Here is a 131,043-nt window from a genome sequence, read left to right as displayed (position 1 = left end):
TGAGCAGGTCTTGCAGCTCCTTACCTTACAGGGATAAGTTTCTTTTTGCGTGTCAATGCAATGCTCTCCTGATTATAAAGTTCCTTAAATTAGGAGGATCTTGTGAGTTGTAACACCGACTCAGAGGTAACCCCATTAGCCTCAAGGTGCGCCTGGCAGGCGGTCAGTCCATCTTCATGTGGGAGGTTGGAGGTAAGGACTCCATATCCATTGTGGCTAGGATTGCGCCATCTGGGAGGGGACTTATGGTTGACAGTTTGTTCAGTAGATCCGAAGTGTCCTGCAAGTAGCTAGTTGTATTCCTCATCAGAGGTTTGAGGACACCTTCCAGCCATCCTGAGATTTTTTCAGTGAGGGTTCCCACACCTGAGATAATTGGCCTCCCTGGGTTGCCAGCTTTGTGTAGTTTGGGAAGCATATGGAATACTCCAACCCTGGGGTTCTGTGGTATCAAGTCCAAAAGTCTTCTGGAGCCTACAGACAGGCTTCTGATGACCCTTCTCAATTCCCTCACATATTTCTGAGTCAGGTCTTGATTCAGCTTGGTGTAGTATCTGGTGTCCGTCAGCTGTCTTGAGGCCAATGGAGTTACCTCTGAGTCGGTGTTACAACTCACAAGATTTATACTCACACATGATTATTTCTCCATTGATAAAGAGATATTCCTGCAACTCACTGGGACTGCCATGGGCAGTAAAATGGCACCACAATGTGCCAACCTTTTCATGGCAAAACTGGAGAGTGACTTTTTGGCCTCCTGCCCCAACAAACCATTGGCCTACTTCCGCTACAATGATGACATCATGATCATCTGGACCAACACCGAACAAGAGCTAATAAAATTCCATGAAAGATTCAATGCATTTCACCCCACCATAAACCTGACATTAAGCTACTCAGAAATCAACTTTTTGGACACCACCATGAAAATTTCCACCAACTCAATACAGAGATCCCTATACCGGAAACCGATTGATCAACACACATACCTCAGATGGGACAGTTTCCATCTTTAACACATCAAAAAGTCCATCGTCTACAGCCAGGCTAACAGATACAACTGGATCTGCTCCAACCCAACAGACAGAGAGGAACATTTACACAATCTCAAAAAGACATTTTTAAATCAGGGCTACCATCCCACCTCAGTTGATGAACAAATCACCAGAGTCACCAGGATACCCAGAAATCAACTATCCCAATACAAGAAGAAAGAAAAAACGGTTGTGTGCCTCTAGTAGTGACCTACAATTCACAGTTAGAGGTACTAAGGAAGACTGCAAAGAAACTCCACCATACCCTGCACAAGGATGACCGTCTGAAAACCATATTCCTAGAGCCTCCCCTTCTGTGTTACAGTCAACCTCCTAATTTGAGGAACTTTATAATCAGGAGTGCATTGCCCTCTGAGACACAAAAAGGAACTTATCCCTGTAATGTAAGGAGCTGCAAGACCTGCTCACATGTACGGACCGCAGACAGGATACGGATCCCCAACACACAGTAGGCCTATAAGATCCCGGGGACATTCACATGTTCCCCGTCCAATGTTGTGTACCTGATCATGTGCAGTAAATGTCCTGTTGGGGGGCTTTATATTAGGGAAACAGGACAAAAACTGAGAGCCAGGATGAGATCTCATCGCCACTCAATTAGAGAGGGACAGACTAAATTACCTGTAGCAAAACATTTTTGTTGTCAGAGACAGGATAGAGCAGATGAGAGTTATCATACTGATTGGCAATTTCAAGTCACAGCGTCACAGAAGAATTTGGGAGTACAAATTTATGGCCATGTTTGATACTCTCAAGAATGGAATGAACCTCAGCCCAGAATTCTAGCATAAGTGGAAAATATGAAAGGTCTGAAGGAGGTCAAGAGGGATGTCCTCTTCACAATCATTTTATTTTTTAGGCTTCATAAAAATTCAGAACTTGACTTGTAATAATGTTGCCATCCAATAGGTGGTGCTGCATCTCCTTCCATGTGCAGGTTGAAGGAGAGATAAGACACATCATAAAACTGTCACATTCCTGAGCTCAATGGACTGATTAAGTATTTATGTCTCAGCTCTGTCTGTTGTTTTAAGTTTTGAATGCAAAACAGTCTCAAATATCTGTGTGTGAACATTTGTATTTCAATCAAGAGGGGTGTCCTCTCTGCATTTGTATATAGTATATATGTGACCCATCCAAACCAGTTCCATTTCAGCCGCAGGAAGGATTGACAGAAGATCTGAAAGCTTGCTGTAACATGATGTATTTTTGTTAGCCATAAAAAGGTATCATATCTACAAGATTACTTGGTTTCTCTCACTGAGAACAATCACACTTTGCTCTACTGGCTATGGGTTCATGAAGGAATCAGTGTATAAGGGTTTCAGTATGATTCATGGTGTCAGTGTAATGTAGAGGGTCTCTGTGGGATTCAAGGTGTAAGTATTGTGCATGGGGACTATTATTTGGGGGGTCTGTGTCAAGCAGGGGTTTCTGTAGACTTTGGGGTATCAGTCATTTGCAGGGGTCTCTTGTGTTTGGGGTGTCCAAATTCGATATGAGGTGTTACGTGTTATGCAAGGGTCTCTGTATGACTTGGGCTGTCAATGATGTGCAGGGATGTGTTTGATTCAGGGTGTCAATCCTGTGCAGGAGGGTTGGATTTGGGGTGTCAATGTTGAGCATTGGGTAGCATTTCAAGTGTCCATAATGTGCAGGAAATACAATTTGGGGTACCAGGTTTTCTGCGCTTACTCTATAATTTCGTGAGTCAGTGTTGTGCAGAGATCTTTGTAGCATTTGAGGTGTCCAGGTTGTGCAGGAGATAGAATTTGGCATGTCCGTGTTGTTTGGGGGTCACTGTGGTGCACTCTATAAGTCGGTGTGCAGGGGTCTGTATAGTTAGGGGTTTCTTTGTTGTTTGGGGGTCACTGTGGTGCAGTGGTGGGGATGAATATATGAACTCTATGACTCGTGCAGGGTCTGCATAGTTAGGGGTGTCCGTGTTGTATAATTTGGGGTGTCAGTGATGTGCATTGAGGTTCTCTGTAGTATTTGAGGTATCAGTGATGTGCAGGGGTCAGGATTTGCGGTGCTTGGGATTTGAGAAGGTCTGGGGGTCTCTGCATAATTCATAGTGTCGGTAGTTTATGTCACGGTGCTTGGGCTTAGTGATGTGCAGGGGACACTGTATAATTTGGGATGTACTGGGGTCTCTGGATGACTTGAGGTGTTAATTATGTGCAGAGTATAGGATTTGGGGTATCTAAGGTTTCAGCTGTCCGTGTTGTTTGGGGCAGATTTCTGTATGACTGAAGGTGTCCGTATTATGCAGTAAGGGGTCTCTATGACTTGGACTGTCCATGTTTGGGGAGGGAGGCCTCTGTATAACTTAGGGTGCCTGTGTTTGGGGATATATGTATAATTGGGTGTCAGTGTTGTATGAAGGGGGGTTCTCTATGACTTTGGATGTCCGTGTTCAGGGGGGAGGTCTCTATATAACTCAAGGTGTCTGTGTTTGGGGATATGTGTATAATTGGGTGTCAGTGTTGTACGAAGGGGGTCTTTACAACTCTGGGTGTTCATGTTGTTTGAGGTGTCCTTCTTAAGTGGTTGCTCTGTATAATTAGGGGTGTCAGTGTAGTGTAGTGAGGTCTCTAGAATTTTAGATGCTTGGGGGGTCTCTGTATAATTCGGGGTGTCAGTGGTGTTGTGAGGTCTCTAACATTTTTGGTGCTTGCGAAGTTCTCTGTATAAGGGCTCCTTCCCACGGACATATGGTTACAGCATATTATGCACGCTGGTTTTGCACACGTGATACGCTATATCAATCTGCCATAGGTTCGCATGTTGCTGTTCACACATATTGCGCAAAATAAAGAGCGCAGCATGTTCCATCTTGACACGTATTACGTGTGCATACACACTAAGATAGCGCATGGCTATTGGCTGCGCGCTGCAGGTACACAATGTCATTGCGTACTTGCTGCATGCCACACGACTGTCTCATGCGGGTACAGGTGACATGCTGCGAAATACGCTCATGTGAAGCTCCCCTTATTCAGGGTGTCGGTGTTGTGCAGTAGGAGCTCTATGACTTGGGGTGTCTGTGTTGCGGAGTCTCTGTATAATTCGGGGTGACCATATTAGGGGTTTCTGTATAATTTGGGATGTCCGTATTTGGGGGACCTGTGTATAATTCGGCGTGTGTTGTGCAGTAAGAGCTTTATGATTCGAGGGGTCTCTGTTTGGGTGTCTCTGTATAATTCAAGGTGTCTTTGGGGGTTTCTGTATAATTTGGGGTTTCCGTATTTGGGGGACCAGTGTATAAATCGAAGTGTAGGTATTGTGCAGTAGGACCTCTATGACTCGAAGTGTCTGTGTATTGGGGGTCTCTGTATAATTTGGGGTGTTAGTGTTGTGCAGTGGGTGCTATATGACTTGCCTTGTCTGTACATAGGGGTCTCTGTATAGTTCAGAGTCCGTACTTGGAGGACCAGTGTATAATTCGGGGTGTTGCACAGTGAGGGGGGGTCTAAAACTCAGGTTATCCGTGTGTTGGGGGTCTCTGTATAGTTCAGGGTAGCCGTATTTGGATGCCCTCTGTATAATTCAGGGTGTCAGTGTTGTGCTGCGGGGGCTCTATGACTCTGGCTGTTGGTGTGTTGGGGGTCCGTACTTGAGGAACAAGTGTATAATTCGAGGTGTTGCACAATGAGGCGGCTCTATGACTCGGGTTGTCCGTGTGTTGCGGGTGTCTGTATTTGTGGGACTAGTGTACAACTCGGGGGGGGGGGGGGCAGTGTTGTACAGTAGAGGCTCCATAACTCGGAGTGATGTTATTTGGGTGACTAGTGTGTAATTCGGGGTGTGTTATGCAGTAGGAGCTCTATGACTTGAGGTGTCCGTGTGTTGGGGGTCTCTGTATAATTAAGGGGTCCATACATGGGGGACCAGTGTATAATTCGGGGGGTTGCACAGTAAGGGGGGGTCTATGCCTCTGGTTGTCCGTGTGTTGGGGGTCTCTGTATAGTTCAGGGTGTCCATTACCATGACTCGAGGAACGTTATTTGAGACCAGTGTATAATTTGAGGTGTGTTATGCAGTAGGAGCTCAAGGTGTCCATGTGTTGAAGTTCTCTGTATAATTCAGAGTCTCTGTATTTGGGGGACCAGTGTATAATTCGGGGTGTCAGTGTTGTGCAGTAGGAGCTCTATGACTCGAGGAACGTTATTTGGGGAACCAGTGTATAATTTGGGGGGTGTTATGCAATAGGAGCTCTATGACTCGGGTTGTCTGTGTTGGGGGTCTCTGTACACTATAGGGTGTATAACTCGGGGGGTTGCACAGTGAGGGGCTCCATGACTTGGGATGCCGGTGTTTTGAGGGTCTCTGTATAGTTCAGGGTGTATAACTTTGAGTGCTGCATAATGAGGGGCCCTATGACTCAGGATGCCGGTGTGTCGGGGGTATCTGTATAGTTCAGGATGTGTAACTCGTGTGCTTCACAGTTAGGGGCTCTATGACTCGGGTTGTCTGTGTTGTGGGGGTCTCTGTATAATTCAGGGTGTAAAACTCTGGGGGCTGCACAGTGAGGGACTCTATGACTCGGGTTGTCTGTTTTGGGGGTCTCTGTATAGTTCAGGATGTATAACTTGGGGTGCTTCACAGTGAGGGGCTCTATGACTCGGGTTGTCTGTGTTTTGGGGGTCTCTGTATAGTTCAGCTTGTATAACCCTAGGTGCTGCACAGTGAGGGGCTCTATGACTCGGGTTGTCTGTGTTTTGGGGATCTCTGTATAGTTCAGCGTGTATAACCCCGGGTGCTCCACAGTGAGGGGCTCTATGACTCGGGTTGTCTCTGTGTTGGGGTCTCTGTACATTACAGCGTGTATAAACCAGGCTGCACAGTGAGGGGCTCTATGACTCGGGATGCCGGTGTGTTGGGGGTCTCTGCACAGTGAGGGGCTCTATAACTCGGGATGCCGGTGTGTTGGGGTTCTCTGCACAGTGAGGGGCTCTATAACTCGGGATACCGGTGTGTTAAGGGTCTCTGCATAGTGAGGGGCTCTATAACTCGGGATGCCGGTGTGTTGGGGGTCTCTGCACAGTGAGGGGCTCTATAACTCGGGATGCCGGTGTGTTGGGGGTCTCTGCGCAGTGAGGGGCTCTATAACTCGGGATGCCGGTGTGTTGGGGGTCTCTGCACAGTGAGGGGCTCTATAACTTGGGATGCCGGTGTGTTGGGGGTCTCTGCACAGTGAGGGGCTCTATAACTCGGGATGCCGGTGTGTTGGGGGTCTCTGCACAGTGAGGGGCTCTTTAACTCGGGATGCCGGTGTGTTGGGGGTCTCTGCACAGTGAGAGGCTCTATAACTCGGGATGCCGGTGTGTTGGGGGTCTCTGCACAGTGAGGGGCTCTATAACTCAGGATGCCGGTGTGTTGGGGGTCTCTGCACAGTGAGGGGCTCTATAACTCGGGATGCCGGTGTGTTGGGGGTCTCTGCACAGTGAGGGGCTCTATAACTCGGGATGCCAGTGTGTTGGGGTTCTCTGCACAGTGAGGGGCTCTATAACTCGGGATGCCGGTGTGTTAAGGGTCTCTGCACAGTGAGGGGCTCTATAACTCGGGATGCCGGTGTGTTGGGGGTCTCTGCACAGTGAGGGGCTCTATAACTCGGGATGCCGGTGTGTTGGGGGTCTCTGCACAGTGAGGGGCTCTATAACTTGGGATGCCGGTGTGTTGGGGGTCTGTGCACAGTGAGGGGCTCTATAACTCAGGATGCCGGTGTGTTGGGGGTCTCTGCACAGTGAGGGGCTCTATAACTCGGGATGACGGTGTGTTGGGGGTCATTGCACAGTGAGGGGCTCTATGACTCGGGTTGTCCCTGTGTTGGGGTCTCTGTACATTACAGCGTGTATAACCCAGGCTGCACAGTGAGGGGCTCTATGACTCGGGATGCCGGTGTGTTGGGGGTCTCTGCACAGTGAGGGGCTCTATAACTCGGGATGCCGGTGTGTTGGGGTTCTCTGCACAGTGAGGGGCTCTATAACTCGGGATGCCGGTGTGTTAAGGGTCTCTGCATAGTGAGGGGCTCTATAACTCGGGATGCCGGTGTGTTGGGGGTCTCTGCACAGTGAGGGGCTCTTTAACTCGGGATGCCGGTGTGTTGGGGGTCTCTGCACAGTGAGGGGCTCTATAACTCGGGATGCCGGTGTGTTGGGGGTCTCTGCACAGTGAGGGGCTCTATAACTCAGGATGCCGGTGTGTTGGGGGTCTCTGCACAGTGAGGGGCTCTATAACTCGGGATGCCGGTGTGTTGGGGTTCTCTGCACAGTGAGGGGCTCTATAACTCGGGATGCCGGTGTGTTAAGGGTCTCTGCACAGTGAGGGGCTCTATAACTCGGGATGCCGGTGTGTTGGGGGTCTCTGCACAGTGAGGGGCTCTATAACTCGGGATGCCGGTGTGTTGGGGGTCTCTGCACAGTGAGGGGCTCTATAACTCGGGATGCCGGTGTGTTGGGGGTCTCTGCACAGTGAGGGGCTCTATAACTCAGGATGCCGGTGTGTTGGGGGTCTCTGCACAGTGAGGGGCTCTATAACTCGGGATGCCGGTGTGTTGGGGTTCTCTGCACAGTGAGGGGCTCTATAACTCGGGATGCCGGTGTGTTAAGGGTCTCTGCACAGTGAGGGGCTCTATAACTCGGGATGCCGGTGTGTTGGGGGTCTCTGCACAGTGAGGGGCTCTATAACTCGGGATGCCGGTGTGTTGGGGGTCTCTGCACAGTGAGGGGCTCTATAACTCGGGATGCTGGTGTGTTGGGGGTCTCTGCACAGTGAGGGGCTCTATAACTCGAGATGCCGGTGTGTTGGGGGTCTCTGCACAGTGAGGGGCTCTATAACTCAGGATGCCGGTGTGTTGGGGTTCTCTGCACAGTGAGGGGCTCTATAACTCGGGATGCCGGTGTGTTAAGGGTCTCTGCACAGTGAGGGGCTCTATAACTCGGGATGCCGGTGTGTTGGGGGTCTCTGCACAGTGAGGGGCTCTATGACTCGGGTTGTCTCTGTGTTGGGGTCTCTGTACAGGGAGGGGCTCTATAACTCGGGATGCCGGTGTGTTGGGTGTCTCTGCACAGTGAGGGGCTCTATAACTCGGGATGCCGGTGTGTTGGGGGTCTCTGCACAGTGAGGGGCTCTATAACTCGGGATGCCGGTGTGTTGGGGGTCTCTGCACAGTGAGGGGCTCTATGACTCGGGATGCCGGCGTGTTGGGGGTCTCTGCACAGTGAGGACCCTTATGACTCTGGATGCCGGCGTGTTGGGGGTCTCTGCACAGTGAGGGGCTCTATAACTCGGGATGCCGGTGTGTTGGGGGTCTCTGCACAGTGAGGGGCTCTATAACTCAGGATGCCGGTGTGTTGGGGGTCTCTGCACAGTGAGGGGCTCTATAACTCTGGATGCCGGTGTGTTGGGGTTCTCTGCACAGTGAGGGGCTCTATAACTCGGGATGCCGGTGTGTTAAGGGTCTCTGCACAGTGAGGGGCTCTATAACTCGGGATGCCGGTGTGTTGGGGGTCTCTGCACAGTGAGGGGCTCTATAACTCGGGATGCCGGTGTGTTGGGGGTCTCTGCACAGTGAGGGGCTCTATAACTCGGGATGCTGGTGTGTTGGGGGTCTCTGCACAGTGAGGGGCTCTATAACTCGAGATGCCGGTGTGTTGGGGGTCTCTGCACAGTGAGGGGCTCTATAACTCGGGATGCCGGTGTGTTGGGGTTCTCTGCACAGTGAGGGGCTCTATAACTCGGGATGCCGGTGTGTTAAGGGTCTCTGCACAGTGAGGGGCTCTATAACTCGGGATGCCGGTGTGTTGGGGGTCTCTGCACAGTGAGGGGCTCTATGACTCGGGTTGTCTCTGTGTTGGGGTCTCTGTACAGGGAGGGGCTCTATAACTCGGGATGCCGGTGTGTTGGGTGTCTCTGCACAGTGAGGGGCTCTATAACTCGGGATGCCGGTGTGTTGGGGGTCTCTGCACAGTGAGGGGCTCTATAACTCGGGATGCCGGTGTGTTGGGGGTCTCTGCACAGTGAGGGGCTCTATGACTCGGGATGCCGGCGTGTTGGGGGTCTCTGCACAGTGAGGACCCTTATGACTCTGGATGCCGGCGTGTTGGGGGTCTCTGCACAGTGAGGACCCTTATGACTCTGGATGCCGGCGTGTTGGGGGTCTCTGCACAGTGAGGACCCTTATGACTCTGGATGCCGGTGTGTTGGGGGTCTCTGCACAGTGAGGGGCTCTATAACTCGGGATGCCGGTGTGTTGGGGGTCTCTGCACAGTGAGGGGCTCTATAACTCGGGATGCCGGTGTGTTAAGGGTCTCTGCACAGTGAGGGGCTCTATAACTCGGGATGCCGGTGTGTTGGGGGTCTCTGCACAGTGAGGACCTTTATGACTCGGGATGCCGATGTGTTGGGGGTCTCTGCACAGTGAGGGGCTCTATAACTCGGGATGCCGGTGTGTTGGGGGTCTCTGCACAGTGAGGGGCTCTATAACGCGGGATGCCGGTGTGTTGGGGGTCTCTGCACAGTGAGGGGCTCTATAACTCGGGATGCCGGTGTGTTAAGGGTCTCTGCACAGTGAGGGGCTCTATAACTCGGGATGCCGGTGTGTTGGGGGTCTCTGCACAGTGAGGGGCTCTATAACTCGGGATGCCGGTGTGTTGGGGGTCTCTGCACAGTGAGGGGCTCTATAACTCGGGATGCCGGCGTGTTGGGGGTCTCTGCACAGTGAGGGGCTCTATAACTCGGGATGCCGGTGTGTTAAGGGTCTCTGCACAGTGAGGGGCTCTATAACTCGGGATGCCGGTGTGTTGGGGGTCTCTGCACAGTGAGGGGCTCTATAACTCGGGATGCCGGTGTGTTGGGGGTCTCTGCACAGTGAGGGGCTCTATAACTCGGGATGCCGGCGTGTTGGGGGTCTCTGCACAGTGAGGACCCTTATGACTCTGGATGCCGGTGTTGTTCCGGGCTCCCTGTGTAACCCCGGTGGTCGGTGCTATACGCTGCAGTGCCCGTGCTGACCGGAAGTGCCGCGGGTGACGGTGGAGGAGGGGGTCGCTGTGACCGGAAGTGTGTGTGAGGGGGGCGCTGGTGACGCAGGCGGTGACGCAGCCGGTGCGGTGGGCGCGCTCTGTGTGTGGGAGTGCTCGCTCCCGGGCAGCGCTCCGTTATTATCAGAGAGAGCGGCGGAGAGCGGACACCACCCACCCCGGGGCCGCCTCCCCTCCCCGGCCCCAGCGCGGACTATCTGCCCACCATCCATCCATCCGTCCATTCATTCATTAACCCCTTCTTCCCTCCCTCCTTCTCCATCTCTGCCCCATTATTTGGGGTTGCTGGTCACACCATGAATTTCCCCCCTCCCGGCCTGTCTGGTAGCCCCCAGTCCTCTCTCACCTCCCAGGTGTCTGTCTCCGGTGCCCCTGTTACATCCCAATTCGGGACAGTCCCTCAATTTGGCTCTGGACCAGTGGCGGCGAACCAGTCATCCGGAGCCCCCCAGTATGTCCTCTCTAACTCGGTGGCCATTAGGGCAGAGATTCAGAGGTTTGAATCGGTGCACCCCAATATTTACGCCATCTACGATCTGATCGAGAGAGTGGATGACTTGGCACTGCAGAACCAGATCCGGGAGCACGTCATCTCCATCGAAGGTGAGTGATCCGGGGGCTGAGGGCACCTGGTGGGGGCGTTGTGGGGGAGCGCATTATACACTGCGTATCAGGGTAAATAACGTGCAGACATGTGCTCCTGTCTGGGGACGGCACTCGTGACGTAACGCATCCTCCCATCCATCATCTTCTAGAAGGCACAGGGCTTTGTGGTCAGGAGGCTTCATCACATCCAATGTTTAGACACAAACCCAATCGTGTCGTAGAAGAGAGATCCCCACGATAAGGCAGTCATTGAACGAGGCTGGGTCGTTAAAAAACAAATAATAGTTACAGACGTCATTGGGAGAGAGGACCGGTCATTGAACTAGATGATAGACAGCCATTGTGTCATAGAAGAGAGAGGGAGGCCTGAGCAGTGTGATGGACAACTGCAGAGAAGACCAGGTCATTCAGATGAATAATAGCTGTAGACGTCATTGCATTATGGAAGAGGGGACCGATTAGTAATCTACATGATAGACAGCTCTTGTGCCAGAGAAGAGAGGTGCATGATAGACAGCTTTATAGAAGACCACAGAGAGTCATAGATGGCGTTGGAAGTGATGACTGGTCATTGAACTAGATGATAGATAGACGTTATGTCATCGTAGAGAGGCCTGAACAGTATGATAGACAACTACAGAGAAGGGCAGGTCATTCCGAATCAGTAATAGTCATAGTCGCCTTGTAGAAAGTGATGACCGGTCGTTGACCCAGATGATAGACAGCCATTGTGTCATAGAAGAGAGAGAGGCCTGAGCAGTGTGATGGACAACTACTCAGAAGACCAGGTCATTCAGATGAATAATAGTCATAGACGTCATTGCATTATGGAAGAGAGAACCGATTAGTAATCTACATGATAGACAGCTCTCGTGCCAGAGAAGAGAGGTGCATGATAGACAGCTTTGTAGAAGACCACAGAGAGTCCTAGATGGCGTTGGAAGTGATGACCAGTCATTGAATTAGATGATAGATAGATGTTATGTCATAGTAGACAGGCCTGAATAGTGTAATAGACAACTACAGGGAATGGGCAGGTCATTTCGAACCAGTAATAGTCATCGTAGCCTTGTATAAAGTGATGACTAGTCGGTGAACCAGATGATAGACAGCCATTGTTGAGCGGCCTGAACAGAATGATGGACAGCTACAGAGAAGTTCAGGTCATTCAACCAAATAAGGCTGCTTTCACATCTGTGACGGGGGATTCCATTTTCCTGCTCCGTTCGGAGATCAGGAAAGAGGAATCCCCTGGCCAGACGGGTCCATCTTATGATGGAACCGAACCGCACCGAATGGACTGCATATAATAGAGATATTGCATATAATGAACCAGATGATAGACTGTTTCTGGGTCATAGAAGAGAGAACGCCAGTCATTGAACTGGATGATGGCTATTAAAAGCATTGTCCAATCTCAGCACTTATTAGCTGAGATGATAAACCCACCACTGGTTTCCCAAATTGGACAGCCACAGGGAATCCAGGTAATTCAATTGAATAATAGACAGTCCTAGATGCCATTGGAAGAGAGGACCAGTCATTGAACTACATGATAGACAGCCATTGTGTCATAGAAGAGAGAGGTCTAAATTATGTGATGGACAACTACAGAGAAGACCAGGTTATTCAGCTGAATAATAGTCATAGACGTCATTGCATTATGGAGGAGAGAACCGATCACTGAGCTACATGATAGACCGCTATTGTGCTATAGAAGAGAGGTAAATGAAAGACAGCCACGTAGAAGACCAGGTCACAATAGAGAGTCATAGATGGTGTTGGAAGTGATGACCGGATAGACGTTATGTCATACTATAGAGTCTCGAACAGTATGATAGGCAACTACAAAGAAAAGCAGGTCCTTCCAAACTAGTAATAGTCATCGTAGCCTTGTGGAAGTGATGACTAGTCGGTGAACCAGATGATAGACAGTCATTGAATCGTTGAGAGGCCTGAACAGAATGATGGACAGCTACAGAGAAGTTCTGGTCATTCAACCAAATAAGTCTGCTTTCACATCTGCGGCGGGATTTCATGTTTTTTGCTCCATTTGGAGAGCAGGAAAGTGGAATCCCCTGGCCGGACAGATCCGTCTTATGATGGATCCAAACGGCACCGAACGGACACCATTGACTATAATGGGGTTCGTTGGGTTTCCATTCAACTGCCTGGCATTTTAGTGGAAGAAAACGCATGACGTAGTGCTATTTCTTCCGGTATTTTGTGCCGGATCTGTGACAGAACCTCCGAATGGAGGTTCCAGCGCAGATGTGAACCTGGCCTAATAGTCATGGACGTCATTGCGTTGTAATAGAGAGCATCGGTCAATGAACCAGATGACAGACTGTTCCTGGGCCATAGAGGAGAGAGCCCAAGTCATTGATCTGGATGATAGGCAGTCATATACAAGACCAGGTAATTAAAGGTGTTGTCCAATCTCAGCACTTCCTGGCTGAAATGAGAAACTCGTGACTGGTTTTCCCGAATTGGACAGCCACAGGGAAGACTAGGTCATTCAACCGCATGATAGACAGTCCTAGACGTCATTGGAAAAGAGGACCAGTCATTGAACTAGATGATGGACAACCATTCTGCAATAGAAGAGAGGTCTGTACAGTATGATGGATAACTACAGAGAAGACCAGGTCAGCCAAAAAATAGTTGTAGAGTCATTGGCTTATGGAAGAGAGGACCACTCACTGAGCTACCTGATAGACAGCTCTTGTTCAATAAAAGGGAGGTCCGAACAGCACGATAGACAAACCACAGAGAAGACCAGGTCGTTAAACCAAATAATAGTCATTGGAAGTGATGACCGGTCATTGAACGAGATAATAGACATTTATTATGTTATATTATAGAGGCCTGACCAGTATGATAGACAACCACAGAGACCAGTTTATTCACAATCAGTAATAGTCGTAGATGTTATTGCTTAATGGATGAGAGGACCAGTCATTGAACCTTATGATTGACAGCCATTATGTCGTAGTAGAGCCAGTTATTAAACGAGATGACAGTTCCTGTGTCATAGAATGTGAAACAGTCATTAAACTCAATGATAGACTGCCATATCCAAGACCAGGCCTTTTAAACCAAACGATAAATACCCATTGTCTTATAATAGAGTGGATGGTCACTGAAGTACATGCTAGACCACCATTCTGTTATAGTAGAGAAGCCTGAACGTTATGATAGACTAGTGTAGAAAAGAGCAGGTCATTCCAAACCACTAATAGCCGTAGACGTCATGGAAGTGGGGACTGGTCATCGAACCAGATGATAGACCGCCATTGTCTTGTAATAGAGAGTCCTGAACAGTATGATGGACAACAACCGAGAAGATCAGGTTATTCCGAACCAATAATAGTCGTAGTCTTGTGGAAGAGAGGACCGGTCATTAACCAGATAGATAGCCATTGTGCCATAGTAGAGAGTCCTGAACAGAATGATGGACAGCTGTAGAGAAGACCGGGTCATGCAACCAAATAATAGATAGTCAGGGACATCATTGTGTTATAATACAGAGCATCAGTCATTGAACCTAATGACAGACCGATCCTGGGTCATAGAAGAGAGAGCACCAGTCATTGAACTGGATATACAAGACCAGGCCATTAAGGGTGTTGTCAGCACTTCGTGGCTGAGATGAGAAACCTGCGACTGGTTCCCAACCACCTTGTCGGATGTTATTAAAACCGCCGAGCGCGGCAGCTTTACGCTGTTTCTGTAACTCCGTTTGAAGTGAATGGTTGTTACGGAAACAGTGTAGCACAGCGTGCTACCCTGTTTCCATAGTGTGCAAGTTACAAAGACAGTGTAATGCGATGTGCTATGCTGTTTCCTTAATTCACATTCACTACAGTGGGAGTTACAGAAACCGCATAAGGCTGCAGCACTCGGCTGTTTCTGTAACACCCAGGAAGGTTTTTGGGAAACCAGCTGCAGTTTTCTCAGTCTTAGGCCTCATGTCCACGGGCAAAATATGATTTAAAATCCGCAGTGGATCACCCGCATGCGGATCCGCACCCCTGTGGACATGAGGCCTTAGGGCTCTTTCACACGAGCGTATATCGGCCGCCGTTTTCACAGCAGGCCAATATACGCTACGATGTGAGGAGTAAAAACTCGTGAACAGGCGCACGTTAGACGTGCGCCCGTTCAGACGGCATGGACCCCGGCACATATAGGCTGAAGCTGTCATTCCATTGAGCCTTCCCTCCCCCTTGCCGACTCACCTCTTCTCTCCTCCCCATCGGCTGATTGCATTGGTAGGGGATGGGGGCAGAGCTAAGCACAGCCCTGTCCCGCCTCCCATTGCTGGCTGCGGACAAGGGGCGGGACAGGAGCTTAGCTCCGCCCCCTCCTAATGGACTCAGCCGGAGGGGAGGAGAGAAGAGGGAGTTTAGGAGTCACGCTGCTAAACTCCCTCCCACCTCCCTTCTCTGACCACGCTTGTTAGCTCCCATAGGAGCCCATGCAGCGGCCGACGTATTCCGGTCCAAAAGATAGTTCCAGGACTGTCTTTTGGGCCCGACGTTAAAACGCTCAGCGCTATATCGGCCGGCCGAGCGCTTTTACGTCGCCAGAATATGGCCATGTGATCTGATGCATTGGAATCCAATGCATCAGATCACAGCGTATATCGTCCGACCTTGAAAACGGCGGGCCAATATACACTCGTGTGAAAGAGCCCTTAGCCAGGAAGTGCTGAGATGGGAGTATCACTTTAAACAAGGTAATAGACAAGCCTTGCCTTATGAGGGTAGACTGTTCACTGAATCACATGATAGACAGCAGTAAAGTAAAGAGTAAAGAGGCCAGAACACAACCCTATTCCAAAATGTGATGCTCAGTAAAATGTAAATAAATGTCAAGAAAAAAAACCTGTATAACCATAGTTTATTCACAGCAGAACATATAACACACATCGGAAGGGGGAAGGGAGACCTTTTTCCATTTCATTAGAAAATTAACTCATTTAGAAATTGATGGCAGCAACACATCTTAAAAAAGTTGGGTTATGTCTACTATTGTGTAGCATCCCCTCTTTTTTTTAAAACAGCCAATAAAGGTCTGGGAAGTGAGGAGACCAATTGCTGGAGTTTTGGAAGAAGACTGTTGCCTCATTCTTGTCTGATGTTGGATTCCAGCTGCTCAGCAGTTCTGGGTCGTCTTTACTAGATTTTTCTTATCATGCACCAAATGTTTTCTGTTGGTGAACGGTCTGGACTGGTTCAGCACCCGGACTCCTCTTATGAGAAACCAGGCTGTAGGCATCATATCATTGTAGAGTAGACACTGAAGGATAAACAACAATCATGGCATTGTAGATAGAAGCTGGACACAGAAGGGTGGACAGCCGGATTGTAAAGCAGAATACTAGCAATGAACAGAATGATAGACTGTCATAGAGAAGACCAGGCCATTAAGCCAAACAATAGACAACCAGCGCCTTATAGAAGAGAGGACCAGTCATTGAACCAGATGACGGACAGTTCCTGTGTCGTTGAAGAGAGGACCAGTCATTGAAGTGGCTGATCTACACTCGTATACAAGACCAAGTCATTAAACCAAATGATAGACAGTGTTTGTGTTGTAGAAGACAAGAGCGGTCATTAAAATGAATGATAGACGACCATTGCCTTATTAAAAGGGTTTTCCATATCTAAAACTATTGATGACCTCTCCTTAGGATAGGTCATCAATAATTGATTGCCGGGATTCTGCCACACAGGACCCCTGCCTATCAGCTGTTTTCTGGAGAGCATGGAGCTGCCGTGTGCCGGAAACACACAGCTTCATACTCTGCAGTGGACCAGAATGGAACTGCAAAGTTTGCATTTGAGTGAATGGGAACTTTGCCTGCAATACCATTTTAGGCCACTGCATAGTGTATGAAGCTGTGTTTTTCCGGAGCTGTTTGTTTTTCTGGCATGCAGGATTTTCGGTGAACAGCTGGTTGTCAGGGGTCCTGGACAGCGGGCTGTCACCGATCAACTATTGATGACCTATTCTGAGGATAGGTCATCAGTAATTTAGGGCTGGAAAACCCATTTAAAAAGAGGCTGGTCACTGAACTATATGACAAACAGCCATTGTGTGGTTCTAGAGAGTAGGAAAGACAGCCACAGAAAACCAAATAACAGACAGTCTTAAACCATCATTGCCTTATAAAAGAGAGGATCGGTCAATGAACCAAACCATAGGCAATCCTTGTGTCTTGGAAGATAGTACTGGCATTGATTTGGATGGTAGATGGCATAAGGAAGACCGGACCATTCTTATAACTTAGAGAAGAGGACTTACCATTAAACTTAATGATAGCCCTTATTACATTAGAAAGAGGACTAGGAGTAGAACCGATTGATAGACCGTCATCGTTTCATTGTACGGAGGATCATATATTGAAGTGAAGGATAAACAGTCGTCATGCCATTGTAGTGAGTATCAGGCACTGAAAGGCGGACCACCATCGTCATTGTACTGAGGACCAGACCTTGAAGGACAGACAACAATCAGGTCAGTACAGAGCACAGCAGACACTAAAGGATAGACGGCCAAATCGTTATACCGAATAATTACATTAAACTGGATGATAGACTGCTATATACAAAAACAGGCCATTAAACCAAATGATATACATATATTGTGTTTTAGTAGAAAGGCATGAACTCTATGATAGACAAGCACAGAGAAGATCAAATCATTCAACCCAATAATAGACAGTCATGGATTGTCAGTGCCTTGTAGATGACATGACAGGTTAATGAGCCAAGCCATAGACAGTTCTGTGTTGTGGAAGAGAATACTGGGTATTGATCTGGATGATGGATAGCAATAACGAAAACCAGGTCTTTAAACCAAATGTTAGTTGTAATGCTGTAGAAAAAAGAAATACCGTACTCCTTAAACCCAGTGATAGACAGCTGTTACTGCTTTAGAAAGAGGACCAGTAGTTAAACTAAGCGATAGATGGTCATTGTGTCTTTGTAGAGAGGACCAGACCCTGAAGTGAAGGCTAGATGATCATCATGTCATTGTAGAGCAGCCCATTAACGTGAAGACTAGACCATCATCATGTCATTGTAGAGCGGACAATTAACGTGAAGGCTAGACCATCATCATGTCATTGTAGAGCAGCCCATTAACGTGAAGGCTAGACCATCATCATGTCATTGTAGAGCAGACCATTAACGTTAAGGCTAGACCATCATCATGTCATTGTAGAGCAGACCATTAACGTTAAGGCTAGACCATCATCATGTGATTGTAGAGCAGACCATTAACGTGAAGGCTAGACCATCATCATGTCATTGTAGAGCAGACCATTAATGTGAAGGATAGACAATCATCATGTCATTGTAGAGCGGACCATAAACTTGAAGGCTAGGCCATCATCATGTCATTGTAGAGCGGACCATAAACTTGAAGGCTAGGCCATCATCATGTCATTGTAGAGCGGACCATAAACTTGAAGGCTAGGCCATCATCATGTCATTGTAGAGCGGACCATAAACTTGAAGGCTAGGCCATCATCATGTCATTGTAGAGCGGACCATAAACTTGAAGGCTAGGCCATCATCATGTCATTGTAGAGCGACCCATTAACGTGAAGGCTAGGCCATCATCATGTCATTGTAGAGCGGACCATAAACTGAAAGATTGTCATCATGTCATTGTAGGGCAGACCAGACACTGAAGGATAGCCATTAGAGATGAGGGAGCACACTCGCATAAAGCAGTTACTCAAGCAAGCATCGCTGTTCTCGAGTAACCGCTTACTTGTCCGAGCGTGCCCGAGGCGGGTGGGGGTCAGCGGCGGGAGGTAGTGGGGGGTCGGGTGAGGGGAAGAGATCTCTTCCCCCCGCCACCCCCCTGAGCACGCTCGGTCGGCCCAGTAAGCAGTTACTTGAGAAGAGCGATGCTTGCTCATCTCTAATAGCCATTCATCATGTCATTGTAGAATGGGCCGGACATTAAAGGATAGACAGGCATCATGTCATTATAGAGCAGATTGAACAATGAAGAAAAGACCGGCATCATGTTGTAGAACGGATCAGACACTGACTGCTCAGTTCATTATAGAGCAGACTGGACCCTAAAGGATGGACAGCTGTCCTAGCATTCTAGAGAGGACTGGACACTGAATGGCAAACAGTCATCAACTCTGTAGAGAGTACTAGACTTTGAAGGTTAGACGGTCATATTGTTGCAGAGAGGACCAAACCTTGACGGATAGATCGCCATCATACCACCACTAATTGCGGGGTTGACGTTGCAAGTCCAGGTGCAACCTGGAAATTACCGCTAAATCGGGAGCATTCGCAGCGGCTGCTAACTAATAGCACCCTAGGTGATTTGTTATAGTGCAATTATACAGAAAGCCGTTGTGGGCTGCATTTACTGAAGTCTCTAGTTGTGTCTGATATAAACTAGAAGGGCCGTGCAATCTGCTGCAGAGCTTTCTTCTGTAATTATTACGTAAGGATATTTTTGTGAAACCCTAACAAACAGCAGGTTCATAGCGGAGCCATATACACAGACATGACTGCTAAATATAAGAATAGGTGGGCCAGGACTGATAGTGATACTAAATGGCATGTGAGTGGGTAATGTACATAAGTAGCTGGTGCTCGGTGCGTCATTGCCATTGGTAGCAGCGGTGTGGGTGAGCACCAGCGGACAGACTGTAATGATGAAACTTAAATCTGAATTATTTTTTTTTAATTAAACTTTTCTTTTTTTTTTTTCTCCTTTTTTTGCTATATAAATACCAATACGCAATTCAGCTAATTATATTCCTTCCATTATTCATTTTAAATTGTAGGGGAGGTGACAGCTTCTAACCGAATGATAATGCGTAATGTTTCTTCTACGTAGCCTTGTATGTGGGGGCAAAGATGGGAATATCGAGATCAGGAAATAAGGCTTTCATACTGTGCTGCACATGCACTCTAAAATATATATGTAGAGCCATAGAAAGGAACGGGGAGCGTAATACTCTGCTGTACGTGTGCCCTATATATACATAGAGCCATGGATGGGAGTGGATCTTCTCCTGTGAGATAAGGACAGATGGTCCTAATACTGGGCTGTAGATGCATTGTATGTGTAATATATAATATATAGCGCCAAAGACGGCGACGGATCACATCTTGATTATCTCGTAGGTTTTCCTGTATTCACATAAGGAAAGCATGTTGTAATGATGTTGGTTCTCGGATCTGGAATCCATTGGGAGAGGCAGCCGTAGTCAGGTGGAGTTTGGTATACTCGGACTAGAGTTTAGAATAATGGTGAGCACAATGAACTGAACAAGCCAGAACACTCGGGCATAGGAAGTCCAAGGCTGGGCGTTTAAAGGGATATTCCGGTCTATTCTAACTAGTTGATGGATGAGGGTCTTCCACTCAGGACCCCCGTCCATCAGTGGATCACATGGCCCGCTGCACTCTGCAACGGGCCGGACGTAGTCATCACTGCTTAGAGGAAGAGCTTTACTCCCATTGAAATTAATTGGAGCTCCACGATGTTAGCTGCTCCTCTCATAGGCAGGAAGTATAGGGGTAGCGGATCACTCCAATTTATGTCAATGGAAATAAAGCCGGCAATGCCCCTGCTTCCTACGACCATTGATGACCATCTCATCAATGCACAGTATTTCCTGATGTGTTTGGTGCTGCGCCCCTCTACCATTCTGTAGATCTGCTGGCACGGCTCATTCACACCGCTGCAATTTCGGTATGTAAAAAAAAAAAGGCATCGTTTTCACTCTGTGTGCCGTGCACGTGTTACATGAGTCTTTTATATCTCTGTTTCATGTTTTTCAAGCGTGCAAAAAAAACGTAAGAAGTGATATCAGTTTTGTCACAACCCACAGAAAACAGGGTGAGCAAAAAAAAATTGCAGTGAACGTAGATGCTAAGGCGTATTTGCTGCGTTTTAATTTTTTTGAATCCCTAGACTTTAATGGTCGATTTTTGTATTTTTTTTTTTTTTCCCCTGGTCCGTGAATACAGGTGAAAATCGGTCATGGTGCGTTTTTTTATTTATTTTTTGTACGCACAACAGCGGTCCCACGTCAAAAGTGCACGTCTGAATGCACCAATTTAACGCATTGGGTCCGTGTGCTGTCTGTATTCAGTCAGTAAAAATATGGACATAAAATACGGCTAGCGCCTATCCCTAACCTGGTTAACCCCTATAGTTAGCGCTTATTCACACGGATGTGTTTTCTGTCCGTACCTTGTACTGACGGAGTACGGACAGCACTTGGCCCCAGTCTATTAAATTGATATATCCAGACTTTTTTTATGCGGACCAATGTTGCACTTAGAACATGGTGCAATTTTTTTAATCTTGGTCCGTATTCACATACCAAAGTCCCCTATTACAGTCTATAGATGCGTAGAACGCACTGGCATCCGTGTTTACTGTGTTTTTTTTAGCACATCCTGTTTTCTGCAGGTTGTGCCAAAGCTGATACCACTAGGCCGTTCTTGTTTTTTTGTGTGTGTTTTTTTTGCATGCATGAAAAGTAAAAGACCTACGGATGCAGTACGGACGTAAAAAAACTCGCAACAAAACCGCATGTAATACGCATAAAAACACGCAATAATGCTTTTTTACAGACCGAAATTGCATATTTCCACGTTAATGATCTAATTTCACATGGGCAATTGCGCCCTGGCTCACGGCCCGACATAGCGCTCGCCAACATGCGATATCCCCGCAGATGCGAGATGTTATTATATCAAAACCGCCTTGCGTTGTTTTCAATGGGTAAATCTCACATCGCACGGCATGCACCTGGCATGTGGCGCGATGCTACCACCGGCCTTATTGAAAACAGTGGGCGATGCAAGGGCACGCCCAAAGATGGAACATGCTGCCATTTGTTTCCCGCATGTGATGCAGGAAAGAATTGCCCATGTGTATGACCCCGTTCAAAAGAATGGGGTTCACATTCTTGTGAGATTTGTGCGTCTCACAACTCACAAATCTCGCGTGATTGTCTTGGCTGTGTAAAGGGGGCCTAAGTCTTTGATTTCTCTGGTAGTGGGCATCCTGCCTCTTGTTACTGCTAGAGGTCACACATGTAAAGTATATCTATCGTGTCATGTGACTTTTCAGAATTAATGATTACCCTCCCAGCACACGATGCACCGAAGGCATGAAGAGGCTCACGGCTCTTCATGTATTGGGCACATCTTGACTCTTGAGGTGTGTGCACGAAAATCTACGCCAGGTCCAAACTGGCGTATATTTATGGTATAATTTACGTACATTTCTGGCATAAAGTATACAAATTTTCATGCAAATCCCTATTTGTGCAACAATTAGTGAATTCTGTTAATGCCAGAAACTGACGTAAAAGCTTTTAGCAATGCCCCCAATATTTTTATAGCAGCCCTTGTGATTATTACAGGCTCGTACCATTCACTTCACGGCTACTATCTTTTAAAAAAAATATGGTTTTCTGAGCACTGACCAGATCGTGCTGAAGATTGCTGCGCACACTCGGGCTCCGTGGCCCCTTCAGTCAGCCAGGGATCCCCTCCACCTACCCCAGATATAATTGATGGCCTATACTGAGGATAGACAATCGATTTTTAGAGGCTGGATAGGCAGATCGGGAGCTAGGGGTGTGACAGGGATGTTCCTCAATTGAAGGGCTGTCACACCCCTAGCTTCCTGGTGGTGTCAAGATACAATAACCCCTTTAACACGTAGATTTTTGTCACAGATTTTTGACTAATTCTGTATCACAATTTTTTCCACCACGCGTGCACAAAGCCTTATTGTATCTCTGAAGACTAACCAGGTCCATGACTTGTCCTCCTTAGGGCGCCCACCCACTGGCGTTTTTTTTCACTGCGAAATTCGCAGGTTTTTTTTTTCTGCAGGGGGTCTATGGGACTTGTAATGTAAAAATCGATTTACTGCGATATCGCGATTTTGTGCGATCGCGATTTTAGCTTTGCAAGTTCCATAGCCCAAAGACCCCTGCAGAAAAAAAAAACCGCTGCGAATTTCGCAGTAAAAAAACGCTAGTGGGTGGGCACCCTTATGGGGGAACACAGCTGTAACTTGCTGGAGTTTGAAAGGTTGGACAAGTTAAAGTGGCAGTAGGGTGCAGAGAATTGAATAGTGTTGTTATATACCATGTTAGAGGCTTTTGTGTAATCTTTGGATAAATATGTTAACTCCTTACTTACTGGTGCTGGAGATTTAAAGGGGTGTTCGCATCTCCCTGTTTTACCTCCATTGTAGTGTATGTGGCCAGCCTCTTCCTGCCCCCCCCCCCCCCCACCATCACCAGGGGCAGGACCTCACCTTCTGACTGAGCATGCACGCTGCCTCTGCACAAGCTGTAGGCATAGCGGACCGCAGCATCGTCGCCATAGAAACCTTCCTGCACAGTGCGGTCCTCTTTGTAGTGCTTGTCTCCCCCCTATTCTCCCAATCTTCAGTTGTCCTTGTCGCTCACTTGTGTTCACCTACTTCACTCGCCCTTCTCTCCATACTGCTCCCCCATTGTAGTGCTCAGGATTGGCCTGTGTGGAGGAGAAGTGAACTTACATATGTAGAGAGAATAAATTTTTCATTGCAGGCTTTTATACATCATGATAAAAATGGAGATTAAATGTAACAGCAGGCATCACGTTATGGAGCAGGACGAGCTGAGCAGATGATGTGCAGTTTTACGGGGGAACAATCAGTGTAAGGGTCCATGCACTCAGGCGATGTAAAAGTTTTTCGGGCGCAACTGGTATCAGCTTCCCATGACTTAATATTGCCCCTCAACCACTGTGTCCTTCCCGGTTGCTGGTGACCAGCACATGTGACTGCTGCAGCCAATCACTGGCTATAGAAGATCACTGCTGTGGCCAGTGATTGGCTGCAGCAGTCACATGTCCGGGTCACCAGCAACCAGGAAGGACACAGTGGCTGTAAAGCCTTTTTTAAAGGTAATCTGCCACCTGCCTAAAGCACCATAAACTAATTTATGGTGCTGTTATATAGTGGGTGCTATGTTTTTCATACTTGCCCTCTTCCTGGTTCCCCTGGTACCAGTCAAAATAAAGGTATAAATGGCATTGTATCGTACTCAAATGCAAAATGCATGGCATGTGAGTGTGATGCGATTTATTTATTTTATTTTTTATTTTTGTATTTATTTATTTTTTTTAAGTGATTCCTTATGAGGAATTACTCAACAATAGGACAGGCAGTGATTTTTCAATCTTGCAACATCGATGCACCCACATTTAAAAAAAAAACTCTCCAAATACCTTTCATTCCCACCTTCAGCAGTTCAAAATGTTATCAAGCTGGATCTCGCGATTTGAGAGCCCGGTAATCATGGGAGGAGACTCCAACTTGGCACTTGACTCTTCAGTCGATAAATCAGATCCGGTTGAAGTAGGACTTATCCCCCTGTTATGGATTGGTACCGAGTGTACCTAATGAATATCTGCCCGCTTCCTAATTAGAAGTTCCAAGGCCTGTGCATGCACAGGAAGAATCAGTCTGACACACTGTTCAGCAAAAATGACACTTCCTTTTCACTAATCAAGCTGCATGAGGTTTTATAGACTGTTGGCATAGTTAGCTGATGTCATCATCGGTGGTATCTTGGTTGCATTCCTGGATGGAGGCGCCAACTTTAGTATACTGTTAGAAGCAAGGTAGAGGGGGGAGTGAGTAGTTAGTCAGCACTTTAGCAGGTAGCTGTGTTAGCAAGAGATAGAATGGTTGCACATATTTGCAATAGGCATTTTACTTAGTTTATTACGGTCCATCACACCCCCATCAGAGACGGGACTCCGATTTGCAAAATTGATACACTCATTTGACCTAGTGGATGTATGGCGGAATTGTCATCCTGCTGTGAGTGATTACACATATTACTCTGCTGCACATAATACTTGCACAAGAATAGATCACGTCTTTATCCGTACGGGCCTGGTCCCGAAGGTGAGCCAGGCAAAGATATGGTCTTGCTCATGATCCGATCATTGTCCATACCATATATCATTTATAGACCTTGTTAACCTTTTTTACATCGAGACACTGGAGGTTGAAGAATCCCTCCTTAACAATGAACCAATGCATACAGAAATCCTCCATACGATAGAAGAATTTTTCTCACATAATCGTCCGGAGGATACCTCGTATGCTATTAATTGGAAGGCACACAAGGTGGTGGTGAGGGGAAAGATTATTCAGTTAGCCTCAAAGGCAAAAGCCAAGCGGACGAGGGACTTAAGGGAAAAGGAAGCGGCCTACTCCTCTTTAATGCAGCGTCATAAGACTAACCCCTCCTTGGACCTTTTGTCTGAAATCGCAAAAGCACGTACGGAACTAAATTTATGTTTAACCACACAGGCTGAAAAACAATTGCAATGGTCTAGATACCATTTTTTTCCCACATGGACACAGGCAAGGCAGACTGTTGGCCCGTAGGCTTACTCCCAGATCTTTTCTCTCGGCCCTTCCTAAACTGCGCCCTAATGGATTCTTGAGCCAAGACCCACAAAAGATTGGAGAATCCTTTGCCCAATTTGATAGCAAATTATATACCAAGAAACATTTTCCGGACCAGAGGTGTAGAGAGTTAATCAAGGAGACCTTGCCAAAACTGCTCCCAGAGCACCACAACCTGATGGATAGGGAAATAACAGTTGAGGAAATTAGAGAGGCCGTCAAACTACTTTAACCCTCGAAAGAATCGGGACCGGATGGCTTCTCTAATGTTCATTAAAAAAAGTTTTTGTTAGTCCTGGAAACTCCATTAGCAGGCTTCTTCAATTACCTGCGCGAGGAACCGCGTTTACCTCCCCTAGCCAACCCAGGCATACATTCAGGTATTCCCTAAGCCTAACAAGGACTACACCGTCTGCGAAAATTATCGTCCTATCTCCCTAATTAATAGTGATTTGAAGATGAAGATACTTACCAAAATTATGGCTAACCGATTTAATACATTTATTAGACAATATATCCACCCAGATCAGGTGGGATTTATTTTGGGTCCCAGGCCACGGACCAGATAAGACGAGCAATAGATGTTATATCCGCAGTGCGTTCGGGATGGAATGTAGATGGAGATAGAAAGAGTTTACTTCTTTGCTTAGATCTGCGTAAGGCTTTCGACTCGGTCTCATGGCAGTACTTAGCCTATGTTATGGAGGGGATGAGCTTTGGGGCATCCTTTTTAACGGTTATACAAGCCTTATACTTATCTCCCACAGCCTTGGTTAGGATTTGTGGCTATCAATCGGATAATATCACGATAGAGAGGGGAACCAGGCAGGGCTGCCCCCTTTCTCCTATCCTTTTCGCGCCAGCAATTGAACCACTGGCCACCATGCTCAGATCTAACGCTAGTGTTAAGGGGTTTTGTATTGGAGGGAAGGAACATAAATCCCTGGCTCTAAATTTAAAAATTCCCCCCTAAATGCTTTAAACTCTTAAAACTAAATTTTGATTTCAGCTCGGTAGACAAGCGCCTCCATACTTGGGGATTTACGTTACCGATTCCTTTGAATCATTCTTTCAAGCTATTTATCCCCCACTGATAAAGCGGTTAGAACAAGATCTTGTGTCGTGGTCCACACAAAATATCTCCTGGCTAGGTAGAATCCATTCAATTAACCCTTTGCAGTCCAATTTTGGATTCAGGGTTTCCTAGGGGGCCTTCTCTTTCTTCCATTATACAATGGCGCCATCTGCTGGCTAGAGCCGATTAAACAAACTCTTTGGTGTGAGGTGAAGAAAAAGCCTGCAGTAATGTGCCCAGCCCTTTCCGCCTCACTTGAGATGTGGGATAGATTAGCCAAAAAATATGAATTAATATCAAAACGCCTCCCGATGTTGAACCTATTCGGTAATCCTGCATTTCCTCTGAGCCAGGATATTAATAACTTTAAGTGGTGGATTGCGAAAGGTATTATCGCCGACGTAGTAGACCGATTAGGATTCAGCCCGTTGGAGTTCTTCCGCGCGGTACACTGAATCCCAGACACGGAAACATTTTGTACTGTCTCTAACCGAGGATAGGCGCACATTAGCTACTATGTCCATGTTTGAAAGCGTCTGCAACACAACCTCAGGTGGTGCGGGAACGATTACCAAGCTTCATTCTAATTTTACGACCCCGCGGGGTAAACTCATTTACATGACTAAATGGGAAGAGGAATTAGGAGAGAAAATACCTGCCCTCTGACTGGCATAAAATAGCTAAACCAACAGCAAAGCTTTCCATCCGCAATGTCCATCCGTAAGGATCCGTAATGTCGCGGGGCGGCTATTCCGCCTCTGGAACTGGAGGTGTTGAACATTTTACATGAACCATGAAATTATCGGAATCTTCTAGAGCGAAATATGCTCTCAAGTGTCAGAAAATGAGGCTTGAGTCCAACAAGGTGGGTCCTACAAGAGGATAACATCCAAAAGCAGACAAGGATGCATTAAAAATTGAAAGGTTTTAAACTGGCAGCAAGGAGTCCTGATATCAAGCTTATCAAACATTGAGGAGCTTAAGAGAATTGCAGTAGGAGAAATCGCCAGCAGACGGGTGCAAGAAGCTCACAGATGGCTGCAAAAGAGCGTTTGGAGGCTGTCGTCATTGCCAAAGGTTGTGCAAGCAAGTTTTAGGGAAGGCGTCTTTAATCCTGTCCATGTCATGTATTATGTATGCTCTTTAGTTGTTTTTCTGAAATGACCATGTATGTTGACACGGAAGAATCACCGCTGAAGCCTGTGAGGGGCTGAGCAGTCACGTGCACGATGAATGGCACATGACCACCTGCCGCTCCTTCCAGGTTCCATTTGGCAGACACCAGAGCTGCAGCGCTGGACAGGGAGCCGTGGGGATAGGTGAGTATTCAATTTTTCTTTTTTTTAAGCCCTTTTACCTTTTTTTTCTCCCTTTTATATGCTCCGAAAAACCCCTTTTAATGACTCCTGTTTGATACAAGCCTGCCTCGCTTTCACAGCATCTGTGTTCTCCACACCAGCTGCCCCTCCACCCTGATTTCATGAATCACTGGCCACCAAAGTCTCGTTCTGCATTCTCATCACCATCTGGGAGAGTTCCCTTGCCTCCATCTTTTCGTCACCTTCTCTTCATGTTGAAGTTTTGCTAGTCCCTGGAGTTTAGTGCCTACAGGTAACAGGACTAGAACCCTGCAGCACGTTAGCGTTGCTCTTAATTAGTCAGCTCATTAAATCTACTAAGATCAGTGAGAGAGGCTTGGGGATAGAATGACGATGAGAGGAAAGTAGGACACTAGCACAAACTTTTTGCATTTTTCGGGTGAATAAACTTTAAAGTTTTGTTTTTTTTGTAAAAAGTTTGTGAAACCTGAAATTCTGACTAATTGTGATGATGAAGCTCCACGAACGATCATAGATGAGTATAACGCTCATATTCCTGCCGTTGTTGTCCTGTGTCACTGAATCCTTCTGTGACTAAATCCAGATAGCAGCTTGTACTAGGTAGGATGTATGGCAATTGTTGAAGAAAACCTCCAACATAAAGTAATTTTTTCGTCATTGTCTGTTTATTAGGATGACGTCTTCTTCATCATAACCGTATGACCAGTATCTGCTAAATATAATCAAATAATTTGTTCCCCGCTCCCTCCTTGGGAAGGCTTGTAGTGACATCCTACAGGATGTGCTCTATGAGACACCCAAGTAGAGTAAGCTTGTCATCGGACTGACGACCCCGTAGTAATGGATCTGAATGTAACCAAGAACAGGAATCTATCACAGAGTCTATGAATGTTACCCAGCTTTCTTCTCCTCCCACACTCTAGATCTTTCAGTGTATCTTACGGCCACAGTCATAACCTGTGCCTTGTGATTACTTTAATTAGTAACCATCCGGAAGATGCTCCTACGCTGAGGTGGGAACACCGCATGACAGTGTAGACACATTAAGAGCTAGGCAAGCATAATACACCTTAGGGTTTGCACTAGATGTAACAGCCCGGGAAAAAAGACCACAAAGTAGGGAAGTGGTTCTCACATCATCACAAGTTCTCTCAGGCACTAGCAATCGCCAGGGTAAAGAAACTAATTTTTGGGCATTGAGTACCACTCTCAAACTTTCTATCCTCTTTTTGACTCTTTTTCTCCTCCGGATATCTCTGCCCTTCTCCAAACCTCATTGTTGTCCTATAGGCCTTTTTGTCCTCTTCTCGACCCTTCTATCATCCTGTGGACTCTTTCGTCTTCCTCCTGACCTCTTCTGTACTCCTGCAAACCCTACTGTCTTCTTGCAGACTTTTTGTCCTCTACACGACCCCTCTGTCTGTCTACATACTTCTCTGTTCTCCTGCAGGTCTTTCTGTTTTCTTCTAGTGCCTTCTGTCCTCCTGTATACCCTTTTCCTCCGTCGAGCCTTCTGTCCTGTTCTAGTTCTGCTCCGAACACTTCTATCGTAAGATTCTTGGGTTTATGCCTCAAGGTCGTGCCCTTTATTACAATACTCTCCTCTTAATCCGGCGTCATGCGGGCGTATTTGCATATGCAATACGTAGAGAATAGATGCTATTGTTTTCAATGGATTTGTTCACATGCGCATATTTTTCTTTTGTATTTCGGTCGCACAAAAAAACCCACAGCATGCTATGTTGTCCTGCGCATTTGCACTCCAAAAGCCTCCATAGAAGTCAATTGGGATGCACAAATGCATGGAAAATATGCCAAGAGATGCGTGAAACACTGCGCAATTGCGCTGAAAAAAAAAAAACGCTTCCAGAAGTCATTAGACTATTTCGCCATTTCAATCGGGGCATGTTTTTTTTCCGTGTGCAAATGCACATGCCTCGCATGTGAAAAAAAGTTCAGTAAATTACACCGATGCTTGCGCAAAGAAAGTATAGTTTTTTCCGCAAATACGCTGCATTTATGTGCACGCAAATACGCTTCCGCCTGTATTTACTCTTGTTAATATTCGTACGTCGGCGCTGTATGAACAATGACGCCATAAAGGGGCTGAGGAATCCTCTTGAACAAGCAGTTCGTCCTGATGAGGTCTGCGGCACGTGTGCTGCTACAGCAGATGATGGGCCGGCACAGTGTTCTCAGCCCGTTTCTATGGCAACTGCTGCGCCTGTCACATCATGATGTCCACGGCGCAGACATAGGCCCTGCGATCCATAAATCCTATCTGGATGTGTATAGAGAGGGTCCGCACTCGGCTCCCACATCCCTGCGCTAATTTTGAAATTTAGTTTTATTTTAATTATAGATGCTCAAATTGGAAAATGAATTACAGTCTATGTGCTTACAGTACTGCACCCATCTCCCAGAGCATCGCCGGACGCCTGTCTAGTAACATGGTAGTGTTCCATCGCTTGTCTGTGGTCACGTGACTACCGCCATGCTGAGCCGTTAGTACAGCGTTCAGGGGTGTACGGAGGAGCAGCATTCTCTACGGCAGGGGCGTCCAACTCCTTCTTAGTGAGGTGCCACTTCAGCAATCTAGTTGCCTTCAAAGGACCGTTTATAAGGGGCTCATTAAAACGGGCGTATTTGCACATATGTTTTACTCACGTAATGCTTACCGCTTAGACCCAATTGACTTGCATTGACATGTATTTTTCACGTGTGTATTTTACACGTATGGAAAAAAATCACAGCACATCCTATTATGACTATTCTTGATCGAAATTGGCCATTAATGTCAACGGGATCACATAAATACGCAGAGAATACACCTGACCCACGCATATTTATGCGTAAAGGAGAAATCTATGGGACCTTCTTGCGTTTTTTTTTTTTTTTTGTGTACGTGAAAAACGCAGTGGATACACGTGTAAAATAAGAAGGTCCAAATACGCAGTCAATACGCACATTTTTGGTCTGTGATATTTTATCGACCTAAACTACATACGCCCGTGTGATTGAGCCCTACCTCCTCAACACTAGGAGGGGTTTTCTCCCCTTCCACCTCTTTAGCACGGAGCTTCCTACCATGGAGGGTGGCTAGGGTGCCCAGGTAGGGGGTCACAGCTGTGCCACCACCTAGAAGTTGTTGAGCGGTGTGGAGGTGCCCACCGGAGCGAAGAATCCAAGTTTGCACCCGCTCCCAGCGTAGGTGCCACTCCCATTGCCAAGTGTTGTTTACTTCCTCTGGGAAATGTGGAGAGACGATTCGTCTGCATCCGGACCTCATTGCGAGTCTCATAAAATGACGTGGAGGACTGGATATGGTCAAGGGGCCTTGAGTTTGACACATGTGGTCAACAGCATCTCTGATTGGCTATCCGGGCAGGAGCAGCTCCTCCTCCGCAGGTTTTTTTTTGGATTTTTATTATTTTTCTTTTAAACCATAAAGTTTATTAACCACGTAACATTAAATACAGAGAGAAGTTATGCCACTGCAATAACCCAAATGTTGGTCTGGCACAGATGCGTCCTGACCCAGCATGGTGTGACTGATGCCCTAGTTATAGATGGCTCCCCCTACCATTGTCTCCAGGTACTGCTGCACATGGCTGGGATATTCCTCATAGTCAGGATGTATGGTGTGACTGATGCCCTAGTTATAGATGGCTCCCCCTAGCATTGTCTCCAGGTACTGCTGCACATCACTGAGATATTCCTCATAGTCAGGATGTATGGTGTGACTGGTGCCCTAGTTATAGATGGCTCCCCCTAGCATTGTCTCCAGGTACTGCTGCACATCACTGGGCTATTCCTCATAGTCAGGATGTATGGTGTGACTAGTGCCCTAGTTATAGATGGCTCCCCCTACCATTGTCTCCAGGTACTGCTGCACATCACTGGGCTATTCCTCATAGTCAGGATGTATGGTGTGACTGGTGCCCTAGTTATAGATGGCTCCCCCTAGCATTGTCTCCAGGTACTGCTGCACATTACTGGGATATTCCTCATAGTCAGGATGTATGGTGTGACTGGTGCCCTAGTTATAGATGGCTCCCCCTAGCATTGTCTCCAGGTATTGCTGCACATCACTGAGATATTCCTCATAGTCAGGATGTATGGTGTGACTGGTGCCCTAGTTATAGATGGCTCCCCCTACCATTGTCTCCAGGTACTGCTGCGCATCACTGGGATATTCCTCATAGTCAGGATGTATGATGTGACTAGTGCCCTAGTTATAGATGGCTCCCCCTACCATTGCCTCCAGGTACTGCTGCACATCACTGGGATATTCCTCATAGTCAGGATGTATGGTGTGACTGGTGCCCTAGTTATAGATGGCTCCCCCTAGCATTGTCTCCAGGTACTGCTGCGCATCACTGGGATATTCCTCATAGTCTGGTTGTATGGTGTTACGAGTGCCCTAGTTATAGATGGCTCCCCCTAGCATTGTCTCCAAGTACTGCTGCACATTACTGGGATATTCCTCATAGTCAGGATGTATGGTGTGACTGGTGCCCTAGTTATAGATGGCTCCCCCTAGCATTGTCTCCAGGTACTGCTGCACATCACTGGGATATTCCTCATAGTCTGGTTGTATGGTGTTACGAGTGCCCTAGTTATAGATGGCTCCCCCTAGCATTGTCTCCAAGTACTGCTGCACATTACTGGGATATTCCTCATAGTCAGGATGTATGGTGTGACTGGTGCCCTAGTTATAGATGGCTCCCCCTAGCATTGTCTCCAGGTACTGCTGCACATCACTGGGATATTCCTCATAGTCAGGATGTGTGGTGTGACTGGTACCCTAGTTATAGATGGCTCCCCCTAGCATTGCCTCCAGGTACTGCTGCGCATCACTGGGATATTCCTCATAGTCAGGATGTATGGTGTGACTGGTGCCCTAGTTATAGATGGCTCCCCCTAGCATTGTCTCCAGGTACTGCTGCACATCACTGGGATATTCCTCATAGTCAGGATGTATGGTCTGACTTGTGCCCTAGTTATAGATGGCTCCCCCTAGCATTGTCTCCAGGTACTGCTGCACATCACTGGGATATTCCTCATAGTCAGGATGTATGGTGTGACTGGTGCCTTAGTTATAGATGGCTCCCCCTACCATTGTCTTCAGGTACTGCCTTGCATCACTAGGATATTGCTCATAGTCAGGATGCATGGTGTGACTGGTACCCTAGTTATAGATGGCTCCCCCTACCATTGTCTCCAGGTACTGCTGCACATCACTGGGATATTCCTCATAGTCAGGCTGTATGGTGTGACTGGTACCCTAGTTATAGATGGCTCCCCCTAGCATTGTCTCCAGGTACTGCTGCACATCACTGGGCTATTCCTCATAGTCAGGATGTATGGTGTGACTAGTGCCCTAGTTATAGATGGCTCCCCCTAGCATTGTTTCCAGGTACTGCTGCACATTACTGGGATATTCCTCATAGTCAGGATGTGTGGTGTGACTGGTACCCTAGTTATAGATGGCTCCCCCTAGCATTGTCTCCAGGTACTGCTGCACATCACTGGGATATTCCTCATAGTCAGGATGTATGGTGTGACTGGTGCCCTAGTTATAGATGGCTCCCCCTACCATTGTCTCTAGGTACTGCCAGGCATCACTGGGCTATTCCTCATAGTCAGGATGTATGGTGTGACTGGTACCCTAGTTATAGATGGCTCCCCCTAGCATTGTCTCCAGGTACTGCTGCACATCACTGGGATATTCCTCATAGTCAGGCTGTATGGTGTGACTGGTACCCTAGTTATAGATGGCTCCCCCTAGCATTGTCTCCAGGTACTGCTGCACATCACTGGGCTATTCCTCATAGTCAGGATGTATGGTGTGACTGGTGCCCTAGTTATAGATGGCTCCCCCTACCATTGTCTCCAGGTACTGCTGCACATCACTGGGCTATTCCTCATAGTCAGGATGTATGGTGTGACTGGTGCCCTAGTTATAGATGGCTCCCCCTACCATTGTCTCCAGGTACTGCTGCACATTACTGGGATATTCCTCATAGTCAGGATGTATGGTGTGACTGGTACCCTAGTTATAGATGGCTCCCCCTACCATTGTCACTAGGTACTGCTGCACATCACTGGGCTATTCCTCATAGTCAGGATGTATGGTGTGACTGGTGCCCTAGTTATAGATGGCTCCCCCTACCATTGTCACTAGGTACTGTCTCACATCACTGGGATACTACAAAAATATTGTATGCCATGCAATTTGCATGCGATTGTGATGCGTCTTTCAAGCATTTTAGTATTGCACCCACTTGTTTTTTAGTTTATTTTTTATGTGCATGAAAAACACTTGTAAGTCTTCTGCAAATTGTGTGTTTTTTATCCTAAAAAAATGCATTATGCATGCAGGAAAATCACGGTAATATTGCAGGTGAAACTGTTACAGACCTACATCACACTCACCCATGTAAAAATGGCCTTAGAAATGGCTCCCCCTACCATTATCTGTAGGTACTGCCATCCTTCCATGGTACATTCCTCCTAGCCTGTATATATGTCCTCACTATATAATCTATACAGCTCCCCCTACCATTATCTGTAGGTACTGCCATCCGTCCATGGTATATTCCTCGTAGCCTGTATATATGTCCTCACTATATAATCTATACAGCTCCCCCTACCATTATCTGTAGGTACTGCCATCCGTCCATGGTACATTCCTCGTAGCCTGTATATATGTCCTCACTATATAATATATACGGCTCCCCCTACCATTATCTGTAGGTACTGCCATCCGTCCATGGTATATTCCTCGTAGCCTGTATATATGTCCTCACTATATAATCTATACAGCTCCCCCTACCATTATCTGTAGGTACTGCCATCCTTCCATGGTATATTCCTCGTAGCCTGTATATATGTCCTCACTATATAATATATACAGCTCCCCCTACCATTATCTGTAGGTACTGCCATCCTTCCATGGTATATTCCTCCTAGCCTGTATATATGTCCTCACTATATAATATATACAGCTCCCCCTACCATTATCTGTAGGTACTGCCATCCGTCCATGGTATATTCCTTCTAGCCTGTATATATGTCCTCACTATATAATATATACGGCTCCTCCTTGCACCAAGTCTTCTTGCTACTATAACTGGTGAGACATCTGCCCCGCTTTCTTCCATCTTCTGGGATGCTGTCCACTAACCGGACCTTGCAGCAAAACAATTGAGAACAATTCTCTAGTTGTAATTTGCCAACGACGTGTTCCGTATCCGACCGTTCTCTGGAAATAGTGAGAACATAAAACATTGGCGCAGCTCTGCCCTCGCCAGGATAGTCCTTCTGGAGGTGTAAGACGTCTCCGTGGCTCCAGGTCTGCAGTTGGCCTTTAAGCTTTGGATTTAAAGGGAACAATTCTAATGTTTATTACAATCCAGCCGCACGCTTCCCTTTGCGATATCGCTGTAACGGCATCTAAGCGAATCGGTCTGCGCACGTCTTCGTGGTGCGCAGGACGGCTCTCCGCTCGAGAATTTGGAGAAACACCTCTTTATTTTTGCATGTAATTACACAGTGTGCGGGGCACTATGGAAACCGCAGCTAAGAGGAAGCCTGCACGTATTGTGGAGCTGTAGCAGGGAGACAATGCCACCACCTTGTCACGGCGCTGCACGCCTGGCTCTGCTGTGCTGGGCCGCGCAGGCCTGCTCTTTGTTCAGCTGCCGTGCTCTGTGAGCTCGCAGGCCAGCAGAGCCCTTCCTCTTTCTTTCAATGGCAGAAGTCGTTTTGATTAATCTGATTTCTGTCGTTACTGCTTGGCGAATATGTTGCTCTACTCCTGTTGGCGCCATTTATGCGTACGTTCTGCATCTGCCGCTATGATGTAATAATGACTATCAGAAGGATGTATTTAATTTTGACCTGTGCACTTTATGCCCCTTTTACACGAGCCGATTCTCATTTGAACGAGCGAGTGATGTCACCACTGATTAGTTTGCAGTTCGCGCACGTGCAGAATGTTTAGACCGGCCGCTTGAGAATCGTTCACTTCTCGTTGAGCGCTCCTATATGAAACACAGGGGAAAGTGTTTAAACGTTACGGGAAGCGAGCGGGTCGGCCATGATTTTTATGTTGCTCAAACGAAAGGTGCACGATGCTCGCGTTTGGACGTAACAATTAGCGCACATGCTCGTTTTAGCGACAGGTGTTACGTGTAGATGGGCCTTTGATGTGCAGGGGATGTGCGCCCTCTGGCAGGATTAATATCCGTTTTCATTACAAATTTTTCTTTTTTTCCTTTTTACGTTTTTTTTTTTTTTTTTTACTTTGCAAATTATTGTTAGCACTCTGTTATTAGACGGACACTTCAGTGGAAACCGAACCTTCCCTAATAAAGTGTTACCTACTTAATTGCTGCTGATGGCAGGGTGGTTGTTTCCTCTATGCCTTGGCATAGGAAGTGATTGGAATGCATCGGGTGGCAATGGCTCATCCGGTTCTGTTCCAGCGCTGGGCGATCCACTAATAAGCACCACACCTCTGTGACAAAATTTAGCACACCATATTTTTCTGTCTCGAAGAAAGACAGGCGGACATAGTGCAATTAACTCCCAACTCTTTAAAAGGCTCCGTGAGGGCGCTTATTCATACTCGCAAATGGCAATAAACTTGATGCACGGAGCAATGAAATTGAGTCCTTTTATAACTCCACTTTCATTGCTAGAATAAGTTTCACCTTTAGTCCAGCTTCTTCCGGGGCGTAACATCTGACCCCACAGGGGTCAATATGTAAGACTTATTTATAATCTCCATTCTGCTTGATTTGGACCTCTGGTGAAGTGCTGCAAGGGGGTTTCCTTATGATGACATCAATAGTTGAGCGGGGGTCCACCACTTGGGATCCTGGCTGATTAGCTGATTGGGCACCTGTTGTCAGCTACACAACACTCAAAGGTATGGAGCGGCAGCACAATCGCTTTCACCCCTGTGTGTCGTGACGCTGACAGCAGGCCCCCGGTCAACTGGGGTCCCGAGCAGTGGACCCCAGCCTATAAACTATTGAGGACCTATCCTGAAGATAGATTATCCCAAGTATTTGCCTGGAAAACGCCTTTAATTACTGAATTTGGAAACATTGCACACTTCGTCATATTGTTTGCTGCACCCTGACGTTGCTCGCTTTTAACCCCTTAAGGACCAAGCACTGTAAATATATGGTACTTGGTCCTGGGCTTTAATCCCATCCAATAGCAGAATTTCGGTGCAGGATTAAAGTCTCTGTTCCTGCAATCAAGAAGATGCAGGTCGGGTCGTTGGCTGTTAGTCACAGCCGAGAACCCGGAGGAGAAGTGAGAAGCGACTTTTTTAACAAGCGTCGTTCTCCTTTCCAGGCTACATAGTACACAATGAATACTATGTACTAAAAAGAGAAAGCGGAGGTGTTACTTCCGCTATCGACCCTGTGATCACGTGACCAGCGCTTCCAGGGACTATTGTCACTACAGCGCATGTTTTCATCTGTAACTGGGGCTCCAATGGAAGCGGTTCCTATGCTATAGTGGGAAAGTGGGACATAAAATAATCAATAAACTACAATGTGAATGACACCCTAAAAAAGAAAAACATCCACTGCCGACGCCAATCAAAACCGCCGCCATATGCGCCCCAAAATCCAAAACTATACATATTATATATAAAAATGTACTAATTTTAAAAACATTTAAAAATAATTATTTTTTTAGCTTTTATACCCCCAATAAGACAGAAAAAAAAGTCAGTGAAAAAAGATATAAAAAAAAAAAAAACCTTATATGTTACGGGGAAACAAAACGCAGGAAAAATTAAATTTGGTAGCTGAAGTCCTTTTAGGACTCAAACAGCCTGGTTCTTAAGGGGTTAATCTGTTCCCACACTGCTATTTGAAATAAATATAGGTTTTGATTGAAAAGCAAGATGTTATAATATTTTATATTCTAAGAACTCCAATTGTTCGAATCTTTGTGAGTTCTGTGGATATTCTTTCATCCTACCTCAGGTCCTGTGTCTTCAGCTGACGTCATCTCTCTGATGACGTCATCTCTCTGATGACGTCATCTCTCTGATGACGTCATCTCTCTGATGACGTCATCTCTCTGATGACGTCATCTCTCTGATGACGTCATCTCTCTGATGACGTCATCTCTCTGAGGACATATGACTATCGTCATACAACCACATGCGTGCGTGCCATCACAGAGCCATGAGCAAGAAGATGGTGACACAATACTGGAGATAGATGTGGAAGACATGATTAAAAGGATGTCAACTTCAGTGGAAGCCATCCTTGAAGGAACCGCAGTAAAATGGAGCATGCTGCGGTTTGTTTTTCATCCACGAGCGGAAACCGTAGTTGGTTTCCGCTCATGTGCATGAAGAATCATTTCTCCATTGCATGCTACGGAGGGTTATTGCTGCGGAATCCGGAGGCGGACGGTTGCTCCAGATTTCGCAGCAAAAATCCGCCCGTGTGCATGAGGCCCTATTGTGGTGATGTACATTAGATATTAAAGTGCCAGTCTGTGCCTGGAATACCCCTTTAAGGCTCAGGGATTTTGGAGAACTTACAGCTTGTCTCTGCAGCTCTCAGCAAGCGTTGAGTCTAGCCTAGGCTGGCTGATCACGGGCCGGTCAGATTCTGCATGCAAGAGCCCGCAGCAGAATCCGACCCTGTGCCCGGCCGGCATCCACGCGTACCTCTCATTTCAGCTGCCTTTTCTGTACTGCGGATGGTCCTCATGGCTCACTGACAGACATACGCAGTACAGATTTTTTTTAAACCCCTGCTTTTCCCGCGGAATCCGCAACCTTTCCACAGTGTCCATTGCAGAAGGGCTGTGGGTCGGGCGGCTTCCATTGATTTCAATGGAAGCCATCCGCTCAAAAATAGAGCATGCTGCCATTTCTTTTCTTCCTCCGCGAACGGAAAATTGCAATTGATTTCCGCTCGTATGCAGGAAAAGGTGCTTTTCCATATCATGCTATGGAAGGTATTTGCTGTGGAACCCGGAGGCAGACTTGGTAACCCCACCCACCCACTGTGATTGGCATTTTCCTAGACGACTTGGGCTACTTTCACATCTGCGCTGGAACGTCCGGTCGGAGGTTCCATTGCAGATCAGCACAAAATGCCAGAAGAAAAACTCCTGGTGAACTGCCAGGCAGATGAATGGAAACTAAACGGAGGCCACAATAGTCAGTAGGGCCTCTTTGGCGCCGTTCAGTTCCGTCAAAAGACGAATTCGTTCAGCAGGAGATTTCCCTATGCTGCCTCCAATAATGGAGCAGGAGAACGGAACGCCTTACGCTAATGTAATAGCATAGTTACTAGGCCCTGATAAATAAACTGGACTCAACTGCTGCTGAGAATTGCAGAAATGTGTGGAAACAAGCTACAAGTTCCCCCAAATCCCTGCTGCGTATTATGCAGTGAATAGAACCTTTTGGGTTCATTCACATCTGCATATTTTTCGCCCGATTTTCGGTTGCATGAAAACATATGCCACCAAAATAGACCATTGAAGTGAATGGACTGTTGCACATACGCAGTGAATCCCATGATGCATCAGTATAGACAGCACTAACTGAAGCTATACAATTCTTTTTTCCTGCTTGGGGGGGATTTAATTATCAGTCCTTCTATATTCACCAAAATAAGCTACAGACCATAAGTATACAATTAGGAGGAGGAGCTGTGATCTCCTCTATTATAATTGTGTGACAAGAGCTGTGAGATCATCATCAGTAAGGACTTGCTCACATCACCCTAGGGAGTTCACTGAATGAAGCACAAAAACTGCACCCCTTGGCTGAACAGTTGGTTTTATCGCGAAACTGAACAGACTCCATTCATTATAATTGGGTCTGTTCGATTTCCGGCTAGCAGTCCAGCATTTTGCCAGAATTTACGAGACGAAATAGCACAGCAGCTGTCTTCTAGCGGAAATCAATGCTGATGAGAGCGAACTCTAACGGTGACAGGAGAGCCTGCGCCCCCCTCTAGTTCATGTAACCGCATCACACAAACTTTGAAAATAAGGAAGATGGAACAATGCCTCTACAGCGCCACCTATTGGATGGCAGCCTTTTAATGTTCGACCCTTTATACAGGTCTTAACAAATACCTGTATAAAGGATCGGACATTGAAATGCTGCCATCCAATTGGTGGCGCTGCAGAGGTATTATTCCACTTTATTTGCATATTACCTAGAGGAGCATGCATGGCCTTATAAGTCTCCTCACTCACCTCCTAGGCGCTCTCCTCAATGAGAGACAATACCCCTCCTGACAAACTTGACTAGAAAATGAACACCTAACCCCAAGCAGATCTTAGCTGGTCAGAACTGAGATCACATGACCATCTGAGTTAACAGAGGCCAGGAGCTTCAGACAGAAAGTAATAACTAACCAAGCTAACACTAGCGCCGTTATATATAACGGGGGGATAGCTATATAATGAATGAGTGGCCACTTAAAGGGGTTGTCCCGCGGCAGCAAGTGGGGTTATACTCTTCTGTATGGCCATATTAATGCACTTTGTAATATACATCGTGCATTAAATATGAGCCATACAGAAGTTATTCACTTACCCACTCCGTTGCTGGCGTCCCCGTCTCCATGGTGCCGTGTAATTTCTGTGTCTTCTGGCTGCTTTAGACGCGCTTGCGCTGTGCGGTCTTCTGCCTGGTGAATGGGGCCGCTCTGGCACGCTCGCGCCGGAGAGCTGGTCTGCACGTCGTCATCGTAGCTCCGCCTCCGTCACGTGGTGCCGATCAGCCAATTAGGTGGCTGTATCAGCAGTGGAACGCAAGAGAGAAGAAAATCCACGGTGCACCATGGGAGAAGACCCGCGGTGCACCGTGGGAGAAGACCAGCGGCGCCATCTTTAAAATAAGAAATGAAGAAGCTGCAGAACGGGGATGCAGGTAAGCGAAATGTTATTTTTAAAAACTAACAAATGCATTCTTTTTAACAGGGCATAATGCAGGGGTCTATTGAAAAAAAAATTTCTATTTCGCCGCGGGACAACCCCTTTAATTTATCATGTTGTAGGTGAAGAAATAGGATGGGTTACAAGTTCTGTAAACCGTAGTGTCAGTATCCTAGTTCTACCACTATTTTCTTTAATTTTATAAATGATGAGTAAAATTGAGGTTGTCCCATGATTAAAATTAATTTACTCTGTAAGATCATGCCAAACCTAATTCTTCTACTGGAATAAGTTAATAATAACTCCTCTTGTGTTTAGATATTGCTGTTACTTGTAATGGTGCCACCTGGTGTTGCTTGCTTGTTATGACGCCCACCTCTGTTATGGCATCATGTCTTCCTCCTGTTGTTCCATACTTGTCATGGCTAGCTATGATGTTCCACACTTGTTACGGCACCAGAAATGAAGAACAGCAGGGGGCGCCATAGCAGATGCTGCTGTAAGAAGTGTGGAAAAGCAGAGGGTGCAGTAACCAGTTGGGCCAGCAGGGAGCACCATAACAAGTGTAGAACAGCAGGGGGCTTCGTAACAAGCGTTCTTTACGTATATACGAGAAAATGCTTCTAATTGGAGAGACGTCTTATGTTTTCTCCGATCTAAAAAGGAAATCTAATACTTCTTCATGAGTCCATCCCTTTCAGCGAATGCGGTTATAATGAGCAGGAGCCCAAATAAAGAGGTCTATGTGCTTGTGGAAGGCGCAGGTTGGGTCTTTTCCATGGGTATAGGAAGAATTCTCCTCCTGCCTGAACTTGGTGGTGTATGTGGCGGTATGTTTCCCTGTGCGTCTCCCCGGCCTCTCCCTGCACAACCTGTTATTGGCACACATGTTCTAACACGCTGGGAGTAGCAGGACAGCAAGCAAAAGAACCCGTGAATCTTCCAGAGGTGTGTCCCCACTCCCTCCCTTCTGTCAGTGCTCCGCTCCCAATTTTACGTGACTTTTAAGGCCCGCTGCAGTCGCTCACCTTTACAGATTTTAGCAATGACCTCGGGACGACGGTTGCGCGGTGCATTCTGCTTTGGCTCCAGGGAACATACTACTTGCTTTACACCATGAGAACATACAGGAGTGTGGAGTTAGGACATGTTTCTCCTCCGGAAACAATGGAGCTCTCTACTCACCATGCAAAGACTGTTGCAGATCCTTCCCCCAGCCGAGCCGTACAAGCTGCCATCCATGCATCCAAGCAACAAAAACGGAGGCCCAAAAGCCTCTGCTCAGTGGGCAGTGGGGTTACAAGCTCCAAAAGAGAAACCAATTCAACTTCTTTGGGGGGGTTGCTAGACCTCCTGAAGCACAGGTCTGGAAAGAAGTGCGAGTCCTTGGGAGGCGTACAAGACTACAAAGCAAGGCATGGCACAAATGCATCCCGACCCCTGAGTATGAGTGTCCTGGATATAAACCGGCTTAGCGGAGTACAAGGGTCATCATCTTGCAAGAGAGAGTTCAGCCGTAGCTCCGGGTTTCTGCGCGGAGCATCTGTGTTTAGCAGTCAGCGGTGGAACGTGTTTGGGGGCAAAACTCCAGAGTCGCAGTCCAAAACGAACCTCTCAACTCTACGCAAGAGCTTCAGCTTCCGACTCCGACGTGGAGTGGACTTCAGAAAGGACGGTGGATATTGGGAGAATGGGTTGAAGAGTCGTAGCGAGGCAGACAGCTGCTCTCTGCAAGCCGCTTCATCACGTAGGGATCTCCTCATTTCGGGGGTTCCATTAGTTGAAAGCAAAGAAAACCGATCAAGCCTGTGGAAGATAATCACCGGACCTTTCAGAAAGAAGGAATTCAGCACTGGAAACGGTTGGCCAAGTGGTGATTGTGTCCAAGCATCTGAGCCGGTTTTGGTGGGGATAGCATGCAATTTAGGTAAGTTCCAGGGGTCATATTTATCTGGTTGCCATTTATGTGGCCTTTTCCTGCTAGGGGCACTTCCATGGGCTCAGTCACCTCGCATGCATTGAGAGGAAGCGTTCTACTAGAAGACATTCGACTTTTTATAGAAGATCTTATAAGGGCTTTCTGTATTGAGTCATCAAGAAAGATCAGAGTGTTTGTATTCCTAATATGTATCTGAGACTGAGATGTGGAGGTCTGAGGTGTCCTCTTTTGAGTCCAGGGTCACTCCAGGCTACTGTGAAGACCCATTAATCTGAAATTATGAGTTTTCTGATGAATACAGGCCATCATTTTGTAAACACTTCTTCCTGGAAACACCCAGAAACTGAGTTATTTCTAATGTTAGTGACCAATGTCTCATGAGTCAGGCCTCCTGTGCTTCACCCACTAATAGGTCATCAAGTAGATTTATACAAGGCAAGAATATTTATCACTTTATTTTCCTATAGCTGGAATGAAAAGAATTGCTTCAACTTTTAAGTGATAATTTCATTGGATGGGGGAGAAAAGAAGGATTCATGCAAATGAAGGAGATGGAAGTAATAGAGCAATCCATGACGGGAAAGGGGATAGCAGATCCATGTAAGGGAAAGAGAGATATAGCAGGTCCATACAAGGTATAGCAGGTTTTTACAAGGGGAAGAAAGGGATAGGAGGTCTTTGCAGGGGAAAGAGGCAAAGGACAGGGAAAAATATGATAGAATCAATTATCCAGATGTTTCATCTTATCTGTTCATTGTGCTCGGAGGGGAGAAAAGAGGGATCTATGCAAACCATAATGGCTGGTAGAGCAAGGAAAAGTAAAGGGCCCAGGCACAGCAAAGAGTGAAATAGAAGGACCTATAAAAGGGAAGGTTTGTAGGATCGGAAATCTATGAAAGGGAAAGATGGGAGATAGAAGATCCATAATAGGGAAAAATAGGGGATCCATGAAAGGGAAGGGTGGAGTATTATGGGATCCATGAAAGGGAAGGATGGGGGGATAGAAGATCCATGGAAGGGAAGGATGGGGGGGATAGAAGATCCATGGAAGGGAAGGATGGGGGGGATAGAAGATCCATGGAAGGGAAGGATGGGGGGGATAGAAGATCCATGAAAGGGAAGGATGGGGGGATAGAAGATCCATGAAAAGGAAGGATGGAGGATTGAGGGATCCATGAAAGGAAGGATGGAGGATTGAGGGATCCATGAAGGGAAGGATGGAGGATTGAGGGATCCATGAAGGGAAGGATGGAGGATTGAGGGATCCATGAAGGGAAGGATGGAGGATTGAGGGATCCATGAAAGGAAGGATGGAGGATTGAGGGATCCATTAAAGGAAGGATGGAGGATTGAGGGATCCATGAAAGGAAGGATGGAGGATTGAGGGATCCATGAAAGGAAGGATGGAGGATTGAGGGATCCATGAAAGGAAGGATGGAGGATTGAGGGATCCATGAAAGGAAGGATGGAGGATTGAGGGATCCATGAAAGGAAGGATGGAGGATTGAGGGATCCATGAAAGGAAGGATGGAGGATTGAGGGATCCATGAAAGGAAGGATGGAGGATTGAGGGATCCATGAAAGGAAGGATGGAGGATTGAGGGATCCATGAAAGGAAGGATGGAGGATTGAGGGATCCATGAAAGGAAGGATGGAGGATTGAGGGATCCATGAAGGGAAGGATGGAGGATTGAGGGATCCATGAAGGGAAGGATTGAGGATTGAGGGATCCATGAAGGGAAGGATGGAGGATTGAGGGATCCATGAAGGGAAGGATGGAGGATTGAGGGATCCATGAAAGGAAGGATGGAGGATTGAGGGATCCATGAAGGGAAGGATGGAGGATTGAGGGATCCATGAAGGGAAGGATGGAGGATTGAGGGATCCATGAAGGGAAGGATGGAGGATTGAGGGATCCATGAAGGGAAGGGTGGAGGATTGAGGGATCCATGAAAGGGAAGGATGGGGGGATAGAAGATCCATGAAAGGGAAGGATGGGGGGATAGAAGATCCATGAAAGGGAAGGATGAAGGATTGAGGGATCCATGAAAGGAAGGATGGAGGATTGAGGGATCCATGAAAGGAAGGATGGAGGATTGAGGGATCCATGAAATTAAGGATGGAGGATTGAGGGATCCATGCAAGGGAATGGTGGGAAATATAGGTCCATGTGATGGTCCAGGCAAGATGTGAGATGGGAGGTGGCACAAGATAGTGATGCTGGTGTACAAATATACGCAATTCTGATTAATTTTTTTTCTTCCTTGTTTCAGACTCGTTTGTGAACAGTCAGGAGTGGACCCTGAGTCGCTCTGTGCCGGAGCTTAAAGTGGTAAGAGCCTAAATGTTTTGTGCCTAGCCCATAAGAATAGAGGACAATGTGATAGGCAATAGCTGCCATACTGTATATATGTAGAACACCGCGCTCCGGGCCTTCCTCTACAGTGTACTAATCGTCAGACTTTATAATTCAGTCGTGTAGAGTTATCCCGATAGATGCTCTATGCTATGGAGCGGGGGTACGAGGGGCTGTGGAGTCTACAGTAACATTTAGGGCATGAACACAAGCGGGCAGCCTGATGCCCTCAGTAGCCATAAGATAGAGATGCCATACCTCTTCTTCTCCCTGGGGTCATGTCAGGTTAGTCCTTGTCTGACGTTCTCCTCTCTTATTTATAACTTGGTTTCTCTTACTGAGAACAATCGCATTTTAATCCTTTCATTGTTTTGCAGGGCATTGTGGGTAATCTTTCCAGTGGGAAATCCGCATTGGTTCATCGATACCTTACAGGAACATATGTTCAGGAAGAATCTCCTGAAGGTAGGTGATCATCAGATGTGTTTGGGCCACGGTAAGTGCTGCAGTCCTGCTGGCACAGGAAGTACTGGACAGAGCCCGTCGCTACCTTGCTGTGTGGCGGGCTCTGTAGCTGCAGTGCTATGCAGTGGTTTCTGTAGCTGCAGTGCCATGCGATGTCTCCTTCTACGGTGCTTTGTGGTGGTCTCTGTTGCTGCAGTGCTGTGCCAGGAAAGACCCTCTGGCATGCCTCAGACATACATAGGGAACCAGTCACCAGATGGATGCCAGAAGACTGTCCCTTCAACATACATGGTGCCAGTATTTGTTGCTTTATTTCAGGTGAAGCACTGAACAATCCGTGTATAAACTGCCTGACCGGTGAACGAGCCGGCACTGATTTTTATGCCAGCTGAAATTGAATGACGAACGAGAACCTCACTTAAGGACCAAGTGCTGTAAATTTACAGAGCTTGGTCATTGGCTTTAATCCGGTCCGATATTAAAAATATGGCACGGGATTAACCCTTTCCAATCCATTTATTTTTTCTCATCCATTCTCCCCAGCTCCAGATAAATTGGAGCTGGGGAGAATGGAGGAGAAAAAATAAGTTTTTCCTTTACCCTCCTGATCTGACAGTTCAGGAGGGTGCAGGTGGTCACTACACCGTGGGGGAAATGTGGAAGTAACTATTACTTTCACATTCTCCCTTCAGCCTCTCGGCTCGGCGATCACATGACAGCTGGGGGTCAGGTGACAACGGCGGTCACATGATCGCCGGGCGAAATGCGGAAGTAATACTTCTGCATTCTCCCTTCAGGCTCCTGACTCGGCGTTCATGTGACCGTTGGGGGTCAGGTGACACTGGCGGTCACATGAACGCCGGCTGGAATCTCCGTGCATTACATAGCGCTAATTGACCGCTATGTAATGTGTAAAGGAGAAGGCAGAAAGGGTTTTTAACCTTGAGGACCAGTGCAGGAGTGCCAGGAAGTGTCTGATGATCGGGTGCAGATGCACTCCTGCACATCAAAGCTGTGGAGGAAAATGATGATGTCGGGGCAGGCCCGACATTGGATTGGAAAGGGTTAAAGCCTCTTCTGCTGCAATCAAGCAGCTAAGAACACTGAGGAGAAGGGAGAAGCGGTTTTTAACCATTTCTGCCTTTTCCTTTCCGGGGTACATAGTGCTCAATGAGCATCATGTACTAAGAAGTGAAAGCGGAAGTGTTTCTTCCACTACGCGAGCCGGCAATCAGGTAACCACCAAGTCCTCCTGTTACAGCAGAAGTGCAGGGTCCTAGCAGACGCTGATCAGCTCTGCTGTAACAAGGGACATGGCGGCTACATGATCTATTGTATTGTCACAACAGGGGAATGTTTTCCCCTCTAACTGGGGCTCCTATGGATGCCCCAGCTACAGTGGAGAAGTGTGTAATAAAAAAAAAAGACAATGTGAGTGTCCCCCAGAGACCTTATATGACATAATGGATACATAGATGGTAAAAAAATAAATAGTTACAGAATAAAATAAAAATATATACATAAGAAATAAAATGACCGAAAGCCGACGCCAACCAAAACCGTCGCCGTATGCACCCTGTAATCCAAAACCATACATATTATGTATCAAATGTACGAAACAAAATGAAGAACCCAATACCAAACTGTATTTTAGTGTAAATATACTAATTAAAAGAAAAACTATAAATGTAAAAAGAAAATTTCTTTTTAATTTTTAAAATAAAACTAAAAAGGGAGGAAAAAAGTCAATGAAAAATATATAAAAAAATAGCCCTATAGGTCACGGGGAAAAAACGCAGCAAAAATAATTTTGGTAGCTGAAGAAAAAAAAAATAGGGCAGTAAAACCACCACATGGGTAAAATCCCTAAAGTGTCTGGTCCTTAAGGGGTTAAACTGAATGATTATCGTTCTCTTTCATTCATTTGAATGATTTTGTAAACAATCATCGTTCCATCTAAATACACCATTAGATCACATGGTAGAATCGGGGATCAGGGGAAGATTCACAGACAAGAAATGGTGGTCAGGAGCAAAAGTGCCGGGGTAAAGCTAATCATCAGGGGCAACGGGGTAAACCCAGTGATGCCGTGGTTTAAGTGACTTCAGTCTGGAGACTTCGGATTACTATCTTGTCACACTCATCCATTCACTCATTTTAGGAGGAAGATTCAAGAAGGAAATTGTAGTTGATGGACAGAGTTATCTTCTACTAATCAGAGATGAGGGGGGACCCCCGGAGATGCAGGTGATTATTGTATGTGTGGTGCCTGTATGTACACTAGCGTATACTGTATGCGCCGTAGTGTGTGTGTGTGTGTGTGTGTGTGTGTGTGTATATATATATCAGTGTGTGTATTCTCTGTATGTACAGTAGTGTATTATTGTCTATATGCATTCAAGGTGATTCAAAAGTCAGGGCCACCTGGCATATCTTCTGAACGAAAGGAGATTCTGAACACTTAGATGGTTGGGCTAAAACTTTTTGGCATTATGGTGGTGCCTGTTGGCCATTTTGGATTCAGCTCAAGAAACTTCATTGGAAAGAAGGTCATGGGCTACGTGATTTAAAGGTAGAATTTCATCATAATATGTCGGGTGCAATTATTTTTTTCAAAACCTGCAACCATTTATGAATTTCGGATGACCAGTTCTGGGTTTGTCCTGGACTCTACCAGTTTCTCTGAACTTCCTGACAGTTGGTGCGCTCACTGTCCGTCTTGCTGGGTGTTCTTGATTGAAAGCCTGAGTCACTTCACGTAAACTGCTGTTAGCAACCATCTGGATGATCTCAATTCTGTCCTGGATTGTTGCAACTTCTGGTACCTAAAAGGCAAGTGATTTAGTGATGAAATTCTGTCCTTAAATGATGTATCGCATGCCCCCCTTTCCATTAACCCTTTTCAATCCAATTTGTAATTGGATTGGAAAGGGTTAATGGAAAGGGGGGCATGGATTTCCTAGGGGGGCTTACTCTTTTTCTTCTGTTATACAACAGCGCTATATACCAGCTAAAGCCATGAGGTGACACGTTGGATAGGCTCCAACAGCAGAGAGGCTGGCAATATACAGTAAGAGAAAACCGACGGACGTCTTCCAACATCGGAGCTGTACAGCCTTAAATCATAATGTCTTCAGACGTCAGACAGTGGATTGGAGAGGGTTAAAAAAATTTTGGACTTCATCCAAGTTGCTTGCCACCAGGATGGCCGACAGGCACCACTATAGTGTTGAAAAGTTTTCACCCACCCATTTAAGTGTTTTACAACGTTTCCTTCTTGTAGCTCTGTTCAAAAGATATATTCTGGGTGGCCCTGACTATTGAATCACCCTGTATATTATCTGTGTGCTCCACAGTATGTGTGTATATTTTCTGTGTAAGCATTGGTGTATTGTCTGTATGTGCAGTGGTGCTCGGACTGCCTGGGCATATTCTCTGCATTGGGAAATTGTGCCCATCCGTGGCGTAATCTGATTACCCATAGTATACTGGTGTTGGGCATGTTGACCAGTAACCCCTTCCCCTCTCACCCCCCTCACTTGACTCCTTACGGCATTTCTCTCTCTTGCAGTTTGCTGCTTGGGTTGACGCTGTTGTCTTTGTGTTCAGTCTTGAAGATGAGATCAGTTTCCAAACCGTATTTAATTATTATGCGCGCCTGTCCAGTTACCGCAACACAGCTGACGTTCCCATGGTCCTCGTCGGGACTCAAGGTATGGATGGGTTTCTTGTATTTCAATGCAGTCAAAAGCAGACTATATAGTACTTACTGCCGCACTCATCATGGAAAGCTGTTGAAAATCTGCCCCTCCAAAGGAATTATTGGCACACTGTAATCTTGGCCAAAATCAATCTTATAAAGTAAATTGGAATGCGGGGACTTATGAGAGACGAGAAATATTTAGCTTGTTCATCTTGCAGATAAGATGTCTCATGTGATCTTATAACATGTATAAATATATGTGTGGTCAATACACGGACCAAGGAGCTGTTATATAGGTGAGGAGACGTCAATACAGGGAAGGGCTCCTCTGCAATAAGAGGAGTCGCAGTATGAAGAGAGTAATGACACCGACAGCAGAAAAATGCTTATCTAATGACCGATGACATCAAGTGTTATAAATAATATACCAATGAATGATGGGTAATTGACTTGGTGGACCAGTGTCTGTTTTCAAGCTAAATAACTATGTAATATGCATCAGAATTATTTGCACCCCTGGAGAATATTTGAGACAATTGCAGCTCGATGACCATTTCTTGTTTCCCTGTGGTATAAATATATGAGGTTCACGTATGGAAAGTCTACATAAAAAAAATAAAAAAAGTCTTCTCCAGTGAGACAAATGGTTGCAGATATCCAAAGCAGATAAAAAAAAATAATAATTGGTTAAAATGACCATTAAGCACCATAAAGACAAATGTATGAGGAGGAGGAAGCCTGAGCGTACTGCCCCCACATACAGCAGAGGAGAGCTGAGCATACCACCCCCAACATACAGCAGAGGAGAGCTGAGCATACCTCCCCTACATACAGCAGAGGAGAGCTGAGCATACCTCCCCTACATACAGCAGAGGAGAGCTGAGCATACCTCCCCTACATACAGCAGAGGAGAGCTGAGCATACCTCCCCTACATACAGCAGAGGAGAGCTGAGCATACCTCCCCTACATACAGCAGAGGAGAGCTGAGCATACCTCCCCTACATACAGCAGAGGAGAGCTGAACATACCGCCCCCACATACATCAGTGAAGAGCTGAGCGTACTGCCCCCACATACAGCAGAAAAGAGCTGAGCGTACTGCCCCCACATACAGCAGAAAAGAGCTGAGCGTACCGCCCCCACATACAGTAGAGGAGAGCTGAGCGTACCGCCCCCACATACAGCAGAGGAGAGCTGAGCGTACCGCCCCCACATACAGCAGAGGAGAGCTGAGCGTACCGCCCCCACATACAGCAGAGGAGAGCTGAGCGTACCGCCCCCACATACAGCAGAGGAGAGCTGAGCATACCGCCCCCACATACAGCAGAGGAAAGCTGAGCATACCGCCCCCACATACAGCAGAGGAGAGCTGAGCATACCGCCCCTACATACAGCAGAGGAGAGCTGAGCATACCGCCCCTACATACAGCAGAGGAGAGCTGAGCATACCGCCCCCACATACAGCAGAGGAGAGCTGAGCGTACCGCCCCCACATACAGCAGAGGAGAGCTGAGCGTACCGCCCCCACATACAGCAGAGGAGAGCTGAGCGTACCGCCCCCACATACAGCAGAGGAGAGCTGAGCATACCGCCCCCACATACAGCAGAGGAGAGCTGAGCATACCGCCCCCACATACAGCAGAGGAGAGCTGAGCATACCGCCACCATATACAGCAGAGGAGAGCTGGCCATACCTCTCCCACATACAGCAGAGGAGAGCTGAGCATACCTTCCCCTCATACAGCACAGGTGAGCTGAGCATACCGCCCCCACATACAGCACAGGTGAGCTGAGCATACCGCCCCCACATAAAGCACAGGTGAGCTGAGCATACCGCCCGCACATACAGCACAGGAGAGCTGAGCATACCGCCCCCACATACAGCAGGGGAGAGCTGACCATACCGCTCCCACATACAGCAGAGGAGAGCTGAGCATACCGCCCCCACATACAGCAGAGGAGAGCTGAGCATATTGCCCCCACATACAGCAGAGGAGAGCTGAGCATACCACCCCCACATACAGCAGAGGAAAGCTGGCCATACCGCCCCCACATACAGCAGAGGAGAGCTGAGCATACCGCCCCCACATACAGCAGAGGAGAGCTGAGCATACCGCCCCCACATACAGCAGAGGAGAGCTGAGCATACCGCCCCCACATACAGCAGAGGAGAGCTGGCCATACCTCTCCCACATACAGCAGAGGAGAGCTGGCCATACCTCTCCCACATACAGCAGAGAAGAGCTGAGCATACCTTCCCCTCATACAGCACAGGTGAGCTGAGCATACCGCCCCCACATACAGCACAGGTGAGCTGAGCATACCGCCCCCACATACAGCACAGGTGAGCTGAGCATACCGCCCCCACATAAAGCACAGGAGAGCTGAGCATACCGCCCCCACATACAGCACAGGAGAGCTGAGCATACCGCCCCCACATACAGCACAGGAGAGCTGAGCATACCGCCCCCACATACAGCACAGGAGAGCTGAGCATACCGCCCCCACATACAGCACAGGAGAGCTGAGCATACCGCCCCCACATACAGCACAGGAGAGCTGAGCATACCGCCCCTACATACAGCACAGGAGAGCTGAGCATACCGCCCCCACATACAGCACAGAAGAGCTGAGCATACCGCCCCCACATACAGCAGAGGAGAGCTGAGCATACCGCCCCCACATACAGCAGAGGAGAGCTGAGCATACCGCCCCCACATACAGCAGAGGAGAGCTGAGCATACCGCCCCCACATACAGCAGAGGAGAGCTGAGCATACCGCCCCCACATACAGCAGAGGAGAGCTGAGCATACCGCCCCCACATACAGCAGAGGAGAGCTGGCCATACCTCTCCCACATACAGCAGAGGAGAGCTGGCCATACCTCTCCCACATACAGCAGAGGAGAGCTGAGCATACCTTCCCCTCATACAGCACAGGTGAGCTGAGCATACCGCCCCCACATACAGCACAGGAGAGCTGAGCATACCGCCCCCACATACAGCACAGGAGAGCTGAGCATACCGCCCCCACATACAGCACAGGAGAGCTGAGCATACCGCCCCCACATACAGCACAGGAGAGCTGAGCATACCGCCCCCACATACAGCACAGGAGAGCTGAGCATACCGCCCCCACATACAGCACAGGAGAGCTGAGCATACCGCCCCCACATACAGCACAGGAGAGCTGAGCATACCGCCCCCACATACAGCACAGGAGAGCTGAGCATACCGCCCCTACATACAGCACAGGAGAGCTGAGCATACCGCCCCCACATACAGCACAGAAGAGCTGAGCATACCGCCCCCACATACAGCAGAGGAGAGCTGAGCATACCGCCCCCACATACAGCAGAGGAGAGCTGAGCATACCGCCCCCACATACAGCAGAGGAGAGCTGAGCATACCGCCCCCACATACAGCAGAGGAGAGCTGAGCATACCGCCCCCACATACAGCAGAGGAGAGCTGAGCATACCGCCCCCACATACAGCAGAGGAGAGCTGAGCATACCGCCGCCACATACAGCAGAGGAGAGCTGGCCATACCTCTCCCACATACAGCAGAGGAGAGCTGAGCATACCGCCCCCACATACAGCAGAGGAGAGCTGAGCATACCGCCCCCACATACAGCAGAGGAGAGCTGAGCGTACCGCCCCCACATACAGCAGAGGAGAGCTGAGCGTACCGCCCCCACATACAGCAGAGGAGAGCTGAGCATACCGCCCCCACATACAGCAGAGGAGAGCTGAGCATACCGCCCCCACATACAGCAGAGGAGAGCTGGCCATACCTCTCCCACATACAGCAGAGGAGAGCTCAGCATACCTTCCCCTCATACAGCACAGGTGAGCTGAGCATACCGCCCCCACATACAGCACAGGTGAGCTGAGCATACCGCCCCCACATACAGCAGAGGAGAGCTGACCATACAGCTCCCACATACAGCAGAGGAGAGCTGAGCATACCTTCCCCTCATACAGCAGAGGAGAGCTGAGCATACCTTCCCCTCATACAGCAGAGGAGAGCTGAGCATACCTTCCCCTCATACAGCAGAGGAGAGCTGAGCATACCTTCCCCTCATACAGCAGAGGAGAGCTGAGCATACCGCCCCCACATACAGCACAGGAGAGCTGAGCATACCGCCCCCACATACAGCACAGGAGAGCTGAGCATACCGCCCCCACATACTGCACAGGAGAGCTGAGCATACCGCCCCCACATACTGCACAGGAGAGCTGAGCATACCGCCCCCACATACAGCACAGGAGAGCTGAGCATACCGCCCCCACATACAGCACAGGAGAGCTGAGCATACCGCCCCCACATACAGCACAGGAGAGCTGAGCATACCGCCCCCACATACAGCACAGGAGAGCTGAGCATACCGCTCCCACATACAGCAGAGGAGAGCTGAGCATACTGATCACATATTTTAAATCTCTGCACATTCTGAGCTGAACAGTCCTGTGGGCGGAGCTATCAGTTATTGACAACCATCTATGTATCACTGTACGTGGAAAGGTAGCTGTCAACCACTGATGGCTCCGCCCACCGGACTGTTCAGCTCAAAGTGTGCAGAGGTTTAAATGAATAAAATATAAGTTATACTGATTCTTTTCCCATAAAGCTATCCATCCATCCGCTCGGCTCCTCCTGCTCTGTGACTTGTGCCTGCAGTTTGTATGTTACCGCTGACCGACTCCCTGTAAGTGCCAGAGCTGCCATGAGTATTTCTATGACCATGAGAGCGCCCCCATGATAGCAGTGTGCCAATCCACTGATGACTACATGCAGCAAGTCACACGTCCGCCTGTTCCATCTTCAGATCTGATGTTGTGCAGCTGCTCTGCTGCTATCAGTGTAGATCTGAATATCTGAGGTACTTTACCAGCACACTATTGAATCAATGCCATAAAGAATTCAGGCTATTCTGAAGAATCGGAAGGGTTCTACATCTGTTCTCAGTCGCCCCAATTCTCCAATCCATGCACTGTTTTATGGTGGACATACTTAAAGTGGAGGTTCCCATGAGGGGATCAGCTCTATACAAGTGCCAGGGGTGGTGGAATGACCTGGTGGGTCTCTTGGATGGTGTTGCTCTTGGGACATGTACTCTTCAATGTGCTGTGATATTACTGGTAATGTGAGGATTGAGGTCGGACATGATCAGGAGAGGGTACAGACAATAGCTGATGAATGGCAATATACATTGCATCAAGTGGTCCTATTGTAAATCTGATGGGAGTTTCATACACCACTATTAATCGAGTAATCCTGTTACATTCCAGATGCCATCAGTGCAACCAACCCACGAGTTATAGATGACTCCCGAGCACGAAAGCTATCCAATGACCTGAAGCGCTGCACTTATTATGAGACCTGCGCCACATATGGCCTGAATGTGGAACGTGTGTTCCAAGATGGTGAGGACCATGAAGTGGAGGAGGAGGATTGTTTTGGGTTTTTTTTGTTTCTTTTTTAGCTGTTGACCTCCCTACGATATCATCTTCTCCTTCTGCAATATATCTCATCCCAGTTTTCTTCTTTCCCTATCTACTCCTTTTATTCTGAGTTTTCTCTGTCACTACACTGTCATGTCTTTTCTCTTACACTTATGGTTTATGCCCCCTCATATACACTATCTACGCAGAGTCTTTATACTGCTTCCTGGGTGAACTTACTGTTGACCCTCTATACCCCCCCCCCCCTCCTCCCCGTGAATATTCTCTATATCTACACCTATTCTTTATACTGCTTTCCATATATACTTATTGTATACTGTCTTTGTATAGGCCTTTCTGTATATTTTCATTCTGCTCGTGCTTTCCATTGTTTAGTACCTTTTTTACATTGTTATACCGTTATTTTCCTCCCCTGTCACATTGGCCATTCCAGTGGCTCAGAAGGTGGTAGCTATTCGGAAGAAGCAGCAGCTTTCCATTGGTCCATGCAAGTCTTTGCCTAATTCTCCGAGCCATTCCTCTGTTTCTGCAGCCACCATTCCGTCCATGCACATTAATCAGGTAGGTAGAATGAAAGGTCATTGACTATCCTGATCTGTTATGGATGACATGCGTATAACCATCATATCTCGACTGCCTACTAGGGTGACTTCTCTGATTTAGAGCTCACCCCACATTAGCTGAGCTGACAGCAGAAGACTCTTCATATTTTGCATCTACTTAGTCCAAAGCTCAGCTGCACTACAAACATCTGGTGTAACCAATGACAGAACGCTCACAGAATATCAGGATTAAATGTCCTACACAGGCCGAAATATCTAGTCACAGCCGCAAAAAGTTTGTAGAGAGATTCACAGAAAAGTGCATGGTATTCTTTAGTTTAAATATCGATTTTTTTTTATTATTAATAGAGATAAGCGAGCGTACTCGCTAAGGCAAATTACTCGAGCGAGTATTGCCATTTTCGAGTACATGCCCGCTCGTCTCAAAAGATTCGGTGGCCGGCGGAGGTGAGCAGTAAGTTGCTGGAGTGAGCATGGGGGGGGGGGGGAGAGACAGACAGAGATCTCCCGTTCCTCCACGCTCCACCCCCACCCCACCCCGGCGGCCCCCGAATCTTTTGAGATAAGCGGGCATGTACTTGAAAATGGCAATACTCACTTGAGTAATTTGCCTTAGCGAGTACACTCACTCAGGTCCGTGAATACTCAGTGTATCCATAGACTGACATACACTCCTGCCTTAGCGAGCGAAAAAAAGCGCACAGAATCCCATTGGTTTTCTGGGTATTTCTTGCAGATTTACACACACCCATTGATTTCAATGGGCTATAACGATGTGTAATACGCACCAAGATAGGACATGCTACTTTATTTTCATGCGACTGAAAGTGAATGTACCCATTGAAATAAATTAGCTCTATTTGCTGCGTATTACACTGAGTTTTGCGAATGAGCCCTGAATATGATTTGTACTACATGTCTGACACACTGACGTCCATAGGGAGATGTGCTAATGTAACGCGTGACTTTCTGTATTGCAATAATAATGTATTATGCTTGTTGGCGACACGCGATATGTCAATGCAGTTAATGTCTGAGCTAGCCAGAGAGGATGTGGCAGTTCAGTAACTACAGGGTGGGCCACGGAAAAGGAGCCCGTATCGGATTCCAGGACCATACTCTTCAGAGGAGACTGTAGTCCTTTCATTTCACCTCAGCGGTATAGGAAATGAAAGCTGCACTGTGATTGGTTATGGGCACCAATGCTAGATTTTGGTATAGATAGCTTTCATAAATCTGCCCAATGGTGTTCCTCCTGCAACAGCGAATAGCTATTGTGGAAGGCTAAGTGCGAAGCAAGAGTCCTTCGCCAAAAGTGCCCAGGTATAAAGCCACCTGCTGAACGTTGTATTCAGAGCCTACTTCAGAAATGGCACCAAACTGGGTGAGCCGCGGACATGAAGAAATCGAGGCTTCCGGCAATCTGGATGTCCAAAGCTGTCTGTGATCTTTAGCAACAATTGCACATGGCCCTTGAAAATTAACTGAGACCGTCCCAGCAAGTTGGGGTTTCACAAACGAAGTATTGAAATCTCCGAACCTGAAGCCATACCGAATAACGTGCAGGAACTGACAAAGCCCAACATGTAAATTACTGTACATGGTTGCTGACTATGATTGCTAGAGGACTTTCGGACCCATTGCTGTACTTTGTGACAAACGAAACGTAGTTATATCACGTCATGTGACTTCACGAAATACGAGGTACTGATCTGCTGGAAATCCCCACCTGACTCCCAAAACACCACTGCTCGACCACAAAACTGGTGTGCGGTATCAGGAACATTAATAATGGGCCCAATTTTCTTTGAATCCTCTTTGAATACCGTGGTTCATCTGAACGTGTTAGAACAGTTTTATGACCAACTAATACCAGAAGAAAGAATGTGCTTCCCAGTAGGGTCAACATGCCACACCTCCCACGACTCACTGGCACGGGTTCATGAACTGTTTACAGAACAGCTAACTGTGAGCATGGCATGTCTCCTGGACTTGTCCACATACAAATTTTATCTGTGGAGACATTTAAAGCAGAAAGTGTACTCCAATAATCCGAATTCCCTGGATGAACGAAAAGAAAACATCGCGCAGTATCATTATTGAAGAGCTGCAGGCAGTATCAGCCTACATGTTGTGATGTACCCACAGGTACATAGAAGTGAACACAGACAACTTCCAGCATCTGTTCTAACATGTTGGTAAATCGATAAAGCTTTGGAAAAACAATCCACTTGCTTGTTCTTACTGTCGCAGTATTGTCACACCCAATAAGAGAACTGGAGGCTTGGAGTTTTGACTCTCTTTGACTTTCCAGTAGCAGCAAGGACCAAGGTGGATTTGTAAAGTAGGATTCAAAGGATTTCTTGTATGAAAGCAGCCCCTATCTTAGGATTGCTCTTTTAATATCTGGATGCATGTTGCAGAGATTTAGTTACTTCCCATTAACCCCTCAATGACACGGCCCCTCCTTTATTTATCCATCGACGTCACTGTATGAGAGCTTGTTTTTTGCGGGAGGAGTTTGTATTTTTCAATAGTACTATTTAATGTATCACATAATGCACTGAAAAATATTTAAAAATTCTAAGTGGAGTAAAATGAAACTGCAACAAAAACTGACATGGTAACTTTATTCTGTGGGTCTGTACGATTACTACGATACCAAACTTATATAGTTTTTTGTGTTTTTTTTTTGCTGCACTACTGTTATTTTTTTTCAGACATTTTTTATAAAATGATTTTCTGCCGCCATCTTCTGTGCGCAATAACTTTTTTTATTTTTGGGTCAGCATAGTTGTGCGAGGGCTCATTTATTGCGGGGCGTCCTGTAGTTTGTTGGTTGCATTTTGGAATATATACGACTTTTCGACCGCCTTTTTTAGCAAGACATGTTGATCAAAAAAAGCGCATTTCTAGGGCTCTTTTTTTTTTTTTTTTTAAACGGCATTCATCGTGCGCGGTAAATAATGCATTACTTTGATAGCTCGGACTTTTACGGACGCAGTGATACCAAATATGTATTTTTGTTTTATAATTTAGATTCTTTTATTGTAAACATGGGAAAAGGTTGTTTTATTTTTTTTAAGTTTTTATTACTTTTTTTTTCTTTTCTTTTTTTTACAGCATTTTTCAAAATTCACAGCGGCATTTAAATGAGTAATAGCTCCGCTCAGCTGCGCAACTGTACGTCCTATAGCGGGGAGGGGTTAAGGACTCTTGTCATTGGGATGTTCTGATTCACTGAAAAGCAATCAGTGTTTCCCAGCTATTAGAGATGAGCGAGCACCAAAATGCTCGGGTGCTCGTTACTCGGGACGAAATTATCGCGATGCTCGAGGGTTCGTTTTGAATAACGAACCCCATTGAAGTCAATGGGCGACTCGAGCATTTTTGTATATCGCCGATGCTCGCTAAGGTTTCCATTTGAGAAAATCTGGGCAATTCAAGAAAGTGATGGGAACGACACAGCAACAGATAGGGCAGGCGAGGGGCTACATGTTGGGCTGCATCTCAAGTTCACAGGTCCCACTATTAAGCCACAATAGCGGCAAGAGTGGGCTCCCCTCCCCCCCCCCCCCCCCAACAACTTTTACTTCTGAAAAGCCCTCATTAGCAATGCATACCTTAGCTAAGCACCACACTACCTCCAACAAAGCACAATCACTGCCTGCATGACACTCCGCTGCCACTTCTCCTGGGTTACATGCTGCCAACCCCCCCCCCCCCCCCCCGCACGACCCAGTGTCCACAGCGCACACCAAAGTGTCCCTGCGCAGCCTTCAGCTGCCCTCATGCCACACCACCCTCATGTCTATTTATAAGTGCGTCTGCCATGAGGAGGAACCGCAGGCACACACTGCAGAGGGTTGGCACGGCTAGGCAGCGACCCTCTTTAAAAGGGGCAGGGCGATAGCCCACAATGCTGTACAGAAGCAATGAGAAATATAATCCTGTGCCACCGCCATCAGGAGCTGCACACGTGGACATAGCAATGGGGAACCTATGTGCCACACACTATTCATTCTGTCAAGGTGTCTGTATGCCCCAGTCAGACCCCGGTTTTTTATAAATAGTCACAGGCAGGTACAACTCCGCAATGGGAATTCCGTGTGCACCCACAGCATGGGTGGCTCCCTGGAACCCACCGGCGGTACATAAATATATCCCATTGCATTGCCCATCACAGCTGAGGTAATGTCATGTTAAATGCAGGTGGGCTTCGGCCCACACTGCATGCCCCAGTCAGACTGGGGTTCTTTAGAAGTGGACACATGCAGTTACAACTCCGTGTGGACCGACAGCATGGGTGGGTGCCAGGAAGCCACCGGCGGTACATAAATATATCCCATTGCAGTGCCCATCACAGCTGAGGTAATGTCCGATTAAATGCAGGTGGGCTTCGGCCCACACTGCATGCCCCAGTCAGACTGGGGTTCTTTAGAAGTAGACACATGCAGTTACAACTCCCTGTGGACCCACAGCATGGGTGGCTCCCTGGAACCCACCGGCGGTACATAAATATATCCCATTGCAGTGCCCAGCACAGCTGATGTAACGTCAGCTTTAATGCAGGTGGGCAAAAAATTAATTGGATTACACTGTAGGCGAGGGTCCCAAAAAATTGGTGTACCAACAGTACTAATGTACCTCAGAAAAATTGCCCATGCCCAACCAAGAGGGCAGGTGAAACCCATTAATCGCTTTGGTTAATGTGGCTTAATTTGTAACTAGGCCTGGAGGCAGCCCAGTTAAAATAAAAATTGGTTCAGGTGCAAGTTTCAACGCTTTAATGAGCATTGAAACGTATAAAAATTGTTTACAAAAATTATATGACTGAGCCTTGTGGGCCTAAGAAAAATTGCCCGTTCGGCGTGATTACGTGAGGTTTCAGGAGGAGGAGCAGGAGGAGGAGGAGGAATATTATACACAGATTGATGAAGCAAAAAGGTCCCCGTTTTTGATGGTGATAGAGAACAATGCTTCCATCCGCGGGTGCAGCCTACGTATTGTTTAGGTATCGCTGCTGTCCGCTGGTGGAGAAGAGAAGTCTGGGGAAATCCAGGCTTTGTTCATCTTGATGAGTGTAAGCCTGTCGGCACTGTCGTTTGACAGGCGGGTACGCTTATCTGTGATGATTCCCCCAGCCGCACTAAACTTCCTCTCTGACAAGACGCTAGCCGCAGGACAAGCAAGCACCTCCAGGGCATACAGCGCGAGTTCAGGCCACGTATCCAGCTTCGACACCCAGTAGTTGTAGGGGGCAGAGGCGTCACGGAGGATGGTCGTGCGATCGGCTACGTACTCCCTCACCATCCTTTTACAGTGCTCCCGCCGGCTCAGCCTTGACTGGGGAGCCGTGACAGTCTTGCTGGGGAGCCAGAAAGCTGTCAAAGGCCTTAGAGAGTGTTCCCCTTCCTGTGCTGTACATGCTGCCTGATCTCTGCGCCTCCCCTGCTACCTGGCCCTCGGAACTGCGCCTTCGGCCACTAGCGCTGTCGGATGGGAATTTTACCATCAGTTTGTCCGCCAGGGTCCTGTGGTATAGCATCACTCTCGAACCCCTTTCCTCTTCGGGTATGAGAATGGAAAGGTTCTCCTTATACCATGGGTCGAGCAGTGTGTACACCCAGTAATCCGTAGTGGCCAGAATGCGTGTAACGCGAGGGTCACGAGAAAGGCATCCTAACATGAAGTCAGCCATGTGTGCCAGGGTACCTGTACGCAACACATGGCTGTCCGCACTAGGAAGATCACTTTCAGGATCCTCCTCCTCCTCAGGCCATACACACTGAAAGGATGACAGGCAAGCAGCATGGGTACCCTCAGCATTGGGCCAAGCTGTCTCTTCCCCCTCCTCCTCATCCTCCTCATGCTCCTCCTCCTCAACGCGCTGAGATATAGACAGGAGGGTGCTCTGACTATCCAGCGACATACTGTCTTCCCCCGCCTCTGTTTCCGAGCGCAAAACGTCTGCCTTTATGCTTTGCAGGGAACTTCTCAAGAGGCATAGCAGAGGAATGGTGACGCGAATGATTGCAGCATCGCCGCTCACCATCTGGGTAGACTCCTCAAAGTTTCCAAGGACCTGGCAGATGTCTGCCACCAGGCCCACTCTTCTGTAAAGAATTGAGGAGGCTAACTCCCACTGCGCCGCCCATGTTGGAGTTGGTATTCCACTATAGCTCTACGCTGCTCATAGAGCCTGGCCAACACGTGGAGCGTAGAGTTCCACCGTGTGGGCACGTCGCACAGCAGTCGGTGCACTGGCAGATGAAACCGATGTTGCAGGGTGGTAGCGTCCGTGTGGGACTTGCAGAAATGTGCGCAGAGCCGACGCACCTTTCCGAGCAGGTCTGACAAGCGTGGGTAGCTTTTCAGAAAGCGCTGAACCACCAAATTAAAGACGTGGGCCAGGCATGGCATGTGCGTGAGGCTGCCGAGCTGCAGAGCCGCCACCAGGTTACGGCCGTTGTCACACACGACCATGCCCGGTTGGAGGCTCAGCGGCGCAAGCCAGCGGTCGGTCTGCTCTGTCAGACCCTGCAGCAGTTCGTGGGCCGTGTGCCTCTTCTCTCCTAAGCTGAGTAGTTTCAGCACGGCCTGCTGACGCTTGCCCACCGCTGTGCTGCCACGCCGCGCGACACCGACTGCTGGCGACGTGCTGCTGCTGACACATCTTGATTGCGAGACAGAGGTTGCGTAGGAGGAGGAGGAGGGTGGTTTAGTGGAGGAAGCATACACCGCCGCAGATACCACCACCGAGCTGGGGCCCACAATTCTGGGGGTGGGTAGGACGTGAGCGGTCCCAGGCTCTGACTCTGTCCCAGCCTCCACTAAATTCACCCAATGTGCGGTCAGGGAGATATAGTGGCCCTGTCCGCCTGTGCTTGTCCACGTGTCCGTTGTTAAGTGGACCTTGGCAGTAACCGCGTTGGTGAGGGCGCGTACAATGTTGCGGGAGACGTGGTCGTGCAGGGCTGGGACGGCACATCGGGAAAAGTAGTGGCGACTGGGAACTGAGTAGCGCGGGGCCGCTGCCGCCATCATACCTTTGAAAGCCTCCGTTTCCACAACCCTATACGGCAGCATCTCCAGGCTGATAAATTTGGCTATGTGCACGTTTAACACTTGAGCGTGCGGGTGCGTGGCGGCGTACTTGCACTTGCGCTCCAACACTTGCGCTAGCGACGGCTGGACGGTGCGCTGAGAGACATTGGTGGATGGGGCCGAGCACAGTGGAGGTGAGGGTGTGGGTGCAGGCCCAGGAGACGGTAGTGCCTGGGTACTGAGAGGGGGGTTGGATCTCAGTGGCAGGTTGGGGCACAGGGGGAGAGGCAGTGGTGCAAACCGGAGGCGGTGAACGGCCTTCGTCCCACCTTGTGGGGTGCTTGGCCATCATATGTCTGCGCATGCTGGTGGTGGTGACGCTGGTGGTGGTGGCTCCCCGGCTGATCTTGGCGCGACAAAGGTTGCACACCACAGTTCGTCGGTCGTCTGCACTCTTAGTGAAAAACTGCCAGACCTTTGAGCACCTCGGCCTCTGCAGGGTGGCATGGCGCGAGAGGGCGCTTTGGGAAACAGTTGGTGGATTATTCGATCTGGCCCTGCCTCTACCCCTGGCCACCGCACTGCCTCTTCCAACCTGCCCTGCTGCTGCACTTTCCCCTCTGAAGACCTGTCCCCAGTAGGCGTAGCAAACCAGGTGGGGTCAGTCACCTCATCGTCCTGCTGCTCTTCCTCCGAATCCTCTGTGCGCTCCTCCCTCGGACTTACTCCAATTACTACTACCTGAGTGATAGACAACTGTGTCTCATCGTCATCGTCCTCCTCACCCACTGAAAGCTCTTGAGACAGTTGCCGGAAGTCCCCAGCCTCATCCCCCGGACCCCGGGAACTTTCCAAAGGTTGGGCATCGGTCACAACAAACTCCTCCGGTGGGGTAGGAACCATTGCTGGCCATTTTGGGCAGGGGCCCGGGAACAGTTCCTGGGAGTCTGCCTGCTCCTCAGAATGTGTCATTGTAATGGAGTGAGGAGGCTGGGAGGAAGGAGGAGCAGCAGCCAGAGGATTCAGAGTTGCAGCAGTGGACGGCGCAGAACTCTGGGTGGTCGATAGATTGCTGGATGCACTTTCTGCCATCCACGACAGGACCTGCTCACACTGCTCATTTTCTAATAAAGGTCTACCGCGTGGACCCATTAATTGTGAGATGAATGTTGGGACGCCAGAAACGTGCCTCTCTCCTAATCCCGCAGCAGCCAGCTGCGATACACCTGGATCAGGAGCTCGGCCTGTGCCCACACCCTGACTTGGGCCTCCGCGTCCTCGCCCGCGTCCACGTCCTCTAGGCCTACCCCTACCCCTCAGCATGCTGTATTACCAGTAGTGCAGAAACAGAACGCTGTAATTAAATGTGCCACTTATTGGCCTGTGGTTGGAGGCTGACTTCCCTTACGGAACGCACAGCAGAGCCAGGAAACAATTTTGCGCACGTCTGTAGTGAGATGTAGATGCGTATGACTGAGCTAGTGGAATTCACAGCGCAGAAGCAGTCAAGTGGCCAAAGGCCAGTAGTAGGCCTTAAGTATTTTGCTTCTATTTTTTAAAAATGCTGAGCTGATACAGCAGACAGATACTGTAGGCAGCGTATAATATTATGTATACTGTTTCCCTCTGGCTGGATGACGGCGATCATGTAACAGAGACAGCAGATCCAGGAAACAATTTTGCGCAAGCTTGCTGTAACGCTTAGCTGCGTATTAATTACGACTACTACCCCCACCAGATAGATACTTTAGGCAGCGTATAATATTATGTATACTGTTTCCCTCTGGCGGGATGACGGCGATCATGTAACAGAGACAGCAGATCTAGGAAACAATTTTGCGCAAGCCTGCTGTAACGCTTAGCTGTGTATTAATTAGGACTACAACCCCCAGCAGATAGATACTGTAGGCAGCGTATAATATTATGTATACTGTTTCCCTCTGGCGGGATGACGGCGATCAATTTTTTGGAAAAAGCCCACTGCCTATATAGCCTGAATATCTCTTTCCCTGCCTCACCAGTACTGGCCCTATACTCTGTACAATGACTGCAGACTGCAGACGCAATGCTCTGCACGGCCGATATACAAAAAAAAAAAAATGCGCAACACTGCTAAAAGCAGCCTCAACAGTACTGCACACGGTCAGATGTGGCCCTAAGAAGGACCGTTGGGGTTCTTGAAGCCTAAAATAACTCCTAACACTCTCCCTATAGCAGCTCCGGCATCAGCAGCACTTTCCCTGATCTCTGTCAGAACGCATCTGTGGCGAGCCGCGGGAGGGGACGATTTTTATACTCGGGTGACACCTGATCTCGCCAGCCACTCACTGTAGGGGGGTGGTATAGGGCTTGAACGTCGCAGGGGGAAGTTGTAATGCCTTCCCTGTCTTTCTATTGGCCAGAAAAGCGCGCTAACTTCTCAGAGATGAAAGTGAAAGTAACTCGAACATCGCGTGGTACTCGTCTCGAGTAACGAGCATCTCGAACACGCTAATACTCGAACGAGTATCAAGCTCGGACGAGTACGTTCGCTCATCTCTACCAGCTATATAAAGGAATAGCAGACTGGAAATCTGTGATATGTTGGCATTTCCCCTGAATGGCTGACATCCGTGGACAACACACTCATGTAGACGTGCAGCTGTTGGTAGATCCTGTGATTCCATGTATGTTATTGGAATGTTATTATTCACATAATGCGACTCTTGTGTTCTTCTCCGTAGGCCACAAATGGTGGAGGAACGTTCAGTGATTATTCATCATCTGTCCCCTCCACGCCCAGTATAAGCCAACGTGAACTACGTATTGAGACCATTGCAGCCTCCAGTACACCAACCCCAATCCGAAAGCAAAGCAAGCGTCGCTCCAACATCTTTACAGTGAGTACTATCGAAAGATGGGGCAGATCACATCCGCTTCTTCTTGAGCAGGCAGAATATGTGAGATTCAAGCCTTGAAATAAGACAGAAGCATGAAAGAGGCTGACTCCAGGTAAATCAGAAACAGATGAATGAGAACATTTACAATGTTTTGTGGAAAGCAGCATAGGGAGAATGGGAATCAGTTATAGTGCCGGTGGGGAAGGTGACATAACTAGACCGTCAGACGTAGACTATACTATATCCTAGACGGGCCTTGCAGAGAGAGAGCGACAAACAACCATAGAGATCTCTAACATACATAAGGAGGATAAAGGGACATTTTTTATTAATTAGACATACAAGACTGAACTGAAAGCTGGGCTTAGACAAGAACATGAGTAGCGTGTAAAGCCTGATCTCACTGAGCACAGCTGAGAATGCAATGAGATCACCGTCGAAGCTTATTCCTTTGTCATGCAAGACCTCCCTGACGCCGGCGATGTAATCAAATCCAACGTTGTCCTCTGAAACACTGTTTGAAGTGTATCGTACAGGCAGACCTGTCTTACATTGGCTATGTATTGCTTGTCAGGCCCACGATTAGAATCAAGGACACTTCCTAATTCAGAAGCCCAACTACTAGTAGAGCAGAATGATCTTACGAACACTAGCGGTGAATGTAGCACCACATGCCAACCTTTAGAACTCTACCATGACTAACGCACCAGACCTTTCTGGCATTCCTTATATGTAATGCATGACCAGACCCGGAACAAGAACACGATTGTCTTCTAGGACCCAATCTGTGTAATTCCAGAAGGCAGTGGAGGTTTCTGATCTTGCCAACCCTGACCGCCATCAAGAAAGGAAGAGATGATCCCCTAGACCCCAACTATAGTTGATGGTGGAGAGCAGACATAAAGCACGCACTAAAACTCATGAAAAAGGATGCGAAGAAAACTTCCAAGAAGATCGTATGGAAATGTAATACAATAGAACGCCACGAACCAATTTGGCTACAGCCATTTCTTAAGAAAATAAAGTCCTACTTGAGAGCCTAAAAGTAGTCCAAATCAATGAGTCTTTGCAATAATTCAGAATGTCAACTCAAGTAGTCCTCAGTGCAAAACAGATGATGAAATGAAGATATGTTCATGCTGAGATTTATATTTAGACTGACTTGCAGCAAAGCAACCTGGAATACATCTGCAAACTCCATGTTATACTGCTGAGTTAAGGAAGATCCGCAAGTACATGATTGGGCATGCATCCAGACCCAAGACGGGGGCATAGGAAATGGTAAGATCCGGACTGGTATAAGCTGGACCTTTCATGTATGACCAGGACATTAGTTTATATATAAACACAACATGTAATGACAAATTGGACTGTAGGAAGATAATGGTGGCTGTAATGAGCAATCAGACCTAGTCAGAATGACAGTCAATGAGCGGTTACAGGGCCGGGCTGAGGTGAGACTGTTATGTGCTCTCTATCTGTTATGGGGAATGTGTTGTTTTGTCAGAACGCTGTTAATTTTGTATTTTGTAATTGCAACTTGTTCTCTGAAAGTAATGCTGTAACCTGAGAACATCCTGAATACTCCTAGTCTGTTTGGAGATGGTTCCTTCATCGTTGATATTGAGATGGGAAAAGAGAGAGAGAGAGAAAATGGAGATCCCTCTACAACGTCCTCCCTTTCAGAACGGGAAAAAAAAATCTCACTGTAGTCCTTTCATCCAAAGTAGAAGCACATTGTTCTAGCATGTTCTCAGATCTATGCAGAGCAGAGATCTACCTAGTGTCTTAAACACGTTATCCTGTTTTGTTTTGTTTTTTCTTTGGTGAATTAAAATTTCCTGGCCTCCAAAAGTTACAGCAGCACTTTAGCATGAGTCCAAAGGGAAGAACTAGTGACAAGGTGAAACTGGTAGAACTTTACAGATAGATAATTAACCCTTTGCAATCCAATTTTGGATTCAGGGTTTCCTAGGGAGTTTTCTCTTTCTGCCATTATACAATGGCGCCACCTTCTGGCTAGAGCCAGTACTGCGGTATGGGACATGCTGGAGAGGCCCCCCCCCTGACAATAGAGCGGTCAGTAATATACAGTAGGAATACCCTGACGGACATCTTCCGACATCGGAAGCTGTACAGCCGTTCAATCAGAAAGTCTTTAGATGTCAGACAGTGGATTGGAAAGGATTAATAGTTATCAATTATATTGTCAACATCAACTGGAGAAGAGAAGAGTTAGAAATAGGATTAATGTTGAGTGAACTGAATCAGTCAAACCCATTTTCAAGTCAGAACTTTGCTAAAAGTTCTGTTCGCCACAAGCCCGATCCTTGGGCGGTTTGTCTTGGCTAAACCTTCTTCTAAGAATAATCATCTTCTTCCTTCTCATCCTGCTTCTAAAAGGAGAAGGAAGAAGAAGAATCTTCGAAGAATAAACTAGTTTCTTCTTCTTCACAGAAGAAAAATAATTTTTGTCCTCCTTTCTTTTTCTTTCTTCTTTTTATTCCCTTTTCTTCCTTTTTCTTCCTCTACAGTGTTATACACCAGTTTTAGGAGTACTGGTGAAGTTCAGGTTTGGTTTGCACTAATTTGAACCCAGCTGAACTGTTGGCTCAAATTTGGCGAACCAGCTAAACCAAACTTTTCTAAAGTTCGCTTATTACTAAGGAGGATCATATAAACCCTTTCCCTAAAGGTCTTATGTGTTCAGATTAGATGTCACCTTAGGTCCCTAGGCCTGCCGCAGGCCGCAATTAAAAGTAACATATACTGCAATACAGAAGTATTGCAGTATATTGTGCAAGCAATTGCAAGTTTAAGTCCTTTATTGGAACAAATAAAATTAGGTTTAATTAAAAGTTCAAAAACCTTCCTTTTCCCATTTTACCCATTAAAAAAATCTACACATTTAAAAAAAAAAATTAGGCATAGTTGGTATCACCGTGTCCGTAAACATCCGAACTATTAAAATATTGTTGCATTATTTATTCCACATAGTCAACATTGTTAAAAAACACACACAATGCCATAATTGTGTTTCCATGGTAACCACGTCTTCCCCCAGAAATTGAACAAAAAGTAATCAAAAATGTATTTGTACCCCAAATGACACCAGGAGAAGCGACAGCTCAACAGCCCCATCAATAGAAAAATAACAGTTAGAATACGGTAACAAAAAAGCTAATTTTTTAGAAGTTTATTTTTTGAAAGTTGTAAAACCTTAAAAAAAACTGAATTTGGTATCGCCATAATCACAGCTTTAAGGTGAACATGTCATTTTTTCCGCACCATGAATGCCATGAAAAAAAAAGCCTGAAAAACCATGGAACAGTTACAGGTTTTTTTTTCCCGTTTCACCCCAGTAAAGTTTTTTTCTTTTTTTTTTTCTTTTTTTACTATTTATGAATGTTGCATAAAATGATACAACTTGTCCCCCCCCCAAAAAAAACCCACCTTCGACGGAAAAATAAAAGTTATAGCCCTTGGAAGGTTGTGGGGAAAAAATGACCACGAGAAATGGCTTCGGAAGGGGTTAAGCGTTTTTATTACACAGTGCTCCTGTTTTGGTACATTCTGTCTCCTCTTCGCTGCTGAGAGTGAATAGAGGGAGCAGGAATGTGCGCTTCCCGTCTCCTGCAGACACCTGTAAAGTAGATCTGCGAGCTGCAAAATGTGGGAAGAGGTTGAAAACACTTCAGAGCTGATGCCTGCCCGCATCGGGTATTGTGAGAAGAGAACAAATGTTTTAGACTTGAACTTGTAAATACATTACTCATGTTCAGCCTCTTTCAACATTTTTAGCTTGTTTTTCACACATAGCATTTTGCACCAAAACACCCGGCTTCTCAGTGATTTTACAAGCGTTTTGGTTTTTTTTTCACTGCAAAAAAAGCCCCCGCGAGATGTTAGCTACAGGTCAATAGGAGGTTAATTTTTGGTAATGTGATTTAGTTTTACTTTACTCATTTATATAGCACATACATATTTTGCAGCGCTATGATTATCATCACTCGCTGCCCCCATCAGGGCTCCCAATCGAAATTCCAAATTAATCTTTTAACCACTACTCCCCCTACGACATATATATGTACACCCTGGATGAGCAGAGGTTAGAGCCGAATGACGTACATATGCATAGACTGGGCTCGGGAATTGGGCCAATGCTATCTGCAGCAAGAGATGGCTATGACTGACAGCCGGCCTCCCGCTGCAGTGGCAGGGATTGGCGAGAACGCCAATCCCCACCATTATTCTTTTACATGCACCGATGATCATAGAAAGTATGGAGTTAACAGAGGGAGGAACTCCCTCTGTGACATCATCAGCCCTCTGCCGTGAACTTGCAGAGGACTTGATAGGTTGCCATAGCAATTGGAGGTCTAACAGCGGCCTCTAGATGTGCCATAGCAAGTACTAGCGCAAAAATCACTAATATACTGCAGTGTATTATCTGAGCGATCATAAGATTGCAGGCTCTGGTTCCCTAAATGGACATAAAAACAGCTGAGAAAAAATATAAATAGTAAAAAAAAAATTCACAGAAAAAAACCACAAATCCTTTTTTGTGCACTTTTCCTTTCTTTTTTTTTTTTTTTTTTTTGTTGTAAGAAAAAAATTACTTAAAAAGCCATATATTTGTTATCGCTGCGTATGACCCATGCATTAAATTGAAAGCAGTTTGTATCCCACATTGCAAATGCTTGAAGAAAAAAAAATCTGCCGCCTTTGGTCATTTCACCTCCCAAAAAATGCAATAAACGTGATAAAAAAAAATTACAAAAAAGGTCTCGTCTCACACACAAAAAAGCCCATACACGACTCTTTCCACAGAAGATTAAATCTTATGGGCCTTTGAATGCAGTGATCTATAATATTTACATCATAAAGGTTTTTTTTATTGTGGGAAAACCTAAAAAAATGTTTAATTTTGGTATTGTTGTAATCGTTCCAACAGGCAGAAAAATTTTAATGTCACACACTGCAAAGCGAGGACTATAAAAAAAAAATGGCAGAATTTTTTTTTTTACCCTGCCCCCCCTCCCCCAAGAAATTAGTACAAGTTATACAATACATTATATGTACCCTAAAATGGTACCAATAAGAACTACAGCCCATCATGCGGAGAACAAGCCCTCACGTGGCCATATTGATGGGAAAATTAAAAGGATTTGGCTTTTGAAAAATGGAGATGAGAATCCCCCAAAATTCTTGCGCCCTAAGGTCCAAAATAAGCTGTGGCCTTAAGGGGTTAATATACTTTTAGAGTATGGGAGGTAATACTAGTTCCCAAGGGAAACCAATGCAAAAACATACAAAATCTATGCAAAACTTTCCCTTGATTTAAACCCAGGACCCCAATACTGAAAACCAACAGAGCAACCGCAGTGAAGCTATGCTGGAAGGCGATTATAAAGTACAGTCATGACTGCATTGGGAAAACGGCACGCACAGTTTGCAATCGAGAAGCGATAAAAGCTGCCACCGCATTTAAAACCGCTGCAAAAACGTGCAGTACTAAGATCAGATTGCGTCTGTCCAGTACGACATTGTCAAAGAACATGGCTGTACTGAGCCGTGATCTGATTGGCCATTACCAGTGTCATCTGTGTGGTGCGCCATTCTGTGCATGGAAGCAGTGAGTTTGAGTGGACAGAACCGATGTGGGGCAGTGGCTGCCCCTTCATTGTTGGCAGCATAGTTCATCCTGCAGGGCATGGTGACATTATTCCTGGATGCTGAATATGAGGCAGATAGGCTATATTCACACAGGTGATATCGCATACAACTCACACGAGATTCTCGCCCGTGTGTATATAGCCTTAGAGCTGAGATTATGGGCCACGTAATTCTCATCACAGGAATAGAGCCTGACTGATGTCTCCTTTTACTATGACCCACCACAGCGGCGTTTCCCACCTGGCCGCGGGGCAATCCCTCCGCACAGAGGCGTTGAGGCAGGAGGTCTCTCTCCCTCTCTTTCTCCACCATTCTCCTGTGTATTCATGTTTATCTGTGAGTCACTGAAGAATCTGTCTCCCCACCCTTCTCCCTCTTCCTTACCCTCTCCTTACTCCTCTCCAGAGATTCCCAGACATTTTACCTAAAGAGTTGCTTTGAAATAAAGTAGGTAGTGACGAGGCACACAAAATAGTCATGGAAAATTAGAGAATCTTTGCAAATGGTTACTGAAATCGCCTAAATCCGAGTTTGCATTTTCTTAGTCCTGTATAAGTGAGAGAACAGTATGTATGCAGGTCCTTAATCTGGTGCAAGCTATAGTCAACATATGGAGTCATGTGCCGGTGATGCCATGTAACGCATGGTGCGGCGTACCATACTAATAGTATATGCCATGCATCAGTGCTGCCAGTCTAAGAACTGCCATGTGCTAGGGATAACATACATTACCAGAGTGTAGGTATTGCATTGGTCCTACAGCATGCTGTCATGTAGCCCAAGTACCCAGAAGGAAGAAAATAGTCTAGATTTTCTCCTTGTGCAGCCGACCGATTCATCAATTGGAGAGATGTATATTTTTGGCAACTTTCATTGCCACTAACATACTACTGTAGATCACAAGCACAGATCTTGAAGGCTATGGACGCCTTTGGAAGGCAATGTATTTCCCTAGGTGTCACCGGGTTCTTTCTGCCCGAACCACAGCCAGCATAAATCCGGGACAGGTATACCCAGTGGCCCCATGTGGGTTTTATTCTGTAAGGCTGCAGAGTTTCCGAGTTGTCACACTTTGAAGATTGACTTGGAACAGAGCTTGAGTCAAGGAGGTGGGCCATGCTGCTTTTTTCCCACCCAAGGCATATAGGCTGACAGCTCTCTCCCTATATACAGAAGGGGAGAGAACGGTCATCCTGCACTGGAGAGGCCGGTGTAGCTAGCCTCCTTACCTCAAGACCTCTGTACGGAGTCAAACTTCAAAGTGGGTCTATTCTGAAATGTCACAGCGTTTCAGAATAAAACGTACACAGGGCCACTGTGTATATCTGTCTCAGGTTCATGCTGCCTGTGATTTGGGCAGTATGAACCCGGTGACCGACTCCCCTTTAAATGCGTGTATTTTAGGCTGACCATTTTTGCAGTAGGGTTTAATTCAAAATCTTGCACCATTTGTCTTCTGCAGCTTCTGCATATTACTGTATACAGACACTGCAGTCTAATAGGAGATCTGTAAGTGAGGCTAGACTGACCAATATAGAAACTTATGGTCCTTGTACATATATCGAATTCTCGGCCCAATGTATCAAGCGCCAGTCTATACGCATGTGCAGAGAGAGAGAGAGAGACTCGCTCATCTCTATTCATTTTCTTTTGCATGGGTTGAGAATTGGCTTATGGGGTCGAACGATCGCTAATGTGATCACTTGTCCTCACAGGCGGGCTGTACATCATCTCGTTCACACGGTAAGATGTACCACCAATCAGCGAGCATTTTTATGCTCCCATAATCCTAGGTTCCTTAACCTGGCCTGGTTGTCGGGCAAATAAGCATTCCGGGGAATACTCGGGCCCGATAGTCACCCCCTATAAAAGACTGCACTATCTATACACAGTGATATGTAGAAGCTGCAGAAGGCAAATGGTCCACATTTTTAATTAAATCATATTGCAAAAAAATGATTGTCAGCCCACATTACTTGCATTAAAGTGAAAAAAAATTATATATATATATATAGTTGCACCCCAGAAGGTGTCCATAGCCTTCAAGGATATTTCTAGTGAAGAGTAGCAAGGATGTCCACAACGTCTGCTTGTTATTAGTACAAATTGAGATCTACAGGTGCAAGCAGCCTTGGAGGTGAGCTCTTCTTAGATGCCCCAGCCCTGTCTTTCTCTCCCCACCCCTTCTCCGCTTCATTCTCTGTTCCCTCCCCCTATCTCATATATAACGTTTGTTTGTATTGTAAATGATGATGTGCTAGCATCTTCTCAGGTGTTTTTTGGTGCATCCATTTTGACCTCATTAGTCGATTTGTCCCGTCATGTACATTTTTTTTACATTCCGCCCATCAAAGATCACAGTGTGAGAGTCTCCTCACTTGGTCCTTTTTTCTACTGGAACCTTTCACCTTTTCTAGACTGGGACGTTTCAGAGGCTTCCACTGGCTCCCCTGCCGCCTCCTCAGAGTCGTGTGTCTGTTCTCCGCAAGTATCTGACTGCTCACTCTACCAACTGCCCCTGAGTGGTGGCCTTACACCCATTCTTCCTCCCTGTTGTGGGGTAGTGACTGAACGGAAAAATACGGGACACCCTTTCTCCTCCTCTTCCTCCTCCTCCTCCTCCTCCTCCTCCGTGCCTGGGCAGGGGGCGCTGAGTGCTGGGGACCTTCTCAGTTGGACAGCTGCTTTCCACCCTGCAGCCTGCACGGACTTGCCTCTTCCTGGATAAGACATGGAGATTTGGATGTGGGGTTCCTCCTCGGAACCCCCAGCCGCCCCAACCCCATCTAATTTGACATGCTGCTGTTTTCTTCCTGTCTGAATGTAATCCTTGTGCTGTGTTACCTCCATGGGAAGCACTTTTCTGGAGCCAGCGTTTTGCGGATTGTAAATGTACTATTGTACTTCTTTCTTTTGCTCTTACACTTTATCCAGAACTCCACCTGTACATACTGAGATCCATTGCGGACTACCAACTGTCTATAATGCTGTTTTGTACCAGATTTCCTTCTTTTCATTTCTCAAGTTTTGTTCTGGTGACAGTCTGTAACTAAATAAACTGGTTGGAATGAGCCGTTTGCCTGCGTTGTCCCCTTCATGCATGTCGACATTTCACGCCTGTCTCCATGCAGGATTCCTGCTGCCGCACAGGATAGGTGGGGGGTTACTGAGGATCTGTGTGGGTGGGTGCTCCTCTGCTCCGGGTGTGTGTGTATACCTATTGTCTTATTCTCCCGCGTGATTGCCTCACCTTTTATCTCCTTGACGCTTCCTTTTCTGTACTCGTATCTGCTCCGTTCCGATGTCACCCCCCCCCCTTCACCAATGTTTGAATGTTGTTATTTACGAGCAGCGCCCCCCCTAGTAATTCCTTCCTGATTTGCGTGTAGTACTCCATCCCCCCTCCTTCCTCACAACCCTACAGATGGCGAATGTGCGCGCGCTGTTCTCCCTCCTGTACCATTGTAATGTGCGCCTGTATCTTGTTCTCTTCCAGTCTCGGAGGGGCGCAGAGGTGGACAGAGAGAAGAGGGCCCCGGAATGTAAATCTGAGAGTGTTGGCAGTGGAAGAGCCATTCCTATCAAACAGGTGGGGCCCCCCCTGAGCAGAGAGCTTGTATGGACGAGTGGTGTGCTTGTTGTAGGGGCTGTAGTAGAAAGGGCAGGTAGCTCATTGCTATCCCGCGGCGCCAGCCGGAATCCCGTCTTTGTCACTGCGCACTCGCTCTTGTGTCGCTCCCTTTGTGTGCTAGTTCAATGCTTTGTACATCTCCACACTGCTTTTTGTGCGTAAAGTATCGTTCATGCTATGTGTGTGTGAGAGAGAAGAACGGGTTCTTGCAAAAGCTGGAACTCGCTGTATTCTGTCAATTGCGCCCTCTATTCGGTATGGTTCATCGCAATGTATCATTGTATAGTAGACTGGGAGACATTGCCTGTCCGGCTGCAGATTCCACTAACTTTCAAGCTCATTGATACCGATCACCCCCCATATTCTATGCAGCATACTCAGATGTGTAAGGACTGTAAAAGCTGCGTATACAGGACTAATAATGGAATTCATACAATGGAGAAGTAATGCCGATAGAGGAAATTCTTCTGCAGCAACCAAAGTAAAAAGCACCTTCCGAAGTAGTTAGGGTGCATTCGCATTAGCGAGAGCGAATCGCGCCCCACATTCTTGGGTGTGACTTGCATTGCACAGCACACGGAGGCTCTGTCCGTGTGCTGTGCTATATGCGGGAGACCACACAACTGCATGTGCGAGACTCGCACGAACATGGAACATGCTGCCATTTACCGAGAAGGATCGCCCATGTAAATACACCCATTACAAATAATGGGGCGTATTTTTGTGCGTGTTTTGTGCGTCTGGCAGCGCACAAAGCTTGCACAATTTTCTTGCCCATGTTCAATGCACCGTTAGACCCTCAGCTGGTAATACAACAGGCTTTGGTAGAGTGTGATTGCTCGTTATGGACAACACTGATTTAATTGTAGAAATGACCTTTAACTTCAGGTGACCGACACTTATACACTGTCCTACCAAAAGTATTTATTTCCATATGTTAATAGTTAGTGGGGCTCCTTTGGCCCTAATGATATTGGATATTCTTCGTGGCATACTTTCTACTAACGTCTGATGCATTCCAGCTGGCATTTCCCTCAATTTATCCTGCAAATGTCTAGCGAGTTCTCTCAATTATGATGCTCGGCCTATCTAAAATGACACAAGGAGTGTCGTCATTGGACAGTTGGGCAATGGAAGCGCATTATACAAAGGGATGAATCGTACTACTTCACACTCAGATAGGATGGAGGTAACTGGGGGAAGGAGATGCCCAGGTAACAACGTTTGGCTGAGTGTGTTGTGCCAACAATTAGGTACAGTGGAGGTTGTGTTACACACATGGCATGGTCTCAGTCTGTTGGTTGTAGTGGTAAGAACCATGAGTACAGATGCGTACCTTGAAATTCTAGGCAACCATGTTCTGCCGACAATGTGGCAATACTGTGGGAATGCTCAGCAATACTTCCGACAAGACAACCAGCCTTCTCACAAATCCAACGCTGTTTTACGTTGGTTTGAATACATAGATGTTCCACGATTGGATCGGCTGCACAGAGTCCCAAACTGAACCCTACTGAACATCTTTGGGACAAACTGGAACATCAGGTCAGGAAATATGAACAGCAACCATTTTCTTTGAGAGAACTTTCCAGATGTTTGCAGGACGAATGGAGGGAAATACAAGTTGAAGTGTATAAGACATTAGTAGAAAGTATGCAACAGAGAGTATCCAATCTCATTAAATAAGGCCCCACTAAGTGTTAAAATATGGGAATAAGTACTTTTGATTCTCGCTCAGGTGTCCAATTACTTCTGGTAGAGCAGTTTATGTATGGCAGTAATTTGCTATGTTTTGCTGTAGTCTAACCTGGGGTCCTATGGAAAACCATCGATAGCACATACTGACTTTCGATAAATTTTGGGGACTGTATCTTCATTACTTTTCCCTATACTGTTGTGTTTTTTATATATATATATATATATATATATATATATATATATATATATATATATATATACACATACAATCATAACTGTGCCTAGGGTAGGAAGGCTTAAAAGGTGAGCCTTAGAAATAAGCGATCACAATAAAGAATTTTGGATTTATACACTTCTAAGATGCCTTCCATGTCCCATAGCTGTAGACCAGTTCTCTTCCCATCAGTGGCGGTTCACTATAAAAGCGTGTGTTGCTGCAGAAGACCCTCTGGTTTTTGGTGACTTCTCCATTTAAGTCTCCTTTCACATCCATGTTGGAGGATCTGTAAAAATTGCCAGACCCAATAATGCAGCATGCAGCGCTATTTCAGCGGGCAAAATACCGTTGGACACCATGACCCGATGGAGTCCTCTAGACTTTTCTTGTCCATTGTAGCGGATCCAGCACTACCATTATTTTAGTTTTTCTGCTGCTGTGATGCAACAGAACAACATAGATGTCAAGAAAGCCTAAGCAGAGCTTCTGCGTTGTCCAGCGTGAGAACCTGCACTCTGTGCCATACAGACCGCTAGATTGAACATGAACTTTTCTGGTTTACCGGCTCAGCAGAAGTCTTGAAAAAATATAGTGTGCCTCCTGTTATTCTGGTTCCAGCCAGTACAGTGCTGCACCATCAGCAGTAGTGGCCTTGTAGTGCTCCCCCGCAGTACAGTGCTGCAGCCTTCTAGTGCTCCCCCGCAGTACAGTGCTGCAGCCTTGTAGTGCTCCCCCGCAGTACAGTGCTGGAGCCTTGTAGTGCTCCCCCGCAGTACAGTGCTGCAGCCTTGTAGTGCTCCCCCGCAGTACAGTGCTGCAGCCTTGTAGTGCCCCCCCCCCGCAGTACAGTGGTGCACCCTCAGCAGTAGCAGCCTTGTAGTGCTCCCCCGCAGTACAGTGCTGCAGCCTTGTAGTGCTCCCCCGCAGTACAGTGCTGCAGCCTTGTAGTGCTCCCCCGCAGTACAGTGCTGCAGCCTTGTAGTGCTCCCCCGCAGTACAGTGCTGCAGCCTTGTAGTGCTCCCCCGCAGTACAGTGCTGCACCCTCAGCAGTAGTGGAGTTTAGTGCATGCTGTTCTGCAGCAGCACAGAGCGTAATAAAGTCCAGATTAGAATCAGAAATACATTTGGGTGAATGTGACATTCTAATGAATATGCTCCAAATATATGATCCTACATACATACAGACAAGTGCGATATCAGGCCAAGATACTCGGCCCGATAGCGTGCTTGCAAACGTGCGTTTTTCACGCTGATGCTTGATGTTTTTCATTTTAAACCGCCTTGCGTCACTTCTGTCAAATTGCAATCCTCGGGCGCTTGTTTCACGCATATCAGAGGATCGCAAATGTTTCCCATTATTTTTAATGGGAAACATCGTACCGCAGTCACATCGCATGGCATGCGACTCTAATGCAATGTCTTTTAAGGTCCCGTTGAAAACGGCGGGTGAGGCTTTCCACGGGAATGCCAAAAGATAAAACGTGCTGCGAGGGGGGGGGGGGGGGGGGAACACTAATTCGAATAAGTCCATTCAAAAGAATGGCGTTCATATTCATGCAAGTTTTGTGGGTCTCGCAACGCACAAAAGTCGCGCTAGATTCTTGGCCGTGTAGAGAAGCCGTTAGTCTGGAGCCTTCAAGTCCCAAGCCACATACACCACATTATGGCGGCATTATACGGTGTTTTATGGCCAACTGCTGCCCTTGAATTTACAATTTATTTAGATATTTAATCTGGTGATGTTCCTACAGAGTGGGATGTGTGAATGTTATTGATGCACGCAGCCCCCCCAACAGCGGGGTCCACATCATGAACTCATGCGCTGCCTTTACCGTATACTTACCATGTTGCTAATCCATGTACTGATGAGCTGGAGATGACGATTACTTCAATGTGGCTTCCATTTTCTTCACTCTTCCTTCCTGTTATTTCTTTTGTCCCTGTACACACAGAGCGCTGTATGCTGCGTATGTAAGACGGATGTTTGGACAGACTCATTTCTTTCAGAAGTGAATTTAGGCATGCTCACTCCATTTTTTTAATCTAATGTTCGTTCTCTAATGAACCATGAATAAACCATGAATAAATCTGCACAGTAAGGCTGTGACGTCCATTATGTGACCTTCTCATTCAGAAAAATCTAGAGAGCCCCAATTTTAAAGGGCAGTAGGGTTACATGAGGGAGACGGGAGGAGGGCACCAATTCTGATGTAGTGCACCAATAATGAGGTAAGACACAAGAGACTAGCATTAAACGGTACTAAGGGAGTTGTCTCATGACATTCTGTCAATTGCTCCCTCTATTTGGAATGGTTTATGACAGTGTACCCTTCTATAGTAGACTTAAGGCCCTTTTACACGCAATGCTTATCGCTTAAAAGCCATCTTTTGAGCGATAATCGTTGCGTGTAAATGTGCGCCCATCGTGCAGTTTTCGTCCATCGCTGAGTACAGCTCAGCTTAAAATCCGTCATCCCTGATAAGAGGGGCCGCACACTTGAGTTTTCCGCGGGCAGTGGGGATAACAATCTTTCAGCTGCTGTCCCACTGGAGAACAATAGTGATGTATTTAGAGAACAGACCACCCGCTGTTCTCTAAATACATGCAAATGAAGCTAGTTAGCTACTAATGGGCTGCTTAGCCCATTAGTAGCTAATGCAAAATGATCGCTCAAAACTGTCAGTTTCTGATGAACTTTGAGCGATCATCTGTGCGTGTGTGTGGGGCTTTAAAGATATTGCCTGTCCGGCTGCAGTTTCCACTAACTTTCAGGCTCATTGATACTAATCACCCCCATATTCTATGCAACATATTCAGATGTGTAAGGACTTGAAAAGCTGCGTATATAGGACTATTAATGGGATGCATACTGTGGAGATGTAATGCCGATAGAGGAAATTCTACTGCAGCAACCAAAGTAAAAAGTAGTTTAACCTTCCAAATTAAATGGGGTGCATTCACATGGGCGAGAGCGTCATTCTCGGGCGCAGCTTGTATCGCACAGCACACCTCAACCATGTGCACTACTACTCCCATCCACTTCAGTGGGACCGCCAGAGCTACGGCTGTGGGGTCTGGTTGCAGTGATGCATAGTCTGGGGTGTCGTGGGACAACCTTTCTTGGAGCTTCTTCACACACACCAACTCCAGTGCTGTCTGCAAAATTGGACATTGTCCATGTACTGTACAATTATCACGGATGTCTTAACATTGTTTAGGCTATTCTCATCCCTGAAAACTGACCAGAATAGAAAATGCTGCGATTCTCTTCACACGGACCATTGATCTGTGTGGAAAGAAAAATGTGTACTTGGATATAGCCATGGTGTATATAACGTCTCCATCTGCAGTTCATGGAAAACATGGCAGCACGAAGACGTGAAAAACCGTGTGTGCATAAGGACATGGGCGTATGGGCAGTTTTGTTGTGGATTTTCCGTACTGTGTGGACATACCCTTAGTGGGTGGGAGCTGCATATTATGCTCATAGTTTTCACAGGGGTTATACCGAGTATACAGATAAATATGCATGTAGCGTGCGCATTTACTGTGTATTTAAACCTCCCATAGCCTATAATGGGCATATTCCACTCCAAATTTGGACATGCTGTGTTTTCTGTTTCACGTGTGTAATATGCACATGAAAAAAACCTGCATGTCTAAATGGCCCAATGGGCTTTTAGGACTGTGTATTACGCACTTAAAAATGTCCACTTAATATGTAACCCCCATACCACTGTGTGAGTGAGCACTTCTTATGTGCAAAGCAAAACGTGTCAAAATAGACTTTTAGTATGAGTTTGTAGTCACTTCTACAGTGTTATCTGAAGGGAGGTCATGCCCTAAATTGGTGATCTGCAGGATTTTGGGTGCAGAATATTAGCTTACATGTATAGTAACCATAACATGCTGGAAGGACGTTACTGATGTGTCAAAAAGGCAAATGCATACTATAATAGCAGTAAGTAAATCTGCAGTATCATTCCGGCTCTACACTCACACACCGATGCAGCCACAGTAGTATACCAGAATACGAATCATGGGATCCCTGCCCACCTGTAGACTGCATAGTCAAAGGAAGTTAGGGGTATTTATACATAAACCAAACAGATACATTGTTAATATGAGTGCCAGTCACCTACAAATGGTTTAACAATCACAAGATTTTGAATTACAAGAGTTAAAACTATTGATGGCCTATCCTAATGACCCTTACCGATCAGCTGTTCTCTAAGTCGGATCACTCCTGTTTAGGATGATTTTTGTATGAAGCAGACAGCTTCAGTCTCATTGCAGAAGCTCAGCTTGAAATAAATGAGAACTTGGCTTGCAATACCAAGCTTGGCCACTACAGTGAGAACAGAGCTGTCTGTTGCCTGCAGAAATCAGCTTGGTACATGATCACACAGACGTGGTGAACATCTGATTGGTTGGGGTCCAAGACACTGAGCTACTATTGATGACTAGAGATGAGCGAGCGTACTCGGAAAAGCACTACTCGCTCGAGTAATTTGCTTTATCCGAGTATCGCTGTGCTCGTCCCTGAAGATTCGGGTGCCGCTGCGGCTGACAGGTGAGTCGCAGCGGGGAGCAGGGGAGAGCGGGCGGGAGAGAGGGAGACAAAGATCTCCCCTCCGTTCCTCCCCGCTCTCCCCTGCAGCTCCCCGCTCCGTGCCGGCACGCGAATCTTCAGGGACGAGCACAGCGATACTTGGATAAAGCAAATTACTCGAGCGAGTAGTGCTTTTCCGAGTACGCTCGCTCATCCCTATTGATGACCTATCCTGAGGATAAGCCATCAATAGTTTATGACTGGACAATCCCTTTAATATGGTGCAATAATTGTGTGTAAGGGCACCTACCCACTAGACATAAGTTTTCTTTTGATGCGAGAGCGAGTGAAAACGCATGATTTTGAAACTAGTGATTTTCAATGGTTTCATACTCGTTTGTGATTTTTCACTCAAGCCTCACAGTGCAGAGAAAAATCTGGAATATTGCTCATTATTTTCAATGGGGCTGGTGCGGCCCTATTGAAAGCAATGGGTTGCAGGCAATCCCCACAGCAATGGTTTTCGGGGAAGGGCTTGGAATATAAGCCCTTCCCTGAAAATCATCCCTAACTGTAAGAAAAAAAATAACAATTTTTACTCACCTAGAAGAGCCGTCCGGCTCTTCTCTCCAGCTCCGGCAGTCGTCTTCTGGAGGCCGGGGATTGAAAAATCCCCACCTCCAGAAAGCGCTGCCTGTGATTGGCACAGCGCTATGACCAATCACAGGCAGCGCTCAGCTGTCATTCAATAATTACTTGATAAAGGTCTCCCTTAGGTCGAAACGTAGCCTACCATTTTTATGATGACCATGGAGGAATAAAGGTTATTCTTTTATTGATACCTTTCTATGCTGCCACTTTTTTCTACTACTTCCAGCTGTCATTCAATGAAATCCGTGGGGATGAAGGAATCCCCTGCCAGAGCTGTCACAGCTGTGGCAGAAGTCAGCGATGTACTCGGCCCCATTGAAAACTATGAGCAGTATCGCAGATTTTTCTTAGCGCTTTGAGGCTTGAGTGAAAAATCGCAAGCAAGTATGAAACCATTGAAAATCATTGGTTTCATAATCATGCGTTTTCACTCAAGCCTCGCATTGCAAGAAAACCTATCGCTAGTGGGTAGGCGCCCGTAGTTCTATCGCTTCACTTTTCTCCACTCATGCTGTTTCCAATCCAAATGGCAAGAAAATAGATACCTGTTAACACGAGGGGATGTACTACTGACAACGATGATTTTACAAGTCTCTACACTGGACAATTATTGGGAACGGCCATTCAGTCTATCGATTGGCTGATTATTGTCCTGTGTAAAAAGCTCTTAAAGGGAACCTGTCCTCATGTTTGAGCCCCATAAACTATTGGGAAGCTGTATTTGCTACTCATGGGGCGCCCTGTTGTTGTGCTGTGAACCTGCAAAGATGCCGTGCATGAAGAGTGACACTTTGCGGGGGCATAGCCCTGTGAGTATGAAACACCGCTTCCTAGACTCCTTGTTCTCTCACCTTTGAACCCAATAATGTAGTTCATGGTGCTCAAACGTCATGACGGGTTCCCTTTAAGTCAGGCGCTTCTTATCAGCTTAAAGGGAATGTGTCCTCAGAAAATCCCCTATTGTATAATTTTCACACGGACTACTAGCTTAATAAGCTGAGACTTTTCAGCAGTCGTCTCATTATCTTCACAGGCAGGATTATAAGGAAAAGTAACACCTATATATACAGTAGATGGCACAGGATTCACCATTCACAATAGGTGATGATCACAGCTTACCTCCTGCCCTTCCCTGCACAGTGATGTCTGAATGGGTCAGAACATTCTCATAGGAGTCAATAGGTCCCTTTCTGTCCTCATGCTCAACTGTGAACCTATATCTAAATTCTGCTAATTGCAGCTCAGGCAGGATGGCGGCCCCTATATTTATGTACGGAAAATTGAAATAAATCTACAGTCAGAAAATAAAAGCTGATTACAAAAATAGAAAATGTTTCATTATCTGGTTTTAATTAGTAAAAAAAACAAAAAAAATATTTATAGAGCATAGATTCCCTTTTACCATCTGGTGAATCCAGATCCATCCTACTGGGGCATCTAGAGTAGTAAGCAGGGGTCCCACTAGGATGGATGAAGTTGCCCTCAAATCTTCAAATTAACATAGTAAATGGGAGAGCGAAGGGGAACTGAAGGAGTAGTGATTAAAGATGCTAAATAACACACTTGTTAGGGTACATTCACATGGGCGTGCGCGATATCGGGCCGAGGAATTTGGCTTGCCAATGTGCATTTTGCACGTTTTTAGGTCAAAAACGCCTTGCGTCGCTTCTGTGAAATTGCGATTCTCGGCTGCGTTTCACATGAGTAAAAGGATCGCAAGTGTTTCCCATGGATTTCAATGGGAAGAATCGCCCTCGCATGCACATAGCGTGACATGTAAGTGCCATGCAATGTCTTTAAAGGTCCGATAGAGCGCCAAAAGATAGGACATCTAGCGATTTTCCTCCTTGCAGTATCACTGTGACGGGGAAAAAATCGCTCATGTGAATAAGTCCATTCACAATAATGGAGTTCATCGTATTCATGTGAGCGTCTCGTCTGTGTGAAAGTAGCCTAATGGCCCTTTTACACGCGACGACACTCGGCTAAACACCTGCACGAGCGCTGACATCACGGCTAAGGTCGTTATCGCTCGTGCAGAGCATTGAGACAAACAAACTTCTCTGTTGGATCGCAGGCTTCTCGATCAGCACTTCACCTTCTATGTAAAGCGCTGAGCGGGGGCGTTTACACGGAACAAGAAGTCGGCCATAGTTTTTATGCTGACTGAAAGTTAACGATAACGACTTGCGAACAAATAGTGAGTGATTTTTTCCCCCCCTGTATTTTGCGTTTACACTGAGCGATTATCGCTTGAATTAATTTATTTGAATGAATTTTGAGCGATAAGCGTTACGTGTAAACGGGCCATTAGTCAGTGTTCCTCAATGACGTCACTATTCCCTCAGCCACTCCTCTTCTCTGCCTTCAGAATGTTACCTCTTGTTGGTACTTGCCCAACAGACACAATTGACAGATCATCGTTCCGTTGACCCCAAAACTTTAAAACCCTCTTTATCCAAAGGTGTTACATGTCGCCATTTTTTCAGTTATCCCACTAGAAACAAGTATTGAAACACAATAGATGACATGTGCCGCTACATGTAACAATACTACGTGGCGGACCGCATGTAGTTACATGGAATTTACTGGTTGGCAGATTTCTGTCTGCTGCTATCTCACGTGTGAACAGATAGTTGAGTTTCCCATGAGCCTCATGTGGCGCAGAGTGTTACGGCAGCAGAAATTAGGTCCTAAGCTCTCGCTCACGACCTGAAGGTTGCAGGTTCAATCCCTGTGTGGTTCAGGTAGCAGGCTCAATGTTGACTAATCCTTCCGAGGTCAGTAAAATGGGTACCCAGCTCGCTGGGGGGTAAAAAGATGAATGGGCAAATCCTTGGCAGACTGCGGAAGGCAATGGCAAACCACTCCACAAAAACAGTCTGCATAGGAAATGTCATGATGTGACATTGCTCAAGGAGTCAGGGGACAGGACTTTACCTTACCTTACCTTTAGCACAAGAAGACGAAGAAGAGAACCACTTTGTCAATTCAGGCTGCAGATTTTTGCTTAATTCTCACCCATTTTGCTGGTGCAAAACTCTGTTGATTTTCTACATGCAAGTCCTTGCCAGAAGATATGTGGGTGTATTTGCAAGATGAGGATTTTCACGGAGCAAAATATTGAGCTAGACTAAGGTGCACATACAGACAAGTCTCTGCTGATTTGTGGAGATCTGGGGACTCCGAACACCACCGATCAGATATTGACGGCCTCTCCTGGTCTCACATTACCAGTATTTTACTGCAGGGAAATCCCATTAACTACTTCATTGATCAAACTCCTATTAAGTAGAATATTCCACAAATGTTTTTCCCTGTCACCCTAAGTGCCAGTGGGTCTTTCATTGTCCTGTCCCCTAATGCCACTCTCACACAGGTGTTTTTGCTATAGCAGGGCTGTTTTGTACAGTGTTTAGTGTTTGCCTGCGTTGTTGCTGCGCTTTTAGCGCAGTAATAATGCAGTCAATGCAAGCTGATGACATCACCACTTTCCCTTCCGCCCCGGTGACATAGAATGCTGCATTCAAAAATGCGGTAAAACGTTGTACACAGCGTGCTACCGCGTTGGAAACTCTCGCAACGTGTGCTTAAACGCACGAAAACAGAAAAGACAGCGCTTCGAAAATTGTCGAGTTCGAACGCTAGTCTGAGAAGCCCAGTGAAATCAATGGAGGCATTTGCAGTGTTTGAAATGCCGCACTGAACGCTGTAAAAAGCGGGCTGTTTGAAGAGCGGTTTAAGTGCCAGTGTTTCACTGTTCTGTACCCCGAGCGTCAGTGTGTGATTGTCTTATCAGTGTCTGTGGCATTGTCCTGCCACCCTAGGTGTCTGTGGCATTGTCCTGCCACCCTAGGTGTCTGTGGCATTGTCCTGCCACCCTAGGTGTCTGTGGCATTGTCCTGCCACCCCAGGTGTCTGTGGCATTGTCCTGCCACCCCAGGTGTCTGTGGCATTGTCCTGCCACCCCAGGTGTCTGTGGCATTGTCCTGCCACCCCAGGTGTCTGTGGCATTGTCCTGCCACCCCAGGTGTCTGTGCCATTGTCCTGCCACCCCAAGCGTTTGTGTCATTGTCTTGCCCCCCCAAGTGTCTGTGGCATTCCCTTGCCCCCCCAAGTGTCTGTGGCATTCCCTTGCCACCCCAAGTGTCTGTGGCATTCCCTTGCCACCCCAAGTGTCTGTGGCATTCCCTTGCCACCCCAAGTGTCTGTGGCATTGCCTTGCCACCTGAAGCCTCAGTGTGTCATTGTCTTGTACCCCAAGTGACAGTGTTTCACATTTCTGTACCCCAGCATCAGTGTGTATTGTCATGTTACCTTAGGTGTTAATTTGTCATTGTCCCGTCCTAAAGTTGTTAATTTTTGCTGAAAGGGAGGAAAGGAAAATATTGAAGTAACTTACAATTTGCAGGGTGCACTTACTGTTTAGACCACTAGATGGCAGCTCTGTATTACCAATAGCTCTTAGACATGTGTTTAGAGAGATTGTTAATTCTGACTGCATGACTGGTAGATCTTGTGTACCTTCTGCCATGGTGGTATAATCCTAGAAGTGTTAAGTAGCTGTGGAGGGCAGTCCGTACCCGTGTCTGACCGCTCTCTGTGTATCACTCCGTTCTCCTGGTGTTGGTCAGTGTTTGTACCAGTGTGTTTGCCCCTGTGTGCTGTCCATCCGTCACTATACACCTTTGGCCATCTTCATGCTTTGCTGCTCTCCACCTCTGTGTCTGTGCTGCATATTTCTCAGGCACTGTCTACCTCCAGGGCCATTAAGTGACAGAGCATCATGTCCTCTAGCATAGCTTCATGCATAGTGTGGACATTGGCTTCAAGTATCTGGAAGTTGCTGAATGGAAACACTAATGGTAGATATGCTCTGAGTACAGTGAAAGTGCAAGCAGTGTTCCAGTAATTTGCTTTGCACCGCAGTCACCATAGCTGTATGGTTGGGGGGACACATTTGTTTACCTGCACACTTTTACATAGCTAATGTTCTCTTTGGACATGTGGAACCTAACATGTAGAGCTCCATCACTAGATGTCACAATACCACGGAAATGCAGGGGAAATAGGCTGATTAACGAACACAGGTGCAGGGCGTTGAAGGTGTCACCTTGGATCATATCTTTTTGCCACATTTTCTATGCTTTGCTACATTGTGCCATGCTGTCTTTCTCTATGGTGCATTCTGTTCCTTTTTCTCTTTATGTAATACTAAATCAACAGATGAATGAAGGTGTGAATAAGTGAAATGATAACCCTTAACAGTGAGAAATCTCCCTCACTGACTGGTAAGTGCATAACTCATTGTCTGGTTTCAGTGTTTGGTAAATGGGCTGAGATGACTAGTCTAAAAGTATTTCATAGACATGTTCAAAAGTAAGGGATTGGGTAGGTTAGAGGATTGATGGAGAGTTGGGTAGGTTAGAGGATTGATGGAGAGTTGGGTTGGTTGGTGGGTTGGTGTGAGAGCTGGGTTGATGGGTGGTTTGGTGTGAGAGCTGGGTTGATGGGTGGTTTGGTGTGAGAGCTGGGTTGATGGGTGGGTTGGTGTGAGAGCTGGGTTGATGGGTGGGTTGGTGTGAGAGCTGGGTTGATGGGTGGGTTGGTGTGAGAGCTGGGTTGATGGGTGGGTTGGTGTGAGAGCTGGGTTGATGGGTGGCTTGGTGGAGAGCTGGGTTGATGCGTGGGTTGGTGGAGAGCTGGGTTGATGGGTGGGTTGGTGGAGAGCTGGGTTGATGGGTGGCTTGGTGGAGAGCTGGGTTGATGGGTGGCTTGGTGGAGAGCTGGGTTGGTGGGTGGGTTGGTGGAGAGCTGGGTTGGTGGGTGGGTTGGTGGAGAGCTGGGTTGGTGGGTGGGTTAGTGGAGAGCTGGGTTGGTGGGTGGGTTGGTGGAGAGCTGGGTGGGTTGGTGGAGAGCTGGGTTGCTTGGAGGGTTGACGGAGAGCTGGGTTGGTGGGTGGGTTAGTGGAGAGATGGGTTGGTGGAGAGCTGGGTTGGTGGGTGGGTTGGTGGAGAGATGGGTTGGTGGGTGGGTTGGTGGAGAGCTGGGTTGGTGGGTGGGTTGACGGAGAGCTGGGTTGCTTGGAGGGTTGACGGAAAGCTGGGTTGCTTGGAGGGTTGACGGAGAGCTGGGTTGCTTGGAGGGTTGACGGAGAGCTGGGTTGGTGGGTTGATGTAGTGAGGTTAGTTAGTTTAGGCATGAGTTGGATGGTGAGTTGTTGCAGAGATGGGGTGGATGGATGTAGAGAGGGTTTTAAATGGTGGGTTGATGTACAGAGAAGTTAAATGGTAAGTTGATATAGAAATGGGTTAGATGATGAGGTAATATAAAGAGGTTTGGCGGTGGGTTGGTGTACAGAGATATTTGAGAATGATTTAGTGTAAAGAGATATTGGAGAATGGTTTAGTGTAAAGAGATATTGGAGAATGGTTTAGTGTAAAGAGAGATTGGAGAATGGGTTAGTGTAAAGAGAGATTGGAGAGTGGGTTAGTGTAGAGAGAGGTTAAATAATGGGTTGGTGTAGAGAGAGGTTGGATAATGGGTTGCTGTAGAGGGAGGTTGGATAATGGGTTGGCGTAGAGAGAGGTTGGAAAATGGGTTGGCGTAGAGAGAGGTGGGATAACGGGTTGGCGTAGAGAGAGGTGGGATAACGGGTTGGCGTAGAGAGAGGTGGGATAACGGGTTGGCGTAGAGAGAGGTGGGATAACGGGTTGGCGTAGAGAGAGGTGGGATAACGGGTTGGCGTAGAGAGAGGTGGGATAACGGGTTGGCGTAGAGAGAGGTGGGATAACGGGTTGGCGTAGAGAGAGGTGGGATAACGGGTTGGCGTGGAGAGAGGTGGGATAACGGGTTGGCGTGGAGAGAGGTGGGATAACGGGTTGGCGTAGAGAGAGGTGGGATAACGGGTTGGCGTAGAGAGAGGTGGGATAACGGGTTGGCGTATAGAGAGGTGGGATAACGGGTTGGCGTAGAGAGAGGTGGGATAACGGGTTGGCGTAGAGAGAGGTGGGATAACGGGTTGGCGTAGAGAGAGGTGGGATAACGGGTTGGCGTGGAGAGAGGTGGGATAACGGGTTGGCGTGGAGAGAGGTGGGATAACGGGTTGGCGTGGAGAGAGGTTAAGAAGCAGGTTTCTGTCGACATGGGTTGGATGGTGTGTTGATATCGAGGTGGGTTGATGTGGAGGGGAATGGATGGTAGGTGGATATAGAGAGAGAGGTTGGATAGTGGATTGAGATGACTGGTTTCTGGATAGATTGGGCATTGGGTGTTTTGCTACAGCAGAAGAAACTTTGTTTATTTTTTTTGCAGGGAGTTCTGCTGAAGAGGAGCGGGAAGTCTCTAAATAAAGAGTGGAAGAAGAAATACGTGACCCTTTGTGATAACGGGGTACTGACATACCACCCAAGTCTCCACGTGAGTATTCATTTTCTTAGCGTTTCTCTTTCTCCTGCTCCCAGCTCACATAGAAGGTAAAGCGCTAAGCAAGAAGCCCAAGATCCAGCGGTGAAGTCTGTCAGTGTAAACGCTCTGCACGAGTGCTAACGACCTTAGCGGTGACATCAGCGCTCGTGCAGTCATTTAGATGACTGCCATTCCCTTGTAAAAGGGACATAACACCATGTACTGAGATAGTATATCTCTTCTGTTATCTTACCTGTGATCCCATATTATGCTGTATATTATGATATATTACACCTCTTCTTTTACCTCATCTTACACCTTATATTATAGTGTATAATGGGATATTACATCTCTCCTGTTATCTTAATTGTCACTTTGTGTTATACTCTTCTGTTATCTTACCTATAAACCCTATAATTTACTGTATGCTTGGATATTAAACCTCTCCTGTCACCCTGTCTTATGCTGTATACTGGGATAGTACACCTCACCTGTTATATCACTTGTCAATTTGTAGTATAGTTCTTACTGAGATATCACACCTTTCCTGTTTTCTCACCCGTGATTTTGTATAATACTGGGATATTGTATCTCACCTATTATCGCACCTGTCACTTCGTATTACAGTACATTCTTTGTAAAAAAAATAATCAAGTACCTAGAAGTAGTTGTTGTTTTGCTGCAAAACTTGGCATGCAGTTACATCTCAGGCAGATATGGAAATGATTAGAGTTGTGGTGTGATTAGATGAACGGTCTTGTCACCTGAGGCCCTAAAAGCGGTTCCACCCATGACCTATTAAAAAGCCCTCGGAGACTCCTTGTGTGCAGTGACCTCTTTTTTTCACTTGTGTAGATCTTGTTGACCACTAGACGCCTTTACAATGCAATCCAAGAGATTTCGCCCAGTTAACAGAGTTTTGGATGGGGTGCGTTGTTGGAGTGCGAGAAGCTGGATGGTCGTATCAACAAATTGCCCACCACCTAGGCCGTTCTGACCAGACTGTTAGGAAGTGTTAGGACCAGTGTATGTCTAAGGGCACACAAGGTTACCAGGCTCAGGACACGCTTCACAGCTCATCAGTAGAGAGGCTCGTCCGATCGTTTGACAAGCACGAGCAGCTCCAACTGTTTGTTGTCCACCATCCAGAGACAGGTGGCGCCATCGCTATAGGCGCCTCTGTAAGAACCATTTCCAGGCGCTTGGCTATAGGCCATTTGGTCTCACAGCGCCTATTACTGGTACTGCCTATGACACCCACCCACAATCCCTTCGGTTTGCAGTGTTGTCCTCTCATGGCTGCTTCCAAGAGGCAGCAGGATAATGCTCAGCCGCTGCACACAAGGGTGTTACAGGAATGTCTCCACAACGTGGTCACACTACTGTGGCTGCCCAGTCACCAGATTTATCACCAAAAGAACATGTATGGTACCATCTGGGATGCCAACTTCGACAGCCTATGAGCTAGTTCACACGCACATCATTTTGGCGCAAAGTAGGCGTGTAAAAAAATCGCATCTATTAGAACCAATGGTATTCTATGGGTTCCTTCAGAAGAACGATTTTTTGACACACCTAAAAAAATCGCGTGGCTAAAGATAGAACATAGGGGCATTATTTTAAAGGGGTTTTGTCATTAGAAAAAAAAAATCAATACTTAGCTATTCCTCTCCAGGCAGTCTTCTTACCGCATCTTCTCCCCGCAGATCTTCTGGCTGTTCCAGTCCCCTAGGGCCACCTCACCTCCAGCCAGCTGGATCCTCCTCTTCCTGTTTTGGAGCGTCCATTAGCTGCAGTTCACTTCTGCAGGGCAGGGAATGCTACAAGTGACGTAGCGTTCACTGCCAAGCAGGGAATGCCGAAACTCGGCAGCCTGCTTTAGCGCACATATATGATAACTCGCCGGTAGTATTTCATATCATATAAGAAACTCATAAGTTGCGGGACATTGCGCATGTACATTCGTGCTAAGGCAGGCTGCCGAGGATTCGCATTCCCTGCTAGGCAGTGAACACTACGTCACTAGTGACCGGGTACACTGCCTGGCAGAAAGGAGAATCCCGGCAATATACGCTTCATCACAGGAAGAAGAGGATCCGGCTGGCTGGAGGCGACGTGATTCAGGAGACTGGAGAAGATCAGGGAGGTGACGATCTGGTAAGGAGACTGCCTGGGGAGGAATAGGTAAGTATAATTTTTTTTTTTTTTTTAATGACAGAACCCCCTTAGGCCTGTTTCCCACAGGCTACAAAATTGCACGATTTTGTAGCAATGCAACATCGCTACAAAACGCACGTATGTGAAGCCCAGGGTTTCCAGATGTTTTGTAGCCTGAAAGAACCCATTGGAAACCGTGGGCTTCACATATGTGCATTTTTTAGTGATGTTGCATTGCTACAAAATCGTGCGATCTTGTAGCCCTTGTGAAACGGGTCTTAACGCCAAAATTTCTATCCCGTCAAAAGATAGGTCTTATCCTATCTTTTGACTGCAAAATGCTGGAGGCTCCATTGATTTCTATGGGAATCTATGCGAGCCGTCTAAAAAAGGGGTAGGTGGAGGTGAGTCTAACAGGGGCTAGCATTGTTAAACAATGGCAGGTGCCCCTAGTAAGGCATTTCAAAGTATTATCCGTACTTTTGCCAACCGAGGGATTTGGGGGCTGTTGTGTCAGTTGACTGCAAGACGCCGCAGCCAGCCCTAGGAAATTGTGAAGAATAGCCGCGACTTGGGCGCGACTATTCCTTGTTCATGCGATTTTGAGCTCCATTAGAGACGAATTATTAGCACGACTATTGGCGCGTCAACATTACGCTCCTGTTAAGGAGGCCTATGAATTTGCACAGTCCAGAGGCTCAGTTACAGCAAATGTGGAGCGATGTGTCGCAGGATACCATACGGAACCTGTATGCCTCCATGCCTGCCCATATAATGCATCCAAGCTAGAGGCAGTACAACAAGATACTAGAGCCTCCATGCCCGTATCACATCTTGTATCCAAGCTAGAGGCAGTACAACAGGGTACTAGAGCCTCCATGCCCGCCTATATCATATCTTGTATCTAAGCTATAGGCGATACAACAGGGTACTAGAGCCTCCATGCCCGTCCATATCACATCTTGTATTCAAGTTAGAGGCGGTACAACAGGGTACTAGAGCCTCCATGCCCGACTAATATTATATCTTGTATCCAAGCTAGAGGGGTTACAACAGGGTACTAGAGCCTCTCTTCAAGTGTTCAGTTTTCCATAATAAATTCTCCTTTTACTCTGATATTGTAATTACTTACTTAGATCAGCATTACAATACACACGTAGACAGTTTCATTCTATTCCGACAACTTCTAGGGGAGGGATTCTTTTTTTTTTTTTACCATGAATGTATATATTGGGATATTGCTCCTCACCTGTTATCACACCTGTGACTGTATTATAGTACAGTATATACTGAGATATTACAGCTCACCTGTTATACTGTCACCTGTGACTCTGTATTGTATCACACACTGGGATATTACACCTCCCCTGTAATCTCACTTGTCACTCTGTATTATACTGGATGTAGTTTCACCTGTGACCCTTAGTGGTTTCGATGAGGTTCATGCTGGTGTGTAATATCTTGTGATCTCTTTCTGCGTGTCTGTCAGCTCCTGTTAATTGTCTGCTTGGCATCAATTAGATTGTTTAGAGAAGTTAATTGAACGTGTGTTAATGATGTGCGTTAATAGCTGCTCCAGTGAAACCTACTCTGAGCCGGAAATGAGATGCACTAATTACTAAAACGAGGGGGGTACTCTGATTGTAGCTTTCCACATACATATATAACTTTTTGTTCCTCTTCTGAAATGTGTATTTGATCTAAGATAAACTTCTGTTGTTGAATCTCCTGGTCTTCAAGAGGATCCATTGATGACTTATTGTTGGGTGGGGGAGACCTCCACTCTTCTGATGTGTCTGTTTTAGCAAATCCTTTCATCCTCCCTGTAGCAAGAATTCTGGTGCATCTTTTCTTAACCCCGATGTATTGTGCTTGTTCCTCTGTTATTCCTCCTAGAAATGTATGGATAAATTGACAACTGGGTGTTACCACTTGGGGGTGTGTCTCTACATAGTCTGACACTGTCCAATCAGTGCTTACATCATTAAGGCCCATTTACACGGAGCGATGATCGCTCAAAATTCGCTCAAAAGACAGTTTGAGTGATCATCTTTACATAACTCTAAGTAGCTAATTAGCTACTTAAGAGTTATGCAGGTGGAGTGGGATACTGCCGCAATAACTCGGAGAACAATGCATCTGCCAGCAGGATACCAGCTAAAAGGATGCTATCAGCACTGCCCGCTGAGATATCAGTGTGTGGCGCTGATAAGGCTCATCGCTTATTTCTAGCTGGCTAGAAAGGAGTGATGAACGAACAGTGCACGATGGCCGCGCTTCTAGATGCAACGATTATCGCTCAAAAAACGGCTTTTAGGTGACTTTTGAGCGATGATCGTTGTGTCTAAATGGGCCTTTAGACTGTATAGAGCACACCCCTTTGAGAAGGGTAACACCTAGTTATCAATGTGTTCATTCATTTCTAGGAGGGGGATAACAGAAGAACAGCACGATGCAGAATTATGAGAAAATGGGATACAGAACTGTTATTTCATGGGGAATACTATTATTTACTAATGTCATGAGCGGTGGCTGGTCCTCTTAATCATCATCATCATCATCTGTCGGGAGGAGCAGGTTGGATTCTAACACTTTTTTTAACTTTGAAAACGTGCTCATCCTCTTCACTGACATTGAAGTAAGTGAATGTCTGTGGTCATGGGTGGGCCTATAGCTGCATCCATATGTACCTTCTGTTTGTCAGCAGTGTTTTGTCTGCAGCTGGCTAAACTCGGGGTCACGTTGTGCGGTCATCTTGACATTCATATGCTATGCGTTTGACAGGATTACATGCAGAACATACATGGCAAACAGATTGATTTACTCCGTACAACAGTGAAAGTTCCTGGGAAAAGACCTCCTAGAGCGACCAGTGGAACCCCCGGCGGCCAGCTGCCAGGTCAGACAGGTAACTATTCCGGCATGTTACGTGATGCGATTCAATTAACTTTGTTACCTTGGTCCAGTCCTCTGACTAGACACCTGAGAAGATACTTGTGCCTATATGGCTCATGCTCTGATGGGGTAATTCATTCTTTTGTCTGCCCTTGAATGGTTGCTGATTTACTACACCTGACTGTTATGCTCACTTCACTTGCTTATAGGGTTCCCTTCTCTTATGCCCATATGAGTGTGTTACCGTCTTATGCCCACCTCATGGTACAGTCTTCTAACTGATCTCATAGAGTGAACCTTTTGTTATGCCCACCTAATAGGGTAACCATTATATGTCATCCTGATAAGGAAACTAACTGTTCTGCTTACTTAAAGGGACTATACCTAGTTAAGAAAGTTATTCCCTATCCACAGGATAGTTGATAGTTAGCGATGGGGGTCCGACCACTGGGATCTTCACTATTCCCAAAAATGGAGTCTGGTTGGTCTTCAAGTGAATGGAGTGAAGGTGCAAATAAGGGAGAAGGAACAATACCTCTGCAACGCCACCTATTGGAAGGCAGCTTCCTGCAAGTCAATGTTAGACTCTTTATACAAGCCTTGTAACAATGACTGGGAGTTGAAAGCGAAGCCAGAATCCATACACAGACAGCTGTTTCGGGTGTTTGCCCCCTCATCAGTGTGCAGTAGGTTTCTGGCTTAGCTAGTGAGAGGCCTGTGACGTGTGTCAAGAATGCTATGTTTTCTCCTTAGGGAGAGCACCTAGGTTGTGAGTGAGGAGACTTATAAGGCTATTCATGCTCCTCTGGGTAATATACAAATAAGGCAAATGGAATACTACCTCCCCGGATTCACCTATTGGAAGGCAGCTTCCTGCAAGTCAATGTTAGACTCCTAATACAAGCCTTGTAACAATGATAGCGTTACCGATTACTGCCGTGCTTGCATTTGGTCATCTCCGGCACTCTCACTGCGGGGAATGGAGCAGCAGCGCACCTGCATAACGTCTGCGCCATTCACTCGGGGACCAACCAGCCCCGTTCTTGGGATCTGAGTGGTGGGACTCCCACGGATTATAAAGTTATCTCTTATCCTGGGGATAACTTTGTAACTTTTGACACAACCTGTTTAATAGCAACGGTGTCCTGACTCATACGGTGACCCTGTTGCATGCCCATTTTATAGGGTAATCATGTGCTCACTCCTCTGGCAGTATCCTTTTTCTCACCCATTTTCGAAGTGAGTAATGACGTGGTGCCGATGACTCAATCCTGTGATATGGTTGCCCTGGACCACCCCTCCCTTTTACTTTTTTACTTTTTTTTAGCTGCCCTGATGCTAGGTGCCCTGGCACTAGTTATAGGGTAATGTAACGATGGGTAAGGACTTAGCCCAGCAGTATCCTCGAGGCTGTGATGTTCTTCAGTTCCGTCACCCCCAATGCTGAGTCCCAGGGTCTGAGCTGTGTGACATCTTCTCTTCCCCTCCCCCACTCTCTGATGCAGGATGTTAACAGCTCGTTATGTCTGTTCCTGTAATTACATTACCCGCAGCTTTATGCAGAATTATTCTCCCAGGACTAATTGATGGCGCATGTTTAATTCATTAATCATTAGCATCAAATTCGACAATTACACAGGCGCTGATTGTACAATCTAGAGTATAATGAGGCCCCATTACCTGACAGCATCAGCCGCCCTCCCCGGTGTTTGTGCAAGCAGCCTTTTTATATCCCTGTATAATGTTGTAATGCCCAGTCGTGCCATTTAACCCTCTATCGTTGGTGTGATGAGCGCTACTTCTCCCTAGGCCTCCATTACACTTCTCACCGTTCATGCTTCCATGAGCTTACCTATCACATGACTCCACATATATCGCCAGTTACATATAACGCTGTATGTACTTCCTCCTCCTATTTCCTCTCTAGAACACCCCATGCTATTTTACGTAACTGCTTGATGTATTTCTCGTAATTAGTTTATAAAGCTCCTCCCATTGCGCCACAGTTCTTCTTAGTACTCCACATAATTGCCCGTGTTAAGCTGTGTATAGTCACTCTCTTAAAAAGAATGCAGTAGCACTCTGCAATATGTGGTTGAGGATTGGCAGTTGTGACAAAACATCCCAGGTGCCGATTACATGACCATCTCTGTTGACCGACGGAGTGATGACGCCGCTATCGGCTGCTATCTCTTCGTGAGACATACTATAGTTATTTTCAGTACACTACATAGCTCCTCCTGATACTCCATATAACTCCTCCTATTACACCAACCAACACTTGTTATTCCCTGTAGTTACTTTTATTACTCCACATAACTCTTCCTATTAGTTCATGTAACTCCATTCATTATGCCACAATGTTTCTTAATACTCTAAATAATTTCTCTTTAATTCTGTGCAGTTATCACTACTATACCATATAACTCTTCATATTACGCCACATAACTCCTCCCATTGCGCCACAGAACTCTTCCTGTTATACTGTGATATTACTCCTGTTACCCCACATTACTCCTCCTGTTACAACACATAACTCCTTGCTTACTGCACATAGCAGCATGCCCAATCACAGACATCTTGTCCAAGTGATCTTTATGTCTCCTAGTATTCTCCTTCCTGCCATCTCTGTTGGTCAGGCATGTTGTAGTCATGTGGACCTTGTGACAGAATAGTTTACCTATACCCAGGTTCTGCAGATCAGATGGACTAGACATGTTCTGCCAGTCAGCTGAATGATACACTATGTATTATTGGCATATTTGTCCATTAACACTGTTAACAGAACATGGCTCCAATCAGTATTCTCTCCTCGTATTTCCTATTCCTCATGGTGTCCTCCATAGACAACAATGTCTGTACGTTGCCTTTTAGGAGCCGCACATTCATCCAGCTCCTTGTCTTCTGAGCGCTCTGTCAGTGGCCTCAGCCTCTCAACATTTAGTGGAAAGAGCGATGGGGTCAGTCTGGCCCAGAGATCCTATTCTGTCTGTAGTGGGGAGCAGTGGGGCGACACGTCAACAGGTGGGAGGCCTGGACAATATGTCATCCAGAGGTCAGAGACATAGATCACGTCTGTTTCTCTCTTGCACTTCAGTCTACCCTCTCTTGTGCACTCCTCTCTAGTAGCCTTAATATTTTTACTCTGTCCCTTTTTATCTCTCTTTAATTCTTTTTGTTCTCTCTTTCACTCCTCTGTATTTCTCTCTCCTTCCTTTCCTTTCCTTCCTTCCCTTTTCGTCCTTCCTTCCTTCACTTTCTGTCCACCCATCCTTCCTTCCTTCCCTTTGCATCCGTCCTTCCTTTCTTCCCTTTGCATCCGTCCTTCCTTCCTTCCCTTTGCATCCATCCTTCCCTCCTTCCCTTTGCATCCGTCGTTCCCTTCCTTGTCCGGCCGTCCGTCCGTCCTTCCTTCCCTTTGCGTCCGTCCGTCCTTCCTTCCCTTTGCGTCCGTCCGTCCTTCCTTCCCTTTGCGTCCGTCCGTCCTTCCCTTTGCGTCCTTCCTTCCCTTTGCGTCCGTCCGTCCTTCCCTTTGCGTCCGTCCGTCCTTCCTTCCCTTTGCGTCCGTCCGTCCTTCCTTCCCTTTGCGTCCGTCCGTCCTTCCTTCCCTTTGCGTCCGTCCGTCCTTCCTTCCCTTTGCGTCCGGTCCGTCCTTCCTTCCCTTTGCGTCCGGTCCGTCCTTCCTTCCCTTTGCGTCCGGTCCGTCCTTCCTTCCCTTTGCGTCCGGTCCGTCCTTCCTTCCCTTTGCGTCCGGTCCGTCCTTCCTTCCCTTTGCGTCCGGTCCGTCCTTCCTTCCCTTTGCGTCCGGTCCGTCCTTCCTTCCCTTTGCGTCCGGTCCGTCCTTCCTTCCCTTTGCGTCCGGTCCGTCCTTCCTTCCCTTTGCGTCCGGTCCGTCCTTCCTTCCCTTTGCGTCCGGTCCGTCCTTCCTTCCCTTTGCGTCCGGTCCGTCCTTCCTTCCCTTTGCGTCCGGTCCGTCCGTCCTTCCCTTTGCGTCCGGTCCGTCCTTCCTTCCCTTTGCGTCCGGTCCGTCCGTCCTTCCCTTTGCGTCCGGTCCGTCCGTCCTTCCCTTTGCGTCCGGTCCGTCCGTCCTTCCCTTTGCGTCCGGTCCGTCCTTCCTTCCCTTTGCGTCCGGTCCGTCCGTCCTTCCCTTTGCGTCCGGTCCGTCCTTCCTTCCCTTTGCGTCCGGTCCGTCCGTCCTTCCCTTTGCGTCCGGTCCGTCCTTCCCTTTGCGTCCGTCCGTCCTTCCTTCCCTTTGCGTCCGTCCGTCCTTCCTTCCCTTTGCGTCCGTCCGCCCTTCCTTCCCTTTGCGTCCGTCCGTCCTTCCTTCCCTTTGCGTCCGTCCGTCCTTCCTTCTCTTTGCGTCCGTCCGTCCTTCCTTCCCTTTGCGTCCGGTCCGTCCTTCCTTCCCTTTGCGTCCGTCCGTCCTTCCTTCCCTTTGCGTCCGGTCCGTCCTTCCTTCCCTTTGCGTCCGGTCCGTCCTTCCTTCCCTTTGCGTCCGGTCCGTCCGTCCTTCCCTTTGCGTCCGGTCCGTCCTTCCTTCCCTTTGCGTCCGGTCCGTCCGTCCTTCCCTTTGCGTCCGGTCCGTCCGTCCTTCCCTTTGCGTCCGGTCCGTCCGTCCTTCCCTTTGCGTCCGGTCCGTCCTTCCTTCCCTTTGCGTCCGGTCCGTCCGTCCTTCCCTTTGCGTCCGGTCCGTCCTTCCTTCCCTTTGCGTCCGGTCCGTCCGTCCTTCCCTTTGCGTCCGGTCCGTCCTTCCCTTTGCGTCCGTCCGTCCTTCCTTCCCTTTGCGTCCGTCCGTCCTTCCTTCCCTTTGCGTCCGTCCGCCCTTCCTTCCCTTTGCGTCCGTCCGTCCTTCCTTCCCTTTGCGTCCGTCCGTCCTTCCTTCTCTTTGCGTCCGTCCTTCTTTTCCTTTGCGTCCGTCCGTCCTTCCTTCCCTTTGCGTCCGTCCTTCCTTCCTTCCCTTTGCGTCCGTCCTTCCTTCCTTCCCTCTCTGGCCGTCCTTTCCTTCCTTCCCTCTCTGGCCGTCCTTTCCTTCCCTCCCTCTCTGGCCGTCCTTTCCTTCCCTCCCTCTCTGGCCGTCCTTTCCTTCCTTCCCTCTCTGGCCGTTCTTTCCTTCCTTCCCTCTCTGGCCGTCCTTTCCTTCCTTCCCTCTCTGGCCGTCCTTTCCTTCCCTCCCTCTCTGGCCGTCCTTTCCTTCCCTCCCTCTCTGGCCGTCCTTTCCTTCCCTCCCTCTCTGGCCGTCCTTTCCTTCCCTCCCTCTCTGGCCGTCCTTTCCTTCCTTCCCTCTCTGGCCGTCCTTTCCTTCCTTCCCTCTCTGGCCGTCCTTTCCTTCCTTCCCTCTCTGGCCGTCCTTTCCTTCCTTCCCCCTTTCTATCCTTCCTGTCGATCACTATTTCCTCTCACTTTCTTCTTATTTCTTTTTTTCACTTTGCCTCATTCTTATTTTCTCTACTTTCTTTTATCTCTTTTTTTACAATCTCTCTGTCTCTCCTTTATTCTCTCTTCCTATGAATATTTTTCTTTCCTTCTCACACTTTTTCCTCTCTATCTCTCCTTCCTTCCTCTTTCTTTCTCGTGCTCTCTCTCTCCTCCCCCTTTCTCTAATTCTTCTTTTTCTTTCTTTCCTTCTCTGTCTTTCTTTCTTTTCTTTTTTTCTTTCCTTTGTTTCCTTTAATTTTTTCTTTCCTTTTCTTTTCTTTCTTTTCTTTCCTTTTCTTTTCTTTCTTTCCTTTTCTTTTTTCTTTTCTTTTCTTCCTTCCTCTCTTTCCTTTCTTCCTCTCCTTTTTTTCCTTCCTCTCTTTCCTTTCTTCCTCTCTCCTTTTCCTTCCTTCCTTCCTCTCCTTTCCTTTCTTTTTCTTTTCCTTTCTTTCCTTCCTTCCTTCCTTCCTTCCTCTCCTTTTCTTTCCTTCTCTTTTTTTCTTTCCTTCCTGTTTTTCTTTCCTTCCTGTTTTTCTTTACTTCCTCTCTCTCCCTGCATCTCTTGCTCTGTTATTTACACCATTCTTCTGCTTCTGTCTCTCCTCTTCCTCTATAACTGGTTTTAGGTCTCTCCCTCCGTGTCTCCAGTGTCTCGTACTGTGTGATATGTTATAGTTAGGATTTGTTGCTTATATGTTTTGGCATCTATGTTGTCTTGGTCTCATTTGCAGTTTTATTTGCAGGTGTATCTCCAAGTGACTCTCTAAATTCATCTTCAAATATGGGTGGCACAGCAAGCCCAAAGTTAGATCCTCCACCCTCTCCTCATGCAAACCGTAAGAAACACCGCAGGAAAAAAAGCAGTGGTCCCCAGCGTCCCGAGGGAGGTGTGCCTGCCGCTGGGGAAGGTAATAGACTTGGATAATTAGATGTTCTCATTGCAGATTGATCCCCAAGGGCTGGGTTAGGAAGAGGTCAGAGAAATATCATGAACCTGGCATCGTCACTTTGACCCTGGTGGTGGCTTTAGGGAACATTTGTATTCACTGCATTTATTCCAGTGTGTGCATCACTTAAAATTTGAGTTGTATGTTCCTCTCACCTGTTTAGCACTTTCAACTATCCTACTAATCAGGGTCTCTCGCTTGCAGCCAATAAGCGTGAGGTATGAACCTGTGCTAGTAATTGAGGAGTGCCTTTGCTGTGTGAGTCACACTCTTGTCCCTATCTGTTTCTGATCCTGTTGTGATTATCCTGTATATCCTGAACCTGTTCTTATTACCTATTTAACTGTTCTGTTTTTGTACCTGTACCTAATTATCTCTTCTGTTCATTTACTCTCTCTGATCTGATTTGCTGGATTCTAACTTTGGCTTTCCTGCTTGACTATTCGTTTTTATGTTCTGTACCTTGCAATCCTTGTGGTTTTAAACCTGCTCTATATTTGACTCTAATTCTTGGTTATCCTTTGGCTCTGTCCCTCTTCTCTGATCTCCCTGTACTGACCCCTGGCTTGTCCGACTCCTGTCACCTGATTGCTCCACCAATCAGCAGCTTCTCTGGTAATGCACCAGGGATTCATGGCAGCTGAAGACCACATTCCACATGGAGGAGTTAAAGGGTGAAGACTTATGGTCCCTGGGTGTTGCTAGCCAGAGTAGCCTGCGTAAAGTCTGATTGTGGTTATGCGCTTTGCTGAACAGGTTATTACTCCCTTAATGACTGCTTTCTGCATACCGTGATGGGGATATTCAGTAGTGTTGAGATATCATGGAGCTGGCAGATTATCCATCCAGTTCCTCCTATTATTCCGTACTGCTGGTCAAGAGAACAGCAAAACAACTTCATTACATTACTGGGAAAATTATTTGCTAACTCCCAATCAATTTCGGTAATAGTAATCTCTCCCGCAAAACAGTAGAGGGTTGCTCTATGTGACTGTAGAGGGGTTGATAGTGTGATTAGCCTTACATCAGAGAGCTCCTTAGTGCGACCAATCTTACAGTAAAGCGTTCCATAGTGTGACTCCTCTCATAGTAGAGCGGTCTATAGTATGGCTGCTCTTACAGTAGAGGGGTCCATAGTGTGATTACTCTTACAGCAGAGAGATCCTTAATATGACTAATCTTACAATAGAGAGCTCCATAGTGTGATTACTCTTACAGGAGAACGTTCCATGGTGTGACTGCTTTGACACTCGGGGAGTCCATAGTTTGACTGCTCGGACACTAAAAGGGTCCATAGTGTAACTACTCTTACAGTAGAGGTGTCCATAGTTTGACTACCTTTACATTACAGAACTCCTTAGTGTGACTGTTGTTAGGGTAGCAAGTTCCTTAGTGTAACTGTTCTTACACTAGGAAGCTCCATCGAGTGACTACTTTCACAGTAGAGAGCTCCATAGTGGGACTATTCTCATAGTAGCATACTTCATACTGTAACTGTTCCATACTCCATAGTGTGACTACTATTACAATAGAGAGCTCCATAGTGTGACTATTCTCATAGTAGCATACTCATACTGTAACTGTTCCATACTCCATATTGTGACAGCTCTTATAGTAAAGGCCTCCATAGTGTGACAGCTCTTACAGTAGAGGAGTCCATAGTGTGACAGCTCTTACAGTAGAGGGGTCCATAGTGTGACTGCTCTTACAGTAGAGGGGTCCATAGTGTGACTGCTATTACAGTAGAAGGGTCCATAGTGTGACAGCTCTTACAGTAGAGGAGTCCATAGTGTGACAGCTCTTACAGTTGAGGGGTCCATAGTGTGACAGCTCTTACAGTAGAGGGGTCCATAGTGTGACAGCTTTTACAGTAGAGGGGTCCATAGTGTGACAGCTCTTACAGTAGAGGAGTCCATAGTGTGACAGCTCTTACAGTAGAGGAGTCCATAGTGTGACTGCTATTATAGTAGAGGGGTCCATAGTGTGACTGCTATTACAGTAGAGGAGTCCATAGTGTGACTGCTATTACAGTAGAGGAGTCCATAGTGTGACTGCTATTACAGTAGAGAGGTCCATAGTGTGGCTATTACAGTAGAGGGGTCCATAGTGTGACTGCTATTACAGTAGAGGGGTCCATAGTGTGACTACTATTACAGTAGAGGGGTCCATAGTGTGACTGCTATTACAGTAGAGAGGTCCATAGTGTGGCTATTACAGTAGAGGGGTCCATAGTGTGACAGCTCTTACAGTAGAGGGGTCCATAGTGTGACAGCTCTTACAGTAGAGGAGTCCATAGTGTGACAGCTCTTACAGTAGAGGAGTCCATAGTGTGACTGCTATTATAGTAGAGGGGTCCATAGTGTGACTGCTATTACAGTAGAGGAGTCCATAGTGTGACTGCTATTACAGTAGAGGAGTCCATAGTGTGACTGCTATTACAGTAGAGGAGTCCATAGTGTGACTGCTATTACAGTAGAGGGGTCCATAGTGTGACTGCTATTACAGTAGAGGGGTCCATAGTGTGACTGCTATTACAGTAGAGGGGTCCATAGTGTGACTGCTATTACAGTAGAGGCGTCCATAGTGTGACTGCTATTACAGTAGAGGGGTCCATAGTGTGGCTATTACAGTAGAGGGGTCCATAGTGTGGCTATTACAGTAGAGGGGTCCATAGTGTGACTGCTATTACAGTAGAGGGGTCCATAGTGTGACTGCTATTACAGTAGAGCGGTCCATAGTGTGACTGCTATTACAGTAGAGGGGTCCATAGTGTGACTGCTATTACAGTAGAGAGGTCCATAGTGTGGCTATTACAGTAGAGGAGTCCATAGTGTGACTGCTATTACAGTAGAGGGGTCCATAGTGTGGCTATTACAGTAGAGGGGTCCATAGTGTGACTGCTATTACAGTAGAGGGGTCCATAGTGTGACTGCTATTACAGTAGAGGGGTCCATAGTGTGACTGCTATTACAGTAGAGGGGTCCATAGTGTGACTGCTCTTACAGTAGAGGGGTCCATAGTGTGACTGCTCTTACAGTAGAGGGGTCCATGGTGTGACTGCTCTTACCGTAGAGGGGTCCATAGTGTGACTGCTCTTACAGTAGAGGGGTCCATGGTGTGACTGCTCTTACCGTAGAGGGGTCCATAGTGTGACTGCTCTTACCGTAGAGGGGTCCATAGTGTGACTGCTCTTACAGTAGAGGGGTCCATAGTGTGACTGCTCTTACAGTAGAGCTCCAGAGTGTAACAGTGTACATTTCATATGTGTTTTGACACTTTGTATGCCTACTTTGGCTTTTTAATACTGTAGAGAAAAAAGTCAGTGTCAATAAGCTAGAAAGTGAGGCGATTTGCAGTCAATTTTCTCCGCCCCCTGTATTCCATGTGATAATATTATCATAACTAGTGGGCGGGATCCTTCATCAGGAAGTGAAGTAATTGTGTGCCTCTTCTCCCCACAGAACCAGAGGAGTCGTACGGCTTTGTGATTGTCTCACTGACTGGTCAGAGTTGGCATTTTGAGGCTTCTCTCTACGAGGACCGCGAGCTTTGGGTGCAGGCTATTGAGAGCCAGATCTTGGCGAGTTTGCAGAGCTGCGAAAGTACAAAAAATAAGGTGGAGTAAAACATGCCTTAAGAGCCAAAGACTGTGGACTTACCCACACTGCACCCCATAATTAACCCTTCTCTTCTCTTTCCAGACACGTCTTGGCAGTCAGAGTGATGCTCTTGCCATCCAGTCTATTCGGAGTGTGAGGGGAAACAGCCTTTGTGTTGATTGTGACACTCCCAGTGAGTAGCCAACCCTTCCCCTCCCGTTCTCAAGGTCTTTCATATATTAAATGTTTTTGTTAAAAAGAAAAAAGTTTGGCACCATGTTAGTCAACAGAACAATTCTGTTATTGCCCTCAGTAAGAGAAACAAAATGATCTTGTAGATATGATACATTTTAATAGCTAACAAATAAAATAATGATGTTTAAAAGCGCAAGCTTTGAAGGTTACTTGGGCCTCCAAACACCAGCCTGATGAAGAGGCCCAAGAAGCCTCTTCTACTGTTAACATCATCATTGTATTTGTTACCCATTAAGAGGCATCATATCTACAAGATTATTTTGTTTCTCTTACTAAGTGCAATAACATTTTACATTTTTGAGATTTTTTCTTTTTTTGTCACTATGTGTAAATATATGGGGGGGGATTTATCAAGACATTCTGTCCATAGCTGACCATGTTTCTTGTTCATGACACCACTGAAAACAAAGGCAACTGTTTTTGGGGGTTAATGGCAGAACACGTAACTGCGCAATGACACCACATTTCCTTCTGCTAAGCCCCTGGAAATGGTCCGGGCAGAGCAGGGTTCTGTAATGATGGTGCTACCTGTGTCTGGATGGTGGACAATGAAACTGTTGCATCTGCTCCTGCTTGTCAGCAGATCAAACCATTCTCTCTACCGGTGGTCCGCCCAGAGCCTGTTTACCGTGTGTGCGTGCCGTCATGTAACCACTGCTCCCAACACCTCCTAACAGTTTGGTCAGAGCGGCCTAGTTGGCAAGAAATTTGTCCAAACGACCATACAGCTTCTCTCGTTGCAGTGGTATGCCACCTCCCAAAGACTGTTAACTAGGCAAAAATGTCTTTAATTGCGTCCCAGAGGCATGGCCAGTGGTCAATGATCTCTAAACTAGAGGTCTACTACACAAAAGTAGCCCCGAGACCCTTTTTTTTGTTGTTGTCAATGAGTGTATATACTCCCTTAGCCAGTGTCCACATTGTATAAATCTCCGGGGAGCTGGGGTCCAAACTTTGTAGATATCTTGAGACTTGGTGTCTACACTATATAGATCTCGCAGGGCCGGTGTCCATACTGTATAGATCTCGCAGGGCCGGTGTCCATACTGTATAGATCTCGCAGGGCCGGTGTCCATACTGTATAGATCTCGCAGGGCCGCTGTCCATACTATATAGATCTCGCAGGACCTGTGTCTATACTATATAGATCTCGCAGAGCCGGTGTCCATACTATATAGATCTCGCAGAGCCGTTGTCCATACTATATAGATCTCGCAGAGCCGTTGTCCATACTATATAGATCTTGCAGAGCCGGTGTCCATACTGTATTGATATCCTGGAGACAGGAATCCTTGGGTTACCTATATATTCTGTTTGATATAGTTTTCTTCCACCCAGCACTAACCTCACTTCTCTTCCTTCCTTGTAGGTCCAGACTGGGCTAGTCTTAACCTCGGAGCTCTAATGTGTATAGAGTGTTCTGGGATACATCGTAACCTCGGAACTCACTTGTCTCGAGTGCGGTCTCTTGATTTGGATGACTGGCCGGTGGAACTTACAATGGTCATGATGGCAATTGGAAACAGTCTGGCCAATTCTGTGTGGGAGCACTGTATAGAGAGTTATACCAAGCCAGGACCAGAGAGCTCCAGGTTAGTAGTGAACCAAAGTTCAGCACATAAGATAAGACCGGCACCTCTTCCTATAAATCTTCCCAAAAGGCTTTCAGCGGTGGCCATTAATGTATGTGATATATGCTGAAATTGCCAGTGAGAATATAATTTTGGGAAGAACTGTGTGTTATGAATATTAGAGCGATATATATAAAAGCGATGACAGGGCCAGTCATCCATCACACTGGGGAAGGGCTCATTCTGCGAAAAAACACTGAAAGTTCAGCGATTATCTGAAGTCATGTAGAATGAGCTGGTCACCACATATTATTTGTTGAGTTATTACGGTGTCGCGTCTCAGATTAACCTGTTCACAACAGGAAGCTTTTGATTCTTTGTTACCAGAATGAAATTTTATCTTGAAGAATGACAGATTCTGAAAATAAATGTTTCTTAAGGCTGTTTTAGATGAGGCGATAATCGGTTTTATACAAACGTAAATTCCCGATCTTTGCCTCGTGTAAATGAACCAGCAATCAATTGACAAATTAACAAAATGCTGATTTGCATTCATTCGCATACCTTATATACACCTAAAAATGATTGTAAGCAGCACCTCTGCCCATGTGAACAGGAGATGTGCTGCTGAGAATAATGGAAACAATCAGAAGTTATGAACAACTTCTAACACTCGCCCAGTGTAAGAGGTCCTTAAAGAAGTTCTAATCTATTAACAGTATAAGGGATAACTATCTGATCAGAAGGGCTCAGACTGCCAGGACTCCCACTGATCATGAAAACAAGAATTTCGAAAGTGCCCAAATGAATGGAGCAGTGGTCATATATGTGCACTACCACTTCATTTCATTTAGGCTGCATGTCCACGGGTGATAAATCGCCAGTGGATCACGCTATGCAAAGCGCAGCACCGGCGTTCACGAGCGGAGAATCGGCGATTCTCCACTCGCGGGATCTAAATCTCAGCATGCTGCGATTTGCCGCGATTCTCCGCGGTGAGCCTATCTATTAGATAGGCTCACCGCAGAGACCTGACAGCGCTCCTCACTCATCCCCCGCAGCGGAATATCTTTCGGCCGTAGACAGGGGCCTTAATGAGAATGCTGAAGATAACGGCTGGCTTGAACTCTGCTATTTCTGACAGTCCCGTTTAAATTAATGGAGTGGTAGTGCCCATTTATTACCACCGCTCCATACATTCAGGGACCTTTAAGATCCCTGTTCTCATGTTAGGTGGTGGTTCGGTGAAGTCCTAGTGTTCTGACCACCATCAATTGTGTGGCACAGAGCATTAAGGCAACAGAAATGTAGTCCTAAGCTCTCGCTCATGACCTGAAGGTTGCAAATTCAATCCCAGCAGGGTTCAGGTAGCCGTCTCAAGTTGACTCAGCCTTCCATCCTTCCGAGGTCGGTAAAATGAGTATCCAGCTTGCTGGGGTCTAATAAATTAGCTGAAAGTGCTGCAGAATAAGTTGATGATATACAAATAACAAGATTTATTTAATTTATCTCCATAACACAAAGTAAATACATAATCGGCTCCCCCTACTCATGTTATTTATGTTTTCCTGTGCCCACCTCAAGCACTACACTCACTGCTAACTCTCATATGTCCATAACTCTCCACTAAAGTCATGACCAACTCTCGCTCTCCTCACTTTCTTGCATGGAGCTTCATTTGCTGCTTCCTGAATTCCTCCTTCAAGTTATTTTTTAATGTCTTTGCTCTCTCTGTACCCCTCCCCTATGTTATGAAAATAACCATTATCCATGGTGGCTTATGTTGTGATGCAGGGAAGAGAAGGAACGTTGGATCCGGGCAAAGTATGAGCAGAAATTGTTTTTGTACCCTCTGCCGGCATCTGATGTACCTCTTGGACAACAGCTGTTACGGGCTGTGGTGGAGGATGATTTACGGATGGTAGTAACACTACTCGCACATGGTACCAAGGAGGAAGTGAATGAAACGTACGGGGATGGAGATGGTCGATCTGCTCTTCATCTATCCGCAGCAATGGCCAATGTTGTGTGCACACAGCTCCTGATTTGGGTGAGACAAGTGGGATCATTAGGTTGGGTTACCGCTGGCATTATCATCCCGTTCTTAAACCTGTTTTCTTTTTTTCATAGTATGGTGTGGATGTCAAGTGTTGTGACGCTCGGGGGCTTTCACCACTGGCATATGCCCGTCGGGCAGGCAGTACTGAGTCCGCTGAGATTCTCCTCCAGTATGGTTGCCCTAATGACCACTGCAGTCCAACCCCTGCTCTTTGATCCCTGAGAACTTGACCTCCAAACTATATGACCTGGGCATGTCTCCTTGGCTTCTTGAATTCACCTGCAACCTCTGTGAACAGGGTACATTATCACCATGGTGACTTGGCTCTGGCAGCCATTTTTAACTCATTTTAGAGAAGATAATCCTCTTAAATTCTCAGGATACAGGATGTTACCTCCCAAGTCCCCGTGATTCTACCTTCCTTATTTGTCGAAGCTGCAGGATTCATTGAAACGTCCATCATTTCTATCACGGACCTTGGTTGGTGGGCGGCTCTGTCCCATGAAGCTGTGTATTTAACACTAGTATAAATAATTGTACGGTACGGATATTTAATGTACAGTCATAAGAAAACATGTGCGCCGCTCCGGACCCCCATAACCTTACCTCTCTGTCACTTCTGTAGTATGTGCGGAGAATATTGGAAATGGGGATCATTGTTCTGTGAAGTCACAAAATGAAATCCCACATTTTGTCATTACTCTACTGATTGATGGGGTTTACGTCCTCTCTGTGTCATTCCTCCTAATGCTGAGTATGTGGCGCCTGGTACTTCTAACAGTCCATATATAGTGTGAATATTTACATGGCCTGTACATTCCCTCACTATATGTTAATGCTGGTCAGTACATGGAGTGGTCCATAGGCTGGAGCTTCTATCTGTCTTGTGTGTTTTTTGGATATATATATATGTAAATATGTAATATATGTACAACACTGAGATATCGATTGTTAGTGAATGTACCCATCTATTCATAGAAGTGAAGCAGTTTGTTTACTTATATGATGTCTTCTCCGTCCTGTCGTTCCCACGGTAAGGCAACATGATTGTAGCATAAAAAAATAGCATAATTTAAGTCTGGGTGAGGACAACAGGTTTATACATATGAGCCGCAGAGACCATGGTGGTCTGATAGGACTCTGATGAAGGAACTAGTGTGTGGCTGAAGTGCTGAGATAATGAAAGGTCAGATTTGTACTCTGAGATTTTTTTTGTATTGATGGCTATTTTTTAACATTTTTTTTTCGTTAAAAACAACTTAAAACAATCATACAGTATATACACCAAAGGATTATCCCACCTAACAAGCCAAGTACAGTACAGTCACATATACATCAAAACAATCGTCCCGTCTAATGAGCGAAGTCCAGTACAATCATCCAGTGCAACCATGTTTTAGACCTATGGATTGTCCCAATGAGCCAAGTCCATTACAGTCATCTTTACATGGAACAGTTGTCACATTTTACAAAACCCAAGTTGAGTGAATCCAGTTTACATCCAACAGTCGTCCCGTCCATGTCCGGTCCCTTCGGCTTAGTTGAGCGTGCTTACTTATGGTGGAATCGGGAGGAATACACACTACATTAGTTGTAAGTATTGTGCAAAAAAAAAAATCACTACGTGTAAAGCTGCGCTTCGACGGGAATGACACAGATAAAGCACAGCAGACACTTCTGACAACGGTGGGTATGACTAAAGAATAACGTGCAAAGGAAATCTCGCACATAGAACAGACTTCAGAGAAAACGATTTGTAGAACTCGGAGAAGGCCTGAGCTGCAGGACAGCTCAGAAGAGTCACTAAACCAGACTGTAACCGGACCGTTACCGGACATCACTAGAGTACTACAATGTAGCCCGGAGGGCGCATTTTTACCAAACAGTGCGGTGATGGTATGGTCGTATCTGCTAGAGAACTTTGTATATATGCTGCTTATCTATGAGAATAATGAGACTCAAGTGCGTGATTATTGGCATCTAGGCGGAGATGTGTTACGTTGGAGTCAGGTCTAAAGATTTAGTTTTTTTTACATGGGAAGATACCGAGTGCTGATTGTGCATGTAGTAAGTCAATCAGTGCCTGTTGAAGGACCTTTTAGGGTGCTGTTACACGTGTGCTAGCAGCTGCCACTAGCACATGCGGTTTCCTTGATAATTGTTGGGATGCACTTAAAGTGCCGGGCTGCAATAGCAGCCATAAACGCTGCTACTACACGAATGTTAACGGTGCTTGTGTAATAGCACCCTTTACACTGGGCAATTATTGGGAAACGAAACACCACGTGAACGATTGTTCACAACTTACAAATATTTGTCTGCCCATTCGCTTTGCATTATTGCAGGCAGCACATCCCCTGTTTACGCAGTTTGATCTGCTGTTGACAAACAATAATGTTTACCTCTATCTAAGGTCAAATGCACACGGCCAGGTCAGATTCTGCATGTGGGATCCCGCAGCGGAATCTGACCCTATGCCCGGCCGGTGACCCCTGTGTACCTGTCCGCAGTCGTCTTTTCTGTATTGCGGATGTGCCAGCCGGTGCACATGCTCAATACAAAAAAAAAACAGGACTCCGCGACCCTTCCTCAATGTCATTGAAGAAGGGCCAGGGATCGGTCGGCTTCCATTGCCTTCAATGGAAGCTGTCCGTTCTGGAATAGGACATGCTGCAATTTTCCTTCCGCAAGCGGAAAATTGCAATTCATTTCCGCTTGTGGATATAGAAAAGCGATTTTCCATAGCATGTCTATGGGCAGTATTTGCTGCGAGGCAAACGCTCGCTCCGGTTTCCGCAATGCAAATACGCCCATGTGCATTGAGCCTAAAAGATATAATCGATAGCAAGCAAACTAATCTATCTTGGCTAGTGTGCCGGAGGCCTAAGGCTGTGTGTAGTGTTTGGAGTCAAGGGTGCAGTCAGTTTGATGGTCGGAGTAGACACTAAGGGTTGTTTTACATATAGCGGTTACCAATCATCGCCCCGATGTAAACCTGCTCAGTGATAAAACGCTGGTTCATTGTTGATCACATCTTTTGTGTAGGCATAAAAATCATGATTTGCCGGCAGCATTTCTTCCCAGTGTAAATGGGATAGGCAACCAACAATACTGTAAACTGCCCAAGAAGAAGTGATAAAAGCAATTGCCTGTCCATACAAACCCCTCACAATAATTGCAGCATCAAAATGAAGACTTTCTATATCATTAATCATTGATGATTGGCGTTTGGGCTAAACATGGGGAAGTATTAATCTGAGTCTGTCCAAATATGTGGTGGGTGAAGGCCTGAGTTGGGTTTGGGATCCATGATCTGATATGGTACAGCATTTATGTTCCCAGTCTGATTGAAGTCCATAACAGTGTTCATCCCTTGTAATGATTGATTAAATGAAGAACTGAGCTGGTAGTTTGGTCTGGTGATTTTCCACAATGTAATGAAAATCCAGCCTATATATTAGCGGAGGATCTCTGGATCTAGAGAAGAACTGCTGTGCTGCCGTCTAACATAGACCACGATGATTACAGTTCGATCAACGAGACTAAGCAATGTTATTCTTTATGTAAATGCAGCCTGTACAATCTGATAACGACGTCTACCAATATCTGTTAATGTATCCAAGCTTACAACGTCTCCAGAGCTACAATCCTACTGAATGTCCTACCCTTATCGCTAAAGCATTGGCATCCGAGAACAGTCACTGCATTTACATCAGGGCAGGCTGAGTTAACAAGAAAGCCTCTGGAGATGACATTTTACCTGTGGATGTTGTTAATGGCCAAGTGGATTCTGGGTGTTACTGGCTGTGTGTAGCAGAAGTTCCGGATCATCACTTGGCGGTCAATTTGACACACGAAGAGGACAATTTAAATTGCAGGGCGTTTCTGCTCTCAGTGTATACATTGTACAGTATCTATATTTATATCTCTGTATATAACAATCTGCTGTCTTGTATGTGTGCTGTGAAATAAAACTTGATCTTGTCTATTATTTGGCTGCAGATCACTTGACTGCAAAATATGACCTCAAGAGCATTGAACAATTTCATAGCTTTGATGATGAAAAGGGGGGAACAGCAATAAGAGTTAAAGCACTTTCCCTGTGCAAACATTGACATTTGTATCTTCAAACTTAACCAAATATCATTCTGGGAGGTGGTACTGCCATGCTTAGCCTATACAAAAGGAGGCCTCAGACCACAGATGCCAAACAAGGTCCGCGAGCCGAATACGGACAACCACCTCATTTTATGTGGTCCACTTTTGGGTCTACTTTCCTCTCCATGCTCACCTACATTTCGGGCTACTTTTCTTCATCTCCACCCACTCTTGGGTCTACATTCCTCCATCGTCACTCACTTTTACATCTATGTTCCTCCATCCTTACCCACTCTTAGGTCTGCATTCCTCCATCCTCACTCACTTTTACGTCTATGTTCCTCCATCCTCACCCTCTAGAAACATAGACAATTGATGACAGAAAAAGCCCCCCTGGTCCATCTAGTCCGCCCTTATATTATTTCCTTTTTATTTCTCTCTTAAGATAGATCCATTGTATCCCAGGCTTGAATTCATTTATTATTGATTTTCCAACCACATCTCCTGGTAGTTCCAAGCATTTACTACTCTTTAAGTAAAAACTATTTCCTGACGTTGTTTCTGATTTTTAATTTTCCCCCCCCCCCAAACTAATCTCAATTTGTGGTTCGCTTCCTAATTAAAACCCTTCCCTCCTGAACCGTATTTGGACTTTTAACATATGTAAAAGTTTCAATCATATTCCCCCTCTCCCTTCTTTCCACCAGGCTATACAAATTAAGTTCTTTACCTATTTCCAGATAGCTTTTGTTCTTGAGACCTTTCACCACTCCAGAATTGAATACAGTATTCCAAATGTGGTCTCATCAGAGCGCTATACAGCGGGATCACAATCTCCCTCTTTCTACCGGTTATAGCCCTAGCTATGAAACCGAGCATCCTACTTGTTTTCTTTGCTCTATGACCACACTGTAGACTCTTTTTGAGGCTTCCTAAATCTTTCTCTTCTGAAGTCCTGGATAACACAGAAGATCCAATATGATACTCTAAGGATTTCTTCTCCCCAAGTGCTTTATTTTACATTTGGAAGCATTGAACTGCAGTTTCCATTTTTTTGACGCATTTATCCAATAAAGCAATATCTTTCTCCATGTTCAAGACACCACAAGGAGTACCAACCCTATAACACTATTGGTTCTACATTCCTACATCCTCACCTGCTCTTTGGCTATGTATTCTAACCACCTTCATTCTTACCTCTTCATAGTTGATCTTTGTGTTCTTTCGTCTTTCTGTTATTTATCACTGTTCTTGTTAACTCAGCCTGCCCTGACATGTGCCGTGAATCCATGCTTCTCCACTTATGTTCATATTTCCCTTTTTTACTCTGTACTATTTGTTGCAACATTTTTGCCACTCCACCCTCCCCTGTTGGTTCTGTGCAGGAATGGAAAGAGGAAGCAGTGGATGGGAAACCCCTAGGGGGCTTCTTAATCACCCTACAGACAGACTGCCTTGATTACAAGTACCATGAAATTCATTAACACCTTCAGCTATGACAAGTGGTAGCAGCAGTGAGATGTGACTCATTACACAGCCAGATGAGTGCTCCCCCCACCACTTTTTCATCTCTATATCACCCCTATACTCTTTCAAACCAAGACTTTTTTTATGAAGAGTCCGGTATTAGGCCAATTTCACACGTTTATTACAGTGAATTCAGGTCAGTAAAGCATGAAAAGGTGCCATCTATTAGTCTAAACTATCTAATGCAGCTCAATGAGAAAACATTCCTCCTGGTTTTTCGAGGTACTTGGCTGAATGCTGGTAGAGCATTGGGATCCTGGAGTCACTGTCACAGTATGGTTTCTACATTGAAGCAGTTAGTGGCTCATATCTCTGGTCAAAATTTGCTATGATAAGAAATGTGACGGACTCTACCCCCTATATTGCTTTCTTCTCTCCCATCAGGAAGCCTATAATTATTATTTTAAAATAATAGAGAAGAGGGTTTAAGTACATAACAAGAGATAAATAAGTGTCCTAAACATGAGAGACTGGTACGAAGAGAGTGAGGACCCTGCCCAAGAGGGCTTACAGTCTACAAGGGAAGGAGAGAATACATAGGTTTGGCATGTGCAAGATATAGAGGTGCTGCTGACCAGATACCGCTCCACCTAAATGGGCGTGAGTAAAAAGAGGGATACCGAAAAAAAAATTGATGGCTCGCACAATGCTCGAAAGACAATCATGTAATTAGATCAAGTAGGTGGAAAGCTCTCCTTTTATTTGGCTAAATAGACAACCAGCATTGGAACAGTTCAGCTGGGTATATTACTAAAACAGTTGGAGACCTAAGTGGCATGAAGTCCCAACTGCCGAAGAGGACAGCGGGAAGCCGGTAGAGCTTGTAGCAATCTGGGCTGGAGGAGAAATTTTCTACAGAGTATGTGGGACATACCACAAAAATCTTGGAAGTGATTGCATAAAAAGCAAATGCGAAAAGAGAAAAATAGGAGGTCTTGTTAGGACTGGAGAGTACCTGTGTGGAGGTATCGGATCAGATCAGAGATGTATGGAGAGACAGGTTATGAACAGTTTTGTCATTAATATTTATAACCAAATTCGTTGGACAATGTGTAGCCAGCGAAGGTATTGGCAGAGACGAAGTGAGATAGGTAGATGGGTAGCAGAGTTGAGGGTGAGTTGGAGAGGTGCCAGAGTGCTAGATTGGAGACCACACAGAAGGATGTTGCAGAAGATGATAAGGCGATGCAATAGCCTTTTTTCTGAATTGAGGTTAAAGGAAAGAGCAGATACAATAAATATTTTTGAGGTGAAGGCGGCAGGAAGTGGTGAGAGCTTGGATATGAGGTTTGAAAGACAGTGCAGATTCAAAAATTTCAAGGCACTGAACTTGTGAAGCGTGGAGCTAGTAATTATTGATGGCTGTTGGGAGAGTTGAGTGAGATGGGGGAAAGATGATGAATTTCGTTGTCTCCATCTTGAGTTTTAGAAAGTGGGAAGGGAAGGATGATATGTAATAGACGCTCTGGATAACAGAGAGATAAAAAGTGGGATATAGAGGTAAGTTAAGAGTAAAACTGATACTGAAAACCATAGAATTCTAGGAGGTTCCTTGGCCAAAGGTGTAGATGGAGAAGAGTTGTGATCCCAAGACAGAGCCTTGAAGGAAACAAAACCGAGACCGTTTAAGGTAAAGAGGAGGTGTGTTAGCAGGAGACAACAAATATTTGTTTTGTGAGTTATGAACTATGAGAGGGCCAAGTCTGGTATACTAAGGATCAGAGAGATTGTAACAAGAGGGAGTGGTTGACTATGTTAAAGGGGTTGTCTAGGAACAACTTTACTGCTATAGCTCCATCTCTCTTAAAATAACAAAAGTAGTACTTACATGTTTTCTGTCACGGGGATCCAGTGCTCTTGCCCCACTGTTCCATTGGTGGGAGATATTGTCAGCGGAAGTCATCTGCATGCTGCAGCCAATTAGAGGCTGCAGTGTCACCGTTCTGAACTTCTGGCAGCATGGCACCCAGGATCTAAGCGCTGATGGCACGAGAACTGGCAGTGATACTGACGCCTTTGCTTGGCTACTCTGGTCAGGTGACTTCTACTAATGTCATCTTCTACAACAATTACTAGGTGGATGGCGAGAAAACCGAACAACTCCATTAAAGGCAGAAACTGGGTCAAGAAGGAGAAGCACAGAGTAATGTAGAAGACAGGACAAGTCTAGATAACTGAGCGAAGCGAAATGTAGAAGGCAAAGGATAGGTATAGAAGTAGGAGCACTAAGTAATATAGGTGACAAAGTGACTTTGCTTAGGGGAGTTTTAGTGATGATGTAGATTTAGAGGTCAAATTGTAGTCAGCCAAAAAGTGAATTGGATGATAGGTAGGAGTACAGTTTAAGTTGGACGTGTTGCTCGGGGAGTTTTGAAGCAAACAGGAGTAGTGATATGGGACAATAGCTTGACAAAGAAGGTGGGTAAAAGGACTGACCTAAAGGGGTTGTCCCACTTCTAACTGTTTTGCTGTAGGAACAGACAGCTCTGTACATTACACAGTGGGCCTGTTTGGTACTGCAGGCTGAGTCCTATTCTCTTCAGTAGGACTCAGCCTGCAGTTCTTTCCCGGGCCATTGTGCAGTGTATGGAGCTGTCTGCTTCCTGCAGAAAAACAGAAGTGGGATGTTTGTATGGTTAAAGAAAGAAGGTAAGATGCTGAAGAGGCGGGATAGGGCTAGGATAAACACAGTAGTGAAGTAGGGGATGGGATTGGGCGAAATGCGCAGGTCCAGAGGTGCGATTTACAGAGGAGGGTGGAAAACTTTTCATCAATAGTGGTGGAGAAGCAGGTTATTGAGAAAGAGCACCGAGTACTTGTGTACAGTGCTTGCAGGTTAAAGCTTTTTCTGATGCTGTTGATCTTGTGTTTAATTATGTGGCAAAGTTGTCAGCTGATATGAGAAATGTAGAAGGGGGCATCCAGGCACAGAATAGGGAGTTAAAAGTATTAAATAATGGTCTGGGGTTGTGAGACAGAGACGCTATGACAGTACGAGGTAGTTTTGCTTTGCAGATGTGCGTGCAGACTTGAAATTGTCATGAGATGTGACAACTAAATGATACCTGCTATGTTGCCAAGTAGAACATTCCTTAGACGAGTCGGCAGGATCAGTCCATCTTTAATGATGATTATAGTCCGTTTTTTTATGTGAAGTTCACCAATTAAGTTGCTGACCATGAAATTGTACAGTAACTTGAGGTGTTACATCATGGACCACTGGATTCCTTCAGTTCTAGATTAAGAACTTGGCGTCGGTTACTCTAGACCATTCTTCGGGACCCATGATGATATCAGAAGGCTTCACTATAAGTAACCTCAAAAGTCAACTGGGTTATCACTGTGTAGGAATTTTCTAGTTTACAGATATTTAGAAGCATCACACCCACAAAGGCCTCATCACTGAGATTGATAAGGTCCACCTAACTTCAGAGGTGTGCAACTAGCATCTGATGGGAGTAAAAGATCAGAGGCCCATGTGTAAGAATCATGGAAGCTGCAGAAAACTTTTAGAATGCAGCCATTCTCCACCTCACTGCATTGTTAACGGAGTTTGTAGGTTCTCTCCAGAAAGCTTTTATGTATTCACATATGCAGATCTCTCATATGACTGGAAGAAGCTGAAGTGGCAATAGTCTCAATCATTGGGTTTGCATCAGTATGAATGCTTGATGACATTACAAGTATTGTAATGTGTTGGTTCTGTCTCTTTAGGGTCTCTTTCTATGTTTTAATTAAAGGGAACCAGTCACCTCCAAACAGCACCATAAACTAAGGTATGGTACTGTTTGGGGAGGTGACAGGGAGCATGGGACATATTTTTTTATACTTATCCACTCCCCAATTTCCATAGTATCTGCTTGTGAATTCTGCATGCAGCTTAAAAATCTAACTCTTCAGACCGATGTGCATGGGTACTCCCATAGACTTTTATGAGAGCGCGCTAGCACAGCCGTCTGAAAAGAGTCAGATTTTCAGAACACGCATTGACAGCGCAGGGGTGGGTGGGCATTAAAAATACATCCCGAAGGCATTCTGTCACTTCCACAAGCTGCACCATAACTTGGTTTAGATACCCATAGTATCTACATATAATGTAAATTGCAAACGTGTCAACATTGATTAAACCTTCCTGAGTTCCTATAACACTTCTTAAAGTAACATCTCTGGTCCCAGACAAACCAAGATGGGCGCACTGCTTCCTTGATGTGCATTGGTAGCCTTAGACACTACACATTGCTCTGATCGGCCAGCAGTGCTCACATGCTCTTACACACTGTGGATTGGTAGTGCATCAGGTTGTTGGAGAAGCAGTGCGGTCATTCTGGTTTATGCAGAACTGGAGGGTCTTTTTAATTAATTCAGTCCTCCTGAGAATAATTGTCTGTTGGGACTGAATAGGGATGGTCTTCATACGGCTGTTTTCTTTGAATAGGTTAGTTGTTGGACAACCAAGCATTAGATGTGCTATCACTAGAAGAAAGACAAATGCGTGACAGTGTAGATTCAAAGGGCACCCTGCTGCTACCATTTAGCAAAAACACAGTCTAGTTCATTCTTTGACACCTTCTGATACCTCCTGAAAACAAGTGAACTGAATGCATCCATCTTGGCAGGTGCTTACTGGTCAATCCCAAGGGATTTTCCGGAAGTAAATAATAGCTTGTAAATGATGGCAACGCTGTGCTCCAATCCTTAAGGCCCATTTACACGGAGCGATTATCGCTCAAAAATCGCCATTGTGCACTTTTCGGGCACTAATGGCTGATCGTTAAATTCAGGCCAAACTAAAAATCATCTTTCAGCCTTATCAGAAGTTCTCCATAGGAAGTGCTGATAGCATTGTTTCCCCCTGGAGAACAAAGGAACTGAAAGCAGATAAGAGCCTTCCGGCTATTAACTGCTTTTAGCTAAAGGCTTCATTTGCACACTAAACTATTAATTAGCTACTTCATAGTTTGAGTGATCATCGCTCCATGTAAATGGGCCTTTGTGTATTATGATAGTGACCTTCGTACATTTTTTTAGGAATGAACTACGATCATACAATAAAATTTAACTGAGAATTTTGATAATGTTTTCCAGTTCTCAGAAAAAATTATGACCTTCCACACCAATAAGGAGGCAAAGTTGAACCTTGCTACACCCCTATATAAAGTCCAGATGAGTCCTTTCCTCCTTGTCAGTAGCAGATACCATCAGAGACAAGTGGCATAATTAGTTTTCGTTTTCCTGCTTACCGCTGATGGGATTAGCTATGGTTATATGGTCCTCATACAGGAGTGCAGATTTAAAGTGTACCTAACATTTCAGACAACTTATGCTCATTTAATAGGCTTTGTATGTCTCATCAGCCTTGTACTACTAGTACTAGTGTTTCCAGTGGCGCAATAATATAGTGAAAGGGATGGGAGTTTGTCACAAGTCCTATACCAGCAGAGCCAGACAGCAGACAGTTGCTTACAGGACCTGTGATGATGTCACTGTCGTGATCAGTCACCGAGGCTCTGAGCTCTGCCCCTGTTCACACGACTGTGACATCATCATACGGCTGCTGTCAGGCTCTACATTTTAGGACCTGTGATGATGTCACTGTCATGTGATCAGGGACTAAGTTCAGAGGCCGGTGACTGATCACATGATGGTGACATCACATGTACCTCACTCAGTTACACATCACTCACAGACAGGTGATCATTAGTATTTTGGTACTTTCATTAAAAAAATTGTTTTACCACTGTAAATCAGGGCTGAGGATATTAGGACGTTTTATCAAGCCGAATGCACACGACCGGGTCGGATTTCGCATGCGGAATCCCACAGTGCAATCCGACCCTGTGCCTGTCCAGTGACCCCTGTGTACCTGTTCGGATTCTTCTTATCTATATTGCGGATGAGCGCAGTACAGATAATGCCGTGCCGTTGCTAGGCGATGACGAGGATTCCATGCCCTTTCCGCAATGATGATAGCGGAAGGGCCACGGGTCAGACTGCTTCCATTAACTTCAATGGAACCCATATGTGCGGAATCTGCACAGAATCGCAGCATGCCGCGATTTCTCCTTAAGCGGAAAATCACATTTGATTTCCGCTCGTTTAGAGGAAATTGCATTTTGCCATAGCATGCTATGGGCGGAATTTGCTGCGGAATACGGAGGCGGACACCCGCTCCGTATTCCACAATGCCAATCTGCCCGTGTTCAGGCGGCTTTAGCTGTGGCAGAGGGGCAAAGCTTAAGATCAATCCAATAAGAATTATACTTTGCCTACAGCAGACTGGAGCCACATAGAGGGGGAAATTTATTAAGATTGGCATTTCAAATACCGATCTTAACAAGGTTCTCGCAGGTGCACGATGCGCTTACTTAGAAATGTACGCCAAATCCGATTGGCATTCACTTCTGGTAGAATGTTACGTTAGTTTCTATTATAAATTATGCATACACATATTGTCTAGGGCAGCACCGCCACCTCCCAACAAGCCACCCTCCCAGAAGACATTTGGCGTAAGGTGGCGCAGACAGCAAAATGTTGCAAACTCTTGCACAGATCCCCACTTTTTGCGCAACAATATTGAGTCTTTGTTGCACCAGAGAAACTGGCGTAAAATCTTTTCAAATTGTCTACAACATAAAAGTAAGTGCACATACCAGGTTAGGTAAATATAAGATCAGTAGAGGCAGAGCCTGTACACAGTGATTGCAGATCTGAGAGCTGTGTGAGTGCAGAGAAGCTGAGCATATGGAGAAAATCCCTTCCCCACAGCTAAGAAAACTTCCTAATGTCTAATTTACTACAGAAGTTGAATGCCTAATGACAAGCAGTGGACTGCAGAGGGGCTGCAGTTTACAGTGGTAAAACAAAACAATTTTAATGAAAGTATGTTACAAGATTGATGAGACAGACACGGGCTATTAAATAATTAGATATAAGTTGTCTGAAAAGTTCGAAACGCTTTATGGTCTATAGACATGTCACACTGTTCTTAGAATTAGAATTAGAGGTAAGGGACTCCTGAAATCAACACTATAAGGCCTCTTTCACAAGGGTAGTATTTGGTCACTATTTGACTATTTGGTCACTATTTTGCATTGGTATTTGTAAGCCGAAATCAGGAATAGAACCTACAGAGAGGAAACGTATAATGGAAAGATTTATGCCCCTTCTACTTTTTGGACCCACTCCTGTTTAGGGCTTACAAATACTGATGTAAATTACTGACCAGAATACGGCCGTGTGACTGAGCACTTGGTGGATTACAACAGTACAACTATTTTGTTTTGTATGTTTGATGCAATTAGTGATACAGATCAGGACAGAAGAATGAGTCTGAGGACAACCATTTACATGTTACAGAGCAATATATGATCATTTCATGTATGGACGGTCAGTTTACACCAACCATAAACAATATTTTGTGAATTTACATGAATCTTTACATATTGAGATATCGATGATTTACACGGAGCCTACAATCCATCTCAGGATTCTATTTGTTGATTGGAAGAGAAGTATATAAGAATGTCAAAAGTATTAGATACTGTATTCCGTGGATCAATTTGATGGTTATCGATAAATGGGTTGAAGGTGACCCTCAAAGAGACAAGATCACAATGGAGCAGGTTTACTAATTCTGTCCAATAGATAGACAGTATAAGCTTTAAACCAGGGAGTCTGAAGAGGTGCCAAATCTATGGTAGTGGCTCACGCTGTGTGATAGATTTGGTTCATCGTCCTAGACATTGTAAGATACTTTTGTCTAACTTTAGACCACCTATGGGTTGGTTTACTTTGTGCCAAAATTGTGCCGCATGCTGTCACATTTTAAGAGGCACTCCTCCCATTTAGCAACGCTCTTTTCCATCTAAGACACAATGCATGTATGCCAGTTTTTTCGGGGGCCAATTAAGGCAGAATTCTTGGGCATCTAACTAAACAAATCTCCACCATAGTCTCTCCTCTGCTGCTTTCTCATTTGTGCCTCTTTCTTATGCTTCCCTCTTTAGTAAGAGGGACCTAAAACAAGCAAAGTAACCAGTCCCACCATGTCCGTGGAGCGGAGTACGGCCTTTATTTCAGTTCTGTAATATTTGTTGTCCCTTGTAAGCAGGCCCTTGAGATGTACTATAATCACACACACTGGACATATATATCACTGCAGGGAGGGGAATGTGCATTAAAAAGGAAATCTGTAGAATATGAAGAGAAAGATTAGAAAAGAAGTTGGGGCACCTTTACTTCTCAGTTCCTGATATTTGTAACACATTTTCTTTTCTATTAGTCTTTTACACAGAGTTACATGGACATCCACTGGCACGGTCCAATATGTCAGATATGCAGGTCCATTGGCACTCTAATGTCCTGGTTTATGGTAATAAGTTAAACATTCCCGAGTCCATAGGTTCCTTTCATTTACATTTGTCCTTTCCCATTTATTATCATACTTTTCACATCTCCACATCTAATCATTTGTGAGTGTTCTGCCCCTCTATGGTCGGGCGCTATCCATCTGTTGGGTCCTAACTGTGAAGCGGTTGACATGCACAGGGATGGGTACCACAATTTTAGGGTTCCGAACAGGCTCACCTGCACGGCTGTTGACATTCCCAGCTTTGATGCGTTTCCATTTTGCTCTACGGTTCTGGAACCAAATTTTCACCTGTACTTCACTGAGTTTAAGAGTGTGGGCAATCTGAGACCTCTCTGTGAGGGACAGGTATTTCTTACAGTGGAATTCCTTTTCCAGTTCCAAGAGTTGTTCGCTGGTGAATGCTGTTCTGCGTCTTCGACTTTTCCCAGGAGTTCCTGCTCCATCTCTGCTTGGGTCCTGAGAGGTGTTCTTTCCCTTAACTCTGGGCCTTGTTGGGCTATGCCCTTGATCTGCAAGGTTCTCATCACAGCTCTCTCCAGAAGTCTCTTCTTCATCATGGTCACTGCATCCTGGTTCTGAGGTTTTTCCTCCAATCTTTTCTTCATCTGAGCTGTATATTTTGGAGTCTCCTGTAAAATAAAGAAGCAATGGGGTAAATATAACAAAACTCATGGAAAGCATCACAGACTACAGTTGGAACAGATCTTTTTTCTCGTGTTTCATTTACATATTCAGTGATCCCTCTCCATACCCCTTGTTTCCTTGTGATTTGTGCCCTTTATCAAGGTCAGTAGACAGAGCGGGTCACAATTCTCCTGCACTAGGAACAACCCTAAGGCAACGTGAGGCAACTGTTGGACTAAAATCTGCTACAAGTACCTCAAGAGATGGCTCAATGTAAAGTTGTATATGTCTTATTCATGTAGTCTGTATTTTGGTGCAAGTATGAACAGATATTGAGTGTTACATCTAGCAGACATAATTCGAAAAGTGCAATTGTGCATATTCTGAGGGGGCAAAAAATCAGAATCTGTCTCATCCTACAGTGAAGATATTTTGTTCTTTAAGAAAGCCTCAGTCCACATCTTCGGATTGAGTTGGACATGCTGGACTATTCATAAGAGAAAAAGTTACTCTCTAAAGGAAACCTCCTCACGTGTCTGCCTAAAGTACTGACTCCCTCCTGATGTACTAGTGTGATGTGAACATTTGTCCAGGACCCTGTGGACACCAGGTTGGACCTTCTCCAAGGGTACAGGATTAATGGTCTTTATGAGTGTCAAGCATTAGAGTAGGGGTTCTTTTGGACGGTATGATAATCCTTCGGTCTAAACGACGAATGAAAATCGTTTGCTTTCCGCTCTTCGTTCATTTTATGCAGGTATAAAAACCATCGTTGGCTTGTTCACTTATCGTTCGGTTTAAACAGCAATCGTTCAAACGAGTTGTATTAGCAAATGTGAAAGACGGAACGAACCAACGATGCATTTACCTGTCTAAACAGCTTCCATGAGAGCAAACAAGCTAGCGGTGATGTTACTGGCTTGTTCAAATAGCAATCGGCTCATTTGAAAGGACCCTAAGGTTACTGTCACAGTGAATGCATAGTCTGTTTGACCCCGACATCTGCTGTTGGCGGCCAGTTAGAAGACCACTAAAGACATTAGATCCTTGGCCAATCAAATAAAAACTCCACAAGGAGATAAAAGATCCTAGAGATCTTGTATGGTACCTCTAGAAAAGTTAGTGAATCTAAAGCCCAAGGCCTATAAGTATGTCATGCCACCAATGAATCATAGAATGCTAGAGTTGCAAGGGACCTCCAGGTCCAACCCCCTGATCAGTGCAGGATTCACTAAATCATCCCAGACAGATGTCTATTTAACGACTTCCATTGATGGAGAACTCACCGACGTCACCTCCCGTACAACCTGTTCCACTCATTGATCACCCTCACTGTCTAATATCTAATTTGTGTCTCCTCCCTTTCAGTTTCATCCCATTGCTTCCAGTCTTTCCTTGTGTAAATGAGAATAGGGCTGATCCCTCTGCTCTGTGACAGCCCTTCAGATATTTGTAGACAGCTATTAAGTCTCCTCTCAGCTTTCTGTTTTGCAATCTAAACATTCCCAGATCCTTTAACCGTTCCTCATAGGACATGATTTGCAGACCGCTCACCATCTTGGTAACTTTTCTCTGAACTTGCTCCGGTTTGTCTATGTCTATACAAACAAGAAACTCATATGGAAGGATAGAACTAGCAAGGTAGCATCTATAGCAGCAATTAGTGCCTAAAAGACACCTAATATTTAAAGGGAACCTGTCACCCGGAAAATGGTTTCAAATCTACACTATAGTGTTAAGCGGTATAACAAGCAAGGCAGACATGACTCTATACAAATAAAACTTATTTTTGCACTTTGCAAAAAATTCTACTTTGCAGGTTGCGCGCTGGCTATGCAAATATTCTGCTTCGAGTCAAAGAGGCGTCATCACCCAAACCCAGCCTCCCTACCCGCTTGCTGCCATCCCCTTTGTATTGATGTCAGTGCTGGTAAGCGCTGGAATCTCATGCACACACTGCACCTATCATGCCGTGTATTGCTGACTTCACCTTGATTTCACCAGGTGCAGCGTGCATGCACTGCAATACACGGCAGAATGGGCACAGTGTGTGCATGAGATTTCACCGCTTACCAGGAGGTCCGCGGTCCATCGTCCACAGGCCAAATGGCCAAGACACAGGAGAAACAGTGAGGAAGCTCAACAATTGTAACATTTACGCAACGCTCAAGTGAAGGATGCACGGGCACCGAGCCTGCTGGCACCATATTTCTATAACCGTGCTATGTGGCGCTACCTATCAGGCTATGTGATTTTGCACAGCGTAGCCCGTCTCCTCCTCCCTTTTAGCTTTATGGGTTTTCTGAGACCTAAAAAAAAAAATATCATCAAAGGCCTTATGCTCACGGTACGCGTGGATTTCTGCAGCGGAAGACTTGCGAGTCGGTGCGGAAATTATTCCTAAATACTTGCCGGCGATCGCGGATGCGATCGGTTTTCCGCGCGGGTGTACGCAGATGCACAGCGGATCGATCGTCCGCGCGGGAAAAAAAAAATCACAAGCCTGAAGTGACTGCTTTCCCCCTCCTCCACATCTCCCTGCTTGGTCTCCAAGCAACCAGAGAGGTATCTGCCTACAAATCCGCAATTAAATTGCAGATCGCTCGCTTCCATAGAGATCAATTGAGCCCACCCGCATGGAAGTCGCGGTAAAATAGAGCATACTACGATTTCTTTTCCGCACATGGAATCTGCAAGTCCAATCCGCATGTGTGTGTGGAGCTGAGGAAGCTGCATGCTTTCCTATGGGCGACTAGTACAGTGGATCTCCCGCGCGGGTGCTGATCTCTGATTCCGCAAATCAAATCCGCCCGTGTGCATGAGGCCTTAAGATAAAGAAAAAGTGAAAACTCATCTATCCCGGCGGCTCCCCGTCCAGCGCTGCAGCCCTGGTGGCCGCCGCACAGAACTTGGAAGACGCTGCAGGAATTTATATGCCGATCATTGTGCACATTACCGCTCAGCCACTCGCAGGCTTCAGTGGCCATAGAAGAACCACCGCTGAAGGCTGCAAATGGCTGAGCGGTCACTTGTACAATGATCGGGTTCTGTGCGCTGGGCTCTGGGGCTGCAGCGCTGGACGGGGAGCTGCCAGAATGGGAGAATATTCAACTTTTCTTTATTTTAAGGCTATTAAACCTTTTTTTTAGGTGCAGGAAAACCCCTTTAAGCATTGGATATAGGGGGGAAAGGGGCTTGGCTATGCTGTGCACAGTCACATAGCTGAGAGGCAACCACGCAGAGCAGCATTATAGGGAGAGGTTTAGAGGGGCCAACCAGCAACACTCACAGTGGCGAGGAGGGCCTCTGGTACCCCCTGGTGTAGTGGCCCGGTTGTAGTTGTGACCGACCCTATAACTACATCACTGGAGAGGGGTCACCTTCTTGAGATCCTTCCCTATGGACCATAATGCAGGAAATCGTCTGTCCATTTGAATGGCTACCATCAAATGCAGTGTTTCCCAACTCCGGTCCTCAAGGCACCCCAACAGGTCATGTTTTCAGGATATCCTCTGGTAAGTAAAAGAAATGAAAAAGGAGGGTGGAGCAAGACCCAGTGAGGGTAGTGGAATATTTATGGAGTACAAAGAGTTTTCAATGATTGAGTATTTTGAATGGTGGAGGTGCTGCCAACCAGATGACGCTCCACCAGTGTGGGCGTAAGTGTAGCGAAAAGGATGTGAAAAGAACTGGTATGGAGGCGCAACACTCTAAGCTACTAGAAGATGTAGATCAAAGTCCAATGTGTGATGGTGAAAGCACTTCTTTTTTATTATTTTTTCAGAAATTAAAAACCAGCAATGGAATACGCGTTTCGGGGAAGAACCCCTTCGTCAGTTCGGCTGGATAGGACAACAGGATGCCTAGGGGTGACACGATTCCAAAGATGTATAGAATGTGTCGGAGGCTTTAAAGCATTTTTTTTCTCCCCTGTCCTCCTGCACACAGGACCTCCGACACATTCTATACATCTTTGGAATCGTGTCACCCCTAGGCATCCTGTTGTCCTATCCAGCCGAACTGACGAAGGGGTTCTTCCCCGAAACGCGTATTCCATTGCTGGTTTTTAATTTCTGAAAAAATAATAAAAAAGAAGTGCTTTCACCATCACACATTGGACTTTGATCTACATCTTCTAGTAGCTTAGAGTGTTGCGCCTCCATACCAGTTCTTTTCACATCCTTTTCGATCCTATGGTAAGAACACCTGTGGCAATGTCTGAGGCACTGACAATAATTACATCACCTGTGCAATACTGAGGAAATCCTGAAAACATGACCTGTTGGGGTGCCTTGAGGATCAGATTTGGGAAACACTGATCTAATGCTACATTATGACTGCCAGATTCAGGTTCCTCTGGCAATAGCCGTAGATCGTCAAAGACAGCGATGCTAAAGGATCAGCTTCCATTCTTGAAGGGTTTATTTTCATGAGAAAGCATATAACATTGACTAAGGAAGGGGAGACAGCGGAAGGGGCAGCGAAAGCATGAATGCTGATCCCTGGGTGCGGGAGGACAAGGTGGGACGCTCCCTATAATTCATGCGCGGAAACCTGTTCCTGTTATAGTAGTGACTATAAAAAATAAATTTACCTTCTAAGAAAAGAGGAAAAGACGGCGGAGACCCAAATAATTTACATCAGTTGCTTATGATCTGAATTCTGTGGTTGTTGTGGGGCACTCTCCCAAGTTTTGCTACTCCCAAGTGACTACTTGTTACTCCTTGCGCAAATTTGTGCACCCCCCCCCCCCATTGACTTCTATGGGGACCTTTGATGTGCAAATACACCGAAAATAGAACATGTTCTATTTTTTTCTATGCACCACCAAAATGCATGCGCAAAATATGGAAATGTGAACAAACCCATCGAAATGAATGGGTGCTAATCTCTGCGTATTGTGCACACAAATACATCCATGTGAAGCCGGTCTTAGACAGATTCCTGGTACGGACCCATAGACTTTCATTGCTCACATGGAGACCAATGAGCCTCTGTAAGTCCGTCCCAGGGCTCCATGTGAACTCAGGGGTGTAAAGTAAAAGGAAGTGTGACTCTTGATTTAGTAAAAGGACTCCAGTGCAGTAAAAGTGAGAAGCCATGTAGATGCTGCCTGCTAACCGCCTGCCGTACCTGCCGTCTCACCTGTCCATCACACAGCTCATCTAACTGACTGATTGTAGAGCAATGACCTCCAATATTTTACTGCAGGATGAAACATGGCAGATTATTATATCATTCCTCAGCCTCGCCCAACAGATGAGACTGATTAATAGGGTATGGCCCCACGGTGTGCTATCCGCATACAGCCAAAACTCCGCCCATTCATGGTGGTCTATTGACCATTTAGATGCTGCGGCCGAAAATGATGCAGAAAATTCTGCAGCACAATCTGTATGTTCTCATCCCCATTACAAAAATGCTGCGTTTTGTGGTAAAATGCATGTGGTTTTTTATTTAACACGCGCATCAAAAACGAAAACATGCGCCAACGTTGCAGAATATGCTGTCCCTGAATACCGCACCAAAATCTGCATGGCTAACTGTGGATTTGAATGCGGAATTGCTGTCAGGATTCTGCTATTTTCAATTCCACAACAAAATCCATATATTAGAGCTGGGGTCACACAGGTCAGAAATGTCGCGCAATGTCTGCAGCGGGACCACATGGAAATTCCACAAGAAATTCCATTTGGCGCGAGTTTTGAAGCAGCTTCTCAGCCTGTTTTTTGCTACTAAAATCTCCCCCATAGAGAGGAGAGTCCGCAGCGGAAACTGCGCCAAAATTGACGTGTCGCGGATTTGAATTCTGCGCCCCATGTTAGTTTCTGCATGGCCTGTTCGCAGCGGACTGTGTGACCGATATTTTTGCGAATCTCGTCCACTTTGCTACTTAGTCTTAGTTTTAAAAATGCATGCAGAATTTCTGTGCGGAAGGTTCGCACGGAAATTGCACACCATTTCCGTCCCACGTGACCCCAGCCTAGCAGTGCAGATTTGGGGGCTAAATATTCTGCAGGAGGGAATATTGTGTAATATTGTTGCAGAATATTCTATCCGTATGAAAGGTCCATGACAGCCAGATTGCAACTGTGAAACAGCAAGTCACTAATTTCTTGATTGCGCCGCCCCACATTGACTTCTATGGTAAACTTTGGTGCACAAATATGCAGAAAAACGGAAATTTTTTTTTTCTCCTTTTGCGCGTGATGAAAATGTACATGCCAAATATGGGGATGTGAACAAACCCGTAAAATTCGTTCTCTGCGTAGTGCGCACGCAAATTCGCATGCAAATACGTCCACGTGAAGCCGGCCTAAAATCCACACATGGATTTGCTGTGGATTCTGCGCAGCGGAAAAAGCTGCAGTAAAATCCACACCATTTGGAGCAAATTTGGACACGGATCAGTTGCAGATTTCAAGTCTGCTGTGAATCAACATCTGCGCCAAATGGTGCGGATTTTGACACAAATTTTGGTGCAAACACACGCTATGGATGTACCCCGATGATGTGATTGAGGTGCGTTAAAACCACATCGCTGCATAAAAAACTGCATGGGGTTTTATCGCAATGGGTTGCTGTTTTCATTGCAGTTCTAGTAAAAACCACAACTGCTTCAAAAAACAGCAAATTCTGGTAAAACCACATGCAGTTTTTAAATGTATTTCTTATGTGGCTTTAACCGCACTGTCTGACAGATGGGCGCATTCAGACCGTAAGATCAAGCAGCCGTCCTTACCACAATTATCATTTTGCGGTAATTGCCGTAAAAACTACGACTTGCTCACAACTAGAGATGAGCGAACGTACTCGTTTAGGGCGATTTCGCAATCGAGCAGCGCTTTTTTTCAAGTAACTGACTACTCGAGCGAAAAGATTCGGGGGGCGGCGTGGTGGAGTGGGGGGTAGCAGTGGGGGACAGGGGAGCTCTCTCCCCCCACTCCCCTCTGCAATCCCGCGCCACCCCGGCGCCCCCCCAAATCTTTTCGTCCGAGTAGTCAGTTACTCGAAAAAAGCGGTGCTCGGTTGCGAAATCGCCCTAAACGAGTACGTTCGCTCATCTCTACTCACAACGTCTGAATGCTCCCTTGGCTGTAATCAGACAGTGCAGGTAAAACCGCATGAAAAAACAGCCTGTTTGCTGCGTTTTTCGCTGTAGTTGCGTTTTTATGCAAAACCCGCATGCGTTTTTTCACAGATAGTCTTCCGTTTTTAACCTCACCTCCACCGCACATCACAGTACAGCCTTAGGGATGCAGGCCGGAATTAGGACGCACCACAAGTAGCAGCAAATTCTGTACCAAAGTCTGCAGATTACCTGCTTTTTGTTTTGAAGTGGGATTGAAAATGGCTTAAAACTTGCCTGTAATTTTGTGTCAAAATCCGCAGCAAGACCTTCTGATTTTGACATGAAAATTCCGCAGCTGCGGATTTGGGTGCGCCCTGTATGCTAATCGTGGCCCTTGTGAAAGGTCCCTTAAGCTACGCTACAAAAATATTGCTGTCATATTGCGGTCCATAGGAATGCGTGGAGTAGTGAGGTCTTTTTTATTGGACGAAATTTTGGAATAATTTTTTTTAAAGTAGCAGCTACTTTTCCCCTCCGTAGAGGAACGTGAGAATGTTTCATTAAAGCAGTGCTCTATAGTAAAAAGCCTTACTCCAAAAATTCCTAGTGTAGTCCTTGCCTTATTCTGTTGACCTTGCCGGGCTATGTACAGTTTTTGTTGCCCCCAACCAGAGCTGAAACTTTGTTTGCCCCTTTTTGGTCTAATTCTTCATGGTCATGTGCCTTTTTACCTGCCATGATTTATTTTTGCATGCAGTTTTACATTCGGACTGTCATCTCAGGTGTCCCCATCACTTACCTGCCAGGTTGGGGTAGGATTCTGAGTAGTTTGTTTCTTCGGGACTTTTCTCCTCCGTCTTGTGAGATTCTTGTCTGTTTCCTTCTGCAGAGTTTGGAGATCCACTTTGAGGTTCCTGAGCATAAAATCCATCGGGCAAGTCTCTGAAGCTGGGTAGAGATGTTGTGAGAGCTACCATGGAGGGAAGCCCCTGACCCAGACTGGCACAAAAAGTGTTATTCAAGCGTTCGGTGTAGGAGGACATGGGACCCATGGGAGGCAGCGGAGATGAAGGTAAACTCTGAGGAATCACTAGAGGTCTGTAGGGCATGAACATAGGGTACCCAGTGTAGAGAACATGTCCCGGTCTTACTGCTGGGGTCCCAATCAGAGAGTCTATGGAGAAGGCGCTGCCCACCCCACTAGGTCGATGCATTGTCCTTATTGCCCTCCAGTGGGCAGTAAAGGGGGCAGACATACAAAAAGGTCTCTGTCTGCGAAAGTAGCTGTCAGCATGTGAGCAGCTTGGTGTCACATCAGGGGAGGGTGATGCTGGGGGGAGGCTCTGCTCATCTATCTTCACTCCTTCCGCATCACTTCTTCATTCAACCTCCTGTGATCTCCCTGCCTTTTGGCCAAGGAGGGGGTTCTGCACAGGGGGCATTGAAGAGGGTAAGGAACCAACCAGAAGGAGAAGAAATTATCATGCACTTCTATCTTCTAAGGGGAAGCCGAGAATATTAGAGAGATACTTGTTGTCTGAAGATATACCCCCTGGTGTGCAGGAAGAGGTGATTCTTCTTCTCCAGAGACCTGATCCTAACCGAAAGATACCCCCTATTGGGTTAAGTGA

General features: G+C 46.3%; 2 protein-coding genes across 3 annotated transcripts; one reads left to right on the top strand and one right to left on the bottom strand.

Annotated features, from left to right (window-relative positions):
• Window positions 1–41,287: 41,287 nt before the first annotated feature.
• Window positions 41,288–111,711, top strand: AGAP3 (ArfGAP with GTPase domain, ankyrin repeat and PH domain 3). 2 transcript variants are annotated; one of them, XM_066585095.1, is made up of 18 exons: window positions 41,290–42,497; window positions 44,783–44,841; window positions 45,243–45,330; window positions 47,492–47,577; window positions 48,902–49,043; window positions 54,326–54,460; window positions 54,933–55,060; window positions 64,833–64,988; window positions 74,161–74,253; window positions 88,730–88,834; window positions 93,764–93,887; window positions 96,749–96,898; window positions 100,033–100,197; window positions 103,698–103,852; window positions 103,938–104,028; window positions 105,460–105,682; window positions 107,456–107,711; window positions 107,792–111,711. In XM_066585095.1, the coding sequence occupies exons 1-18, from the start codon at window positions 41,687–41,689 to the stop codon at window positions 107,933–107,935; spliced, it is 3,111 nt and encodes a 1,036-aa protein (XP_066441192.1). In that variant the 5' UTR covers window positions 41,290–41,686; the 3' UTR covers window positions 107,936–111,711. The 2 variants fall into 2 exon arrangements, with proteins under 2 accessions (XP_066441193.1, XP_066441192.1); XM_066585096.1 differs by lacking the exon at window positions 96,749–96,898 and having other exon boundaries at window positions 41,288–42,497.
• Window positions 111,712–121,657: 9,946 nt separating this feature from the next.
• On the bottom strand, window positions 121,658–130,626 carry GBX1 (gastrulation brain homeobox 1). Its single transcript, XM_066585126.1, has 2 exons — window positions 130,212–130,626; window positions 121,658–122,345 (listed from the first exon to the last, which is right to left on the bottom strand). Exons 1-2 carry the CDS (start codon window positions 130,624–130,626, stop codon window positions 121,834–121,836), a joined length of 927 nt encoding a protein of 308 aa, XP_066441223.1. The 3' UTR covers window positions 121,658–121,833.
• Between the last annotated feature and the right edge of the window lie 417 nt (window positions 130,627–131,043).

This window comes from Eleutherodactylus coqui, chromosome 12, assembly GCF_035609145.1.
Source record: "Eleutherodactylus coqui strain aEleCoq1 chromosome 12, aEleCoq1.hap1, whole genome shotgun sequence".
In the NCBI taxonomy this organism is placed as follows: Eukaryota; Metazoa; Chordata; class Amphibia; order Anura; family Eleutherodactylidae; genus Eleutherodactylus; species Eleutherodactylus coqui.
The sequence above is the reverse complement of the archived record's forward strand: the minus strand, read 5'-3'. Positions and strand labels throughout refer to the sequence as shown.

Bases quoted from the DNA above. Each gene is read 5' to 3' on its own strand.
- GBX1 (XM_066585126.1), bottom strand. From the start codon at position 130,626: ATGCATCGACCTAGTGGGGTGGGCAGCGCCTTCTCCATAGACTCTCTG. The intron at 122,346-130,211 runs GTAAGTGATGGG...TTTATTTTACAG, and splicing joins ATCCTACCCCAACCTGGCAG to GAGACTCCAAAATATACAGC.
- AGAP3 (XM_066585095.1), top strand. From the start codon at position 41,687: ATGAGAACATACAGGAGTGTGGAGTTAGGACATGTTTCTCCTCCGGAA. The intron at 74,254-88,729 runs GTGGGGCCCCCC...TTTTTTTTGCAG, and splicing joins GAGCCATTCCTATCAAACAG to GGAGTTCTGCTGAAGAGGAG. The intron at 100,198-103,697 runs GTAATAGACTTG...TTCTCCCCACAG, and splicing joins TGTGCCTGCCGCTGGGGAAG to AACCAGAGGAGTCGTACGGC.